We start from the raw sequence: 144,179 nt of genomic DNA on the forward strand, positions 1-144,179 counted from the left end.
TTTTAATTTAATTGAACTTAGATTTATATTTGTTAATTGTTAATTTGTGTGGTTCATTTTATAAATTTTCTTTTCATTTTTTTCCTTTGTTTTATATATAAGTACATATGCATGTTAGTTTTGTTGTTTAATAAATAATTGTTTTGAAACATTGACATTGAGGTTTCGATTTACCTTTATTTCATTTGAAAGTTTGGGTTAATACAATTGGCACTCAATCTGAAATTCTAAACAAATAGTTTTTTTGGTAAAACAAAAAAGAAAAATTAAATTCTTTAAGTTTTTATTTCATTTCTTTTGCTAATATTAACATTAAATTTATAAATATTTTATTTGGCTGCCTTAGAATTCATCAGTTTTTTATTTGTTGTTTGTTATCCCTTCAAATGAAACTATCTCCATTAGAATATTCCCGAATTGTTGCTCTGGTTCTGCTCTTTGGTAGAGTGTGTTGTAGATTTGTTGGTTGATTGGTTGCTCGATGTGACTTTGTGGCTGAAACCACATTTCAAAGGAAATTTAGGCTGGAAAATAAAACAAAAAAAGTTCGGGGGAATTTCCTTTGAAATGTTCTTCAACCAGTCAAAAGAAGTCTAGTTGTTGGTTGACGGTGATGTTTAACGGCGTCCCAGACCAAAACCATAGGGCTTTGAGTACATTTGACCACCATCAGTAGAACGTTTACCCAAACCAAAACTGTAGGGGCGATTGCGTTTGTTATCTGCACAAGAAACGAAACAAAGTTAAATGAAATTCTTCTTTAAAAATGTTCCCTGGCCATAAGTACATACCATTCATTGTTCCGAATCCTGCCAACATACCTCTGGCTGCCAATAGATTGGCATTTTCTGCCATTTGTTCATAATCATCATAATCGAAACGTTTGCCCAAACCAACGGAATAAGGACGTGCCCTCTTGCCCAGGCCAAAGTTGTAGACCGGCAAACGTTTGATTCCATTACCGCCATTTGTATAGGTGTATGCACGTCTGCCCAGACCAAAGGCATAACGTTCTACTCTCTTGTCCAAATTGTCCTTAGCCACATCGGTATCGGCACTATTGGCATCCACATTTGTGTTGAACAAAGAATTGACACTGTCTGGTGCGGGTGCTCCATTATCGCCACTATCGTCGTTGTAGTTGTGTTCACTGTAGGCCACACTCAGGCAACAGGCCAATATCAAAAGACTTACGAAGCACTTGTTCATTGTGTGTATTTTTGGGGGGAGACTGACTCTGCTGACTAATTTGTTAAGGTGTGGAAGCTGAAAGTAAACAAAACATATTGAAAATGTTTAGATTTGTTCGATTTGGGGGGTTGGTTGAATGTACATATGTGTGTTTAATGATGCATGACGATCACTTAAAAGTCAATTACTATGTGACAATGTATTTGTCAATATCTTATATTAAAGATATTCTTAGTAGATAACATAGGAACATGTGTATGTATTTGTACATTGTGCATGTGTGTATACCCAAAAGGAAAATGGCAAAGAACTTGAAATAAAAGTAATTTGTTTAGAATTATATTTGATTAATTTAAACACATCAGAAAGTGAATATTCGGTTGTGATATACTTAGTATGTATTTATAAACGAACAATAACAATGTACAAACATAGATTTCGGTAACATAAGTAAGAACGAATCAATCGGCTTTGCTGGCAGCTAAATACTCTCAGCCCAATTAGGGTGAAAGAACAACAAAAACACGAATGGAGATTGTACTATGAGCAGATCCCCAAAGTAAATAGCATATTCGTCGGTAACCATCATATACTGACCGCCACTCCGACTTCGAATTCAACCGCAAGAGTAAAACAAACACAACCGGTTTGGATATCCAAAAAAGAGGAAGTTCACAAGATGATGGATGAAGTGAGCGAGGGCATCCCACAGCTTACTACAGTGAGATGATCTCTCACTGGCCAGTCAGACAAAAATTAAGAGCATTGTGTATCACATCTCAGATGCCCTCCATTTCAAATTTTCCAGGGCAAGAATTGACCAGGACGAGGATGCCAAACATAACAGAATGTTAAACCCCCAAACAAGAGGTATCTGAAACCATCAGCAACTCACAAGAAGTCAGTTTACAGGAGGAGCTATGATTAAGGTCATCCAAATAGGCCTCCATCGGAGTGAAGCGCAACCTTACATCCCCGAAGGGACACTGGATACTTCTCTTATATCAATGAGTGCACGCCTGTGCATATTAGCTTATTGATATGGGACCTATATTTTATCGCCGATTCCGAACGGCGTGTCTTACGACACTATTTATAGATAAGTTTTACATGGCTGGAATGCTAAGGAAATGGCACCTTTCAAAGGTATAATGTGTTTGCCCGGCCTGGGAATCGAACGGCAGACTTTCTGAGTACAAGGCGGACGTGCACCATGCTGGCACCCCAAGGTCTATGGACTAAACCGTACTCAATATCGACTTTTTTAATTGTTTCTCTTTCGAGTCGAGCTATTATGACCCTATAGATAAATTGAAAAATTGAAAAAAATGAAATTAGTCTATCGAAGTCTCCCACATCAACCATTATGCTACGCGTTTCACGGGTGGTTAAGTCCGATCATCAGTCATATTATAGGTTATTTTATAGTGGGTAGAACGAAGGCCACACTTGGTGACTTTCATTTATACGTAAACCATTCGAAATTTACATAACACAATTTTATGATAGTTTTTTTGGTATCCAATTGTTTCCTTTGGTCCGAATTGGTAGCCTTATTTTTCACTGTTCAACAAATACTGTGGTAAATTTCTTGCCATCTTTTATCAGAAGATTGATTCATCTATTTTTTATTTGTAATCTTTAATTTTTTGGAAGTTTGTTGACAAGTAATGGTGGCTTAGAACGCTAAGACGTCGGCATCATTGTCGTTGGTTGTCGGTTCGAATCCAAGCCTGCCTGACTTTTATGCTAGTAGGGTGACTCAACCATACTGGACTAATAAGTCTATTCCAACATTGTATGATTTTTAGAGGTTTTGGGTCATTATATCTTTCCAATGACAATAACGTGGACTATCTTCCATGAAAATAGCAGAAAACTCTTCTAAGAAGGCATTACGTTTCGAATTTATATGAACGAGGTAAGATGTTGTGGGATATAAACCTCCTAGAAAACTCAATTCGCAAGTTATCATGCTCATCAGTCATTTTAGTTGTTGCCGGCAATTTTTTTTACAGCTTTTGGGGCATTACTTCAGGAAGTATTAAATTGCCTCCAAGAAAATAGTATCGTCGTAAAAGGGGCCGCGAGGACAATCCACGACAAAAATGTCAAAACGATCCGGGTGATGTCCTTATACAGAAATTTTTCGAAAAATTTGAAAATATATGTGGATCGTACCCGAAGAAGTGGACCAATACAGACCATAGTTGATCGATTTTGCAGCGGCAAAACATGGTAATGGACACCACGTTGAAACTCCCCGACATACAAAAGTCCACGTGTTAGATGCCCGATCGATTCGAGGAGCGAACATTGATTCTGACCATTTCCTTTTAGCAGCTATTGTACGCACTTGTCTTAATATTGTGGCAAAAGTGCGATCATCCACAGGTCGAAATCTCCATTTGGCGTAGGTCCAAACACAACAGATACCACAAACCCACTCCGCTCAACTAACCCACATGCGGGAAGACGGCATTCCCGTTCCAAATAATGTGGAAGCGCAATGGCAAAGAATATGCTACACTTTTCTTACTGAAACAAAATTTATACTTTAATTTTAATATCGCAAGTCTACTGAAGAGATGAACGCTGTATATATGACATCCATGCTGTCAGAAGCAACACGAAGCACAAAGAAAAAATCGAGAGCAGAGGAGAGCAAAAATGAATGGATCTTGTTTGTGGCAACAATAGAGACATACGTCTCCTACACATCGCATATAATGTGCTGTGGTCATGACAAAGATGACATCCACATCAAGATCGATCAAAACGAGTCGCAATAAATACCAGCATTTTGAAGGTGTACGCTTCAAGGGAAAGCCAAAACTCCGATGACAAGATCAAACTGATAATGATATCACAAAAATTGCATCCAATATTCGAGAAGTAAAGCAGAAGATTGCTTTGTTTGGAAATATATTCTTATAATCATTTTAAATTCACATTGACTGTTTGTTGAGATGTGCGTCATAAAGTAATTATACCCACAGCATTTATACTAACGAGGGTATAAACACTTTTATACGGGCAAATGGTGCATCATCGAAATAATGGTTTTTACACCACAAGTATGTTTGGACGTAATCCGTTTCAGACATTTGGAGTTGATTTAGCCATGTCTGTCCGTCTGTCTGCCTGTCAGTCTGGCTGGTGCGCACGATAACTCTCGAACGGATCACAATTTGTCTTTTGTAATATTTTGTCCAAACTTAGTTTAAGTTCGAAGATGGGTTAAATTGATCCACTCCTTCCGGTACCTCCCCCACAAATGGTCCAAAATGTTTGGAAAAAATTGTGCGCACGATAACTCTTGAAGGGAGTAACCGACTTGGTCCATACTTTGCACATCGTGAAATTTCTACCAGACTTAGATGAACTGCCAATATGGACTCAATCGGTGTACACCTTCGGGTGCCTCCCATACAAAATATTGGAAAAGTTCAGTATAGGATCTGCTCACGAATCGCTTTGATTTTTGTTGTAATAACTTGTATTCACTGGCCCCTATACGACGATAACACTCGAACGGGTCTGTCGATTCGGTCCAAGATTTGGCCACATCCTAATATATCTAACAGATATAGAATATTGACTCCATTTGTCCACTCCTTCGGGTACCACCCACACAAAATTTCGGATAAGTTCTCTTTAAGACCTGCTCTCGAATCACTTTGGTTTTTGTTGAAGCAACTTACATTCGTTGTCTCAATTACAACGGTTTATTTTCTTAGGTACAAGTCCATACTTCTTGAGAAAACAGGTGTAAAAACTCCTATGGCACCATATGTAGTGGATGGAGAGCACGATAACTCTCGAACTGATTTGGTCCAAATTTGGTCTTCGTCATACTTTGTCCAAACTTAGTTTCAGTTCGAAGATGGGCATTACCGGTCCACAACTTCTGGTACTTTCTCCTAATATTTAAACAAATTTCATTAAATTGGTATGCACGATATCTCTTGAACGAGGCAACCAATTTAGTCCAAACTTTGGATATCCTAATATTTTGCCCAAGTTTAGTGTAACTTCTAAAGTGACACTCTCCTTATTGTATCTCCCCCACAAAAGTTCAACATTTGTGTCTAAGTGCAGTTTAGGGTCTGTTCGAAGATCCTTTGGAAATGTATACCGATGCTGTTCATTGTAGTCCTGTTTACAGCAATATTAAGTTTTCCGTGGACAAGTCCTTGCTTCCTGGCATACTGCTGTAAAAGTTATACGATGGCTCACTAAAATTACGCGTGGGCGCAATATCTATCGAAAAGATATGACACCCAAAATAAGATCCACTTCCATAATGGACGATGTCGGTCCATTTTTTTAAGTACCTCCTCCGCAAAACTTTGAATTTTAGGATTAAATTTTGTCAAATGGCCCCATGTATGTTTGGACGAAATTAGCTTCAGACAATTTGGAATTGATTTAGCCATGTCCGCCCGTCTGTTTGACTGGCTTGTGCGCACAATAACTCTCGAACGGATCAACCGATTCGAACCAAATTTAGGGATACTATACCCTATCGTAATATTTTGTCCAAACATATAAGTTCGAAGATGGGCCATATCGGTTCAAAATTCAAAATTTTTCTGTAAAATGGTGTGAACGATATCTCTCGAAGGGAGCAATTGATTTGATCCAAGCTTGTTCACATCGCATTATTCCTTCCAAATATATATCGGTTTCGAATATGGACTATATCGGTCTACTCCTTTGGTTACCTCCCGCACAAAACTCGGATATTGTGAATGTTAAGAGCTCCACTCGGATCTCTATATCTCTCGAAGGGAGCAATTGATTTGATCCAAGCTTCTGCACATCGTATTATTCCTTCCAGATATATATCGGGTTCGAATATGGACTATATCGGTCTACTCCTTTGGGTACCTCCCGCACAAAACTCGGATATTGTGTATGTTAAGAGCTCCACTCGGATCGTTTAGACTTTTTTAGTGGGTTTTCCTTGCGGGAGGTTGTCCTTGCGTCGGTACAATTTTTTCTGGCGCAAGTCCATTCTTCCTGACTTATTAACCTAAAGCAAGGTCGCCCATCTGTATACTGCGGGCGCTCACTGAGTTGTTTTGCTTTTGCCATTCTCCCTCAATCACAGTGTACGTGAGCAAAATACGACTGATAAACATCATGTGGTTGTTGTTTTTTCACCTGTACATACCTGTACATAAACAATTGCTTCTGTTTTCTGTTATTCTGTTGGGCGACACTGACCTAAAGGCTCCATGAAACCCTGACGGCACCAACCAAAATGGGAAATCCGCCAGATGAATCTCTCAGGGAGTTTCTCAATGGTACATACTTAGCACATCGTATTATTTCATCCAGTCGTGTATCAGATTAGAATATTGATTATATCGGTCCACTCCTTTGGGTACCTCCCACACAAAATTCGGAAAATGTGAAGTTTAGGAGCTCCTCTCGCATCGTTTGATTCTTTTTTTTTCAGTAGTTTGTTCTAGTGATCTCATCTATAGCGGTACAATTTTTTCCGGAGTAAGTCAATACTTCCTGAGATAATGACCCAAAAGCTCCAAATCCCTGCCGGCACATACTAAAATGGCTATTGTGCAAGATAACTCTAAAGGTTTTTCAAAAATTTCTTCCAAACTTAGTTGAACGTAATTTAATATTTCGAGTCCTTTATGAAGAAGTTTGGGTACAGAGGGTATATCTCCGTCAGCACAGCTGACTGGTACATTTTTACTTATTTAAAGTGGGAGTTAGTAAACATTTATTTGCTTTTGGGAAAGGCAGAGACGGTGATCTTTATGCATAGATATGTATGTCCTCATCAGTACTTTAAATTTTTGGTATTGAAACAAATCTTCCCTAATTTTATATTCACTCGATCTCGAATTAAATATGATTGATTAATTCGTTAGAATGATTCTTCCCAAAATAAACATAAAAACCGTCAATGCAAAACAACAACTAATGTCCACTGTTAGCCTTCTCTGCATTACCATAACCATCAACATAACCATTTTGATGGTTTTTTATGAAATCAACATCCAATAGTCCACTGTGCAATGGGAACCGAAAACAAAACAATTGTAACTCCAACTTTGAATACTTCTTATTTTAAATTTAAAAGTGTCAAATGTGGCATCTGAATTTCGTTACAAATAATAAGTAATGATATCAGTAAAGCTATCCGCACAGCAACCCCAACTACTTGTAATCACAAGACCAAAGGATAGCATAGTGGGTGCAGAGGAGGTCGATTCCAATAAAAATAACTTCGTAATCTTGTTTGTTATTTCCTTTCGCTTATGGATTACATCTTCAGTATATTTTTAAGAATCTCTCTTCAGTTTGTTCTTGTTATTTTTCAAGTTAATTGACAATTTAAAACAAAACAAAAAAAAAACACAAATCCCTTTTTTGACAGCGACCAGACTCAAAAGAAGATGGATAATGATCTCATTGATGATTATAACAAACAAGTAAAGCTCTATTAAGGACAATTCCATGTGTTTCTCCATAGGATAACAGAACATAGCATAACTTACTGTTTTTTTGTTTAAAGCATTGTGACCCAGTTGTGTTTTAATATTCCTCAAATAATGTTTACAGGTCAGGAAAAAACAAAAATTGCTTTATTTAAACAAAAGTTGTTGAAGTAATTGCATTAGATTATTAATTTCCTCACTTATCTTGAAAACAGCTTCAACAACAAGACAATACAAGGCAGCTTTGTTTGTCAAACAAAATTCAACTACCCATATTATCATAACTTCTGGCCTTTGCAAGCTATGACAAAATAGCCATTCTCAAATGATTATCCTCTTTCTTGGTTTATTACCGGAAGGAAGTAATTTTCTTTATTTTTTACAAATCGCATTTTATTTTGTGGAGACCCCGCCATAATACACCGTGCGCTGGAAGCGGCCACAGCATTATTAGCCATTAAAGTATTTTGATCCACTTTCTTTAAGCTGTTCTGGTGTTTATGTTGTCACCACTTGTTATTGTTTTTATTATTGTTTAACAAATTCTATGGCTTGCTATGTGATAACCATTGTCGGATGGTTATATTAGTAAGCTCTTGTGCAAGGGAAAGATGTAGGGAAATAGCTGAAGAAAAATTAAATGAAAAAAAACATTTTGGATAGCTTGGTGAAGCAGTGACATATTTCAACGCCATGCCGAAGATACACCAGCGAAACAAAAATGTCACCATTAACAAATTTCTTGGAATGCTTGTCTCGCCTGTGTGTTTTTGCTGTCCCCCTCCCTCCATGAAAATGTTGTTGAGTTGCTGTTTGGTTACACTGTGCAACATTTTTGGGCCAATCGCGTGCAAACAACTTCTGTCCAGAATTTTATGAAAGTAGAGGACCAATAGGCAAAAACCATATTTGGGTTTTGTTTTCTTAGATCGGGTTCGGTTTTTATGGCCTCATCTAAACATGGTTAAATATCGAATTTTTAAAACAAATCGGGGCTGTATCTCTGAATCCAATACGAATCTTGTTTTGACATCTGCAGCAAACTTGTAGATAAGAACAAGAAGAAAATATTTGGAGAAATAGTGAACTCGAAATAGTGCATTTATTGCCTCAAATTTTATTATATATCTAAAAATTCTATAATTTGTTTATATTTCGCAGCGTATCTCCCAAAATGTTAAATTCTTCTTAATGTTACCTTTTGGGAAAATATTCTCTGGAATGTAATGCACAACTCTTCAGAACATTTTATTGTTGTAAAATGCCTCTATCGACTTGTTTATAGCAAATTTTTCAACAACAATTTGGTAAATATTTCAATAATTCATTGAAATTCCCAACATGAGAATAAAAGGCTTGTGTGAACATTGTTTGAAATAAGTTTTGTAAAAGGTATGTTATAAAATACCCCTTAAACAACGTGAAATAACCATTTTAGAGTTACAGAATGTTCTGAAGAATTGATGGTCACATTATTTGGACACTTTTTAGAATGGTTACTTGTTTCAACTCCCAACAGTTTAGTTGCTACTGACCAGAATTTCAGAAATTATGTAAACTTTTCTATATTTTAACGAGTTTGATGCGCTAGATGCAGCTTTTCCTAGTTCATCTGTTTGACACATAATTTCTACTACTTTAGGGCTACAATATTGCTGAAGACTGCAAAGCAAAATTCTTAGTAGTTTTGGAGATAAAGGTCCAATCACTGGAAAAAAGGCTTATTTTAGGTCGGTTTAGATGAGGCCATAAAATCTAAACCCGATCTAAGAACACAAAACCCAATTAAGGTTTTTGTAGTCTCAATATGTACTTTCAGAAAATGTCCATTAGAAGTTGTTTGCATTTCCAGTGTTGCACAGTGTTATCCACAGAATCCTGCATCTTTGTAATCCATCCCCAAGCATTGTCCCTATATCAGTATTGCAGCTTTAAACGAACCTTCCCTTGAAAATAGACTTTGTTTTTTTTTGTTTGAGCATATAATGCTCGCTAAACTGACATTCTGACAAGTTAAAGTATTTGTAAGCACTTTGGAATTTGTATTATTTCCACCGCATATATTAAAAAAGAGAAAAGAAAAAAAAAACATTTAGATTGTTGCTTTCCACAAAACTACGTATTTATATCCCCTTCTTTTAAATATTCCCTTCTGTAGGAGGAGGGGGTGAAGGGGGTTACTTTTGTCTTGTCTAATTTACGTGCCACCAGTTGAAACATGAAGGAATTGCACACATTTCTTTTGTCATTTCGGTTTTATTGCATATATCCCTCAGCCACTTGACACAGCGTTGACACTGCAGCAGCGGCATGTAATGTAATAACTTTAAAATATTCAAGGAAATTGACAGTAATAAATTCAGTTATCTTTGGTATTTTGAACTTTCAATAACATTATCCCATCAATGGATATTTGTTTTTAAACGGGGGTATTTAAATTCATTGTATTGAGTGTTGGATTAACAACGATTGACAGCAGTTTAAAAATTTTATGGGATTTTGACATTATTTGTTGAACATGCCTCAGATTCTTAGCTGGGAGATTTTTGTAATGACATACAATCTAGGGACAATTTAAAGTTCATAATTGAGGATAGCATCTCTACTTACTGAATGCCGCTTATTAGAACAATGAACAATTACTTATATGTATATACATATGTATGTAAAGATGGAAGATCGAAAATATATTTTAAGACAGACAACATAATTTATTATATTTGTTCTTTGCACCATTACACTGAAAAATTATATATAATTGGGACTATAAGACCTACAAACGTTACAAACTTCCGAATATTCCAAAACTATTGCTCAACTGTATTTAAGGGCAAGTTTTTATTGGAGCTATCAGAAAAAGTATACCAAATTATTTTAATGATAAATTACAAAAATACAAGTTGAGTTGCTTTTCAGGAGAAGAATGGGCGTCCGATTAATACTCTTAACCTAGCCGTATAAAGCATTATATTATGAAAAAAGAAGTAGTATTGGCATTAAGTTCCACCACGAACTGTATTGTAGTTAATACGAACAATTAGTGCCTTTCGTTTATGAACGTATGTACTAAACTCTTCCTCCTATTCCTTGCTGGAGCAGAGCTTTAAAAGAGCTCATATGGGGCATCAACGTTGTTTTTTCCAAAACATGGACCAGTAATTATAATTTTTCGAATTTAGCTTTTGTATCCTTTTGCAACACAAAATATTAAATTACCGCAATCCCTGAGGAAATTTCTGGAGGAACGTTTTGTAACTCCAACGAAGACTAAATACTAAATGTCAGTCATTTCGGTTGAACAATGCGGCTAATATGTGGGGGTAACGTTCTTTGTGAATTATGCACATGAAGACGTGGGCCTATGCCGACAAATTTCAGGTGAAAAGTTGTATACCCCCAATTAAAAACTAAATACCAAATTTCAGTTATTTTGGTGGGATATTGTGGCCACAACCTTCTAAATAACGGAAATCCAGAGGAACCGTTCATTGTAGAGTTGGGTAATGTAGTTCCTAGTTACTTGTACTAGTTCCAAAACGTATGAGTAACATCATCAAATATAACGTGTGATAGTAAGTATACGCAGTTTGTTCAAAGAAAAAATGTGGGCCATTGGAACTGCGAAGTGAACGAGATAGTTCCATGGCACAACTCTAGTTCTTTGGTGGCTATACAAAGGCGTGGATCTATACCGCAAAAGTTTTATACCCATAACGACGACAAAACCAAAACAAAATTTCGGCCATTTCGGTGGAATATTGAGGCCGCAACCTTTAAAATACCCAACGAAGACTAAATATCAAATTTCAGTCATTTGGATGGGATATTGAGGCCACAACCTTCAAAATACTGACAATCGGGAGGTAGTGTTCTATGAAGGCTATATGAAGGCTTTTACATATACCGACAAATTACAGTCATTTTTGGGATATTGAGGCCACAACCTTTAAAATACCGAAAATATGGAGGTACCGTTATATCTGGGCTATATTAAGGCGTGGACCTATACAGACTAATTTCAGGTGAAAAGTTTTATTCCCACAACGTAGACTAAATATCATAGTGAGCCATTTCGGTGGGATATTGAGGCAACAAACTTCAAAATGCCGAAAATCGTTCAAAATACCAGCAAACTCCAGGTGGAAAGTTGTTTACCCCCGACGAAGACTATATACCATATTTCAGTCATTTCGAAGGTGTAGACCTAAAGCGAAAAATTTCAAATGTTAAGTTGTATACACCCAACGAGGACTAAATACCAAAATTCAACCATTAGGCAAAAACCTTCCAAGTAGCGAGACTCGGGAGGTACCGTTCTATGAGAGCTATATGAAAACGTGGACCTATACCAACAAATTTCGGGTAGAAAGTTTTGTACCCCCAACGTAGACTAAATATCAAAGTGAGCCATTTCGGTGAGATATTAAGGTCACAAACTTCAAAATACCGAAAATCGGGAGGTACCGTTCTATGGGGATTATATGAAGGCGAATGCCTTTTAGCCGCTGGGAACATAAAATACCAAATGGCAACCAATTCGGTGGTCAAATGGAATTAATACCTACAAAATTCCCTAAAATGACGTGTACTTTATACGGGTCGCTATATGGGAGTTATACCAAAACGTGGACCTATATAGTCAATTTGCGATACCAAAAATTCTAAGGAACTACAATAGATTTTACCAAAATTGTATGCATCTACTTCAATCCGTTCGGACGGTAGAGTGATTTCGACAGACGTGCAGACGGATATGGCTATATCGATGTAGAAAAGCACGTTGTTTCAGAATATATCGCTCATTTACTCAAAGAGTGACACATTTCAAAAAATCCAGTTTCGAGAAAAACGCGTTTTAAGTTGGCGATCGAAATTTGACTTCCCAACTTGAAATGATTGTTGCACAAAAACCAAAATAAGTACTTGGACCATATTTTGTAAACATATAGCCTGATATCAGTGTTAAATTTATGTGGAAGGTCAAGCATGATTTGAAGTGTTTTAGTCCTTCATAAACACAAAACACTTTTTTGTTGAATTATGCCAAACTCGTAGTAAATGACCTGTAACTCGTTGAGTTTTAGAGATATCGACATGAAAATTTGACACAAGATAATGTAAAAGTCGCAGAAAAAATAGAAAATGCTAACTCAGAAAACGCATTTTTTGAGTTATGCCACTCTTTGAGTAAATGAGCGATATGTGTATACTTTGTGGGTTCTAAAATGAATACTTTGAGGTGTTACAAACGAAATGACAAACTTAATATATTGTATGAACTTTAGTGACGGAGGTACCCCAGGGAGTTGACCGATATGGCCCATCTTCGAACTTGATTTAAGGACAAAATATTACGAAGGCCAGATTAGAGAATTTGAATTTGAGATTTGAGAATCCGTTCTAAAGTTATCGTGCACTCAAGCGAGCTAGTAAGAGAGACGGACGGACATCATGCATAATTGGGGTCTAAAACCATGATTTCGCTGAGGTAAATTTTGGTCGTACGAAATTATATGAGGGCATAAAAAAAGATTTGTTATAATCTAATCTGCGCTCACACAATGACCCAAGAGAAAGATGATCGAACCAAGTATACATTCTTCGAACAACAACAGAGGGAGAGATATGTTCAGGAGCTTGAATGAAGTTCGAAGTCAGCCTGAACCAACTTTAACTGGAAGGTGCTTACACCTGGGAAGTTTTTGCGGACTCTGAAACTACAATGTTCATAGATGATAACAAAATCAAAAAAAACAAAACATCGCCTGAGAACATTTTAAATAAATCAAGATCAAAGTTCACATTTCTAGGGTATTTTTAGGTTTTCACGATTTTGCTTGGAAATGGCAAGTCCTATCGTAATTAGATTAGAGAAAATATTGTAGCTGTGAAAATTCTCTACAAGATTGAACCGTATGATATTTTCGTTGGTTTTGCCATTTTTGACATATAGAAGTTCAAATTGGTACAATGCAATGACTGTATTGCCTCATTATAAAGCAATGTCATGCACGGTGCGCTTTAAGGGGTTATGGCCACATGCAAATTTTACAAATTCGAAAAATTTTTATTGCCTCATTTTAAAGTGCAGGTAGAATAGAATATGGTGCAAAAATTTCACTGGAAACATTTTAAACGCGGTTTTCTCGAAATGGTATTTTTGAAAGCGATGACCACTGCAGCTCGAAACGGATGATCCGATCTTCATATGTTTTTGTGGGATTATTATACACATAAAAAGCGAAAGACTTAAAATAAATTTGATTGATTTATGGCGAAAAAACTTTCCATTTTGTTAGTTACAATCGATATTTTGACTTTGATAGATTACCATTTTTTAATGGATATTTTTGAATTTGCATTTTCTCTGAAGGACAAGAATAATATCGCTTTCGAGCCACAGTGGGCACCGCAAACTGATTTAGTAAAAACAGTGTTTCGTAGGATGACATTTCTCACTACACTGTGCAATATTTTTCAACAACAAAAATTCGGAAAGTAGTTCAAGGAGAGAAGTCTCCCTTGTCCCTTATGTGATGTTTGTGGAACAATTATTATTATTATTGTAGTTCAAAGAGTTAGCTTTTAGATAAAAACAAAATTTTCTAAAAAAGTTTGGTAGATTTAAAATCATGAAAAATGCCTTCTTAGGTGCTCAATAAATGGCCATAAACGCTTAACTATATTTAAATGAAAACCGCTTATACCTAAAAAATTTTTGCGGATTCTGAAAGAGCATGAGAAAAATCCAAAAACAAGAAAAAAATCTCGAAAGGGATTTCTAAAGAAATCGCGGATAGTATATTGAGGGTCTAGAAGAAGCATTTTATCAAGCTATTGATATGAATGTCTGTATGAGTACCCAGGACCAATGCCAAACGACAGCAAAGAGTGCTTACCCCTTCCAGAAATTAATCAGCTGAAGAACAATTAAGTAGCTTGCCGAACTGTTCAAACCGGTGGCGACATACTGATAAACAGTATCCAATAACACCATTTATAATAAACAACATCAGCTTTAAGATGAAGATAAATATAGATCCGAAGTATGGGTATTTGAGACAAAACCGAGTTTGTTCGAAAGAATTTTTTTTTTTTTTTTTTTTGAAAAATGTATGGACCAATTTGAGTTGACGTTCAGCCACTAGTTTTACTAGCTATGTCGAGCTATAACGCCTCAAGGGAAGGCCAATACTGAAGATGATATCACAAAACATGGCTTCCACAATTGGAGAAGTGAAGTAAACGATCGACGTATGAAACAAAACGGTATGTTAAGAATGTAAGAATATCTAAGAAAGTAAGACGACGGATTAAAAAAAAAGAATATAAGAATATCTAAGTAAGACAACGGATTAAAAAAATACATACTGAGGAAGAAATATGTCTGGAACTCACCGAAACTTGACGACTTACAAACATATTATCCGTCTTTCAGGTATAAAAATGGAACGGTAGAGGCATCATAAGAGTACCTATAGCTAACATACTGCATAGAAGGTGCTTTAGAACAAGACAATCGCGTTGCTGTGGGTTTGTGGTTAACCGGTGGTTAAAACTTCTTGTCTCCAGATTCAAAAGAAACAAATTAAAGGCGTATTCTATGAGAGTCTCGAAAGAATATACGAACGCTGTTCTGATAATTACTTACTACTTGGCGAACAATGCGAAAATTTCCCCACTAATAAATAAGAGTTGGTTTGATAACATACAAATCCTGAATGTTATGAAAAAATAGAGTTCTTCACCCCAAATGCAAAATTAATATAAATGGTTCGGGTGGTTGGAAAACTATTTTTCTTTCGGCTTAAGGGACATACTTTTGGGATTATCCATTAATTTGTCCTCTTGTGTTTGAGAGTTCAAGATTCTTCAGCCCCCTTTTTGTACGTGATTCATTCACTATAAACACATTTTTCATTGCATTCCATACACCGACAAATCTCTATTATGTGCCTTCATAAATAATGTCCTCATAAAATATAGTTTTCACCCCTAGTCATAGCCTAACTATCCAGCTGCTTAACTTCCACTAACGGCTTCATAAACACCAATTAGTCCTCGTTTATTGCTTAATTGAAATATAAGACACTAAAATGTGGAACAAGGATCTCACTGTTGTTACAATGTGCCACCTTAATGTTTATTAGTTGCTTTGTCTTTTGTTTTCTTTGTTCCCTTTCCTCTCGGACTGGACTGGGCTGAAGGTCAATGATATTTAAATCAGTTCCTGACAATGAACAAAACATCGATATATCCTTGGACAAAACGCTATGTAAATAAACCATGAAGTCTGGCGCAACGGAGGAAGTGGGTCCTTATTCAATTAATTAGCAAAGAAATTTATCCCTACATCGCAGGGAATAGCCTTTTGCGATTAAAACAATGTCACGTTCAAATCAATGTTGATTGTTATTGGAAGACAACGACGAAGAGGAAGCAATAAATTTATAATGTTACCCTCAATCGGTTTGTGAAGGATGTTCGAAAATGAACTTATAATGAGAACAATTTTATGTGTATTAATGGTTAATTATTAAATTGTTTAAATGCTGTAATTTAGTTAACATCCATTTGGGGAATAAGTTGCGAATGCGTAATGTGGGGGTATTTTCTTATTACTCATACGTTAATGCCACGTAACGTGTTATGTTTGATATGCGTGGAATTTTGGTTTAGGAGGCAACATTTTTAATAACGCACAGGTAACTAGCTTATAATACTTAAAATATCATCAGTGAATTTTCATTAAAACACAACCCACAGAAGTTTTAAGAAAATGTTTTTGTACAACAGCTGCCAAAAATGTCTTCTTACCTGATGAAATGCATTGCAACTTCCCAAAATGGAAAAAAATGCACACAACACCAACTTGAAATCTAGGATGTTGGTATATTAAAATGAAGAAAGAAGAAGAGGTACTATTATTTAAAAACTAATCTGTGGACAGGCACAGATTTCTCTTCAACGTTTGTCATAACAACGAAATTAGTTTCCACGGTGACACAGACTGCGGCGGATACAGTGCCGTTGACATTAAAGACTTGCTGATTTAGTTGGAAAAATTTTATGTTCATTTCGACTCATTAAGTTTACGATGTTGTGGGTTAAGAAAAACTGTTTATATCAGCATTTCTATAAAAGGGGAATTCTTGGTTAACATTTTCAGATGTTTGCTAGAGTTAAAAGTTTCAGTATAAATAGGATATAGATGTTATACCTTGCACGGATGTTAGAGGTTGCCATACAATGAGGATTTGTTTACAATTTCAAATGTTTAATTCAAAACGAAGAGAATTAAAACATATAAAGCGTGGAACAGTAAGAAAGTTAGGAACTGTTCGGAAAACACATAGAAGCCCAATTCAAAGCCATTTGTTTGTTAATTTAAATTCGCAAAGGTTGGACCGTAAGTAATCTAACCCTTTCATAAAATTTATTGTAGTCCGATTCAGTTTGTCTACACTTGAAATTGTTTACAGCACCTGACTACTGATAACGTCCACATTAAAGTGAATTGATGCTGTCAATGTTGCCAATACATTCGAGTAGCACGTTGCATTTTTTCGCATATTGTATCTTTGATTGTAAAATGTTTTCCTATTCGACTTTCTCATTATTATTGAAAACCAAAAGCTACATCGATCATGTTGTGATTGGCGGAAAACACTGTTTCAGTGTAGTTGATGTCCGACTGATTCGAGGAGCAGCAAAGGTACGCACTCGTCTTAATGTCGCGGCAGAAGTGTGATGTAAGACAGGTCAGAAGTTAGAGGTGCAGAAGCTAACGGATATCGTAAGCGTTGTCGTAAGGCTGCCGAAGAGAAGAACGCGGAATACGGGGTAAACCTACAGTCACGAACAACAAGAAACCCCATAAAAATATCGGAGAAGAGTAGAGAGAGAGACAAAGAGGAGAGAAGCACATTTTCAAAAGAAAGAAGAAAGAACAGAAGATCCTGAGCGTGAGAAACTCGAGATGTTCAGGAATCAGAATGAAGTCTGAAAATTTAACCTGAATTCAAAACACCAGACGGAAGAGTGTGGTGCGGCCACATACTCCCGTAATCATGATGTAAGGAATCTGGTATCTGAAGTAGATTACATACTGAGGATCTGAAAGTGGCAGCTTTCGGTATCAAACTTGGGCTGCGATGAAGTTACCACAGAACCAATCCCAAACGAAAAAATTGAGTGTTTACAACGATCCGGTCCTAAATTTGGCATTTGCAATAATTCGTCCAAACATAGTTTAAGTTCGAAGATGGGCTATATCGGTCCACTCCTTCCGGTACCTCCCCCACAAAAGTTTGAAAATGTTCGGAACATTTGTGCGCCCGATTACTCTTGAAGGGAGTAACCGATTTGGTCCATACTTTGCACATCGTGAAATTTCTACTAGACTTAGATGAGATTCCAATATGGACTCAATCGGTACACTCCTTCGGGTACCTCCCACACAAAATTTCGGAGAAGTTTAGTTTAGGACCTGATTTTAAATCGCTTCGTTTTTTGTTGTAGCATCTTGTATTCACTTCCCCCCATACGACGGTACAAGTTTCATCATGGGGCAGGTCCATACTTCCTAAGAAAATAGCCTTAAAGGTACAAAAAACCCCTGTGACGCCGTGTGTAGTTGTTGAAGCTCAATATAACTCTCGAAAGAATCTGCCTATTCGGTCCGTAATTTGGCCTTCGTAATATTTTGTGAAAATATAGTTTAAGTTCAAAGATAAGCCATTTCGGTCCACTCCTTTAGGTACCTCCACCACAAAAGTTCAAAAATGTTCGGAAAAATTGTGCGCACTATAACTCTTGAAGGGAGTGACCGATTTGGTCCATACTTTACACATCGTAATATATTTACCAGATATAGATCATGTCTGAATATGAACTGTATTTGTTCACTCCTTCGGGTACCTCCCACACAAAATTTCGGATAAATTCGGATAAATTACGGCAACCGCCTTAAACACAACAAACGACATCAGTTGTGAAATAAAAAGAAGATTTGTACTCGCCAACAGATGCTACTTTGGCTTAAGTAAGCACTTTAAAAACAAAGCCACAACTCGTCAAACAAAAATAACGCTTTACAAAACACTGATACTACACGTGCTGATGTATGGTTCCGAAGCCTGTGTACTTGCGCAAGCAGATAAGGCAGAGCTTGGCGTGTTTGAGAGAAAAATTCTTCGAAAGATCTACGGACAGATCTGCGTTGACGGTGAATATCGACATCGTATGAACCACGAGCTGTATCTGTTATACAACGACATCAATATAGTTAAACGCTAGGCCATATAATAAGAATGAACGATGATGAACCTGCTAAAAAGGCGTATAAATTCGAGCCACATGCCGGTGCACGCAGAATTGGCAGACCAAAGAATAGATGGCGCAAACAAGTGGATGAAGAGATGACAAGCCGCGGTATTCCAAAAAGCGAAGCACGAAACAGAGAGAATTGGAGATCTTTTCTTAGTTCGGTCTATGGAACAAATGTTCTCTAATGGGCCAGCTAAGTAAGTAAGTACCTGCTCTCGAATCACTTTGATTTTTGTTGAACCAACTTGCATTCGCTGTCTCCATTACGGCGGTAAAATCTTTATCAGGGGCAAGTCCATACTTATTGAGAAAAAAATCCCTATGACACCATATGTAGTGGCTGGAGCGCATGGCAACTCTCGAAGCTTTGAGATTTTATCCTAGTCCATATTTTAGTCAGGAAGTTCATACGCCCAAAATTTTGAACCCCCCTAAAAACATAAGTTTTTTCGAGAAAAAAAAAGTATTTTAATTCACACAGGCTGAGGGTATACTCTCTCGGCAAAGCCGGCTAATACTTTTTTACTTGTTATCTTCTAAATTCAAAGGTTCCAAAGACATTTTGTGAATTATCGCAGAACAGGTACTTTAGACAAAAATGCAGCTAAAACCTACAAAATACTGCGTTCCACCTTAATTTTTGCGGACGCTAGTGTAATTCCAAAAGAGGGACATGAGTAGATCGACTCAGATTTTTACCAGGAGAAGAATTCGATGAGTTAAAAAGCAACAAACCTATTATGCATATCTTCCATACTATAGTGAATGTCAGTAAAAAATGCAATTATGGCTATCAACGACAAAAATTTCGAAAGGATCCTCGAACAAACCGTGAATTTCACATAATAGAAATTTTTTGAACTTTTGTTGGGGAGGTACCATAAAACGTGGACTGATGTAGCCGGTAATCTAACTTGATCTTAGTCTGAGGGAATATTGCGATGTGAAAGTTTGGACAAAATAGGTTACTCACTTAAGGGGTTATCTTGCGCACCAGCCAGATAGACAGCAGAACAAATATTGAATCTCAACATATATTTGAAATATTGAATAGTTGAAATATTTATGCGTTAAAATATTCAAAAATTTTAAGAATAATTTTAGCTATTTATGGTAACATGTGGCGCCTTCGCCGCGTTTTTGTTCAAAATGTTCTCACATCGACACCGTTAAAGTTTTTTCAACTATTATTTTTGGTAAAAATAGTAGCACATCTTCACTATAAGTTTTGATATATATTTGTAGATAAGGGCAGGAATAACATATTTGGAGAAATAAACTACTTTTATTGCCTCAAATTTCAAAATATATGCAAAAATGCCACAATTTTTATACATTTCGCACCGTATCTCCAAAACCGTTAATGTTTTCTGAATATTTTCTTTTGGAAAAATATTCCCTCGAATGTAATACACAACTCTTCAGAACATGTCATTGTTGTAAAATGCCTCTATCCCGTAGTTTTCAGTACATTTTCAACGACGATTTAATAAAAATGTCAATAATGTAGTGAAATACGAAATGCGAGAATAAACTATTGGTGTGAACTGTGTTTGAAATACGTGTTGTAAAAGATATGATGCAAAATACCGCTGAAACAAGATGAAGTAAGTATTTTAGAGTTTCAGAATGTTCTAAAGAATTGTTGAGAACTTTTTTTTGGAAAATTTTTGCAAAAGTTTACTTGGTTCAACTCCCAATACCTTACCCGATATTGACCAGAATTCCAGCAATTATGTAAAATTTCCTATATTTTATAGATTTTTATGCCTTAGAAGGAGTTTTTCTTGTGTGGTTTTTTCTAAAGAGAATGTCTACTAGTTTAGGGCTACAATATTACCAAAGACAGCAAGGCCAAATTCCTATTCGTTTCTGAGATAAAGGCCTTATAAATGCAAACAAGTGTAGATTTAGCCCGGTTTAGATGAGGCCATAAAATCCGAACTGGATCTGACAGGACAAAACCCTACTAGGGTTTTTGTAGAAAAAGAAACATGTTTTCTATTGAATAATCAAAAATAATTCTAAAATTCACAAAAAGAACCAGATTCTAGTACTTAATTGAACTAGGTACCTTGAATTTAGGTACAAAAATCATAATATTATTAAAACAAGGTACCCATAGGATAATACTTGCTTTCAACTTCTGCTATATCTTTCAAGTCTGCTATATCTATGGCATACAGAATTTAAGTTAAAGATGTCAAATTTTTAACATTAACCCACCATACCTCCATCATGGCGTGGGCGCCCCACCCTTTACATATTTCATAATATTAATATATTGACATTTGTAAATGCTTTTTTTATTCGAATTATTGGGATTTATAGTCTTCAGTAGTTGTCTTCTAACGGTATAAAATATGTGTTTTGATATCACAAAAGGTAAATAAGATATCACAAAAAATACCTACCATTATTATTTTTCCAAATACCCTGAAAACACAAAACCTCGTGCATACGCTATCATATATATGGCACTACTTTTGGGAGACGATAGATCTTCATTAAACTCAAATTTTTGTCTTTAACGGATTTTTTCTAGAGCTTGAAGTCTGCGAGAAAATCGGCGCTGACGTAGCCGCCCCAGAGGCGAAGGAGCCCCATGTTATCATATATCCTATTGTGGGTAAGGATTTAAAAATATTTTATAATATTTATATTATGCGCATAGTAATTCTATATTCGCCTACGTCCAGCCAATTTAACATTTACATTTTTCACACTTTTACCATTTGTAAATTGTAATACAAATTCTTCCCAATTTATTTCTCTCGCTTCTTTAAAATACAAACTCAACTGACAGTTTAGCTACAGCAAAACACATAATACCCTTGAGACAAATTTCTGACATCCACCATAATCTCATTTTTACTGGCCTTGCATATTTAAGTATATAATGACAAGGTGTTGGCAGGGCACCGCCCACCTAAATCCACAACAAATTAAAAATGAATGTTTAAATCCGCATGCAATTCAGACTCAATTATGTCACGTGTAACAGGTGGCACACCATACCTCACTTACAAATTGCTACACATTGTGTACATACCGACATACAGATTTACAATGCGAGTCTGGACAAACATGTCATATAAAAAATAATAATAAATTTTCGATGTATACAATATTTTTATTTTATCAGCAATTGACAAAATGATTTTCCGCATATTATTGATGACAATTAAAGTTGGGGGAAAACCGCGTGAACTATAACACCTGATTTCAACATTTGAATGAGACCATCACTAACATCTGTATGTGAATATGTGGAAGAGTGTGTGTGTGTGTGTCAGCCAGTGTATTTCAATCTAATGTTTACAAGTCATAAACTTCAGTTCAGGGCATAAACTGTCGCCGACAATAAATTTTATAATGTCAAGTGGGTGCACAAGAACAGACACCAGCTAACACATGGCTCATCCGAGAGTACACATGAGAACCTCTGTATTTTCGCTTTTAATACTTGTTACCGGTACGTTTTGTTTGGTTATTTGTGTTGTTTCCCGCTAGGGCTCTGGGAATGCTGTATGCTTGAAAAGTTTTCATTGAGTTTTTGTGCCTTTGTTGCACATTGAGGCAGAACCAACTCTGATGGGATTTTGTTTAATATTATGTTTTGTTGGAGCATTAATATGTGGAGGGAAGGTTTCATTTACACGAAACTAGGTCAAAAGTATTCATGTGATTCAACAAGATCCTAAAGGTTTTTGGGCAGTGGTATTTCCCACTACGAAATATTCTTCGTGGAGCTTGTCATTTTCCAAAAATGTTCATTAAAAAAAGATAATTGCTCCGTGAGGATTGTTTAAAATAGACAATGATCTTACATATTATTGTTCGATCATTGGGACAGGCGCTTTCGTTGAAGAAAAAAATAAAACGAATCTCCCCACGGGCATGGCGTTCACATTCAGACCAGAATTTAGCCGGAGATACTGGCTGCGGAATTCCATGGTTCATTTAAGCCGTACGTGGAAGCCATTGTTTTTTTTGTACAAATTCAGAAACAGGAACATTATAATAACAACCACTTTTAAATATTTATACCAACAACCAACCAAATTCTATCATTTAACTTTCTCACATATCTTTTACTAAACACCACCCCACAGTGCATTGTCAATTTTCCCATAGTTCCAAGCGGTTTTCCCTCAACCACCTGCTTTGATGATGGTTATGATGATAGCACTCACTAACTGAACAACACTCAAACAAACTAGCAGCTACCATGACAAGTCATACGTATGAAAAAACCATTATCTTTGGGGTTGTATGATTTGTGACCTGTTGCATGACTGGATTTTATAACTCTTTTGCCATGAGCTGCTAGCGAACAAAAGAAGAGGACGCAGACAACGTTGATTTCTAGTCAGGGAGAATGGTGGTGAAAAGTGTTAACATACCAGCCGATTTCAATGCATGTCTTAAGGTTAAAGTTTCATTTAAATGAAGGATTTTTTCGTTTGTGTTGTGGAAACTAAAAGAAACAGGTCAAATTGAGCGCAGAGACTCTGCTGTGAATATCACATTTGAATGGAGTCTGGAGATAATGTCTAATCTTCAAATGGATACAAAGTGTTTAGATATACATATGAGGAAGCAAAGAGAAATAAAAAATGTGGCGTTTTTGATTATTTAAAATTTGCAATCAATGTTTGAGGTCACACACAGAAGTTTGAGATGAATTTTACAAATGAAAAGTTATCATGAAAGACAAAACTGAATATCCATTCAATTAACTTACAATAAGTTTAGACGTTTTTCTACCGTTTACAAATGCAATTGAAAACAATTTGTAGCAGACGCAACTATTTAACTATTCTAAAGAAAAAAATATTAATTGAACCAGATATGACAAGAAATTCATCTACACTTTGATTGGGCCTATGAAAAAAGTCTCATGTCTCTATTTTACTTCAAATCCTGAACTTTAAATATCAAAATAAGGTGATTATTTGTAACTTCTACCATGGCATATAATACCACAAAGTAGATTTAACTTTGATGTTCATATATGCCTCATATACTCTAAAGGCCTCGGTACATAAGTCATTTCCGATTAAAGGATAAAGAACGACGGTTCCAAATTCCAACTTCTTAGCCTTTTGCGCTTTAGTCTCTTACCAAAACTGACTTAAGTAACAATGCCAAGCTGCTTATGCCCTGATGCCTTAAAGGCCTGGGTACATCAGCGGCTGGGATTCTTGCTCCGCTTCATTTATGATAAAATGAATAAAACAGACACGTCACATGGTTACAACATAGGGTGGATTTAATATGAACTATATTTTAATTTCTCGGGGGGAGGCTGTAATCCCTAGAGAACGCGTCGCAGGTGGCGGATAGCGAATGTTTCCCAGATATGGGTGGTAGGAGGGAAATGAAATACCTCCCGCGGACCAAACAGCCCGGAGAGTTTACTTCGTAAAAAAACAACACTAAGCTGCTTTTGCCTTATATTAAGCGGCAGCAAAGAAGCATCTGTACTCCAGAGGAGCGGCTTTTAAAAATAGAAGGAAAACTTTAAACCCTTCAGAAGGCAACGGAAAACCACTGAAGTATATTTCCTTGAAAACCAAACAATTTATGGATTTAAGAAATAACACATGGCCCTCAATCTCCGGTAATACCCGGAGGTAAAACAAATCAAAGCCTAAACATTGGCACATGGAATGCACGGAGTCTCTACGAGTCTGGTAAACTCGCGAATAATATATCTGAAATGGAAAGGTTAAATATTGATATCCTCGGAATAAGTGAGACATGGTGGCCCAATAACGGAGAATTTTCTTCTAGAAACATGAAAATCTATCACTCAGGTAATAGTAATCAATATCATAGGAATGGAATGGGAATAATCGTAAAGAATACAGTGGCGCAATGTATAACAGGTTTCATCCCGAAATCTGACCGATCTTTGCTTATAAAACTAAAATACAAGCCTATTAATATAAATATTATTCAAATATATGCACCCACTGCTGATAAAAGCAATGACGAAATTGAATTTTTCTACGAAGAAGTAGAGGATCTTTTAAAAATGACAAAGCCACACGAAGTAACTATAATTCAAGGCGATTTTACTGCTAAAGTAGGGAGGGAAAGAGTTCCTGGAATTACAGGTTTATACGGACTAGGTGAAAGGAACGAAAGAGGCGATAGGCTAGTACAGTTCTGTCAAGAACACAAAATGAACATAGCTAATACAATGTTCTGTCTCCCCCAAGAAGGCTGTACACTTGGAAATCTCCCCAAGATAGAAGAGATCACATTGTACGTAATCAAATAGATTTTATTTTAATCAACTCGAGGTATGGGTCATCTGTTTTAAAAATCGCAACCTATCCGGGATCAGACGTTCCATCAGACCACAATCTTCTGATGATGAAGTTGCGAACAAAGATTGCTGTAACAAGAAAAAGAAAAGAAAATCTCGACGAAAGCTCGACGTGGAAAAACTTAACGATATATCTCTGAAAACAAGCCTAAAATACCGGATAAACCAGGAATTAAACGCAATCAATAGCGAAACCGTTGAAGACATATGAACGATGTTAAAAATAAACTCAAGCTCATAGCAGAAGACGCTCTAGGATATTATAAACGATCCAAAAACAAGGAATGGATGACACAAGATATATTTAATTTGATGGATCAGAGACGAAAATATAAAAATAATAATTATGAAGTATATTGGGAGCTGAATAGAGAGATTCAAACATCTATACGCGTTGCAAAAAATGAATATTTAAAAAGCCAATGTCTGGAGATTGAAAGATTACAAAAAATTCACGACGTTTTCAACCTCCATCGAAAATTAAAAGAAACTGCCGGAGCATACCGAAAAACGCCAGCGAATGTAATATAATAAAAACAATAATCCCGTATTCGATATCAATGAAAGGAAAATTCTATGGCGAGACTACATAAAAGATGTTTTTACCGACGACAACAGATCAATCTTTGAACAGCACAACCACTAACAGGAACAGCAATAAATAGAAGAGAGGTGGAATCAGCAATAAAGTCGCTAAAAGATAAGAAAGCGTGTGGTCCAGATGATATTCCCTCTGAAATCTTGAAATTGATTAATAATGACAATATAGATCTCTTAACAGAATTATTTAACAAGATATATGATACAGGTCAATATCCACAGGAATGGCTAAAATCAACTTTTATTACCATCCCCAAAAAATCTCACGCCAAATATTGCCATGAATTCAGACTAATTAGTCTTATGAGCCACGCATTAAAAATATTCCTTAGAATTATTCATTCAAGAATATATCCAAATTGCAAATATGTAATGGGAACGTCCCAGTTCGGCTTCGAAGAAGGTATGGGAACCAGCGAGGCTCTGTTCTCCATACAAACTTTGATACAGAAATGTAGAAACGTCCAAAAGGATGTATTTCTATGTTTCATAGATTATGAAAAGGCCTTCGACAATGTCCGAAACGATAAACTGATAGATATTCTGAAAACTTTAAACATACAGCAGAAAGAAATTCAATGTATATAGAGCCTTTACTGGCATCAGATTGCTCAAATCGAGGTGAACGGAGAAATGACAGAATGTGTACCTATATCCAAAGGAGTCAGACAGGGATGTATACTGTCTCATTTGCTTTTCAATATTTACTCCGAACAAATATTTCAGGAATCGGTCAACAGACTTCCATATGGTATAAATATAAGCGGTTCGATTTTAAACAACATCTAATGCTGATGACACAACCTTAATGGCACATAGCATATCTCAACTTCAGAAACTTGTGGCTACCCTCGCAACTTGTAGTGAAAAGTATGGCCTAAATATTATTATCCAGAAAACCAAGTTTATGGTTATAAGCAAAAAGCAAGGACATAATAACTCAGTATTAAAAATTCATAATTTAAACGTAGAGAGAGTTAAGAGTTTTAAATATCTCGGAGCCACAATTACCGAGCAATGGGACTCGTCGAAGGAAATAAGATGCCGAATAGAATTGGCGAGGGATGCATTTTTGAAGTACAAGAGAGTTTTTACAAGCCATGACGTTAATCTTGACACGAAAACTCGTTTTATTAAAGCATATGTCTAGTCAGTCCTACTGTACGCAATGGAAGTATGGACCGTAAAATCTACTGACATTAAAAAGTTAGAAGCTTTTGAAATATGGATATATAGGCGGATACTTAAAATTCCTTGGACTGCCCATGTTTCAAATGTTGAAGTACTGAGGAAAATGCATTGCGAAAGAGAGCTAATATCAAACATAAAAAGGAGAAAAACTGCGTATTTGGGACATATCATGAGGAACAAAAAATATAAATTATTCAAAACATAACCCGCATAAAAATTGAAGGAAACCCGATTAGAGGAAGGAAGGAATTAACATGGCTTGATAACATCAAAGAATGGACTGGTATTCGAGATGAGACAAACTTATTCAGCATGGTGAGACACAGAGAAGGATTGTCGGATTTAATAAATAATTTATGAACATGTACAATTTTGAAATGTAACTAAATTGTATTGGTCGCTAATATTCGGAAAACGAATTTGCAAATAAAGAAGAAGATATTTTAATTTCATCCCTTATTTTTTCCACTATTTTAACGCAGCATACTTATTATACCCCCAGCATTTATGCTAACGAGGGTATATACACTTTCATACGGGCAAAATGTGCCTCATCGAAATAATGGTTTTAGACCCTAAGTATATTTGGACGAAATGTGTTTCAGACAATTTGGAGTTGATTTAGCCATGTCCGTCCGACTGTCTGTCTGTCCGTCTGTCTGGCTGGTGCGCACGATAACTCTCGAACGGATGAACCGATCCGTTGGCTTTCATAATATTTTGTCCAAACTTAGTTTAAGTTCAAAGGTAAGCCATATCGATCCACACCTTCAAGTACCTCCACCACAAAAGTTCAAAAATATTCGGAAAAATTGTTCGCACGACAACTCTTGAAGGGAAGGACCGATTTGGTCAATATATCTACCAGATATAGATCAGGTTGGAATATGGACTATTTTCGTCCATTCCTTCGGGTACCTCCCACACAAAATAAGTTCAGTTTAAAACCTGCTCTTGACTAACTTTTATTTCTGTTGAAGCAACTTGCAATCGCTGTCTCAATTACGACGGCAAAAGTTTTTCCATACTTCTTTGGAGAACAGCCCCAAAGTTGAAAAAACCTCTATGGCACCACATGTAGTAGCAGGAGAGCACAATAACTCTCGAACTGATAAACCGATTTGGCCTTCGTCATATTTTGTCCAAACTTAGTTTAACTTCTAAAATGGTCCATATCGGTCCTCTCCTTAGGATACCTCCGCCACAAAAGTTCAACATTTGTGTCCAAGTCAGACCTGTGCACGGCCATCCACTGGTGGTTTCTGTAAAATACTCTTAATTTAATTAATTCAACAAAACTTTGGCGTTTAAGTATTTTTTGTAATAATTCTTTAAAAATTCATTTGTAGCACGATTTTAAGTAACATTAGTGCTTAAAAATGTCTAAATATGTAATGAAACAACAAGAAAAATTAAATAATAATTCTCCCTTAAATTTTCTCTTTTTCTATTTTGCTCACCATTGGTCCAAGTGCAGTTTAGGGTCCGTTCGGATATCCATTGGAAATTTATACCGATGATGTTCTTTGTGGTCCTGTTTACAGCCATATTATGTTTTTCGTGGACAAGTCCATGCTTCATGGCATACTGGTCCAACAGACTGAAATGACTAGAGGGCGCGACATCTATCGAAAAGATATGACTCTCAAAATAAGATCCACTTACGTAATGCACTATGTCAGTCCATTCCCTCCTTCGCAAAAATTTTGAACTTTAATCCTAATCCACATTTTTGTCGTCAAGTTCAAATGCCACAAAATTCTGAAAAGACACTAAATACATTCGATCTGTCCGTAGATGAAAGTACCAATTCACATAGGCTGAGGGTATATCTCTGTCGGCAAAGCCGACTGATACCTTTTTTACTTGTTTTATCTAACTTAACTATAGGAAGAAAACACTCCTCAGAAATACTGATCAGAACATCAAAATTTCCGGCGGTGGCAAATCCTCTTAGTTGATTGTCGGCATACATTTCCTGAGTACTTCAGACATGAAACCCTTATCTACAAGTGGTGTGATAAGACACACCATTCGGACTCGGTGATGGAAAGTAGGTCCCACATCATTGAGTCAATGTGAATAGGCGTGTACTCATTGATATAACTTAGAGGTTTTAGACCAGTATGTCAGGCAGTATAGTATTGACTTGCCCACGAAAAACATAATATGTCTGTAAACAGCACCACAAGGAGTACCATCAGAATAACTTTCCAAAGGATCTTCGAAGAGATCATAACCTGTAAATAACGCACTTAGCGCCGAATTTTTTTTTGCGAGAAGACTTAAAAATTTTGGTAAAAATTATATTTTTGAGACTCTCTTTTTTTAAAAAATAACTTTTTTCCCTAAATCGAATAATTTTCCAGCAATTGAGACTTCTTTTAAAAGTGCCGAAAAAATTGAAGGGTAATATAGGTGTATTCTTACATGGCAATCCCCAAATTTTGCACAAAATATTACGAATATTACGAATATTACAACTACACACGGTGTCATAGGGGTTTTTTGCACATTTCAAGCTATTTTCTCAGGAAGTATGGACTTGCCCCTGATGAAAATTAAAAAAAAAATTTAAATATTTTTGCTTTTTACCATATTTATATTATACACTATTTAAATACTTCTTATTTCCTTCAAGGCGTAGGCAATACAAATCCTAACTAAATTCTTTGTTTATTTTCTTATACAGCAACACCAAGTGCTTAAAAATATTTATTTATGAGTCTGGCCTTTAAAGGACATTTACTCAGGCATAGCCAGCAAGCAACAACATTGCCAAGCCAACACAAAAACAGCAAATCACAGCAAATGAGAAAGTCATTGTTCCAGCGGATATGAGAAATCACTAACAAGAAATTAGCATTTTTGCACAGTTTCTAAAGTTGAGACTATTTACACGTTGTGTTAAGTGGGAGTTGGTTTAGCGGCTTTAATGGCCATGATGAGCATTTTTTTGCAAAAACCAGTTACAGCAGGAACTAAAGACTAACTAAATAACCTCATCATCGTCATCAATGGCCTTTCGGCCTTACTCATTGTCCTAGTATTCGTATTCGTGTGAAATTTCTTGGAAAGCATTGGTGTTTATTTCACGTTAAGGTATTTATGTTGCTGTCATTGTTGTGGCTAAGATGCTGCTAAAGCATTTTGCTTCTGTTTATTGTCGTTATGCTTCCTGTCTTTATGTGAGTGTGTTTGTGTATGTGTAGTAATTGTATTGAATTTCAAAACTTTCGTTTTAGCCGCCAATATATACATACATACATACATACGTTATTATGTTTATAAATTATTTTATGCTTAGGATTTATAAACACAACAAAAACAAAGGGAATTTATGTTCTACTTTGGGATAGTGTCAGGGGTTGACAAAGTTCATTGAAACAGAGTTCCTTTAACACGGAAATGAGATTTATGTTTCAGAATGTTGTGCTACATAAAGATATTAAACAAAAATATAATTAAAGAATTCGGCGTTTGCAAATAAAGATTTAAAACTCTAAATACATTCCACAAATTAACATTCTAAATTCCACAAATTAACTTTGAATCTTCAATATTTCTACAGTACACATAGGAATGAGAAAAGGAAATTAATAGAGAATGAAAAATATTTTTTGTTTGTTTTTTTCTTCGAATGTTTTTCGTATTTTTTTATAAATTCCAAAAATAAAATAAACTCAAGGATAAACACTCATTATTAAAAAAAAACATAATAAAATAAAACCAAAAATCTGATTGTTTTTTTTTAGCATCTTATATTTTAAGACCGATTGTAAACCTTGTCTATTTCAAACATTTTTTAATTTAAAAATCTTTTCAACTTGTCTTCCTAGGTAATTTCCACTACATCTTCATAATAGTTGCATGTAATCCAAGGAGATATGAAAAAACAACTTGAATATTATGAAGTGTAAACCCTCAATGGGCCCACAAACATTTTAAATGTGCTGCAAATAAAGTGCAGTGAAGAGAAAAAACGCCAAAAGAATGGAACAAAAACTCTAACTAAAAAGGAAACGCAAACTCACAAGGAACCAAAGTAAAGAAAAGAAAATTGTTTTCGCTGTCTCTCTAGTCAAGACTAAAAAAATTGTTTCATCATGTTAACGTGGCCAACTATTACAAGGAAGCGCGGCATTTCAGCCAATTAAAATGCAGGACCAGTTTAAAACTTAAACAAAAAATAAATTGAATATAAACTGTGATAAGTATTTTTTGCGTTGGTCACACTTAAATTTCCACTCGAAAAATAATGAAACACTTTTGAAGTCCAAGGTGAAGTGATAAGCAAATGAGAAATTAAAGGCAAAAATTTAAAAAAAAAGATTATTTAATCATTTCCGCCCAGTGATTGAGGAACTCCCCTTTAATGTGGGTGAGCCGGGGCTGGATACCTGTAAATTATTCCTTATCGCCTCTCGCCTTTAGCCCCACGAAAGAAGACTTGTAATGAAAGTAGGGCCATTTACCCAAACGTTGATACCATTGCAACTTTGCAAGCTACAGATGACGGTGAAGCGATGTATTACCGGGGTGCCACGCATGCAGACGACATAGGTAAATCCGTCGCTTGAGTTTGATTGTAGTCAACCGAATATGGAGTGTATGGGGATAGTGCCTAGTGTGTACCCAGCAAACCAATCGTACAGACATCGTAACGAAATCAAAACAAAATTCGGACGATACATCCCATATCTGATCTGAAATCGTAACGATATCTTAACGAAAGTTGTATGAAGTGGTTGACATAATTTCGGAACAAAATGTCGGAGCGATATCGGATCGATTTTGGTCCGATTTCGTAACGAAATCTGAAGAAAATCCTTGGGAAATTCGGAAAGGAAATTTCTTTCCGACATTCGTTCCGATTTCCTCTCCGAAAAATCGTTTAGAAATCGGAACGAAATCTGAACGTCTTTGCTTCCGAAATTGTTCAGACGTGTCGGACATCAGACATTTGGTTTGCTGGGTACATACCGCCGGCGAATATGTAGTTGTGCCCTGCATTATATGACTGATATTAGTTCGCTTTTAGAGAGCAATAAACGTATGGACCTAGGGGACTTCAATTCTCATTACACTGTGAACACAAATCTTGTGGCAGATGTAATTCCTTTTGGAGATGAAAGCCGCTGGTGAGTATGTTAAGAATCCCAAAGGACAGATCCGCCGTGAGTCGTACTTACCACGAAAACGCGACAAAATCGATCAGTTGTCAATGAGAGCCGTACCTAAAATTTTCTGAGCGACATTTTTGCAGAACATTTCGAAGCTGAAAAACGTCATCTTGTGGTACTTTAATAGCGGCTCTTAAAATAAAGGAGGAAAAGGACATTGAAGGAAGAGAGTTAGAAGGACAAAATGTTCTACGAAAAAGATCCTCATTAGATTTGACTGAAGACATTTCATCTCATAAATAAGCTAAAACAACAGTTAGCAAAGATATAACGCTAATTTTAGATATCTTACAGGGTCTCTAGCAAAAACTTCATCAAGCCATGACGCGGAAGTTCGACTCACGGCGGATCTGTCCTTCGGTGTCTTTCTTCCCCAAGAGAAATTTTCCGTGACCCAGACTTTCACCTCCATTGTGTTGCACAGTGTTATAAGCTAATTGATAGTTTCACAGTTTGCACGGTGAACGAAGATGTTCCTGTGAGGAAAAGAGGAAATTGCCCCGGCAGACATCACCACCGTCCTGATAAATGATGTGTCCTTTCAACCCGTAATTTCCCTTGGCTCAGACCAACTTCATATCATCGTCTCAGACCAACATTATATCACAGTCTGCATGGAAAAGTTGATTGGCAAGGGTTCAGAGAATTTACCAATCACTGTTTCAGATTCCCGTGTAGGTAAGAGCCCTCCCAACCGATGAGGTTTCATTACAATTTACGATGAGCGATGATGGCCAATGGTAATGATTAAGCAACTGATTGAACCCGGAGTTGAGTATTTGACAAGTGTCCTCAATTTATGGTTAGCCACTCATAGTACCAGAATCCTGGAAAATTGGACGGGTGTATTTCTCTCCTGTCAGCAGCAGTGAAGATTCTCGAGACACTACTCCTTTCCATCATGAGCAAATGTTTCCTAGTCGGCCGACAACAGCACGAATTCGGGAAAATGCATTGCACCAGAACAGCATTACACCCCATATCCACGCACATCATTTGAGGATTGAAGATGAATAGACCGTGTGACTGAACAAAAATGGTTGCTCTTGACTTCTTCTCGGCACCTATCGTCGATGATATAGGTTGACTGTCTACATAGCTGACTTAGTGCAGTTCTACCGCCCCCTACCCATTGCCACATTGCTCGCCACATGGACGGCTGAAATGAGGTTCTTCCTGAACTTATTGGTCGATGGTTTCCTGATTCCGACCACAAACTACCTGAAATATTGGGTGTATATTTCGATATGATGTTCAAGTCACAGCGATTTGTGACAAGATCTGAAGTAGGAGCAAGGTCCTCAAATAGCTGGCCTACAGCCCTTAAGGTGCTTACAAAGAAAATTGTAGACCCCAATAGGCCGGTCTGTGGAAAGCTATGTGGCGCCAGTGTGGTATGCAAATGATAGCGCTACGCAGTGGAGGGAAATTCAGTCTACATAGTAAAACATCAGACAATGGAATGAGGCTGATAGACTTCGCAGCGGCAAAAAACATGGTAGTTAGCAGTACCAGATTTAAGCATCTCGATATTCATAAGGGCACTTGGCTGTCTCCAGACCAAAGAACAATAAATCAAATTGATCACGTTGTGATAGATGGAAGACATTCATCGAGCGTGTTGGATGTACGATCGTTCCGAGGAGCAAACATAGATTCGGACCATTACCTCGTAGCAGCAAAGGTGCGTACCCATCTAAACGTCGCAAATAAAGCACGGACAGACACAACACGAAAGTTGGACATCGCTAAGCTGCAAACACAACAGATAGCCACAGCATTTTCCACTCAACTGACCCAATTGCTTAATGAAAGCGCTTCTCGTCCCGATAACATATCAGCACAATGGCAAAATATTGCCCACTCCATGCAAATAGCCGCAAAATCAGTACTTGGATACCAGAGACCTCCAACAAAGAATCCACGGTATGACCAGGAGTGCCGTGCTGCTACCGAAGAAAAAATTGCGGCATATAGGGCTACTTTACAATCAGTAGCAACGCGTAGCGCTCGAGAGAGGTATCGGGAGAAAAGGAGAGAGGAGAAACGTCTTTTCCGCAGGAAAAAGAGAGAGATGGAAAAGAGGGAGTGTGAACAAATAGACATGTACAGGAGACAGAACGAAGTCCGAAAATTCTACCAAAGAGTGAAGCATCAAACTGATAGCTTTGGTACAGGCATATCCTCCTGTAGAGACCAACAAGGTGATTTGGTAACTGATACAGATATTGTGCTCAGGATATGGAAAGAACATTTTTCCAAACTGTTGGTATCCGATAGCAGTGAAGACGGCGAAGATACCACAGATCCAATCCCAGAAGATGGTATTGAATGTTTACCGCCCAGCCAAGATGAGGTAAGGACAGCAATAAACCGGCTGAAGAATAATAAGGCGGCAGGAGCAGATGGCCTACCAGCCGAGCTGTTCAAAACCGGAGGCGACACACTGATAAGATGTATGCACAATCTGGCAGGAAGAACGCGTACCCGACGATTGGAACGTGAGCATCCTTTGTCCCGTCCACAAGAAGGGTGATAAGACTGTGTGCTCCAATTACAGGGGCATAAGTCTGCTCCCTATTGCATATAACATAGTATCTGGAATATTGTGTGAGAGACTAAAGCCTATGGACAATGAAATTATTGGACCCTATCAGTGCGGCTTTAGACCTGGCAAATCCACCATTGACCAGATATTTACCTTGAGACAAATCCTGGAAAAGACCCAATAAATGCAGATCGACACCTTCCATCTTTTCGTCGATTATAAAGCAGCATTCGACAGCACTATACGTTCAAAGGTGTTCCAAGCCATGTCTGATTTTGGTATTCCTGCAAAGCTCATTCGGCTTTGTAGAATTACATTAACTGAGACGAGATCCTCAGTTAAAATAGGAAAGAACCTCTCCGAAGAGTTTATTACCAAAAGAGGTTTCAGACAAGGAGACGGCCTGTCGTTTGATCTATTCAACATCCTGCTGGAAAAGGTCATACGAGACGCGAAGGTCAAAAGAAATGGAACGATATACACGAACGAACACGAACATATGGCTATATGTTACTGGCTTATGCCGACGACATTGACATCATGGATCGATCGGTAAAGGAAGTAACTGACACCTTTTGCAAAAGTCGAAAGGGAATCTGCTAAAGTTGGTCTGGCAGTAGACGGCGAAAAAACCAAGTTGATGGTATCGACGCGTAATATGTCCACAAACCCCGCACCACCTGTGAATGTTGGTACCTACAATTTTGAGGTAGTAAAGGACTTCGTCTACCTCGGCACCGCCATAAACACAGCAAATAACATCAGCTGTGAAATACGAAGAAGAATGGTGTTGGCTAACAGATGCTACTTTGGGCTGAGTAAGCAGTTTAGGAATAAAGCCACCTCTCGTCAAACAAAAGTAACACTTTACAAAACACTGATACTACCCGTGCTAATGTATGGTTCCGAAGCATGGGTACTTGCTCAAGCAGATAAGGCAGTGCTTGGTGTGTTCGAGAGAAAAATTCTTCGAAAGATCTACGGGTCAATCTGTGTTGACGGCGAATATCGGCGTCGTATGAACAACGAGCTGTATCAGCTATACAATGACATCAATGTAGTTGAACGAATAGAGATACAACGATTGCGATGACTGGGCCATGTTATAAGAATGAGTGATGATGAAGCCGCTAAAAATGCGTATAAATACGGGCCGCATGGAGGTTCTCGCAGATCTGGAAGGCCAAAGCTTCGTTGGACCGAACAAGTGAAACGAGATATCAGAAAGCTACATATCCCAGATTGGGAAAATAGAGCAGCTTATGGAACAAATGTTCTGTGAAAGGCCAGCTAAGTAAGTAAGTTTTTTTCAGGTAGGTCTATTCTTCTTGACGAAATGGCGGAAAAGCTCTAAAAAATTATACGGTGACCAATCAAAATGGCTGGTGGGCACAACTACTAGTGAAAAGAATGACTAAGTAGTGGTTCCATTATACACATCTCGCACCAATGTTTTGCTAGTAGACTTAGCTATTTTGGGTTAATTCTGTTTAGACTAGGCAGATTGGGTCTCTCAGTGGAATGATTAAGCCCACGCTAACAATTTAGCTGGCAAAACATCTTTTGTCAACTACGACAATGCTATTTGCTTTCTTAAATTTCGGAATATACAATAGCAAATTTATGCTTAGCGCTCCTATTCTTTTGATGTTTTGTACAGGCACAGGTTGAGATATACCCTCTCTGTCGGCAAAACTGACCGATACTGTTTTACTTGTTTCATAAACTCTTCGAGGTAAGCACAGTGATTGATAATCATTTCATTTGGTTCAATATATGTAGACGCTGCATCCCTTAGAATTGCTATATTTTTCAAAAATTATTAATAAATATTTGTTGATAATACTCAAATCTCAGTAAAACTTCAATAATATTTCTATTGCTCGATTATGATTTTTATCTTCACAGCCTGTGGGCGATTTTGGATATTCAAAGAGCTGACATGCAATTTGCTATTATTAAAGATGTCATAGGTTTTTGTTTCGTTTGCCTATAACACACATACATATGCACGAAGTGTTGTGGTGGTATTGGTGTTTTTATTACATTTGGCCATTGTTGGATGGTCATTTCCCTATTACCACTTCTGCACAACTCACGTACTTTGACACAGTGTGTGTGTGGGAGTGTGTGGTGTTTGTTATTGTTCTATTTTGTTTATAACTTGAGGGCATTTTCATATGTTGCGCGTTTTCGCATATTTTCTCATTTTCATAATGATTTTTTTTTCTTGGCTCTATTCATTTGCCTGCGTTTTTTTTCTGTTTCGTTTGCTTCTTAAGCTTCTGTCCCTTTGGCTTTGTGTCGACCTTAAAGTTTTATGCTGGGACATTATCTTGTGATATTATGACGTTTTCTTGTTCGTTTTTTTTCTGTGTATGTCTGGGAGTCGAAACAAATTGCTTGCCATTGCTTAAGGACACTTGAAATCAATTATTGTCAAGGAATTCTATTAAAATCCTTTATGTGTGACAGTGAATTGTTTTGGGGTCATTGGGAGGATGTTGTTATTTTTTAATTTTTTTCCATATTAATGTCTTGTTTATTATTTTCTTTGGAAAATGACAAGCAGAGTTTTGATTGTCTGCTTCTGTGTTGGTGGTGGTTGGTGGTAGTGATCTTCTCGTTTAGTTTCTTTGAAAATGAGAGTAGGAAAAACGTTTAAATTACTTTGTTATTAAATGTATCAGTATTCTATCAGAAAAATGACTGCAAGGCGTATGCCAATTGAATCGAAACCTTTTCAATTGATATTTATTTGCTAAAATATTTGAAAGGGTTTGATTTACCCTTTTTCAGGAAAAATTGAGGCAATGAAAAAATAACAACACAGTTGTAATAGAATATTGTAATAGAATATTGCAACATAAAATGCCTTAATATAATGTGCATTCTTTCTGTATTGGAAGATTCCTTTCCACCACCATTAGTAAAATTTTTACTTTTATTTAACAAAAAAAACACAAATGTATAAGCAAATTTGTACTTTGAAAATCTAGTAGTTTTCCGAAATCTTCCCGAGGTATATCTTCATGCCATTGACAACTATTTTGTAGAAAATAGAAAATGAAAATTAAAAATACTTTCGAAAAAATTTTCCTTGCAAAAAATTCATTTTGACATTAATTTAAACTTCACCTAAAATGGGAAAAGAAAATTCAAACTATTTTCCAAGAAAGTTTTCTTGGGTCTGTAGTATTTTAAGACAAAACCTAAATTATTGCGTGTTGTGTAGGCGTTTTGTTTTTTGTTTTGAATAACGCAGACGCAATAATTTAGGGCTTGTCTTTAAAGTAACTTTTGAAGCATTTTTATACTCTCAGCATTTATGCTAACGAGGGTATATACACTTTCATACGGACAAAATGTGCCTCATCGAAATAATGGATTTGGGCGAAATCCGTTTCACACAATTTTGAGTCCATTTAGCAATGTACCAATGTCTGTCTGGCTGGAACGCACGATAACTCTAGAACGGTTTAACCGATTTGGTTCATAATTTGATTTCCTAATATTTTGCCTATGATTAGTATAAGATGGGGCATATCGGTCCATTCCCTCGGGTATCTCCCACACAAAAATTATTTTTTTTCGCAAAAATTATGCGTACAATAACTCTCGAATGGACTAACCGATTTTGTCCATACTTTGCTCATCATAATATTTCTACCAGGCATAGATGAAGTTCGAATGTGCACTATATCGGTCCACTCCTTCGGATACCTCTCACACAAAATTTCGGAAAAGTGCAGTTTAAGACCATCTCTCGAATTGTTTTGATTTTTGTTGTAAAAACTGTCCCATTAAGACGCTACAAGTATTTTCTGGGGCAAGTTCATACATACTGAGTTAATGGCCCGAAAGCTCTAAAAATCCGCTATGGCACCATGAGTGTTGGATGGAACAAATTCGTTCCAAAATGTGACAGTGATAATATTTTGCTCAAACTTAAATCAAGTTCTAAAATGGGCCACCGTGGTGCAAGGTATGCACACCCGCCCAGGCTAGGCAACATAAAATTTTCAACAGTGCACAATGGTCCCAAATCCAAATTTTCTGGCCAAAACTATTTCAACGTCCATTTTGTATTGAAATGAATTATTATTTATAATAAATGTGTACAAACAGCAATTCTTACTTTTTATAGACCAAAATGACCAAAAACAGCCAAAATTTGTTGAACAGGGTGGTTCCGTTGTGTGGGGTCTAAACCAAAACATTGACCTATGTTAATAATTTTTGGTAAGAAGGATTCACATCTTCCAAGAGGTCAAAATACCAAATTTCTGCCGAATCGGTCATAAAGTGTCGCTAAAATCCACAAAATATCTAAAATCGGACGGAACTTTTATGTGGGGGCCATGACAAAAAATGGACCTATTTTCAAAAAAAATTATACATACTAGTTTTCTACACTCTGAAATCCTTAAATATGAATTTTAAGGAAAATCGGTTGATAGATGTGGGTATTACCGTTCTATTTCAATTGGATACTACGTACAGTCAAAACAGGTATTTACGAAAAAATCTCGCATCTTAAAATAGAAAAATACACTTTATTTTAACTGTGGCAAATTTGAGCAAGATTTGACTTCTGAATTTATTAGTACAGACCCCCTGCTAGCTTCCAAATTCGATTTGGAGGTGGACAAATTTGGACATTTTTTTAAAAGTTTAAATATATTTAAAAAATATTTGTAAAAAATAATTTTCAATATATATAAAAACATTGCTTTTATTACGCTAAGTTTACAAATTTCTTCGTTCTTTTTGTAAATATTATGAAAGTACTCACTAACAGCTTCCCGATTCATAATAACTTTGGTCTCACTTCTGTACATTTATGCAGCGACGCAATACAACACAAATTGTATATTTTGCAGCACAAAGTCTGTTTTATTTTTACATAAAAAAGTATCAACTTTGGTACTGCGCCAATCAACGGAAACTAACGGTATTTACAAAAACTAATTATTTTCGGTTGACTTGATGTGTTTTTTATTATTCTGCGCAAAAACAAATTAAAATTTTGCAACTTCAAAAATAGGGTTTTGGCCAAAAATTTCCTGATTGAAACCTATGTGCAGTGACAAACTACCTCTCAGTAAAGTTGGCGACATTTCCTGAGTATTTAAGCCATGAAAAACTTCTCTACAAGTGGTGTCTTAAGACACGCCGTTCGGACTCGGCAATAAAAAGTAGGTCCCATATCATTGAGCCAATATGGATTGGGGTGCACCCATTGATATGAGAAAAGTCTCCCTCGTCCCTTCAGGGATCTTTGTGGTACAATTATTTTATTATATATAAAATGGGCCATATGGATCCACTCCTTTTGGTACCTCCCCCACAAAAGTTCTTAACTTTTCGCTATAACGGTGCTCACGATAACTTTCGAAGGCAGTGACCGATTTGGCACATCCCAATATTTAAATGAGACAAAGATCAAATTGGATTATGGACTGTACATGTCAACTCCTTGGGGTACCTACCACACAAAATTTCGGAAAAGTGCTGTTTAGGATCTCCTCTTTTGATTGTTCCTACAAAGGTTGCACTTAAGGGCCCTATAACGATATTTACTTACTTAGCGGGCCCATTACAGAACATTTGTTCCATAGGTCGAACTAAGAGAAGATCTCCATTCCTCTTTATTTGTTGCTTCGCATTCTGGAATACCGCGCCTTTTCATCTTATCATCCACTTGTTTGCGCGATATATTCCTTGGCCTGCCAATTCTGCGTGCACCGCCAAGCGGTCCATATTTATACGCCTTTCTAGAGTTTAACTATATTGATGTCGTTGTATAGCAGATGCAGCTCGTGGTTCATGCGACGTCGATATTCACCGTCAACGCAAATTGGTCCGTAGATCTTTCGAAGAATTTTTCTCTCAAACACACCAAGCACTGCCATGTCTGCTTGCGCAAGTACCCAGGCTTCGGAGCCATACATCAGCACGGGTAGTATCAGTGTTTTGTAGAGCGTTATTTTTGTTTGACGAGATGTGGCTTTGTGTTTAAACTGTTTACTTAAACCAAAGTAGCATCTGTTGGCCAATACAATTCTTCTTTTTATTTCACAACTTATGTCGTTTGTTGTGTTTACGGAGGTGCCGAGATAGACGAAGTATTTTACTATCTCAATATTATAGGAACCAACTTCCACAGTCGGTCCGAGCTCAATGGACGCATTGCGCGTCGACACCATCAACTTGGTCTTCTCACCGTTTACCGCCAGACCCACTTTAGCAGATTCTTCTTCGACCTTTATAAAGGTATCAGTTACTTCTTTTACTGATCGGCCCATGATGTCTATATCATCAGCATAAGCAAGTAACATGTGACTATTGGTGTCGATTGTGCCACTTCTTTTGACGTTTGCCTCTCGTATAACCTTTTCCAGCAGGATGTTGAAGAGATCACACGAAAGGCTGTCTCCATGTTTGAAACCTCTTTTGGTAACAAACTCTTCGGAGAGGTTCTTTCCTATTTTAACTGTGGACCTCGTGTCAGTTAAAGTCATTTTACAAAGCCTGATGAGCTTTGCGGGGATACCATATTCAGACATGGCTTGGAATACCTTTGAACGCAGCGGGCTGTGGAAGGCTGCATTATAATCGACAAAAAGGTGGTAGGTGTCGATCTGCAACTCTTGGGTCTTCTCCAGGATTTGCCGCAGGGTAAATATTTGGTCAATGGTGGACTTGCCAGGCCTAAAGCCGCATTGGTATGGTCCAATTATCTTGTTGACCATAGGCTTTAGTCGTTCGCACAATATCCCTGACACGATCATGTAGGCAATAGGGAGTAGACTTATGCCCCTATAGTTAGAGCATACAGTCTTATCTCCCTTCTTGTGGACGGGACCCAGGATAATCAGGTTCCTATAACGATGGTACAAGTTTTTTGAGTGACAAGTCCATACTTCATGAGAAAATGACTCGAAAACTGTAACAAACTCCTACGGCCAGCATGTGTAGTGGCTGGTGTGCACGACAACTCTTGAACCGAATATTGCGTTGGTCCACACTTTGCATATCATAATATTTCCTTGAATATTAGATGAAATTCCAAGGTGGTGCTTATAGGACCACACCTTCCGATACCTCCCACACAAAAGTTCGAAAATATTCGGTAAAATGGTGCGAGCGATATCTATAAACGGAGCAACCGATTTGGTCCAAATTTTTGATAGCGAAATATTTTGTCCAAACTTAGTTTATGTTCAAAATGTTCAACATTTTTGTTTAAGTGCGTTTAAGATTCTGTCCTGTTTACAGCGTTATTATATTTTTCGTAGAAAAATCCAGGTTTATTGATATAATGGTCCAAAAGCTCTAAACTATATGGTGACCAACTGAAATGTCAGGTGGGCACAATATCTACCGAAAGGAATGACTCCCGAAATATAAAAACCACTTCCAAAAGAACTATGTCGGTATGGACTAGATCGGTCCATTCCATATTTTTATCAGCAAGTTTATGCGCCCAAAATTCTGAATAGCCCCTAAATACATACATACGTCTTTTTGGAAAAAAGTGTTTCAATTGAAAGTATCAGGCGACTGATACTTTTTTATTTGTTTTCGGGAGCAAGTATTATTTGCTCTGTTCCAGAACCTGCAAGAGTCTACTATTTAAAAAATCTAAATTTTCTCATTTATAAATTTGACAGAAATATTGAACAATGTTGATTCTTGTAGGTTCAGAGCAATTGTTATTGTGGTAGTGTGTAATTATATTCGTCCCTTAATTACTTAAATTGTGTGAGTGGAAAAAATAACGTTCATTGGGTCTGATTAAAATGGTGCGTATGATTCATTACATGTATTTTAACACTCATACGCCACTTGTTTTATTTTTATGTTTTCGAAAAACAAAATGTTTTATTTGCAGCGAAAAAACTTACGAAAAACCATTTTAATTAAATTAAAATTTCTTATATTACATTTCATGCTAAACTAGTGACGCACATCTTTTTCGAATAGTACCAAAAAAACACGAACTTCTTAAAGCAATAAAATGCTGAGATTTCAAGAGAAAAGTCTTTCAAACCATATGTTCTTGTTGCTGTTGTTCGGGGTTGCTTTTTCAATTGGGCAATTTCTTTCCGGTGTAAAAGCAATCAAAGGCAAAACCAAAAAAAAAAAAACGCAAACATAAAAACAATATAAAAACAACAAATAGATATTTGAATGTACGTATGCATTCAACTATACATACACTACATACACATATACTAAAGATACGGATATGTGTATTCCCTCTTTTACAAATGTGATGTGAATCTTAAGCGTGTCCATATTGCTTTTACCTTTAAATAATCAACACTCAGTGAATCTCTGCGGATACTAAGAATTTTAATAGTATATACGAAATATGCAAAAATTTCCTTAAATGTTATGAATTGCATTACGCATTTAGGAATGGGGTATTAATTATTTACACATGATGATTTTGTTTTGGTTATTTGCCCTAATCGTGTGGTGGTTAGTCCAAGTATTGCATACAGAAAGTGTCTAAGCATTCAGCCTATGAAATGAATTGTTTTTGCTCAGAACTCGAAAACAAATGTTAATAAAAGTGGTATCTATAAATCCGTTTATAAAGTAGTGTAAACATATTTTGAATTTTTTTGGTTCGATGGCATTGAGTTAATGTAGAAATGTTTCCAAAATGAAAAAAAAAACTAGATAAAACTGAATTGCTGATAAGGAGTTTGTTTATATCCTTTCGATCTTCTTCGTTAACAAATAATAGCAAAAGAACAGATTCTTTATAAAACAATAATATAAGAAATGAATAATTATATTCTACGAATATATCAACATAGCGAAAACTCGTTTTTATGTCGATTCGGTAAAAAAAAGAATTCCTGACGGAATGTGGTTTCTAAATGCATTTTGTTATTTTTCTTTATAAACAATGTGTAACACATATGTACATTATGGATTACGAAGAATTGTTAAATATTGAATATTATATTCAATTCCAGTAAAAAAGATTACATAAGAACAATTTTCTGTAGTAATGAAAGAACACAAAAAAACTTGTTTACTTCAACACATTTTTCCCATTTTTTTATATTACCACCAACGCAGCTTCCACGAAAATTATTTGTTATGGCCCATATTATGAGATCTTGGCCAAAATACTTCAATTAATATAAATGTATCCATATTTTATAAAATATATTAACAGTTCGCGACTTATTAAATGGTGAACCTCAACTTCAACGATTGTAAAACTTTTTTGAATATTACCATATACCCTCAGCCAATGTGAAGTGAAACTTTCACCTACGGACAGATCGAATGTATTTAAGGTCTCTTCAGAATTTTTTGGCCCTTTTTGGGCATTTGAACTTGCCGACAAAAATTTGGATTAGGAATTATCTGCTCTAAGACACAAATGTTGAACTTTTGTGGGGGAGGTACCCTTAGGGAGCACCGATATGGGCCATTTTAAAAGTTAAACTAAATTTTGACAATATATAAGGAGATCCAAAGTTTGGACCAATTTGGTTGCTCCATCAAGTGATATCATCTTAGCATTTTAGTGACATTTTTTAAATATTGGGGAGAAGTACCGGATATGGATATAATATGACGAAGACCAAATGTTGGACCAAATCGGTTGAACAGTTCGAGAGTTATCGTGCTCTCCGACCGCCACATATGGTGACATAGGGTTTTTTTTACACCTTTCGGGCTGTTTTCCCAAGAAATATGTACTTGCCCCTGAAAAAACTTTTACCATTGTAATAGAGGTAGCGAAAGCAAATCGCATCAACAAAAATCAAAGTTTTTCGAGAGCAGGTCTTAAAGTGAACTTCTCCGAAATTTTGTGTGAGTGGTGCCAGTAGGAGTAGACAAATATAGTCCATATTCGAACATGATCTAGATCTGGTAAATATATTAGTATGTGTTAAGTATGGATTACATCGGTCACTCCCTTCAAGAGTTATCGTGGGCACAAATTTTCCGAACATTTTTCAAGTTTTGTGGGGGAGGTACCTGAAGGAGTGGACCGATATGGCTTATCTTCGAATTTAAAGTATGCTTGGACAATATATTACGAAGGCCAAATTTTGGACCGAATCGGCAAATGCTTTCGAGAGTTATCTCGAGCTCCAACTACTACACACGATGTCATAGGGGCTTTTTGCTCTTTCAGGCTGTTTTCTCAGGAAGAATGGACTTGCCCCAGATAAAGCTTGTACCGTCGTATGGAGGGGCGGTGAATACAATATGTTACTACAAAAACCGAAGCGATTCGAGAGCTGGTCCTAAACTGAATTTTTCCGAAATTTTGTGTGGGAGGTACCCGAAGGAGTGGACCGATTGAGTTCATATTGGAACCTCATCTAAGTCTGGTAAAAATTTCACGATATGCAAAATTTGGACCAAATCGGTTACTTTTTTTAAGAGTTATCGTGCGCACAAATTTTCCGAACATTTCCGAACTTTTGTGGGGGAGGTACCGGAAGGAGTGGACCGATATAGCCCATCTTCAAACTTAAAGTAAGTTTGGACAAAATATTACGAAAGCCAAATATTGGACCGAATCGGTTGATCCGTTCGAGAGTTATCGTGCGCTCCAGCCAGACAGACGGACGGACATGGCTAAATCAACTCCAAATTGTCTGAAACACATTTCGTCCAAACATACTTGGGGTCTAAAACCGTTATTTCGATGAGGCACATTTTGCCCGTATGAAAGTGTATTCATATACATAAATGCTGAGGGTATAAAAAATTGGCTAGTACTTTCGCTGTTTTTGGAACATGGGTTAAGATCTTTTCTCGTTAACAAAACTGAATGTTGCCGTATTTAAAATTTGTAATAAGTTTTATACACCCTCATTTCTATTTTCCGCCATAGTATGGAAGGTACTATATTAAGTTACATTTTCTCTTTGTAACTCATCAAAATAATCATTTACGGCCCCATAAAATATTTATATTCTTGATTAGGTTAAAATTCTGAGTCGATCTAGCCTTATCCGTTTGTCAGTCTGTTGTATTTACTCTAGCGCCCGCAATAATTGAGGTAGAACGCTCAACGTTTTATTCATATGCGAATATCTCCGCTTCTAGTAGGCGTATTCCAAAAGGAAATCCCGTCAATGGAAGAAGATAAGATGTCCTTTAAATTGTTGCAAAATAGGTTGGCGTAGGTCAAACAACGAACATATCACAAAAATCGGTAATTCATCCCATTTTTCCATTTTTTGTAATCACGCAACAAGTCGCAATTTTGGAAGGATCGTCACGAAATTTTGGTGGTTAAGAATAGAAGCATATTGAGTTTGGTGATAGTCGGATAATATCCAAGAGTCGGAATGGGCAAAAAACTTATATGGACAAAAATTTAAAGTTTTATTCTTATGCGAATTTCTCCGCTTTTAGTAGTCCTATTCCAAAAGGAAAGCCCGTCAATGGATGAGGAAATTTTCACCTTTATTATGATGCAAAATAGGTTACCGCACATCCCACTTTCCAGTTCTTTTGTTTGAATTGTACTGAGGAGTATCTCAGGTTTGGTTGGATGCGTTTCAACAATATAGATACTAAAATTTACTAAAATTGGCGAAATGCTTGTGATGTTGTAAGAGTTCATTTGGTATAAAATCCAGATAGGTGAAAAGTTTAGTATCTCCCTAAAAAATGTTTATGCACAGGGGTAGTGTTTGGCACCGTCCCAACTATAGCCTTTTCTCACTTGTTTCATTTGAAATTCGAATTATTCCATTTGAAATTCGAAACAAAAAATTTAAAAAAGTTTTTGTTGCATTGATGTTATATACATATAAAATATTTCGAATTACAAATAAAATGTTTCGAATATCAAAATATTGTAAATCAAATAATTAGAATTTCAATTGGAATTCTGAAATTACAAATAAAATAATTCGAAATTCAATTGGAATTCTCAAATTACAAATGAAGTATTTCCAATTTCATATGAAATAATCCAACTAAAACTGAAATTCTTCGTATTACATGTGAAAATGGAGTAGGTTTGTTTTATTTATTTATAATTTTTATATGTGAAAATGTGTCTAATCCACAAACCATAATGTCGTTGTTATTCTCGTCTAGAAGCTTTGTGTGAACGATACTTTCGAGAGGAACTGGATTTATTTTCTTAGTTAATACTCCCTTCACGCAATTTGAAACGATCCTAGCCTCTGACAAACACAGGTTTACCTTATCTTCCCTACTAAAAATGTGTTTCTTGAAAGAAGATGTAAAGTGTTGTATTAATCTACAGTTTGAAAATAATTCTAATTGTGGTCGAATTATTTTCAAACTGTAGATTAATACAACACTTTACATCTTCTTTCAAGAAACACATTTTTAGTAGGGAGCTCCTCAAATTTATAACTGTAAATTCCTCAAATCTGCACTGTACCTATTATTATTTCGCACAAAAAATAAGACTTTTTTATTTTGTATCAAACCCAAAAATATTATATATTGAGATCATGGGGAGTGCCCAACTCCATAACATAAAATTATAAATTTCAATAATAGTCATCTGATTTATGAAAATATTAGAAATTTACATGTGAACCTATCTCTATTTCGGGCACTAGGGAAGCCAAAAAGTTAGTTCAAAATATTTGAACTTGTGGGCGTGACGTGCTACTAAAGAGGAATATTTCCCCCCAATTTTGGAAAATACGTAATTTTTGCAAATTTCTGGAGAAATAAATTATTATTTCTTGGAAGCTATAACAGATATTGTGTTCATTATTTTTTGTTAGGAAGGTATGATTGTTGCCTTTAAGAACCTTGTTAATTTACCTTAGCGTTTACACAAAGTGAGCTATATTTTAGTGAAATTCCAATTTTAATCGACAAAAAATGTTAGAGAACAGCGCGGAAAAAAGTTTGATGTTCGCATAATTATGCTTGAGAGTATCCCCTTTCAGCCATAATATGCTTTTGTGCCTGTCCCATTCCGTCCGTTTAATACTTTTTTTAAATATATTTAAATTACATGGTTAAAAATATGTGTTTTTTTCATACCGACTACCCTATTAACCCACTTAGCGCCGAGAAATTTTTTGGCGAGAAAACTTAAAATTCTGTATGAAAATTATATTATTGGGACTTTCTAAGCATTTCTTAATACATAACTTTTTTTCTCTAAAACGAATAGTTTTCCTGCAATCGGGCCTTCTTTTAAAAGTACCGAAAACTTTGAAGGGTAATATAAGTGTATCCTTACATGACAATCCCTTGGTTTTTGATTCAGAAAATACTTTTACAACATCCCTTACAAATCCCAGAAGTTATATGAATGTAACATTATTGATTAAATTTTTATCACATATTTAAAATTTTCATCAAAAGTCGAAAATAACAAAAAAGTCGATTTTTTGAGATGCTTGCGCTTTAGTTCGATTGCGTGGAAATGCATAGAGCAAATGGAACCTTTTAAGCATGGAATGACAGATAACGGACAATACTATAACCAAATGCAAAAATCCCACTAAAATATGCGAAAATACCCGAGTTTTACGTCAATTTTTGCAACCATTTTTGGTGACGTTTAAACGGCCAGTGGCGTTAAGTGGGTTAATTATAGCTTTTTACACAAACTGAAATTTTTAATAAGTTAATAAGTTTTATGAAAACCCAAGTAGTTTTTTTAATGTTTTTAACAAATGTTTAATTTTTTGAAAAGATTTATTATAAAAATATGTCTACCCATTCAAAATTTACAGAGTTTTGACCAGGAAAAACGATTTTGAACCACTGCACTCAATATTTTTTAATGAATGTAGTACTACTCTGTAGCTAATTAACAAATATTGTCGGTACTGTAGCGACGAAATAAAGTATTGGTAATACCAAAAATCCATAACGATAGTCTAACAAATTAATATTTAAATTTTGAATCCGCTATTTAGAATCTTAATTTCTAACGATTTTTGTCCAGCATACAAATGAGTTACAACATTTCACTAACGGTAACAGTTTGTTGTTAATTAACTAAGTCGTACTAAATTAAACATGTATATAAAATTCACTAACAAAGCTACAATTGGCAAATCTTATTTTGGACAATATTTGGTAACTATTGAAGTTTGAATTCAAATTCTTTCGAATTACTGCCAAACTCCTACACGGTGTGCCTTAACCAAATTTAAATGGAAGGTGCTTACACCTGGGAAGTTTTTGCAGATTCTGAAACTACAATGCTTTAATGATTTAAGTTCACATTTTTAGGGGTTCTTTAGGTTTTCACGATTTTGCTTGGAAACCGCGAGTTCTATGTAAATCGGCCTAAAGAAAATGTTGTAGCTGTGAAATTTCGCCACAAGATTGACCTTTATGATGTTTTCGTAGGTTTTACCGTTTTTAAGATATAGAAGTTCAAATTGAGACAATGCAGTGACTTTATCGCCTCCTTATAAAACAATATTATGCTCAGTGCGCCTTAACTAACTTTTGATGAAAACCGCTTACACCTGGGAAGTTTTTGCAGATTCTGAAACTACAATGCTCATAGATGAGAAATATCAAGAAACAAAAAAAATCGGCAGAGGGATTTTCAAATAAATCGCGATTTAAGTTCACATTTTTAGGGGTTCTGTAGGTTTTCACAATTTTGCAAGGAAACCGCAAGTCGCATCGAAATGAGTCTAAAGAAAATGTTGTAGCTGTGAAAATTCTCTACAAGACTGACCCTTATGTTTTTTCGTAGGTTTTACCATTTTTGAGATATAGAGGTTCAGTTCAAATTTTTAGGTTTTTATCTAAAGTCTTCAAGATTTTGCTTGGAAACCGCAAGTCATATCAAAATGGGACTAAAGAAAATGTTGAAGCTGTGAAAATTCTCTACAAGACTGGATGATTTATTTTTTCCTAGGTTGTACCATTTTCAAGGTATAAAAGTTTTATTTGGGAAATTGCAGTAATGACATTGTTTTATAAGGAGGCGATACAGTCACAGTTCACAGCTACAACATTTTCTTTAGGCCCATTTACATAGGGCTCGCGGTTTCCAAGCAAAATCGTGAAAACCTAAAGAACCCCTAAAAATGTGAACTTAAATCGCGATTTATTTGAAAATCCCTCCGCCGATTTTTTTTTTTTTGTTTCTTGATATTTCTCATCTATGAGCATTGTAGTTTCAGAATCTGCAAAAACTTCCCAGGTGTAAGCACCTTCCATTTAAAATTAGTTAAGGCGCACCGTGCCTATTATTACAGAAAATGTTTGTTTAATTGAAAACAAAAATAAATCAAATATTTTTCAAAAAATAAAGGTTTGGTAGTGCTTCGAATAAATTTGAATTCGAAACGTCTTAATGAAACGGACCATTAAAATATTTTCATTTATCGATAATTGTCTTTTGTTATTTACACATATAGTGACACTTCATATTATTTTTTCAAATTTGTGTGCACCATATTTAATATTCTTTTCTATTTTTCTAAATATAACATACACTTTTTTCTATTGAAAATGTTCTTATTTTCATTTTATAAAATAACAAGAAAACGTTTTGTTCCACTTACTTTTCAAATTTAGTTGAAAACAGATAAGAAAAAACTTTATTTCACCAATAAAACTCAGAATTTATTTGGCAGATTATTATTGTTGTCCTCCAAATATTAACTATAAAGTTTCCTTTTTTATTTCACAAAAAAAAAACGTCACAACAAATCAATGCGATTTGTAAAAACACTTTTTTCCTTTGAATTCCAACAAATTGGCAATTGCAACAGTTTCTATTCACTTTTAGTTATTTTTGCTAATTTTACCGCTGGCCAAGGAAAATGTTTCACTTCTTGGTAAGTAGAGGATTTTTGTTTTGTTACGTTGTGCACAGGTCAAATGTCGGTTAACTTTTGCAGAATATTTGCTGACATCCATGGCTCTTATATGTGGACGATGCCATGCGATGCTATGCCGTTAAGTTTGGTGTGGTTCTAAACGTACAGTGGCTACACTAACTTTGTCTAATGGTAAAGTATGAAAGTAAGCGTGTTTGTGTGTGTGTGTGTGCGCGAGTGTCATTTGCTTGTAACACTGTTGCTTTTCTACGCTAACTAAACAACAACAAAAAGGAAAACCTAGCACCCTCATTTACAACAACAACATTGTTGGTAATAGCATTCACCACACACCAACACATCATAGATATCATTACGCATAGCAGTTTATCTAGCTTTTCACAATGCTCCTTCGTCATCATCAACTTTATCACCACCACCACTACTGCTATCAACGTAATTATCTTTTATGCCATCGTCATCAGCTTCCTTAAGCAACAAGTAGTGGTGGGAACAGTATTTAGACAACATGTTGTTTGTTGTATTGAATTTCAACAAACCACAGCCGTTGCTAGCAATGCCACCCACACACAGTTTCCCACCACATTTGGCAAGTTGTTGATGAAGTGTGTGTGTGTGCGCGCTTTGTTTACTTACACGACATGTACACGAATGTCGTTGTATTTCTTTTCTCAAATAGATAACAGGTGGGAACACTTTACCAATACATCGGAATTTACAATACCAAAAGGTGAATTTTTAGTTGGAAGTTGGTATTAGTGACATGGCGCGCATTTAAAGTATGTTTTGCAAGCAGATGCTTACAAACGGGCAAACCTAAACTTTTGTTGATATCTAGGGGTGAAAGTTCTAAGTAAAATATTTCTAAATCTTCTATGTCAAGGCCTCTTCGCAAGCTGTTTCTAGATCTACCTTTGTCTTTTGGATTCCACTAAGTAATACTCAATAACTGATTTTAGCATCGGGAAATTCAAATGTTAAAATTCTATAAGGTTTATTCGGTTTTTTTTTCGACTGAAATATCAGAATATAAAACAGTCACTGAATTTTTGTAACTTTCGGGAAGGATGGACTTCCTCAATAATATATAAAGCCACTGGATATAATGCTCAACGGCAATGACATCCATATCAAATAATTTTGGATGTTATGACGACGTAGGGCAATGCAAAGTACGTTACCTCAATGAACTTCTTACTTACTTACCTACTCACTTACTTAGCTGGCCCATTACAGAACATTTGTTCCATAGGCCGAACTAAGAAAAGATCTCCATTTCTCTCTATTTGTTGCTTCGCACTCTGGAATACCGTGCCTTTTCATCTCATCATCAACTTGTTTGCGCCATCGTTTCCTTGGCCTGCCAATTTGCGTGCGCCGCCAAGCGGTCCGTATTTATACGCCTTTTTAGCGGGTTCATCTTCGCTCATTCGTATGATATGGCCTAGCCAACGCAATCGCTGCATCTCGATACGTTTAACTATATTGATGTCGTTGTATAGCAGATACAGCTCGTGGTTCACGCGACGTCGATATTCACCGTCAACGCAGATTGGTCCGTAGATCTTTCGAAGAAATTTTCTCCCAAACACACCAAGCACTGCCGTGTCTGCTTGCGCAAGTACCCAGGCTTCGGAGCCATACATCAGCACGGGTAGTATCAGTGTTTTGTAGAGAGTTATTTTTGTTTGACGAGATGCTTACTTAAACCAAGCATTGGTATCGTCCAATTATCTCGTTGACCATAGGCATTAGTCGTTCGCACAATATCCCTGACACGATCTTGTGGGAGTAGATTTATGCCCCTATAGTTAGAGCATACAGTCTTACCTCCCTTCTTGTGGACGGGGCACAGGATACTCAGGATCCAATCGTCGGGTACTCGTTCTTCCTGCCAGATGGTGCTAACTAGCTGGTAAATACACCTTATCAGCGTGTCGCCTCCGGTTTTGAACAGCTCGGCTGGTAAGCCATCGGCTCCTGCTGCCGATTTATTGCTGTCTTTACCTCATCTTGGCTGGGCGGTATGCATTTAATTCCATCTTCTGGGATTGGGTCTGTGGTAACTACGTCGTCTTCGTTGCTATTGGATACCAACAGTTTTGAAAAATGTTCTTTCCATATCCTGAATACACTATCTGTATAAGTTACCAGATTACCTTACTGGTCTCTACAGGAGGATGTGCCAGTTCCAAAGCCATCAGTTTGATGTTTCACTCTTTGGTAGAATTTTGGGACTTCATTCTGTCTTCTGTACATCTCGATTTGTTCACACTACCGCTTTTCCATCTCTCTCTTTTTCCGGCGGAAAAGACGTTTCTCCTCTCTCCTTTTCTCCCGATACCTCTCTCGTGCGCTACGCGTTGCTACTGATTGTAAAGTAGCCATATATGCCGCATTTTTCTCTTCAGTAGCAGGAGACACTCCTGGTTATACCATGGATTCCTTGGTGGAGGTCTCTGGTATCCAAGTACTGATTTTGCGGATGTTTGCATGGAGTGAACAATGTTTTACCATTGTCCTGATATGTTATCGGGACAGGGAGTGCATTGATTAAGCAGTTGGGCCAGTTGAGTAGAATATGTTGTGATTGCAGCTTACCGATGTCCAACTTCCGCGTTGTGTCTGTTTGCACATTGTTTGCTACGTTTAGTCTGGTACGTGCCTTTGCTGCAACAAGGTAGGGGCCCGAGTCTATGTTTGCACCTCGGAACGATCGGACATCCTACACGCTTGATACATGTCTTCCATCTATCACAACGTGATCAATTTGATTTCTTGTTCTTTGATCTGGCGACAGCCAGGTGCCCTTATGAATATCGAGATGCTTAAATCTGGTACTGCTAACTACCATGTTTCTTGCAGCTGCAAAGCCTATCAGCCTCATACGATTGTCAGATGTTTCACTGTGGAGACTGAATTTCCCGATTGTTGGGCCAAAGATATTCTCTATTCCAATTTTGGCATTAAAATCGCCTAGTATAATTTTAATGTCATGGACAGGGCAACGGTCATACGTTTCTTCTAAGAGCTCGTAAAATATATCTTTGGTCTGTTCGTCCTTGTCTTCAGTGGGAGCATGAGCGCAAAAAAAGTTGATGTTGAAGAATTTTGCTTTTAATCGAATTGCAGCGAGTCTTTCATTCACTAGGGTGAAGCTGGAGACCAGATGTTTTAACCTCCGACCAACTACAAATCCGCAAGCAAACTCATGCTTTGTGTCATGGCAGCTATAATACAGTGCGTCACCTTTAGGTGTTGTTGTGACGCCTTCCCCGTTACATCGTATTCCCTGTATGGTAGTAATGTCGGCCTTATACTTTTCAAGTACATGTGCCAATGCGTAAAGTGCACCTTCCCTATAAAGAGTGCGAACATTCCAGGTGCACATTCGCAGATCATGGTCCTTAAAACGTTTGCGGGTTTCGTCAGCTTTAGAGGGGTTTGTTTTTCTTTTCTTTCGTTTTTTTTCATATTAGGCTGGTTTTTCTAGGGGAGGGTAACTAACCCAACGCTCAAACCCAAAATTTTAACGTTGTTATGGGTGATCGCGCGGCACATGTTAGCTTACTATCTTTAACGGGTGTTAAAGGCAGCTCCCCAGGTGACACTACGGGGAGGTCAGTGTCCACTTGAGATGAAAGAGGGACCAAGATAAATCCTGGGCTTTGCCATGTTAAAGCCGGTCAGAACCGTTCCTTGGTATCTTCCATCCCCTACGTCAGTTGATCTGATCTTGGGAATCATTCCTTTCGATAGTTATCGCACTCACCAGCCATTTAAGTCACCGTAGGATTTTAGGCTTGAGGCATGGAATTGCCCACGAAAAACATAATATCGCTGTAGGGGAACATGCGGTAAACATTTCCAAAGGATTTTCAAAAAGCAATAAAACTGCACTTAAGCCAAAATTTTGAACTTTTGTGAGAAAGGTACCCGAAGATGATGTCCGATATGCAGCTACTAGGGACTTGATGTACATTTTGAAGGGATTTTACGATGGCCAGAGTTTTGCCAAAATCGGATATTCAATACATCATTTGACATGCTCATCAGTTGTTGTTGTTGTAGCAACGCAAATATGTTCGTTCATATATATTTTCCATGTATTATACTCTGGTTGCTCTGTATCCAGAAAGAAACAAATAACTGTAATATAAAATTTTATGTATTGTATTTCTTAATACGAGGAGAACTACTGTTGACAGTTTTAAGCCTAACTCAGGACAGTTGTTGTGTTATTTACAGTGACAGAATTGTGACACCTCCAAAACTTGGTTTTTGATCTCTTCAACAGAATCTTCTGGCGACGAAAACCGTTGATCACGCATTTTTTCTTGATGTTCGGAAATAAAATGAAGTCCTTGGGTGCCAAGGCAGGGCTGTACGGTGGATGACCCATCATTTTGTCCGGTCGAAATGGCGCTGCTTTGAATGGATCTTTGAGAGTTGTCATTGTCATGGTTCACATTTATTCGTCTTCTCATTCGAATTTCCCCGGAGACTTCAGGCAATCTAACTGTAGTGAACCACTCAGAATTAACCTACGTGACTCAAGCAATATAGTCGGCACATTATCAGTTTTGCCGAAGAAACTTGCGACCATTTGCTTAAAAGTGGTTCTGCCATCAACAACTTTCGCAGAATTTGGCTTGGCTTCGAAAAACCACACGGTCGATTGCTTTTTTGTTTCGGGCTCATACGCATAGATCCAAGATTCGTCGTTTGTGACGATCTTATAAACGTCGTTTGAAGCACCGCGATCGTATTTGTTCATTTTTTTAAAGAAACCAGTAAAAAGTATCAGTCGGCTTTACCGGCCTACGTGAATTTAAACCTTCCTTCTACGGACATATCGGATGTATTTAGGGTCATTTCAGAATTTGTTGTCTCTTTTTAGAAATTTGAACTTGCCGACAAAAATGTGGATTTGGATTAAAGTTTCATTCAAATGTGTTGGGGAGTAGGTACATGAAGGAATGGACCCACATAGTCCATTATGGCAGTGGATCTTAACTTGGTGGTCATATATTTTCGATAGATGTCGCGCCCACTAGTCATTTCAGTGGATCATCGTATAACTTTTGGACCAGTATGCTAGAGGGCATGGACTAGTTCACGAAAAACATAACATCGCTGTAAACAGGACCACAACAAACAGCATCTGTATATATTTCCAAAGGATCTTCGAACAGACACTAAACTACATCTAGACACAAATGTTGAACTTTTGTGGGAGAGGTACCCTAAGGAGAGGACTGATATGGCCCGTTTTCGAATATGGACAAAATATTAGGAGATCCAAAGTTTAGACCAAATCGGTTGCTTCCTTCATCAGATATGGCGTGTATCATTTAAATAACATTTTTTTAATTTTTGGGGGAGTTTCCTAAGTTGTGAACCGGTTTTGCGCACCTTCGAACTGAAACTAAGTTTGGACAAAATATGACGAAGGCCAAATGGGTTGATCATATCGAAAGTTATCGTGCTCTCCAGCCCCTACATATGGTGCCAAGGTGTTTTTTACAACTTTCGAGCTGTTTTCTCAAGAAGTATGGACTTGAACCTGAAAAACCTTTTACTTTCGTGATTGAGGCAGCGAATGCAAGTTGCTTCAACAAAAATCAAAGTTCGAGAGCAGGTCTTAAAGTGGACTTATCCGAAATTTTGTAACCAAAGGAGTGGAGAAATATATTTCATATTTGAACCTGATCTATATCTGGTATACATATATATTAGGATATATATTAGAATTGGCAGATCCGTTTAAGAGTTATCTTGCTCTCCTACCACTACACACGGTGTCATAGGGTTTTTTTTGCAGTTTTCAGGCAGTTTTCTTCTCAGGAAGTATGGACGTACCCCTAATGAAACTTGTACCGTCGTATAGGGGACAGTAAATACAAGTTGTTGCAACAAAAATTAAAACGATTCGAGAGCAGGGCCTAAACTGAACTTTTCCGAAATTTTGTGTGGGATACGTTTAGACTAAAAACTGTCAAACTTTGCAGAAAAATGTCAAATGGCGTCTGACAACACTACGTGTTGCTTAGCCCGCAACATTTTTAGTTCCCCTCGTATTTTCCAATGCTCTACACGGCTATGTGGTGGTATTTTTTATATTCGCTAAAAATGCTGCAATGTTATAACACTACTGCAGACGTCACAGATTTTTTCTATTAATTTTAATGAAAAATATTTATTCATAAATATAAAATATTTAACTGTTTTCCTTGCTAACACATGCATATATACATATATATTTAAATGTTTTGTAGTTTGTGTTGTGTACGATTATTCATGTTATATTTTTTCAATAACGGTTAGTTAGTTTACGCCCTACACTCTGTACTTATTGGAAAATGTTTCAAAATACACCCACAATTCTAAATACAAATGCACATTCTTCTATGCCATTATTAACCAGAGAAATGTCAAGCAAAGAGGACAAATTCATATTTGTTTGGGTGAGAGAAGCAAAGATAAGTTTGTTGCAGTTGTGGTCTATTGCGTATTCTAAGCGGTTTTGTAGGAAAAGTCGTAGAACCACAAAATACATAATAACTACAAAAATCATTAACATTTTCTATTTAACTAAAGGAAGTTAATATGCATACATGACATATGTTTAACAATATTCTCAAAAGTTAATAATTCTGCAGAAATCGATAGACAAGATGCAAGTACATAACGTCGGTGTCATGCTTAAGTGTTCCATACGCCATCTGCCTGATTCGAGAAAAACTCAAGTTAATGTTTAAGGCCATACAGAATAAAAACGGTGCAATAATCCAATACTTTAAGAGCTCAGTTCTACTTAACCCTTTCGGCCCCGCTCCAGAACCGAATGTCTAAAAATTATGTTTTTGTGATAGCAAAGCTTGTTAGCTCCAAATTAAGGATTTTTGAAGATTTGAAACTTCGGGAGTTATTGGGGAACCAGATATTGGAAGTTGCTTATAAGCATAGATGAACACCACACTTTGACACAGGTGTTCCTTTCCTGTCTTGCTAAAACTACGTCGACCTTTTTCTCCCATACCACCCAATGACGAATTTGGCAGGTCGTAAGTAACTTTACGGCGCTTGGAACTGGAACAGAACGCTCGACTCTCTCTGGATACTTTACAACACGTAGTTCAATGGTGCTATCTTCTAGCAGATTGATCTCTATTTCTTCATCTCTCTCCAAAATTTCGTTCAAACCATTCTACATAAACTCTTCTTCTTCATCTTCGCACTCTTCATCAGAAGACTTGTTTCAGTCGAACTCCAGAATGGCTTGTATATTTGTTTCCAAAGCCGTTTAGGTGGTTTGTTCATATTTTCGATTTCAATGGTTTTCACTATCACCGTGGACCAAAGTTGCTTATAAGCAACTTCAAAAAAGAAAAAAATATTGTAAAGGAACAATGCCACATTTTTTTGAAAATGTTATTTTTGTTTTATAACTATACCTGTTAGTAATAACAATGCGTATTTGTATTTTTAAAATTATTATTTAAAAATATTTTTTTAAACTTTACTTTATGCACTATTTTTTTAGAGCGCGCGATTTGCTAGACTTCATAGTGAATAATGCATAATAAATAGGTCGATCTTCACATAACTGATAGTTTTGCTGTTGTTTTTTATTCTCAGAACTTCAATTAACCAAACCAATGCGAGTTTTGTTGAGAAAATCCCATCAGTTTCAAATTAAACCATGCTAAAAATCGAAGTTGCTTATAAGCAACGTTGGGGTCGAAAGGGTTAACTGAAATCATAGAATATATCAGTAGTTTATTTTAGTCAGATATCTGTGATAGTCTAGAAGTTATGGCAAATTTTTATAATTGCAAAAAGTTGCCGAATTGTTCCATGGAATCTTTTTTCCATGTTTTTGGCAGATTGTGTCACATGGAACACGTTTTGTCACATTTCAACCAAAACACTTTTTATCAATCGTGTTCCACCTCCCTTATATGAGGTGCTACTGTGAAGTTTAAAAATCAGGACTTTAAATGAAACATTTATTTTTCTCATATAAATACAATAAGGACCATTATTATAGGTTTCCTTTACATTTATTTAAGGGATTTCCTCCACTTATCACTATTTTGTATACCCTCCACCATAGGATGGGGGTATATTAAGTTTGTCACTACGTTTGCAACTACTCGAAATAATAATTGTAGACCCCCAAACTATATATATTCTTGATCAGCGTGCAATTCTACATCGATATAGCCATGTCCGTCCGTCTGTCTGTCTGTCCGTCTGTCCGTCTGTGGAAATCACTCTAGCGTCCGAACGGATTGACGTAGGTTGATGAAATTTTGGGAAAATATGTTATATTTACGTAGGACTTTTGGTATTGAAAGCGGGCTATGTAGGTCCACGCTTTCGTATAGCCCCCATACAAAATGGCGCGTGACGCGTCGTCGTTTTAAGGAATTTCTAAGATATTTGGCCCATTTTACCACAGAATTGGTTGTAATTTGGTATTTTGTGTCTTCAGAGGCCAGAAAACATTCTTACTAAAGTTGGGTTATACAGGTCCACGTTTTGGTATAGCCCCCACATAAGGCCCCTTATAAAGTACGCGTCATTTTAATATATTTTGAATGTATAAGACCCATTTGACCAAAGAATCGGTTGTAACTTTGTATTTTGTGTTTCCAGAGGCTAAGAAACATTTCTACCATAAAATGTTTATATAGGTCCACGTTTTGATATAGCCCCTATAAGACGATATCTCCCGATTTTCGGTATTTTGTAGGTTTTGGCCTCATTATCACACCGAGATGGCTGAAATTTGGTATTTAGTCTTCGTTGGGGGTATAAAACTTTCCCCCAGAAATTTGTAGGTATAGGTCCACGCCATCATATAGCCCCCATAGAACGGTACCTTCCGAATTTCGGTATTTTGAAGGTTGTGGCCTCAATATTTCACCGAAATGGCTGAAATTTGGTGGTTAGACTTCATTTGGGGTATAAAATATTCCATATGAAATTTTTCGGTATAGGTCTACGCCTTCATATAGCCCCCATAGAACGAATTCGGAAAATTATAAATATTGGTCCATGTTTTGGAAAGAACAAAAATGTCGCCCCATATTAACTGTTTTGAAGGGAGTATTATCAGTTGAGATATATGTATTACTCCTGCAATAAAAGGTAGAGTTTAGTACTTTCATAAACGAAATAAAACTAATTGTTCCTATTCACTTCAATACACTTCGTGGTGGAGGGTATAAAAAGTTCGGCCCGGCCGAACTTAACGCTTTTCTTACTTGTTTGTGGTAAAATCGGACAGAACGTATTGATATTTTGCATATCTAAGGTAACATAAAATATTTAACTCGTTTTTCTTATAATACCATTTTTTTAATCGGTGTCCACACTAGCTTCAAGTCGAATGAACGTTTTTGCGTATACTTTTGTGGACTTACATCAACATTTTGTCTTTAAACAAGGGATTTTTTGTTTAAACGATTGATAAATTTTCGTTTTCATATAACAGTACATATTCAAAAATATTTGAATTTAGAAACTATTATTCTTCAGTTTTTAAACCAAGTCCTTTATAAAAAATTGTTCCATACGCCACACTTTTCCGTAACTTGGCAAAATAGGGCGGTGCTGTTATATGTATTTATATTATATTTGTTAAAAGTGTTAGAAAAGTTATAACCCTAATGTACATAAGTATGAATATTTAATTATTAGAAATCTAACATATTGCTACTAACTTTAAACCTTATGTTTTTTTTCTTTTGCCGCAAAACAAATAATCGATATCCCTGGTGTTACGGGATTGTGATCCTTCTACACCCACTATTTTCATAAAACATTTACACATTTAAATATCCTTTCTTAAATATATTGATGCAAATTTTCCAAGTTCTATTGCAAAAATTTTAACACGCAGCATTTAATGGAATTTTCTATTCCAGTCACACAATTTATTTTCGTGACAATCGTTTTCTTAGCTCTACTCTAATTTGCATGTAATGTGTCACTCGTGTGGTTCCAACATTCCTAACACTTTCAACAGGGGTCACTATTCGTGCGTAAAAGTGCATAGAGTTCAAATTAAAAATGAAAAACAGCTAATGATTGTTAGCAAGGGTTGGTTGTTTGTTTGGATTCCTTGCACTGTAGGAAATTTTAAAATAATTTCGTGTTATTTTGGATAAACAAAAACTATATCACACGTTCCATCCGGGAACAAAAGGAGAGACTCACAGAAAAGACCAGTGGTCGATTTTATACTTAGGTTTGTGTTCCCTGCCCACCTTTCAGTTTTGCCTGTTTTCGCAATCGGGTTACCCTGAACAAATCATTTGAATGTGACATTAAATTGCAACAAAATATTCATAAGAATTTCTCAAAGTCAAATGTTTTCTCGTTAAGTTCCACCTACAAGACAAGATGTTTTCTTTAATATTTACGTTTGTGGTCACAGTGTCCTGCCTTAACTATTTTTGTGTGCTTAATTTCTTAAATAAGGAATTCAAATTTTCAAATTAGGAAGTGACAAACAAATATTTCCTGTGCACATAGAAAGCTTATGCGCTGGCTACAGCTCTGTGCTGCTGCGATGATAGTTTTAAGAAATCCTGAGCGCAGTCTTCTCCACTATGGAGGGGGTATACGGTATGAATTGTTTTATGCTGTTATAACAAAATTTTATGAACTAAAGTATCTATTATCTTATTATGCAAAAATAGGCATGGGTAAAGTTTTCGAATACTCGCTCGAATTCCACTCGCGAGTGGAGGGGAACAACTTGCCCCCACCCCACCACAAAACAAAAACTAACCGCACCCTCTAATAAACTTGCCCCCTACCCTCAAAAAAATGCCCTAAAATTTACCAGCTCCCCCCAATTTTCACTCGCGAGTAAATCGGAGCCCTGCACATCGGTAGAAATCACTGAAGTTGCAAATGAATTGAGATATGTTTCTGAAATTTTGGACAAACTCAGCCTGTGTCTATGGGTAATTATGGGCTGAATATGAACAATATCGGCCAATGATTTGGTATATCTCCCGAATGTTTTGGTATATCCCCCATTAAGCCACATTATTGCAGCAAATTAGCTGTTATTTGGTACTTCAGGCTTCTAGTGGTCACAAAACATTTCCACAAAAAATTGTGGACGTAGGTCCAGGTTTTGATATAGCCCCCTTGTAACCGTACCACCGATTTAAGTTATTTTGAATATAATGACCACATTTTCCAACGCAATTGGCTCTAATTTTGCGTGCCGTTTCCCAGTGTGTGTAAAATCGTCTTCCAAAAAATGTCCAATATGGATTTAGGTTTCGATGTAGCCCTCTCTAATGTTACCCCCGGGTTCGTTGAATTTTTACTTGTTATCCCATATTTATAAAAATATTTAGCTATAATGTGGTATTTTAGTGTATCCGGGGATAGAACTCCTCCTTGTCAAGATTGGTCCATATTTTGTACAGCTAAATTTGTTCCAAATGTACAGCTAAATTTGTTCCAAATTTAAGCTAAATCGCATGTTTTAAAGTTGCAGTTATCAAAAGATTTGCAAATATTTGCAGACATAATGTGGTTATTTTGAATCCGAAGACTCTAATTTAATTTACTACAAAATAATCGAACGCAAGTTCGGGCAAGTTTACAAGATGCACTCGATGGGACAAGCGCGTATAACCCATTAAAACACTATAAAAATTGTATTTTTGACGATTTATTGCTACATAACTATGTACCTCAGGCCCCAAAATATTTTTTATAATTTAAGTCACATCCTCCGCTATAAATTAAAAATAAATGTTTTTTATATTAATTTTCTCGTTTAGAGTTAAGCTTGATGATCGGAAATTATTTGCTAATGAAAAAGGAAAGCCAAGGAGTCGAACCCACATAGTCACCAAATTACGTTACCTGGTTTCATTGGTGGTAAAGCAAATCTTCGGACGTATCGAGTATGTAATGGCTTCTCTGTCCTAGAACTTATCGTTTTTCAAATGCAAATGTGTTTTGTACATTTACGCGGATACTTGGCCACAGAAATGTTTTTTCTTCACGACAAACGCTTTTTTGGCGCTGCCTTTGAAGTTATGAGTTTTGGCTTTGAACGCTAACACGCCGTGACAACATTTTTTGATATGTTTTCAAGGACGCGGGTTCAAATCCTAGCTGGGAGCAACATTTTTTGTAATTGTCGTTTAATTTTTTTAATTTTGCGCCGTTAGATCAGTGGTTTCGACCAGTGTGCCCTGGGGGAAACAAAACAATCTCCAAAACAACGTAAAAACGAAAAATTTTGGTAAAGTTTTTAAAATATATCTTATACCCTAGACAGACGGCAGCGTTAATTTGCATTAACTGCCTTAATTCAAATTAATTCGTGCATTATCCACATTCTTAATGCACAAAATCAAAGGAAATTTAAACTGAATTTAGGTATTTCAATATGGCAATGCTGTAAAAGAGAGCCCATATTCATGTAGGAGAGAGAGCATATTCATGCTCTGAGACACAATTTGCATTGCAAACAACAACAAAACAGTTGTTTACCAGCAAACAGCTGTTTCGTAAATGCAGAAACTGTCGTCTGTCAGGGTAAAATTACATACAGTTCTTAATGCAAATTAACGCTGTCGTATGTCTAGGGTATTATAGCGTTTTTCCTGGAAGACACGTACCGCCGTGTGCAATGCACATACCATTATACCTTGTGCTAGGAGGCTTGAATGCTTTAGAATTCTGTACTAAGTAATGACCAGAGGGATACAGCACTGGCCGATCAAATTGCTCGGTGAATGAAGACGCTCCTACGAGGGTTAGAGGAGATTGCCACAGCTCGCCAGATATCGCCATTGTGACACCGGGGCCCTATTCCACGAAACAACTTATCAACATTTCATTTTGCACTTAGCAATATTTTTGACAATTCGCAAATTTTTCCGTTCCCTAGAACCCTTATTTTTAATGAGTGATAAGTTGCTAAAGATAAGTTGAGTTTGCTAAGTTTTCAAAAAAAAAAAAAAATTTGCGGGGTAAACGTTCTCTTTGCCAATGTACATTGTTAAAATAAGTAAAGTTTTTAAAACGTTACGAATGGAGATTTTGTTCGGAAATATTGAAAACACGCTAATGACAAGGAATTCCCTCTCCCAACTTCCACCCTCAGAACCATCGCCCTCAGAACTTCCACCTTGCGAAGCACACCCTTCTGAACTTCCACCCTGCGAACAACCCCATTCCGAGCTTCCGACCGAACAACCCCCTCCGAACCACCCCACAAATCATTTAGACTAAACTCTAATACAGAGTTTTTTATGTTATGTTATTTTGTTTTATTTTATTTTATGTTATTTTGTTTTATTTTATTTTATTTTATTTTATTTTATTTCATTTCATTTCATTTCATTTCATTTCATTTCATTTCATTTTATTTTATTTTATTTTATTTTATTTTATTTTATTTTATTTTATTTTATTTTATTTTATTTTATTTTATTTTATTTTATTTTATTTTATTTTATTTTATTTTATTTTATTTTATTTTATTTTATTTTATTTTATTTTATTTTATTTTATTTTATTTTATTTTATTTTATTTTATTTTATTTTATTTTATTTTATTTTATTTTATTTTATTTTATTTTATTTTATTTTATTTTATTTTATTTTATTTTATTTTATTTTATTTTATTTTATTTTATTTTATTTTATTTTATTTTATTTTATTTTATTTTATTTTATTTTATTTTATTTTATTTTATTTTATTTTATTTTATTTTATTTTATTTTATTTTATTTTATTTTATTTTATTTTATTTTATTTTATTTTATTTTATTTTATTTTATTTTATTTTATTTTATTTTATTTTATTTTATTTTATTTTATTTTATTTTATTTTATTTTATTTTATTTTATTTTATTTTATTTTATTTTATTTTATTTTATTTTATTTTATTTTATTTTATTTTATTTTATTTTATTTTATTTTATTTTATTTTATTTTATTTTATTTTATTTTATTTTATTTTATTTTATTTTATTTTATTTTATTTTATTTTATTTTATTTTATTTTATTTTATTTTATTTTATTTTATTTTATTTTATTTTATTTTATTTTATTTTATTTTATTTTATTTTATTTTATTTTATTTTATTTTATTTTATTTTATTTTATTTTATTTTATTTTATTTTATTTTATTTTATTTTATTTTATTTTATTTTATTTTATTTTATTTTATTTTATTTTATTTTATTTTATTTTATTTTATTTTATTTTATTTTATTTTATTTTATTTTATTTTATTTTATTTTATTTTATTTTATTTTATTTTATTTTATTTTATTTTATTTTATTTTATTTTATTTTATTTTATTTTATTTTATTTTATTTTATTTTATTTTATTTTATTTTATTTTATTTTATTTTATTTTATTTTATTTTATTTTATTTTATTTTATTTTATTTTATTTTATTTTATTTTATTTTATTTTATTTTATTTTATTTTATTTTATTTTATTTTATTTTATTTTATTTTATTTTATTTTATTTTATTTTATTTTATTTTATTTTATTTTATTTTATTTTATTTTATTTTATTTTATTTTATTTTATTTTATTTTATTTTATTTTATTTTATTTTATTTTATTTTATTTTATTTTATTTTATTTTATTTTATTTTATTTTATTTTATTTTATTTTATTTTATTTTATTTTATTTTATTTTATTTTATTTTATTTTATTTTATTTTATTTTATTTTATTTTATTTTATTTTATTTTATTTTATTTTATTTTATTTTATTTTATTTTATTTTATTTTATTTTATTTTATTTTATTTTATTTTATTTTATTTTATTTTATTTTATTTTATTTTATTTTATTTTATTTTATTTTATTTTATTTTATTTTATTTTATTTTATTTTATTTTATTTTATTTTATTTTATTTTATTTTATTTTATTTTATTATACCCTACACCACTATGTGGGGAGGGTATTATAAGTTGGTTTTGGCCAAAAAGTTTGTAACGCATCGAAATAATGGTCGTAGACCCACTTATATATACCAAAATGAATGTCTCGACGAGCAGAGTCGATCTGGCTATGTGTGTCCGTCCGTCCGTCCGTCTGTCCGTCTGTCCATCTAAACCTTGTAATCACGCTACAGGTCGCAATTTTGATCGGATCGTCACGAAATTTTGGATGTTCCCAGCAAACACAATGTCGGACGTCCGACGCGTCTGCTCAAAGTCGGAAGTTTTTTCCGAGGCGTCTGACCGACTTCGGTCCGAACTCTGTCCGACTAGTCTGACGAACTTTTTCCTGTCCGCTCTCTCCCTCTCTGAAGGAAATTTTTCTATTTTCTCTTGTGCTGCTTTGGCAAAATTAAGTGTAAATAAGCAGAGAGAAAAGAATTGTACATGTTTCGCTCGCACATTGTAAATGTGTAATTGTTGATGTGCCGACATTGATGCAGTACGAAGAAAAATTGAGTGCTCGGGTTTTAATTTCTGTATCGGAGAACAAATTTGGTTTATTTTTGTTATGCGTGTAGATGCATGATAGTGTTTAAATGTTATTCATAGTGATCGGTTGCATACATATTTCTTTATTTTTGTGAAGTTAATGAAAGTAAAGATTTTCTTCGTCAAACTTCAACACTATTGGTCTGTTCCAGAACTGCAAGAATCTACTAATTTTTAATATTTTTTCCGATAACATAAAGGAAAAAATGTTATCGTAGTAAAAAATAGTAGCTTCTTGCAGGTTCTGGAACAGAGCATATGTTTTATATTTGTATATGGCCAAAGTTAAGTTTCTTAACACTTTTATGTGTATGAACATTTTTTGCATGTGAAGACATGTATTTCCACAGATCGTGTTGACGAATTTGTTGTTTTCCACAGTTTGTTTTCCGCATTTAACACAGCATAAGATGATATTAAAACCTTTAATATGTTTATAGTAGATAAACTTTTATAGGATTTGGATACTTTTTAACTAAAACACTTTCGAATTTCATAAGATTTTACTTCCGAATTCGGACCGATAGCTGTCCGAAAGTCGGTAAATAAATCAGAAATTTATACGATAGTTTATCAGAGTTCGGACCGAATTCGGTCCGAAAGTCGGCTAAAACATCCGATTTTCATCCGAATTTCGGTCAGAGAACACGTCAACCACGCCATATGACTTTCGGTCAGAGTTCGGACCGAATTCGGATCCGAACTCGGACGTTTCATCCGACTTTCGGACCGAATTCGGTCCGAACTCTGATGTTTTTTCCGATTTTGGTTTGCTGGGTTGATGGGGGTCCCGGAGGGGAAGAAGCTGGGTAGACCACCTAGAGCAATGCAAATTGTGGACAACGGTAAAATCACTCCCAAATCCGGAAAAAAAAACTTTGACAGAGCGGCTGTGACTCGGTTATTTTAACCGGCACTTCATAGAGCACCCCGAGGGTGCTAGGGCGAATAGGAGTGTGCTAAGCCATAGAAACATAGCTCTCCCAGCCGAGTAGGTACCACCACAATTGACGATGCCAGATGTCATCCGAAACCCGAAATCATCTAAAGCGTTGGGTCCACACTGAATGTCGATGTCAATGCTTAAGCAATTATGTTGAGTATTAAACAAGTGTCCTCAACCTATCATTAGGCACCCATATTAAACCAGAAACCTGGAAAGTTGGCAAGGTGGTCCAGCTACTGAAGCCTGGGATGGAGGCCAGCAGAGGTGAGTCGTACAGACCGATTTCACTCCTGTCACCAGCAGCAAAGATCCTAGAGGCACTACTCCTCCCCAAGATGAGAAGCTTTTTTCAGTTGCCCAACATCAACATGGCAGAACAGGTCGTGCGACCGGACAGTCATATTGGCTCTTGACCTATCGAAGGCCTTCGATACCGTCAACTATTATGAATATTGGGTATGTGCGCAAATTGCGATGTACCATCTTCAAGTTGGTACACCCCCTGAAAGATTTCATTAGCTCTTAACTACATTTTTTCATATCCACTTTATCCCATATAAGAATTTAATCTGCACACTGTTCAATATTGCAATTTCTTTTGCTAAGGTTTGAAAAGATATTCCTTATAATTTGTCACAAACGTCACCCAAAGGATGTGTTCAACACATTCCAGACACAAAGAAATGTTCAAAGAGCACATCGACGACAGTTTTTCTACGAATCAAATGCTAAATGTGAATGGTATTTTTTTATGCGAAGATGCGTTTCAAGCTGAACTTAGCATAACCATGAGAGTATGCAAAGGGTGTTGAAACTTATTTTATTTGTGGTGCTTTTTCCTTTCATACTTTTTTCTTTATTGATATTTTTCAACCTTAGGTGAGTTGTTGTTTGTTTCTTTGTCCCACAGTTACACTTCCGGTTTGAATTTGCATGCTCATTGCCTTATTGTCTTACATGAGAGCAAGGAGCAAACGAAGTACGTAACATTCTCCCCTTTGCAGCTTTTGTCAACAAGACAAAAAAATAATTGTAACAATGGACAAGGACGATGAAATCATTATGAAGGACATATGACTAACGATATTTACAAATAAATGTTTAGCCATTTATTATGGAAAAAAGGGGAACAAATAATAGGTAATGGAATGTAAAATTTGAAACTGGAGCTCTTATAATGATTATTCCCATATACATATATATTGATAGTATTTGTTCATTTGCACTACCATTGCAATATACAGAGGTACCCTTACTTTTATTGCAATTTATTTATTTTACAACATTTTTGCTTTAATAAACTTCTTATTAGTGGAACATTGATTTATTAGAACCTTACATCCTAGGGGATACGTTTAGAACTTTATTTATAACCTCAAAGTAATAAATAACAAATTTGCAAAGAATTTGTCATAAACCAATATTAGGCTGTAACGTAAAATATGCTTAGTAAATGCCCGACACTAGTCTAAAATTCTTACGAAAACTTTTCCTGCGTTTCATACCATGGTAACACCGATGACCACAAGTAAGTCGTCATTAAATGTTTTTATGGACACATCGTTAGCAGCACTAAGTGATGATTATGAGGCAATTATTGCAATTAAATGGAAATTAATAAAAATAAACGTCTGCAACATTTTCGTATGGGGACACACAATCACAAACAGGGGGAGGTAAAATTGCTACAATCTGCTATACATCTCAACATGTGGTTGTGTAATGTAATTTTGCATTCCAATAACGGTACACACATCCAACGAAAATAAAGTAAATAAATTGTCTTTAACATCCGTTACATGTGAGCGCGTCCACCCGTAATAACAATAAAAACTTGAAGTCGACGTCACGTTACAAACCCACTTAAATATATATAAACAAGTAAAAAAGTGTCAGTCGGCTTTGTCGACAGATATATACCCTCAGCCAATGTGAAGCGAAACTTGTCCGATCGAATGTATTTAAGGCCTCTTCAGAATTTTGTGGCCCTTTTTGGACATTTGAACTTGCCGACAAAAATGTGGATTAGGAATTAACTGCACTAAGACACAAATGTTGAACTTTTGTAGGGCAGGTACCCTATAGGGAGGACCGATATGGACCATTTTAAAAGCTAAACTAAATTTTGTAAAATATTCCAAATATCCAAAGTTTGGACCAAATTAGTGAAATTTTTTAAATATTGGGGAGAAGTACCGAAATTTGTGGACCGGTATGGCCCATGAAACTAACTGGATATAATATGACGAACACCAAATATTGGACCAAATCGGTTGAACAGTTCGACCGTCACATATGGTGACATAGGGGTTTTTAACACCTTTCGGGCTGTTTTCCCAAGAAATATGGACTTGCCCCTGAAAAAACTGTTACCGTCGTAATGGAGGCATCGAATGCACATCGCTTCAACAAAAATCAAAGTGATTCGAGAGCAGGTCTTAAAGTGAACTTATTCGAAACTTTGTGTGAGAGGTACCAGAAGGAGAAGACAAATATAGTACATATTCGAACCTGATCTATATCTGGTAGATATATTAGGATGTGCAAAGTATAGATTACATCGGTCACTCCCTTCAAGAGTTACGAGTATCGTGCGCAAAATTTTTCAGAACATTTTTGAAGTTTTGTGGGGGAGGTACCTGAAGGAGTGGACCGATATAGCCCATCTTCGAATTTAAACTATATTTTGATAAAATATTACGAAGGGCAAATTTTGGACCGAATCGACAGATCCGTTTGAGAGTTATCTTGCGCTCCAACCACTACACAAGGTGTCATATACCCTAGACAGACGGCAGCGTTAATTTGCATTAACTGCCTTAATTCAAATTAATTCGTGCATTATCCACATTCTTAATGCCCAAAATCAAAGGAAATTTAAACTGAATTTAGCAATTTCAATATGGCAATGCTGTTGAAAATCAATTGTCAAATTTCCATGTTTTAGAAAATAAAAAGGGAAAGCAAATCAGCAATTTTCGCGTTTCTTCAAAATAAGTAGTGGTCTTTCGCGAGTAGAATATCAGCTAATCTTTTTCAAATATTTATTTTCACAAAAAAATGTATTACCCACCATACCAATTCTATCGAAAATTATAACTTCTTCAAATGTTTTTTAAAGTTTTGCAATATTTTTATAACATTAAAAAGACTCAAAAATATCGCGAATAAATTAAATTTATTTTTGCTTCATCGTGGTGAAAATGTCAAAGGTAGAAAGTGTATTTGTTTCGCATATTTTGGCGAACTTTTGTAAAGCTTTATGAAGTGGTCTGCTGGGTACAAACAAACAACACAAACAGCTGTTTCATAAATGCAGAAACTATCGTCTGTCAGGGCGAAAAATTAATTCAAATTAGGACATTTTTAATGCAAATTAACTCTGCCGTCTGTCTAGGGTAATAGGGGCTTTTTGCAACTTTCCGGCCATTTCCTCAGGAAGTATGGACTTGCCCCTGCTGAAACTTGTCCAAAACCGAAACCGGTTAACCGGTTAACCGGTTTTGAGTTACAAAACCGAAACCGGTTTTCGCCAAAAACGTCATTTTCGGTTAACCGAAAAAACCGGTTATTTGTGTCGGTTAACCGGTTTTAAAAAAGTAGTAATATTTTTAAAATTTCATTACAATTGTATTCTTGAAAGTAAACTAAACATAACTAACAAAAGGTACGGCTAAATTTTAAATGTCAGATACCTTTAAACTTGAAAATATTTAGTGTAAAATGGCACAACTCCAATATAGTTCAATTGAACGATCAATGAAAAAACTGCGTATACGTAATATCACACGGTTGTTTGAATGACGTTATTCATACGTTTTTGAATTATTACAGTAAACTAAGAACTTGTCGAATTTAAGGTTGTAAAGGGTAACGATAACAAAGTACATTTTGATTCCGGCACGATAATTTGAGGGTCTCAATGCAAGAAGGAGAATCCAGACTTAATAAAATGTAAATTTAATTCCTTTGGTACACAATCGTATATTTGTAAGGGCTTTTACTATTCTTAGAGCACAATTTCTGACTTATGTTTGCTGTCTCCACTTTAAGGTTGAATGTTAAATAACAAGGATATTATCAGATAATTATATAATAAAGAATTAGCTATACTTAATTTACCCCTTGCCGCACATTTTTAATCAAATATTTATCAATTATGAGCAATTTTGTACCTATTTTACAAAACAGGTTTAAACCGGTTAACCGGTTTTGAAAATTTTTGAAAACCGAAAACCGGTTTTTGAAAAAACTGAAAATTTCGGTTAACCGAAAACCGTCGGGTGGGGGGAAGAGAATACAAGTTGTTGCAACAAAAATCGAAGCGATTCGAGAGCAGGTCCTAAACTGAGTCCATATTGGAACCTCATCTAAGTCTGGTAGAAGTTTTACGATGTGCAACGCATGGACCAAATCGGTTACTCCCTTCAAGAGTTCTCATGCCCACAAATTTTCCGAACATTTTGGAACTTTTGTGGGGAAGGTACCGGAAGGAGTGGACCGATATAGCTCATCTTCGAACTTAAACTAAGTTTGGACAAATTTTTACGAAAGCCAAAATTTGAACCGAATCGGTTCATCCGTTCGAGAATTATCGAACCAGCCAGATATACAGGACAGACATACAGACAGTCGGACGGACATTGCTTAATCAACTCCAAATTGTCTGAAACACATTTGGTCCAAACATACTTCGGGTCTAAAACCATTATTTCGATGAGGCACAGTTTGCCCGTATGAAAGTGTATATACCCTTTCTAGCCTAAAGGCTGAGGGTATAAAAATTAACTGAGAAGAAATAAAGAAACACAAACCGTCCTCAAGTTGATGACCTCCGTAAACGTTTTAAGGACCACGATCTGTAAATCTGTGCCTGGCGTCCGGACTCTTTACATAACAGTACAATTTGCGCACTGGCGAATGTACTTGGGAAATACAAAACTGATATTGTCACTTTACAGGAAATGTGATAAATTGGGGTGACGTTAGGATGAAAAGTGTTGACACACTGCATTATAGCTGTCATGAAATGAAACTTGAGCTTGGTGTTGGATTTGTGGTAAATCGGAGACTCAAAAACCTGATCTCACGATTTTCTCCAGTGGATGAGAGAATTGCCCCAAAATCCAAGTCCTTTAACATCAATATCACCTGCATCCACACACCGCTTGAAGAGAAAGATGAACAGACCAAGCACCAGGAGAGAGGAAAGATTGGAGGAATATATATTTTTCCGCGGTCGACAGTAAAGTCTTCATGATTTAACATCCACAATGTACCATGTGACATATCGCAAGCCTACCCCGCAGCCTGCTGTAACCGCCATTCCTTGACCCAATAATGTAAAGCACAGAATAGCCAGCCCTCTCTTTTCAAACAGCTGCAAAATCTATGTTTGGGTACCAAAAACCACCACCTAAAAATACGTGGTACGATCGGGAGTGTCGTAGCAACAAAAAGCGCCAAGGAAAAATATCGGGGATATATAAGGCAAGAGAAGTGTATTTTCAGTAGAATAAAATAAAGAACAGGAAAAACACGAGCGCGAGAAACTGGCGATGTTCAGGAGCCTGAATGAATTCCAAAAATGTTATGGTGCAGGCACATTCTACCGCAAAAAACGACGAACGAGGATATTGAATGAGAACTTGGTATCAAACATGGGTTGCGATTAAGATACCCCAAAACAAATCCCAAACCATGGCATCGAACGTTTAGCACCTAGACAAGTGTCAGATCATAACAGCAAGTAATCGGCTGAAGAACAGTAAGGTAGCATGATCTAATGAACCTCCTGCCGAACTGTTCAATATCGCTAGAGCGATAAGGAGTATATGTAGATCTGTTGAATTGGCTGGTGAAATGTCCTGTGTATAAGAAAGGAGATAAAACGGTATGGACCAACTTCAGAGGCTTAAGCCCATCCCATATAAAGCGCCGTCGAGATTATTTTGTGAACTGGAAAAACCTATTGTCAATTGAATACTCGGGTCATACCAATGCAATTTAAGACCTGGGAAATTTACAGCATATTAAATCCTCACTCTACGCCAAATTTTAGAAAAGGCTCATGAAAAACATATCGTCTTAAACTACCTATTCGTCGACTATAAAGCCGACTTCGACGGCCCAATAAGGTCAAAGTAGACTCGGATCAACTGTATATATATATATGTTCTTTATTTACATCAGTATATCTTACATAAAAAAATTGCATTAATTACATAAAAAACAGATGTAAAAAGTTCAGGTAGAACATAGGGCATAGGATCAACTGTGGATGGTGAAAATTACAAATTTGAAGTAGTTAATGACTTTATTTATCTCGGCACCGCCAGAAATAAAACAAACAACATCGGTTTCGAAATAAAAAGAATAATAATATTGGCCAACAAATGTCATATCAAAGAGTGCACCCCGATTCGTATTAGCTCAATGATATACGACCTACTGTTTATCCCCGATTCCGAAAGGCGTGTCTTAAGACACCACTTGTAGAGAAGTTTTACATGGCTGAAATACTCAGGAAATGTCGCCAATATTACTGAGGGGCCAACAAATGTTACCTGGGCCTAAGCAAACCGTTTAAAAGCCAAACCACCTCTCGTCAATTAAAATCCTATTCTACCAGTGTAAAAAAAGTGAAAGTGATGCCAAGTGTGTTCTTGAAGTTTTTATGTGGTTGCTCTAACGCGGCACTCAACGGACGGTATGTGTCGAGACCTTAAGTTTTGCACACAAACTCTAGTGCGTTAGCGCAAGCAATAACAATGCCTAGATTTGCATTTTATTTGCTGGTCATCAATTATCTATATTGATTACACAATAAATTCGGTATAATTTAACGGATCGATTGTGTTGGGGGAAATTATAAACAAACGTATCTGGACTGAATTATTTATTTTAGATTTTAGAGCAAATCCTCGAACATTGGACCGTTAAAATCGACGAAAAAATCGACGAACTGTTAACAATAACTTAAGTTATTCTCCAACGACATAATAAACACAATAAAATGTAATATATTTGGTATGACTCTATGTAAATGACAATTCAATATTTTTGTACGCCATAAAAATTTCAAAGAAATCACAGTTCTGATATATTCACAGTTACATAGATGTCTTTACAATTTTCCATACCGGTGACGACAAAAAATTCTCAGAACCAATTCAAACATATGTTATTAACAGTTACCTATTTCGCAGTCAAGTTATTTTATTGTTTGTTGTTGTTTGTTTTGTACTATAGAAATATAGCCCAAACATATTAATTAATTATTATAACCGACCATTGAAAGGACAAAAGTACATTTGAATATTTTGTAAATTACCTAACAAATATGAACTTACCAGTATTTTAATCCAAAATTTGACGGAATTAGTTTACCAATTATTCTAAAACTATTACATATACTTTAAAGTGAACGTTATGAATATCGCCTACTAACTGAATATCTTTAAAAAAAATATATACAATTGTGATATGCACTTTAAATATTGTTTAATTCTATTCTTTTGTTATGTTAAACAATAAGAAAATCCCTCAATAACATGTAAAAACGTTTCCGAATTATTACCTAATGAATACGAGTACGAATACTATGAAGAAGGCCATGAATATTGTAAAAAACCATTAATGTGCCTCTCACAGGGTTCCAAAATGAATGCATTATTTTTATATGGGTTATTGATTGAGACAAATACAGTCGAACTTCTCTATAACGAATCACAACGAATTTATTTTGCATTTGTCCGGATTATTGAGGTACGAAAACTGTCCGGATTACAGAGTCTACAGTGTAAATATTTTAAGTTTACGGATTACCGCTTTGTTCGTATTAACGAGTGTCCGCATTATCGAGACTATATTGCATATATTCTTGATGAGTGTACAATTCTACATCGATATAGTCAGGTCCGTCCGTCTGCAGAAATCACTCTACCATCCAAACAGATTGAAGTACGTGGATAAAATGTTGGTGACTTTTGGTATTGCAATCGGTCCACATTTTAAGGAATTTTGATGTATTAGTCCCATTTGGCCACCAAATTCATTGTAATTCAGTATTTTGTGCTTCCAGAGGCTAAAAATCATTTCTGGCAAAAATTGTTTATATAGGTACCACTGAATGGTACCTCCGAATTTTCGGCATTTTGAAGGTTTTAACTACATAATCCTAATAATGACGCAAATCTGGTATTTATTTGTCTTTGGGGCTAAAAAACTTTCCCCCAGAAGTTTGTTAATATAGGTCCACGTATTAACATAGCCTCCATAAAATGCCGCCCGGTATTTTCGGTATTTTCACGGTTTTAGCCACATTATCTGACCGAAATGGCTAAAATTGTGGTATAAAATACTTTTGCATGGAATTAATTTTACCAACTTCTGTAGGATAATGTCAATAATATACATTATCCTACAGAAGTTGGTAAAATTCGATATATAGCCCTAGTTGGGGATATACAAAATTCGTGCAGAAAACATGTATGTTACTTTTTCCTCCGTTTCTCCGTAGAAAACAACCTAAGTATAAATGTGTCATTTGCAAAGATACATTTGTTTAAAAAAAATTAATAAAAATACATTTAAAAAATAGAGTAATTTTTATTTATAACAATTATTTTTGGCATCCTCTATGAAAATGTAAGAAAAAACTAAAGAAAAAAATAGGTTAGACGTGATACTGTCTGAAATCTCTTTTGGCATTGAAAGGTTCGGAGAGGTTCTTTCCTATTTAAATGCGGGTCTTGTATCCATAAACCTTATCCTGATTATGGCATCAATCTTCCACAACACAGTTGTGAACTTATAGGGCTGTTGAAGTCGCCGCACCGTACAGCACTTTGTATACAACTGCTAGGAGCTAAGCTTCAGTAATTGGTTCTAGAATATCAACGTCGCCGCCAGTATTTAAACTGGAACCTGTTCATAGTACATTTTGGTTACTGATTGAAAAATCTTAAAAGTAAATAGCGTTTTCGCAGGTAATGACAGAAGTTTCCAGCACAATTTGTAAGCGTTTGCGGGATTGGTATGATAGGCAGTGGACCTAATTATTCCACTATAAGACCCAATCAACGCAGTTCACACCACAAAAATCCTTTTTTAATATTGAACGAAATATTATGAAATGTGTAGGTTATTTTATTATACCCTACACCACTATGTGGGGAGGGTATTATAAGTTGGTTTTGGCCAAAAAGTTTGTAACGTATAATGGTCGTATACCAAAATGAATGTCTCGACGAACCGAGTCGATCTGGCTTTTAGTGTCCGCCCGTCCGTCTGTCCATCTAAACCTTGTAATGACGCTACAGGTCGCAATTTTGATCTGTTCCTCGCCAAATTTTGGGTGTCGAAGAAAAAAGAAGCCTATTGATTTTAGGGGTCGAAATGGGCGAAAAAACTTATACTTATATATTTGGAGGAAAAGCCAAAGCGAATATCTCCGCTTCTATAATGGGTATACCAAAAGCAAAACCTGGCAATGAAAATAGGAAATATCACCTTTACAAATATGTAAAGTAGGTATAACGAGGGTTTTTGTCTAAGGCTGAGGTGAGTTCAGTCGCAGCCAGGGTCAACTCAAGGACCCACGATACCTTAAGTGAAAACACGAGTGATGACAATTCAATTCTTTATTATCACCTCTTGGTGCATAATTTATGATTAACATGTGGATGTTTATGTGATATATGCAATTATATATGTATGTTGGTTATTCGTCTCAGCTAGGTGGAACCTTACTGTGGGCTCGCAGCCAATCGTCTTCGACACAAGAAAGAGTGATGTTGGTAACGTTGTGGTAGTTGGCTCGGCGGTGCGCTGGTGGCAGGTGTCGGCCCGATCGTACACAGTGGTAATGGTTTTGTGTTGATGCTCGGCTGTAGTACTCGTACCAAACGACTCGGCTTGTTGTATTTTGTAGTCGTATTGAAGCGACTCGGGTTGATGATACTCGGGTTGGAGTAGGAGGAGGCTTAGTGTAGTCGTAACAAGTGTTATGAACTGATGGTATTTTATGAAGATGGCAGGGTATGTATTGACCAAAGGTAAATTCATAAATGATGTACATTAAGGTGGGGCATATATTGAGGTGGGTAAACCGCAAAGTAAAATAAAAAGTAATGTAATGGCCATGTTACATAGGTTGTCATAGGTGGTCAAACAACGGACGTATCCCAATAATCGCTAATTCAATCCAACTTTTCAGTTTTGCGATTTTAACTGTAATGACGAATAACACAGCTGAGATTGAGGACCTTGAAAATAGACCATCTGAGCTTTATATTTATACAAAATATGCACTGATGTAAAATATCAGAGTTATTGCAGAAGGTTCTAAGCTATCCCAATTTTAATATTTTGAAGTTATAATTTCAATGACAACTATCTGATTCTATTCGGTGTATTTAAAGCATATAAAATGCTAATCAAGAAGACCAGCAAAGTTTTCAATCAGTACCAAGGAGATTGTCGACAGTAGTCAAATATAAAATTTATTATTAATTATTTTGGTTCAGCTAGCCCGAAGGCGGTGGGTGATATCTTTAGTATCTCCCTAAAAGAAATGTTTACTAGTTAAAATATTATGCCCAGGGGTAGTGGTGTAGTCCTTCGGGGAATCTGTAATCCGTATTGTAACTCAAATACGTCTCGTGGACCAACAGGTAGCTGCATCTGTCTTTAAGTAAGCGGCAGCAAACAGCGTCTGAAACTAAACCCTTCAGAAGGTCCGGGAAACCACTGGGGTAACTCTCCCCTGAAAATCATTAAATAATGAACACATTTATAAATTATTGTGTGATCGCTTATATCCGGATAACGGATTTGCAATTAAAGAAGAAGTAATGGTGTAGGGTATCCCATAGTCGGCCCCATCCCGACTATTGTCATTGCTCAATTGTTTTTAGGAGAGGATATTTTCTGTTTGGCCCATAATGTTAAGAAGCATGGATTTCTCACGAAATACAAAACCACAATTTAAAAATGATCCTCGAACAGCTTTTAAACTGAACATAAGCTAAATTTTGAACTTTTTGATGAATGTAAGTGTTGTCCGATACAGACCTTCTTGGTACTCGACGTACGTTTGCATGAAATATGATTATGGGCAAGGAGAAGTGCCTTCTGTAGGAATCGATGTTCCTTTCCGCATGTATCGGAGGTCTAATCTAGTCCAGGCGACAACCAAGAAGCATTTGCTGTCTTGTGGTATTTTCATTTCCCCGTATTTTTTTTTCCTTTTTTTGGAAGGGGTAGATCGATGTCTACTTTTGTGGATAAACGAGAAACCGAGATAAGTCCTGGATTATGCATGTTAATACTTATCGGGCCGTTGCATGGTATCTTCACCCACAATCAGTATTTTTTCCCGTCGCCAAATATGTCATGTATAAAAATAAAACTTGTTCTAAAAATACAATAACTTAACATTGTATTAATAATTCATGTTTGATGGACTAAAAATATTCTCATTGATTACCGTTTTATTGGCTGATTTACAAATGGCACTTATCCCACGAACATTTATATCACCAACAACTAATGACAATTGTTTTTAGACATCGATAGCGGTATTTGAAAATGACGTCAAATCATGAATTTCATTTCGCACTAATAAAGTATTATGACCTTTTTGTTGTATATGCAGATTGTGAGTCGATGTGCCATAAAATATATTTCATGTCATAAAAACGCAACAGGTTGCCTCGACTGTACAAATTAATGACGATGACTTTTTTTCTTATTTCAAATATAGGAACTTCACTTCCTGTCACAACCCCCAAACTAAGTTATTATTTCACAGAATCATATCAAATAGATAAAATTAGATATACGACGAGACAAGACAAATGTACTAACATGCATACATACGTACACATGTCAACTAATACAATGCCATCTGTCTACTCGTTTTCATTCATCCTGATCACCTTGAAGTGGCAAATGAAAATATGCATGTGGTTACTCTATGTCGCATTTCCACATAATCGATCATAAATCTCATCAACTCCGACACATTTATGATGGTAATAACATGCTAGTGGGTGGAGTTGTAAGCTCCGGATATCTGGATAACAAGTTCCTTGTCATTTTGCATTTATAATTCCCAATAAAGTGAAATGATATCAAATGTACAAATGTGGTGTCGTTGTAATGTAGATACAAATGTATGTAGTGTTATAATATGCCAGTTATTCTTCCATACCCTTATTAAATTTTGTTATGCGAGTAGTTGGAATAATTTTAGGGAAAAAAAGAAACTTTGAATTGCAAAGCCAGCATCGGGACACTAAAGATCACTAAGTTATAATAATATTTTACCAATACTAAGTTTTCTTTCTTCAAACTTTGCGATGACTTTGCAAGACAACTCAAAATTTAATCTTCGCCTAAAATTAGGCTACAGAAAAGTTCAGAAAACATACCTTTGGTTTCATATTATGGTGTGTTTAAATAATAGCTCCGTTCAAGTATTTTTTCTTAACAAAACAAGAAAAAACTCAAAATAAATGTTAAAAAATACGGGAACAGAAAAATGGTAGAAACTCCTAAAGAAATGTTAAACTCATTGTATCAGTTAATCAGAAGACAACGAACAGACAATATGAACAATGAACCTCACACTGTTTGTTAGTTTTTAAAACACAGAAACGCTTCTCTAGTAAAAATTGCAAAAATAGGACTATCGTCCAGCTTTTGGAACACAAATAATATTTATCTTCTTAAACATTTTACTGAGCAAATTATTATTATGAATAAAACAACAACAATAATATAAATTAATTCATAAAACTAAGTTTTTGGACCACTATCTGCGAAACTAGGGTTACGTAGGGGATGGAAGATACCAAAGAACGGTCCTGACCGGCTTTAACATGGCAAAGCCCAGGATTTATCTTGGTCCCTCTTCCATCTCAAGTGGACATTGACCTCCCCGTGGTGTCACCTGGGGAACTGCCTTTAACACCCGTTAAAGGTAGTGAGCTAACATGTGCCGTGAAATAAATCACAAATCCAAAAATATCAAAACATAATAAATTTAAAATTTTCTCTGCTTGTTCAAAATCAATATTATTTTATGCGGCACAAATCTGGGGGTTTCAGCGCTACTGAGAAATTGTTACGCTTTTTTATTAAAAAAATTTTATTCCTGCCAAACAATACCCCCAACTAATTGCTTTACTTAGAAACTAGCCTAACCAAATTGTATGGGTCTACTTTAAAGATGCATTTCTGTTATATTAACAGGGTGCTAAGACTTAGTCCCAAGACCTACAGAAGGTCGTCCATTCAGAGTACTGTTAACAACATTTGACAACAAACATAATAGATTGTTCATTATTGTGATTTGATTTCCTTTGTATTTTATGTCACAATAATGTATTTGACTGCAAACTAAATAGTCAGGGCTAACTAGTTTGGCTGAGTGTCCGACTGTATAGACTGTGCTTAGTCCCAATAGATTACCACGGATACTTGCCGAAAAGGTCATGGAATTGAACATCTACTGGGCGAAAGAATGGTCCGACCTATGTGAAAGTGTTGAATATACTCCTCCCAATAACACCGTACCAATAAGTATGTATTGGAAAGAGATAATTAATGTATTGAACACTAGAGAACGTGAAGTCTTATCAAATACTGCAAGAAACTCGCAATTCCATGATCTATATTCGAGTTTACATTATAATCAGATTCCAGATTTAACAAAAGATCTCTCCGCACATACTACAGGCTGGATTATAAAAGTCAGAGGTGCTTTGCTGGATCTGGGCTCTAAACATTTTACTTCTAAAACTAATTCAAATATACTTTGTACAATTTGCAATATGAATGAAATCGAAAACACATCCCATTTTATTAGCGTATGCCCCATTTATTCGGAATATAGAAATATGTACTTTGGAAAGAATAGGCTTCAAGACAATGAAATAATCGATATATAAACTGGCACGAATTTCCTCTCTTTATATAAATATGTTCTTGCATGTTTTAAATACAGGCAACTAATTATAAATGAATACGATCTGTAAAATAAAATAACAAAAAACTTTAAAAACTTTATTATATATGATTATGTAAATATAACTAATAATATAAAATATGGCTAACAGCAATATCGCTACGCCGACTTTACTATAACTAAAATACATTTACAACTAATATATTAACTGTGAAATTTTAATCTATTAATAAAATAATAAATAATAAAAATAATACAGGAAATACGATGGAACGGAAAAGGCGTCACAACAACACCAAAAGGTGACGCACTGTATTATTGCTGCCATGACACAAAGCATGAGTTTGGTTGCGGATTTGCAGTTGGTCGGAGGTTAAAACATCTGGTCTCCAGCTTCACCCCACTGAATGAAAGACTCGCTACAATTCGATTAAAAGCAAACTTCTTCAACATCAGCTTTATTTGCGCTCATGCTCCCACTGAAGACAAGGACGCACAGACCAAAGATATATTTTACGAGCGCTTAGAAGAAACTTATGACCATTGCCCTGTCCATGATATTAAAATCATTCTAGGCGATTTTAATGCGAAAATTGGAAAGGAGAATATCTTTGGCCCAACAGTTGGGAAATTCAGTCTCCACAGTGAAACATCTGACAATGGTATGAGGCTGATAGACTTTGCAGCTGCAAGAAACATGGTAGTTAGCAGTACCAGATTTAAGCATCTCGATATTCATAAGGGCACCTGGCTGTCGCCAGATCAAAGAACAAGAAATCAAATTGAACACGTTGTGATAGATGGAAGACATGCATCAAGCGTGTTGGATGTACGATCGTTCCGAGGTGCAAACATAGACTCGGACCACTACCTTGTTGCAGCAATGGTACGTACCAGATTAAACGTAGCAAACAAAGTGCGAACAGACACAACACTGAAGTTGGGCATGGGTAAGCTGCAATCACAACAGATAGTCACAGCATATTCCACTCAACTGACCTCAACTGCTTAATCAAAGCACTCCTCGTCCCGATAACATATCAGAACAATGGCAAAACATTGCCCACTCCATGCAAACAGCCGCAAAATCAGTACTTGGATACCAGAGACCTCCACCAAGGAATCCACGGTATGACCAGGAGTGTCGTGCTGCTACCGAAAAGAAAAAATGCGGCATATAGGTCTACTTTACAATCAGGTATCGGGAGAAAAGGAGAGAGGAGAAACGTCTTCTCCGCCGGGAGTGTCAACAAATCGAGATGTACAGGAGAGACCAGCAAGGTAATCTGGTAACTGATACAGATAGTGTACTAAGGATATGGAAAGAGCATTTTTCCAAACTGTTGGTATCCAATAGTAGCGTAGTCGACGAAGATACCACAGATCCAATCCCAGAAGATGGTATTGAATGTATACCACCCGGCCACGATGAGGTAAAGACAGCAATAAACCGGCTAAAGAATAATAAGGCAGCAGGAGCTGATGGCCTACCAGCCGAGCTGTTTAAAACCGGAGGCGACACGATGATAAGGTGTATGCATCAGCTAATTAGCTCCATCTGGCAGGAAGAACTCGTACCCGACGATTGGAACCTGTGTCCCGTCCATAAGAAAGGAGATAAGACTTTATGCTCCAACTATAGGGGCATAAGTCTTCTTCCTATCGCCTACCAGATAGTGTCAGGGATATTGTGCGAACGACTAAAGCCCATGGTCAACGAAATAATTGGACCATACCAATGCGGTTTTAAACCTGGCAAGTCCACTATTGACAAGATATTTACACTGCGGCAAATCCTGGAGAAGACCCAAGAGATGCAGATCGACACCTACCACCTTTTTGTCGATTATAAAGCAGCCTTCGACAGCCCGCTACGTTCAAAGGTATTCAAAGCAATGTCTGAATTTGGTATCCCCGCAAAGCTCATTCGGATTTGTAAAATGACTCTAACTGACACAAGATCTTCAGTTCAAATAGGAAAGAACCTCTCCGAAGAGTTTTGTACCAAAAGAGGTTTCAGACAAGGAGACAGCCTTTCGTTTGATCTTTTCAACATCCCGCTAGAAAAGGTTATAGGAAAGACAATCGTCAAAAGAAGTGGTACAATCTACACCAATAGCCACATGTTTCTCGCTTATGCTGATGATATAGACATCATGGGACGATCAGTAAAAGAAGTAACCGATACCTTTATTAAGGTCGAAGGAGAATCTGCTAAAGTGGATCTGGCGGTAAACGGCAAGAAGACCAAGCTGATAGTGTCGACGCGCAATGCGTCGATTGAGATCGGACCAACTGTTGAAGTTGGTTCCTATTATTTTGAGGGAGTAAAAGACTTCGTATACCTCTGCACCGCCGTAAACACAACAAACAACATCAGTTGTAAAATAAAAAGAAGAATTGTATTGGCCATTCCAAAAAGCGAAGCACGAAACATAGAGAATTGGAGATCTTATCTTAGTTCGGTCTATGGAACAAATGTTCTCTAATGGGCCAGCGAAGTAAGTAAGTAAGTAATCTGCGAAACTGCACCCGAAATGACTCATATCTTTCCAGAGAAATAACAGTTTCGCAGTAACGGATATTCTTTAAAATTGCAAAGCATATTAGTCACAAACTAGGCTTTGATGTCAATTCTAAATAATAAAAGCTTGCTTCTATATTCATTCCGGTAAATAAAAAGTAGCTATAATTACGATAAAATCCAAGGTGAACAAGTACCCTCCACCACATTTTACATTGAAGCAAAATTAACATTTTATTTTCCTTTAGTTTATGGAACTACGAAGCTCCTCCGCCATTGTGTCCCTACCAAAACATTGCCCTGTACTAACATTCGGGCGGTACCGTAACATGGGGAGCATATTACATCGTGGATCTATACCGACAGTTTTCTGTAGGAATTTTTGTATACCCCTTCTTCTTCTTATTTCCCGCTTAACTCCTTGAGGAGCATAGGGCCTTTACAAACATACTCCCGGATGATCTGTCATTTGCTATTGCTTTTATTTCGCTCCATGATGTTCCGGTGAATTCTAACTCCTTCAAAAGACTTGTTTTCCAGGAGTTTTTAGGCCTTCCTTTTTTCTGCTACCTTGGGGATTCCAATCTAGGGCATCGCGGTATAGTTCTTCGCAATTTTTCCTCAACGTGTGCCCTATCCGCTTCCATTTTCAACTTTTTATGATGGTTGTTATTGGATCGGTTTTGCACCTTTGGAATTACTTACATTTGACCACCATATACTCAAAATGTGGCGGAAGCAACGATTCGTAAATGACTGTAGTTTTTAATTTAAGGTTGTAGTTGTTAACCAGGTTTCGCTCCCGTAAAGTAATACGGATAAAACGTTCGATTTGAATATATTTATTTTTTGTATTCGTCGATATTATTGAGGAGTTCCAGATGGCTCGTAGTTCATTGAAAGCTCCGTTAGCTTTACGAATACTATTTGCGATGTCGGCTTCCTCTCCGCCTTCGATTGCAATTATATTTCCGAGATAACATCATTTCTTCACGAATTCTATCGGTCCGTCTCCAATAAAAAAAGAAGTTTGAGTTTGTGGATTTTGTGTTTATTGCTTTTGTTTTACTTGTATTAATCTTAAGTCCTGCACTAGCTGACTCTGCTACTAAGTCATTAATTTTTGACTGCATATCACAGTGTTTTGTGGACAAAAGACATATATCATGCATAATCCAGGTCCTCTAGATTCTCCGTTAACGTCCATTGAGTTCCTCTATTTTTCTCATCGATTATATCGATGACCAGCAGTAATTCGGAGTGTATTAATGTGATCAACGCATGATTTATTTTCCCGGAATCCTGCCTGCTTCTTACGAAGTTTAGATTCAATGGTTGCATTTACCCTATTTCCAATAAGTTTCTTTGAAAATCCCAATTTACATTAGGCAAGTTTACTTGCAGCAAGTCCCTGTTTGTAGGAGAGACACGTAAGGGGAATGGAAATGGAAAAAAATAGCTCGTACATTTTTAGGCAATTCCTTTTATATTTTTCGCATTTGACATTATTTTCATTGTTTTGTAAACAAAACTTGTCGGAACAGAATTGTCTTTTATAAACGCAAGATGCAAGTTTAAAAAGGAACGAGAAAAATTGCCGCAAGTAAACTCGCCTAATGTAAAGGGACTAAGTTCCAAGTTCTTTGTTCTTCAGTTGGTATTGTCTCTCCAGTTTTACACGCCGAGTAGGGCATGGTTCATTATTTTTAGTTTTGGGTATTGACCTAGTTTATCTTCACACATGCACGGAATATTCTCCTTTATCAGTTTCTAGATATCTTCGATTCCATTTCGATTCTTTAAAAAGTGCTTGGGAGAAATTGAGAGAGGAGAAATATATCTACATAAGTAATATATGTCTCCTCTCTCATTTTCTCCCAAGCACTTCTTTTTTAAATGTACGACCTGTGACGACATTTTTGGTCATACTACCATTGAGCCAGAAAAAAACTTATATACGTAGGGTTTTTGCTGACGCAAAATATACCAGCCTAAGAATAGATTTTCACCTTTCCCGATCTCTTGCAATATCTTCGCGTTTTGGGAGGAGCCACGCTCTACGAAGTCACCTTTCACCTGTTCTTTCCATCGAATTCTTGTCCTATCAGCTTTTCATTTACCACTTTGTGGCTCAGGTTCATATGCCCTATTATCTTAGGCATGGTCCATTCTTATCGCATGACCAAACAAACGCAATCATTGAAGCTCAATAATTTTAACTATGTCGATGTCAGTACATATCTGGTGTGACTCTTTGTTAGATTTCCACCTTTCACGATCCTTTGCAATATCTTTCCATTTGGGGGTCTACGGGCTTCAATGTCACCTTTCACATGTCCTTTTTGCCTACCATGCACATGCACGTACGCCCTTTTATCGGAGGCATCATCGTTCATTCATATCGCATGACCAAAGCACTAAATAAATTGAACTATGTCCATTTCAGTGAATATTGGGTGCGGCTCTTGGTTTTTTATACACCGATATTCACCGCCAACGGATATTGGTCCGTAGACCTTTCGAAGAACTGTTCTCTTAAACACACCAAGTACTGCCTTATCTGCCTGCTCAAGTACCCAAGTTCGTAGCAATATATTAGCGCGTATCAGTGATTGGAAGAATGTGAATTTTGTTTCTCGAAAGGTGGCTCGGTGGATTGTTGGCTAGGAGAGGTTATTTGCTGTTTCAACTGATGATCGCGTATCAGTTTAAGTCATCTTACATTGTCTTTTGAACTTTGCGGGGGAATCAGACATGGCTTGAAACATCTCTGAACGTAGTCGAAAAGAAGATTCTCCAGAATTTGCCGTAAGGTTAAGATCTGATTAATGACGGATCTGTCTAAAGTGGCAATGATATGGGCATATCTCATAGACCCCGCCCCTGCTCGATAGTGCTATAGGTTGCTACTGCTTGTGCTCCTTCGTATCCAATCATTTACGACTGTTTCCATGGAATGAACAATCGCTGCCATTGAGCTGTCGGGACGAGGAGTGTTTTTATTTATTTATTGCAGCCTTCCGATGTCTAGTTTCTCGCTGTACTGAGGTGTATTTTATTGTTGTTGTTGCAACAGTGTTTATTATTGTATGTTTGTGTCTTCGTTCTTTTGTCCAATCTGGGTCTACCTCCAGTTCCAGCAAAGTGGCTGTTTCCACTGGAGTTATATGAGTAAGTTTGGCAGGGCAGTTGAATAGGTGCAGTTTGTCGTGCGAGCCCATTCCGCAAGCTGGGCAGATGTTTTGCCTTATAAGAATTTAAATATCCCGAGCGTAGTTGAGCCAAAACTCCTCTGGTTTGTTGTCGTAGCTGACGTCCCTCAGCTGCGATAGATGGGGAGTGTATTCCGAGGACTTTATTTACACTATATTTGCTTATGGCCTTAGCAACTGCGTCCGTGTGAATGCTATTTAAACCTGATTGATTGGTAGCCTTCCTGATGTACCTGGGTGCGTCGGCGTTCACGTACGACTGGCGTTCACACACATAATTGATTATCCACCGTTTCAAACTTGACCGGAAGTCTACTCTGTCCGATGTTCTCAAACAGTGTGGAGTGCTTGACAGCATCAAAGCCTTTTGAGAAGTCATGCACCACATGACTTGCTATGGTTGAGTCCTCGACTAATATATGTGGAGATGGCTTGAAGAGCTGTTGTTGTGCTGTGCTGCTTACGGAGAACTGGATAGCTATTTCAAACACTGGGGAGGACTAAAGCCTCATAGGGTGTTTGGTACGGGCGACAAAAGTGAAATCGGTCTGTACAATTCCCCTGCCCATTTTCCAGACTTCGGGAACGATGTGGGTAGCTAGCGATAGGTTGAAAACTTTTGTGAGATACTCGACTCCCGGCACATCCAGCTGTATCAACAATACCATGGAGATTCCATCAAGGCCCAACGCAATGGATGATTTAGCGTACTTGATGACATACCCAGCAAAATTTGACGGAAGGGGTTCTTTGCGATGACGTGATTTCATGTCATCTTTTGCATTGGTTCAAAGGAAGTTGTGAAAGATCCGATCTTTTCATTAGGATTTGAACCAATGCCAAGGAAGTCGTGAAAGATCCGATCTTTTCATCAGCATTTGTACCCATTCCATCGATCCAATAGAGATGATGTTTGTGTTTTTATTTACACACCTGTTTATTTTCATTTTGGTATGTTCCAGTACTGCAAAAATCTACTAATTTTTACTATTTTTTCCGATAACATAAAGGAAAAATTGTTATCGTAGTAAAAATAAGTAGATTCTTGCAGTTTCTGGAACAGACCAAAGTTGTTAGAACTGTCGTCGTGATGTTGTCTTACATTTCCTGCATATCAAACAACTAAAATTTCTAAACAATTGGTATTATATGAAGTCCCAATCATCGAGCTAAAAATAGAATCGGACTGCACACATTGCTATTTTAAAAGTTCCCTTGTCTTTTCTAAATCTGACATAGAATGAAATCAATCAAATCTCGCTTCTTGGAATTTGAAAAAAAGTCCGAAACGAAAAGGAACAAGAATCTGAAAATAAAGAAGAAACTAATTTTGGAAAGAAACAATTAAAAATAAATTAATTAAGCATAAATGGTATTTTCCTTAAAAAGTATCTCCTCCCCGTTCGTTACATTTTGTTCTTAGAGATCCCTAAAGCAAGCCGGGTTGTAGATCCCTACATATTTCCGTCACTAAACAAAAGAGTATAAATTACCAAAAAGTTGTTATAAAATAACAAAATTATAAAATAAAAGTAATTTACGAAATAAAAATACTTAAAGGAGTGCATTTGGAGTCCATGTTGAAATCTGAACTGGTGATGGGAAGATAATTGAAAAAACCTTTTGTAAGATGAAAGAATATCAGTTGCGGAGAACGGAGGAAGTAATCTCTTGCGTTGCAGCGGTGGTGATTACATTGCAATTTTGGATGTAAACTTTTGAAAAACTAAACTGATAAATTAATTGTAGCTATTTCATGAATTCGTTTGAATTAATAAAGAGTTTTGTTTTTCATGAAAACCATATTTCAATACAGCATTTCCATTTTCCAAACAAGACATGAAAATCTCATGCCAAGGGGTTGGTGAAAATGACATGCCAAAGCATTGGTTAAAATGACATGTCAAAGCATGGGTGAAAATGAAGTGTCAAAGCATTGGTGAAAATGACATGTCAAGTCATTGGTGGAAATGACATGCCAAAGCATTGGTGGAAATGACATGTCAACGCATTGGTTAAAATGACATGCTTAGGATCCAGAAAAGAACGTCATCTTTTGGGGTCCACGCTCATATAAAATTCATCGATGAAGATGCTAAAAAGATGACATGCTAGATCACTTGCACCCATGATTGAATGTCATCTTTGGCATCGAACATTTTGCTGGGATACGCAACATCATCCATTATAAATTGTGGTGGTTCATTATCGTCAAAAAGTATTCTTCTCTTCACCCTGTCACTCCCGGGGTGCTCGACAAATTATCGATTGAAATAACTTGTGCACGTCTATGGATAAGTCACGTTTGGCGACGTGACTGAGGTCCTATCTTCCGTTGCCCACAATTCACATATTCCGGCTCCAGTGTCAGCTTCCTGACATTGGGTTCACTAGAGTTGGAACGACGATATGCTAATCCAGTCGCCTCTGCTGGAAAGTTTGAACTCACTTCGCGTATTCGACCAGCAGGTATATGGCGAGCGGCTGCAGCAGTGATGGTGTCTCGTAACGTGCATTCAGCTACCAGAACATCAGAAGGGTTGAACAGATATCTGAAGCGCTGATTAGTGATTTTTCCGAAACTTGGTCAATAAGAACACAATTATGGGGACAATTATGCTGATGAAGATAATTATGAGGAGATATTCTGATACAAGAGAAACAAAGGGTTCCCATGTGACGACATTTATCAGACCAGGTGACACGATGGTTATGTGTGCATCTCCGCTAATTCTGGTAGGGGCGTCATCATTGACCGTACAACTTATCATGAACTTTAAAGTCCCCCAAGACCAGACGGTTATGAACTTCCTTGGCCTAATGTTGATTCTATAATCTGGAGTACAACTATTTATCGGCGGGATGTATACTAGGGTTATGACTTTTTAACATTTTTTTCTTTTATTATAAAAAAAAGATTCCGCACAAATCACTTTGAATAAAAACGTTTGAAAAAATTCTATGAAATGAAAAAACAAATCACAAAAAATGTTTTCCTGTTGCACGAATGAATGGCCTTTAATGACTTAAAAAAATTTATTCCATTTAAATTTTAAAAAAATCCCGCATAAATCGCTTTTAATTTTTTATGATATAAGAAATAAAGTTATATAATATTAAATAATATATATGTTAAAATACGACGATAAAATTAGTGGGAAACAAATGATTATGTCATTTTGGTTATGTCGTGTGCCCCCATTCTTTGTTTACAATGAAATATTTGATTATAGTGACTTTACCAAATTGTCAAAAATTCTGAAAAATAAAAACTTTAAAAGCTTTTTATCGAGCTTTTTTATCGAATTACTTTATAAGTAATATTTTATGCAGTCTTAGGTAAAAACTCATCAAAATATAATACAGGGATACGAGGTTGTAAAAAGATCATAACCCTAAGGTATACGTTCAGCAACTCTATCTCGACAGTTCCACAACTGACTGTGATTAGAGCCAGGCTCAAGTGAGATATGCCTGTATTGAACAGACTGGTGCAATACTTCCCTATTAAATACTGAGGGAGAATCGAGGTTCCCACCAGGGATGCCAACTGTTCCGAGGTAAAAATCGCTACAGCCACATACGCAGCGATGTCAACTGTAGCGATTTTTACCTTAAAACAGTTGACATTCCTGCTTAAACTGTAGTTTTTGTACGTCAAAAATCACCACAAGTAGCGGGAAAACCACCAACTTTGCACCCCTGGTTCCCACCCCCCGCTCTTTGTGCGATTCTTTCTTACTACGTTCCTACTCATGAAATCCACTGTTTCCTCAATCTTATCTCAGAGACCATTGTAATAAAATTGAAAAAAGGATGCATTTTCAGGGTTTGGAACAACAACGGCTGGTCTTAAGCGTTGCGTGTGCGGCTGCTGTAGGGGGACTACAGGGGAGTTGTTGTTGTTGTTGTAGCAGCTTCTACATGTACATGTAAATCTTTATTTTATTGATTCGGCTCTGCCTCCAGCTCCAAGCTCAGAAAGGACGCCACCTGAATTGGATTAGTCCAAAGAGAGAGAGAGGAGTTAAGTCAGTCAGGTTGGCTGGGCAGTTAAACAGGTGCTGCGTAGTATGCGGACCGGTGCCACATGCTGGGCAGATATTCCGCGTGCCATCAATCCTGGCCCAGTAAGAATTAAGGCGGCTGCACCAACCAGATCTAAGTTGCGCCAACACGACTCTCGTTTGTCTTGGCAGCTGCTGTTCTTCCGCTGCCACGGCTGGTGGATGATCTTCGAGGACTGTATTCACACTGTGGCCTGCCAGAGCCTCTGCAACCGCATCAGTATGAATGTCTCTTAAACCTGCCTGGTATGCACGTTGATCTAGAGGTTCTCTTTTATATCTTTGGACCTCTCTATCTAGATCTCTATAATCCTCCCTAACTCACCTGGGGGGTTCAGGCATATCCACCAGATGGTGATTTGGGTGGTCTTGCCTATAGCCTCCAAGCAAGTACTGCATCGTCAACATCCTCTTGTGACGACTCACAGGAAGGATCTTTGTCTCCTCATGTAAATGGTCCACTGCAGACATGAGGTGACACCCTGTAGCTGTTCTCAGGGCAGCATTCTGACAGATTTGTAGTTTATCCCATTGTGTATCACTTACGTTAGCAAACCACGCTGGCGCCGCATAGCTTACCACAGACCAGCCTATCGCGTTGTATGTGGTTAACAAGGTTTCTTTATCCGCACCCCAAGTGCTGCCGGCTAGGGACTTGAGGACCTTGTTCCTGTTTCTCAGCTTATCGCAGATAACTGTAGTATGCTGGGACGACTTATACATGCTATCGAATGTGACCCCTAGGACTTTGGGGTAGTTTTTGGTCGGAATAGTTGCACCGTCGACCTGCACATTCAGTGGGAGCTTCATTTGCGCCGTCCATGTGGTGAACAGTGTGGCTGTTGACTTAGTGGTGGATATTTTCATATTCCTCGCGTGGAAAAACTCTACGAGATCAATGAGATAGGCATTTAGCCTTTCACAAACGTTACCGATATCGGGACCTGACGCCATGAGTGTACAATCATCCGCGTACGTAATTAACTCAATGCCGTCGGGAAGGCGTGGAATTGCAGAGAGGTAGAGGTTAAACAGTTCCGGAGATATCAACCCTCCTTGGGGAACTCCCTGCTTCACTCTACGGGGTTTGGACTTCCTGTCTCTGAATTCCACGTATGACTGGCGACCACACAAATAGTTGATGACCCAGCGTTTCAGACAAGGCCGGAGGGTAGTATTCTCGATATCCTCGAACAGCCTAGCATGGCTGACAGTATCAAACGCTTTGGTCAGATCCAATGCTACCATCACTGTTCTGTGACATGGTTTGTCCTGGTTGAGCCCTCGTCCAATATATGTGGAAATGGCGTGCAGTGCTGTTGTGGTACTGTGCTGCTTCCGGAACCCGTGTTGATGATCTGCAACTGGATAACACGTTCTGATGCTGGGGAGGAGTAATGCCTCGAGCAACTACTACAGGCGAGTCACATATTCCGATGACGATGACTCACTGGCGCTGTGTTCACGCAGCATGCAGCAACTTTGTCCCTGTCGCTGTCCCTCGCAAGGACGAGTCCGGAACAACCCGTGGGATGCACCGACTCCCGACATCTATTGCATCTCACCGAAGTATGTGTGTGGTGGTATGTGTATTTTGTCTGTGATGAAGAAAAAATAATTTAAATTATATTTATCCATTATTGTTCCATTCACAACAACAATTGGTAATACACAACAAAAAAATCCAAGACAAAAAATAAAAACTAATAAAGAACAAAAACAATAAAATATAAAACTTCACACGATCGACCAAAGTTGAGCTATGATCGCAACAAGTGTTTTACGATGGCCCATGACTCCACAACATCGATCAAATGCTGTTGTCGGCAGCTAGAAGTAATAAACTAATGCCGCCGGTATGCACATATAAAAACTCATGAACACACACACTCACACATCTATTGAAAAATCTTCCAATTGTATAGACCAAGGTTTGGCCAAACTTTATTTAAGCCCAGAACTTGAACGACAAAAAGAATTAAACGGCATTTTTTGGGTTTTGAGAAGTCACGACAAAATCCCCTGACAATAACAACAAAAGCAGCAGCAACAACCGGTAAACAACAAAAAACAAGTTGTACATCAGCTGTGGCTGCAGTCAGTACAAGATCAAGTAAGAAGCGTCTGTAATGCACATAAAACACTCACACACACACGTACTCCGAGCAGTTGTTCTCTTCGTTGCAGACTTTTGGTTATGACCAGCCATGTGCTTGGTCGATGCCTCCAAGTGATTCTAAGTCATGTTGCTCGACTGACAGACATACTGACATACTTTTGGTAACAAGGCAGAGATCGGTGTATACTGTAATGCTAAAGTGTGTTTGTTTGTATATTTTTTATATGTTTGTAGGCATACTTGATTATGAAGTTATTTATTTTATTTATGTTTATAAATTATTTTGAACTGTGCTAGAAATTCGTTTAGGTGCATATTACACCAGAAAAAAGTTTACATCCAAAATTGCAGTTTAATCAGTAGTACAAGCACCGCCTGGTCTTATTTTATAAGATCTGTCGGCCGCAAGCCAGAGAAAAACGAGAAGGGGCGACGTTCGTGAAATCCTGAAGGCCAGGAGCTAGGAAGATGTCAGCACGAATTCCCCCTGAAACCTGATGTCCAAAACAAAAAGGTACCATCACCTATAGAAGCAGGTTTTCCTGAAGGCTAATAAGGAACGACCTTTGGCGCAAAAAAAAGGGGAAAATGATTTGTACATGTAACGTTACAACCCCCTCGAAACCATCCAGCCTAGAGCAAATACGCTGGTATATGAATAATTATAGCTTGGATATTCATGGTCTGATAAAAACTAGGAGCGCACCACTGTCCTCTATTCTGAAAATGTTGCAGCACGAATTCACGGAATATATCTAATCCTAAAACCGCTAGCTAGGAAGAGTATGATCGTCTACCGCGAAATTTCAGACCGTATAATCACAGCGAGATTCAACACACTAAATAAAATTCCATACGGATATATCAAAACTTTAAGAAGTGATTGATTTCAACGCAAATGTCGGGAATAACATCATCGACATTGAAACGGTTATGGGACCAAATGGCGTAGCAACACGAGAAACGAGAACAGTGACCGACTAATAGATTTTTGCTCACCACATAGCCTATACACTGGAGGCACCAGATTCATACATTACGTGGTAATTCCTGATGGCATTAATGGATTTAAAGGCATGGCGAGGGGCATGTAGGGGTAGTGGCTATTAACATAACTATGCCCCTATTAAAGACCAAAACGGGATTAAACACACCCCACCAACCAACCGACGGGACTAGCAAATGAGCGTGATAAGCTTCGTCGTACCAAACCAAGTGATCCCAGAGTCAAGATGCTGACACTGGAAGGTTGGACGGTGACCATAGGCGGAACAAGTTGTTTAATCATCTGAAGAGTTGCTACATTGGAGCCGGAATAAGTGAATTGTGCACAACGGTTAAGTCACTCTTAAACCATATAAAGAAGGAGGACAGAGCCTCAGTCACGTTTGGCGACGTTACGCTGACGGACCCGAAGAGGTGTGCAAGTTATTTCAGTCGACAGTTTGTCGAGCACCCCAGGAGTGACAGGGCGAAGAAAAGAGTACTACCTTGCATTAGATATCTTCCTGCCGAGGATGAACCACCGCAATTTAAAGTGAATGATATTGCGAATGTCATCAGGAATGCTAAGTCATGGGGCCTGATGGAATCTCCATGGTAATGCTGAAACAGCTGGATGTGCCGGGGGTCGAGTATCGTACTAATGTTATCAATCTGTCCATTTTACAGACTTCGGGAACGGGTGGCTAGCGTTCCTTAAGACTTTAGTCCTCTGCACACCATCTACACACATATTAGTCGAGGACTCAATCAGAGCAAGCCGTGTGATAGAACAGTGATGGTTATCCTTTGATGATGGACTTATCCTTTGATACTGTCAAGCACTCCACTCTGTTTGAGGACATTGAGCTGACAACCTTCCGGCCAAGTTTGAAATGTTGGATAATTAACTGTATGTGTGGACTACAGTCGTACGTGGAATTCAGGAACAAGAAATCCAAATCCTGTAGAGTGAAACAGGCAGTTCCCTTAGGTGGGGTGGTATCTCCGGAACTGTTTTACCTCTACCTCTCCTGTATTCCAATCCCTCCAGACGGCATTGAGATCGTAACGTATGCGGACGATTGTACGATCTTGGTGTCGGGTACCTTCCCTGTTGTCATTTTTGGACGGATGAACTCCTATTTGACTAATTTTACCACTTTTTTCTACGCGAGGAATATGCAAATACCCGCCACTAAATATACGGCCACTCTGTTCACTACATGGACGACACAGGTGAGAACGGAGTTAAATGTCATAGTCGATGGTAGCAGAATTCCCACCACAAACTACCCCAAAATTCTAGGGATCACATTCGACAGCATGTTCATGTCGTCCGCTCGTGCCACAGCTATCTGCAACAAGCCGAGATGTGGGAACAAGGTCCTCACGTCCTTAGGACTTGGGGTGCAGATATAGAAATCTCGTTCCCCACATATAACGTGATAGGTCGGTCTATTGTAAGCTATGCTGTGCCAGTTTGGTTCGCGAGTTTATGTAAAACGCAACGCAAAAATATTCAAACTTGTCAGAATACCGCCCTGAGAACAGCAACAGGGTGCCTCCTCAAGTCTTCAATGGACCATCTACATGAGGGGGCAAAGATTCTCCCAGTACGGAAGTACAATAAGATGCTTTCGTTGCAGTACTCACTCGGGTGTTACAATGAGAGCCATCCCAATCTCCATCTGGTGGGTAGACCCAACAACGCTCGTGCCACAGCTATCTGCAACAAACTGAAATGCAGTAGCAAGGTTTTCAAGTCCCTAGTCAAGAAACCTTCTTGACCACATATAACGCGATAGGTCGATCTGTGGTAAACTATGCGGCTCCAGTTTTGTCCATAAATGTATGTGCAACGAGATGGAAAGATATTCAAACTTGTCAGAATGCCGTCCTAAAAACAGCAACAGGGTGCCTCCTCATATCTGCAGTGGACCACCTACGAGGGAAACTAGAAAAGTTTCAACATTCCTCTTTCTCCTATCACCCGAAGACGATTGGCTGCGAGCCCACAATAAGATTTCACTCAGCTGAGACGAACAATCAACATATTTAAGTATATCACCGTATCACGTAAGTATCCACATCTTTCTCATACTTTAAGCACCAACAGTTGATAATAAAGAATTGAACTGCCATCACTCGTGTTTTCACTTAAGGTTTCGAGGGTCCTTGAGTTGACCCTGGCAGCGACTGAACTTACCTCAGCCTTAGACAAAACCCTCGTTATACCTGTAAAAACTTCCCAGGTGTAAGCGGTTTTGATTTAAAGTTAGTTAAGGTGCACCCTTCATGACCGTGTTTTATAAGGAGGCGATACAGTCAGTGTATTGTCCCAATTTGATCTTCTATATATCCATTTCGATAGGTCTTGCGGTTTTCGAGCAACCTAAAAAAGACTTAAAAATGTGAACTTTGACCGAGATTTATTTGAAAATCCCTCCGCCGATTTTTTTGTTTTTTTTGATTTTTCTCATCTATGAGCATTGTAGTTTCCGCAAAAAACTTCCCAGGTGTAAGTACCTTTCATTTAAAGTTATTTAAGGTGCAGCATATTCATTCATTTAAATACAAATTAACCTTTACGTCAGGGACGCGCTTCTTTGCAAAGACAGTATAGTGAGTGAATGAAAACAAAAAATAAACATCATGTGGTTGTTGTTTTCTTCATTCGTACATACACACATACTAAAATATTGATGGAAATTCTTGGGCGACTCTGCTTTACCTATACAAATTAACCGCAGTGTTTCTCTTCTAAACAAAAGTTTATTCATTTCTTCTTTTTGATATGTAAATTGAACTTCATGCTGTGGTGGCAAAGGCTTTGCTTTTTTATTGCTCTCAGTGCTAACAGAAGTTCTTGAAATGTGGGCACCATTTGTTGTTGTTGTTGTTATTGGATTCGTGGACAAAGAACAACCCAGACAGAAAGTGAAGAACATTATGAGCAAACAGCAAGAGCACAACAAACGCCATAAAAGCTGTAAAATGTAAACAGTGTCTGAAAACGTCAATTAATTGAGTGGCTTTTAATGATCGCACATGGAAAATACGCTAAACAAACAAGCGTGTTGCATTGGAACACTGTGATCACCACAGCCGAACAATTCACATGTCCATCGTTGTAGACATCGTAAAAGACCAAGAAGAATAAGAATCAGAACGGCTTTTCATTTTCAAAATAAATAATAACAATAAACTTGAACACTTAAGACAAGATAGCAGCGGAGCTTTGGACGATCACAGCTCTGCTAACGGTTAAACTTGTTTCAGAATTAGCCACACTCACACAGACTGATGGCTATAATACGCGTATGTGTAGAGTTGTGTGAGTGTATGTATGGCTGTGAGTGTTTGGGTAATCATGGGATTTCGCTTTCTTTTTGAAAATGAAAACATAAAACACATCCACACAATCTTACAACAGAACAAAGTGTTATAAAACGTTCACGTTTGAATTTCTTTAGAATGACAAAAAGAACAGAAAGGTCTACGTCACTTCTGAGGTCATTTTATAGAAACTGTGACCTAATTTTGTTAAATAGAGTTCAAGTTTTTGTGAAAACACACACACACACACAAGCTTACTTGGTTGTTTAATATTTTTACTTTTGTTCTATTATTTGACATTTTGGGTTTTCAGCAGCATATTTTTCCCGATTTTTAAAATTTGTTGCTCTATATTTGAGTGAAATTTTCCCATTATTAATTAAATTGTAGTTTCGGGTTCGGAGTGTATAGAAACCCCGCATGAATGAAATTGTCAACATATGGTGGACTCTGCTGTCATTAAAAATCCACAAATCAGACACGTGTATACGTTGAGTTTTCTTTACATGTTTTCATAAATCGGACACAAATTTTATATTTTCCCGAAACGGAACCTTCTTCCAACTAATGCAAAACACATCTACATTCTTTAACTCGAGAGTGAGCATATACATATTTATAATTTTTACAACGAAATTTTCTACCAAGTTGCCGGCTTTAACAGGGCAAACGCCAGGACATATCTTGATTCATCTTTCATATCACGTGGACATTGACCTATCCGTGGAGTCGCCGCTGGCTAACTGTCTTAAAAGCCTTTGAAGATAGTGAGCTAAAACGTGCTGCGCATTCAACCTTAAAAACAATAAAATCTTGGTTTGGTTGTCGGGTTGGTAACGCACTTCTATAAAAAGGATGTTTACTACGAAAACAAAAAAACATTTTAAGGACCATGAACTGCGAATCCGCAACATGACTATTTATAGAGAAGTGCAGTTTATGCATTGGTAGATGTACTTGCAAACCACTTCCCACCTTGCGATCCAAAGATATATTTTACGAGTACTTACCTATATACTAACTTACTTAGTTGGCCCTATACAGAGAATTTGTTCTATAATCCGAACTAAGAAAATATTTCCATTCCACTCTATCTATTAGTTGATTTGTTTCCCAAATTTGGAATACCGCGCTTGTCGATATGGTCTTCCACATGTTTACTTAATAGAATCCTTAGCTGTTCAATTCTGTGGGGTACATGCGTATTTATACGTATTTATACGCATTTTAACGAGTTCATCATCGCTCATTTATATGGCATGGCCTAGCCATCGCAGTCGCTGTATGTCGATACGTTTAACTATGCTGATATCGTTACATAGCTGATACAGCTCGTGGTGTATACGAAATCGATATTCACGGTCAACGAAGATTGGCACGTAGATATTTCGAACAAGTTTTCTCTCAACCACAACCTCATCCTTTTTATACCCTCAGCATTTATGCTAACGAGGGTATATACCCTTTTATACGGGTAAAATGTGCCTGATCGAAATAATGCTTTTAGACCCCAAGTATGTTTGGACGAAATGTGTTTCAAACAATTTGGAGTTGATTTAGCCATGTCCGCCAGTTTAGGACCTGCTCTCGAAGTTTAGGACCTGCTCTCGAATCGCTTTGATTTTTGTTGTAGCAACTTGTATTCACTGACAAGATAACTCTCGAACGGATCTGCCGGTCCAAAATGAGACCTTCGTAATATTTTGTGAAAATTTAGTTTATGTTCGAAGAGAAGCCATATCGGTCTACTCGTTCAGGTACCTCCCCCCACAAAAGTTCGAAAATGTTCGGAAATTTGGTCCATACTTTACACATCCCAATATATCTACCGCCGTGGTGCAATGGTATGCACACCCGCCTTGCACACAGAAGGTCGTGGGTTCGATTCCCCGGCCAGGCAACATAAATTTTCAACGGTGGCAAAATACCCCTCAGTACTGTTGGCGACATTTCCTGAGTATTTCAGCCATGTAAAACTTCTCTACAAGGGCATGCCGTTCGGATTCGGCGATAAACTGTAGTTCCCATATCATTGAGCTAATATGAATCGGGGTGCACTCATTGATATGAGATAAGTCTCCCTTGTCCCGGCTGGGATGTTTGTGGAACAATTATTATTATTATAATATATCTACCAGATATAGATCAGGTTCGAATATGGACTATATTTGTCCCCTCTTTTGGGTACATCCCACACAAAATTTTGGATAAATTCACTTTAAGGTCTGCTCTCGAATCACTCTGAATTTTGTTGAAGCAAGTTGCATATGCTGCCTCAATTTCGACAGTAAAAGTTTTTTAAGGGGATTTTTTGAAAATCCCCCTAAATACATACTTTTTTTGGAAAACTGTATTTCAATCCACACAGGCTGAAGGTACATCTTTGTCAAAGCCGATTGATACTTTTTTACTTGTTAAAGGTATCATTTGCTTTTTTACTGATCTGCACATGATATCAATATCGTCAGCATAACCAAGTTACACTTGGCTATTGCTGGATATTGTGCCATTTCATTTTTCCTTTGGATCTCGTATAACTTTTTCCAGCAGGATGTTGTGAAAAAATCCGACATCGATTATTTCCCTTTGAATTAAAACCAGCCTAGTATGCAATATGTATCCAAGCTCTACCATCCATAACACGGTGTCGGGGATTATATCCGGTTCGGCGGATTATATTACAATGCAGAAAACAATATGTTAAAAATAGGTTTGGATCCAAACAAATATATATTTGGACTGGTCGCAAACAAATATATATTCGGATCCAAACATATTGTGATGGGTCATGCGCCGTACAGCATTTACTGGGGATCGATTGACTTCATTTGATTGCAGCACATCAAGAAAAAAGGCGTGGTCAACGATTTTCGTCGCCAGAAGATGCTGTAAAAGCGTTCAAAAACCATGTTTTAGAGGTGTCTCAATCAAGCCACTGAATAAAACCCAACACATGGTCACATGTCAAACTGCGCTGAGTACGCTTAGGCTAAAAACGGTAAAACTTTCCAAAAAAAAATGTCAAAGCCTGGTGACGCTGCATGTTGCCTAGGCCAGAAGGTTTTTTAGTGTCCCTTGTAATAGCTGTGTGTATGGTGCAATAGAAGACGAAGAAGCTACGACGGGAGGGTGAAAAAACTTATTTTTGCTTTGTTGGTGTGTATGCGTTGTTGCTGCGATTTATTCATCACAAGCAGTCATTTTTTTCTGTAACAATTAATAAACCTAGTAAGTGAAGAGAAAAAGAAAAAAATGGTATAAGTTATTTTTGTTATTTTTGCTAGAAAGACATTTCTTCTTCAGTTTCCCCAAGGCAGTCGTTGAATAAGGACGGTAAAATGAGTAAATAAATCAGTGTTTTCTTAAAGAAATGGTGCTTTTTAGTAAATTAAATGTCCAATATATTTTATAATTGATTCAGAAACGTGAATGGACTTTTTTTATTGAGCATGGAAGAAATCGGTAATAACCTTAATACGTTTTTCATATACATGCATATATTTGAATTATGGATGGATGTATGGATGTAATCATTTGATTTCAAATGCCGATTTCCCGTTGATTTCCCGATTTGAGGAGAATGTGTTTTATTTTACAACTAACGAAAGCGTTCAACGATGTTTCTATACTTTATAATTTATAGTTTTCATTTGTTTTTCTTTCTAAAAGTGTGACACTATTTCTTGTATTTGGAATTTTGTATGTATCTACGCGTCTGTTGTTGCTTTTGTGTTTGGTATTTCTTCTTTCCAATAAAAAAATCCATCACCATTTATAAATGTGTGTATGTCAGCGTAAGGCAATATGTCTCCCGTGAGCTTATATAGTTACTATCGGTCACCACCAGTTAGAGTATACACAGGTTGTGAGCGAGAGTAAATTTACGCTCACGGGAGACATATTACCATAGACTAATGAAAACATAGACGAAAGAATACTCAATTTTGCGCCGTCAAGCTACTCAAACACGAAAACTCAAAAAAGTTCGAAGACGATTTTTGCGGAAAATGGCAATATTTTTATGGATATTTTTGTCTGAGGATATTGTTCCCATAAAAAACTAACCCCAAGTTGCCTTTTGCCAGAACAAAATATTTATTAACTTGTATTTTTTGGCATTTTATTTTGCGTTGCTTTTTCGGCACACTCAATTCGAACATACTCGGTGAGAGCATTCCGTCGTTTATCTTTTCATTAGTCTATGCTATTACCTTAATCTGGTGTATGGGTATGTTTTTGAGTTTGTATTTATATTTCATTTAAACAAATATTTCCTTGCAACCAAACAAATATTTGTTTTCACCCAAACATATATTTGTTTGCACTCAAACATATATTTGTTTGCAGGACCCAAACATATGTTATTGAACTGTTGCAAACATATATATGTTTGCTGCAAAATATGTTAGGGACAAATAATGTCTAGAGAAGCTGAATCGATTTTGCCATCCATCTAAACTTTTGTGGTGATGGTCCCAGATAGGCTTATTTCTGTCTTATCTGCTTATGTAGACGGACGGTCGATCACACATGACTCAATTATACTGAGCTCCTTTGTAATAATGCAATCTCAACCTCAACATTTTGAGGAATTATTTCACAATTTCATTTTTGTTTAATTGTCTATCCTCTGGTCAATTAATGTGAAAAACATATTTAAAGATTAACAGAGAAGTTATGTTTCTTTGGCGTATTTCACTCCATGGGGAAATCCCAAATTTCCCGTTAACCATTATCGTTGCTTTAAAATACACCACCTATAGACATTTCCATGGAAAAACTAAAATAACTGGCAACTGTTGGCCACGTTACATTTATAAGCCATTTCGACAAGTGCTTTCAGTTGAGCTTTTCAATATTTTTACTAAACAAAAATTAAATTTTCTTATTTGAAGACGAAATTAAGATGAACAGCCGGTCCGCAGTCCACAATAAATAGGCGGACAGACAAACGGCATACAATGTCTACGTTGAACACAAACCAAAACAAACATTTTTTTATAGTTTATATTTTAGAAAAACAAGTTGATACACGGATGGACAGACAGACAGATATGCATGCAGCCGGAGACTGAAAGGAAAACAAATATGAATTTTCATTTTCATAGACAAAAATTCAAATAATAATCATCGTCATTATCATGATGATGATCATCATGCAAACATATGTATGTACGTGAATACATACAACTACCACCAACTGAGTTACTACTTAGTTAAAAGATTACCCTCTCGGCACCCCATCTAAGTATCTTTGGAATAATAACTGCAGAAATATGCGGTTTGTTTTTGTTGGCTGACTTCTGCAGCAGCAGCAGCAACAACATTAGAAATTATAAACAAAAAATAACGCTTGATATGTTTTTAATGAATCTACAGTTAGAAGAGAGAATTCAATCCGTGGAGCTGTTATCTGATGACGCCAACGTTTACACCATTACATTTACAAAAAATTTTGGTGATATAAAACCAAGAGAATGAGAAATGCAAATAATATTTTTGTAATGAAATTTAATAAAAAAGCTTTTAAACAAAGTGCTTCATAAAAATATGTGCTCTCTCTCCAATGAACAATATTGCCAGATGTAGAAACGGCAATAGCGGTCATGATACGCTATACCACCACGATATGAATATAATTTGGGGAAATTTTTTTTCTAGACAAAATTGCGTCACGTCCAAATTTAATCAAAGTGTATGTCCAATATACATATATGGGAACTAACTAACTTACTTAGCTGGCCCATTACAGAACATTTGTTCCATAGACCGAACTAAGAAAAGATCTGCAATTCTCTATGTTTCGTGCTTCGCTTTTTGGAATGCTTCATCCACTTGTTTGGGCCATCTATTCTTTGGCCTGCCAATTCTGCGTGTACTGCCATGTTGCTCGAATTTATACGCCTTTTTAACGTATAATCATCGCTCATTCTTATGATATGGCCTAGCCAACGCAATCGCTGCATCTCGATACGTTTAACAATATTGATGTCGTTGTATAGCAGATACAGCTCGTGGTTCATACGACGTCGATATTCACCGTCAACGCAGATCGGTCCGTAGATCTTTCGAAGAATTTTTCTCTCGAACACGCCAAGCACTGCCTTGTCTGCTTGCGCAAGTACCCAGGTTTCGGAACCATACATCAGCACGGGTAGTATCAGTGTTTTGTAAAGCGTTATTTTAGTTTGACGAGTTGTTGCTTTGTTTTTAAAGTGCTTAATTAAGCCAAAGTAGCACCTGTTGGCCAATACAATTCTTTTTATTTCACAACTGATGTCGTTTGTTGTGTTTACAGAGGTGCCGAGGTAGACTACCTCAATATTATAGGAATCAACTTCAACAGTTGGTCCGATCTCAATGGACGCATTGCGCGTCGACACCATCAGTTGGTCTTCACGCCGTTTACCGCCAGACCCACTTTAGCAGATTCTCCTTCGACCTTCATAAAGGTATCGGTTACTTATTTTACTGATCGTCCCATGATGTCCATATCATCAGCATAAGCAATTAACATGTGGCTATTGGTGTAGATTATGCCACTTCTTTTGACTTTTGCCTCTCGTATAACCTTTTCTAGCAGGATTTTGAAAAGATCACACGAAAGGCTGTCTCCTTGCCTAAAACCTCTTTTGGTACAAAACTCTTCGGAGAGGTTCTTTCCTATTTTAGCTGAAGCTCTTGTGTCAGCTAGAGTCATTTTACAAAAATGAGATTTGCGGGGATACCAAATTCAGACATTGCTTTGAATACTCTTGAACGTAGCGGGCTGTCGAAGGCTGCTTTATAATCGACAAAAAGGTGGTAGGTGTCGATCTGCATCTCTTCGGTCTTCTCCAGGATTTGCCGCAGGGTAAATATCTGGTCAATTGTGGACTTGCCAAGTCTAAAGCCGCATTGGTATGGTCCAATTATTTCGTTGACCATGGGCTTTAGTCGTTCGCACAATATCCCTGACACTATCTTGTAGGCAATAGGGAGAAGACTTATGCCCCTATAGTTGGAGCATAAAGTCTTATCTCCTTCCTTATGGACGGGACACAGGATGCTCAGGTTCCAATCGTCCGGTACGCGTTCTTCCTGCCAGATGATCCCGCTGCAGTTCCAAAGCCATCAGTTTGATGTTTCACTCTTTGGTAGAATTTTCAGACTTCATTCTGTCTCCTGTACATCTCGATTTGTTCACACTCCCGATTTTCTATCTCTCTCTTTTTCCTGCGGAAAAGACGTTTCTCCTCTCTCCTTTTCTCCCGGTACCTCTCTCGTGCGCTACGCGTTGCTACGGATTGTAAAGTAGCCCTTTATGCCGCATTTTTCTCTTCGGTAGCAGCACGACACTCCTGGCCATACCAAGGATTCCTTGGTGGAGGTCTCTGGTATCCAAGTACTGATTTTGCGCCTGTTTGCATGGAGTGGGCAATTTTTTGCCATTGTCCTGATATGTTATCGGGACGAGGAGTGCTTTGATTAAGCAGTTGGGCTAGTTGAGTGGAATATGCTGTGGCTATCTGTTGTGATTGCAGCATACCGATGTCCAACTTCCGTGTTGTGTCTGTTCGCACTTTGTTTGCTACGTTTAATCTGGTACGTACCTTTGCTGCAACAAGGTAGTGGTCCGAGTTTATGGTTGCACCTCGGAACGATCGTACATCCAACACGCTTGATGCATGTCTTCCATCTATCACAACGTTATCGATTTGATTTCTTGTTCTTTGATCTGGCGACAGCCTGGCGCCCTTATGAATATCGAGATGCTTAAATCTGGTACTGTTAACTACCATGTTTCTTGCAGCTGCAAAGTCTATCAGCCTCATATCATTGTCAGATGTTTCACTGTGGAGACTGAATTACCCGACTGTTGGGCCAAAGATATTCTCCTTTCCAATTTTGGCATTAAAATCGCCTAGTATAATTTTGAGTATAATTTAGAGCATGAGCGCAAATAAAGCTGATGTTGAAGAATTTCGCTTTTAATCGAATTGCATCGAGTCTTTCATTCACTGGTATAAAGCTGGAGACCAGATGTTTTAACCTCCGACCAACTACAAATCCGCAACCAAACTCAATTTCAATATAATTCTGTTAACTTTTTCCAAATTTTATAGAAAACGGACTGATATAGCATGTTTGATTTCAATATAATTAGGCAGATTTATTTCCAGACCAAATTATATCACACATTTCAAATGTCATCGGCCGAAAATATTTATGAGAGCTATATCTAACCAATAACTCGTGGTTAGTCTACGGTTCTGCTGTAGACGATTCCTCGAATATTATGTTTGCTTCAGCGGCTCGAGAATTTGATGACGGGTTGTAAGTGGATTATTGGCAGTTTGCCCATAATCAAGAAACGTGATGAATTGCTGAAGATCGTGAGATCGAGGTTGGAGTGTAGATGATCGGGGGAACGATGTATTTACACGATGTGTGATGTACGTATGTATATGCTCGGAAACGTTATGTATTCGCTTTACGAGCGCTTAGAAGAAACATCTGACAATTGTTCTGGCCATGACATTATAAATATTCTAGGCAATTCTAATGCCAAAATTGGAAAGGAGAATACCTTACCCAACAGATGGGTAATTCAGTCTCCACAGTGAGACATCTGATAATGGAATGAGGCTGATAGTCCCAAGGGTACCTGGCTGTCTCCAGATCAAAGAACAAGAAATCAAATTGATCGATGTACGACCGTTCCAAGGAGCAAATTTAAAACTCGGACAACCGCTTTGTTACAGCAAAAGTACGTGCCCGATTGAACGTAGCCAATAAAAAATGAACAGATACAAAAACGGAAGTTGGACATCGGTATGCCGAAATCACAACAGCATATGCCAGTCAACTGGCGTGAATGCTTAATCAAAGCAATCCTCTTTCCGATGACTGCCCTCGTCTATCACAATTTTACAACTGAAAAACATCATCGTGACCACTGCAAAAATATCTATGTTAAAGGTACACAGAAAAAAATCCGGCGATAAAAAAATTTTCATATTGACGAAATTCGATAAAATTATTTGATCACAAAGTAAAAACACAACTGATAAAATATTTCACATATTGACTAAAATATTTATCGATTTTTTATATTGAACTGATAAAATATTTCACATATTGAGAAAAATATGTATCAAAATATTCCAAATTTTGTATCAGCATTCAGTGGTTGTTAGAATAGCAACCAATAAACATTAGGGTTATAACTTTTTTGCAATTTTTGCAAATATCAAAAATACCACCGCAATTTTTTTCATCAAGAAAATATTTTGTTTTATCAAGCACATTGTGGAATATTTTGATAAATATTTTTGTAAATATGTGAAATATTTTATCAGTTGTATTTTTACTTTGTGATCAAATAATTTAATCGAATTTTGTCAATATGACAATTTTTTTATCGCCGGAAAATCGCTAAATTTTTGATTGAATCTTTGATTTTTTTTTATCAAATGGCTAAAATTTTTTTCTGTGTACCGTTATTCCGTTCTGACTAATTAATTCCAATTGTTATATATGCCGATATGTACTGTTTTATGTCTTCTTTTTTGATTTTCTGCAAGCTAGATCGGTATATTTTCACACTGTGCGGAGGCGACACGCTGATAAGTTGTATGCATCAGCTAGTTAGCACCATCTGACAGGAAGAACGAGCAACATGTGTCCCGTCCACACTAACTGCAGGGGAATAAGTCTTCTCCCTATTGCCCTGCCTACAATATAGTGTCAAAGATATTGTGCGAACGACTAAAGCATATGGTGAACGAAATAATTGGGACATACCAAAGCGGGTTTAGACCTGGCAAGTCCACCATTATCCAGGTATTTACACTGCGGCAAATCCTGGAGAAGACCCAAGAGATGCAGATCGACCCCTACCACTTTTTTTCGATTATAAAGCAGCCTTAGGAAGGCTAAGGGTATTCAAAGCCATGTCTGCATTTGGTTGTTGTTGTTGTAACAGTGTTTTATTATTATGATTGTATGTTCGTTCTCCTGTTCAATCTGACTCTGGGTCTGCATTTGGTATCCCTGCAAAGCTCATTCGTCTTTGTAAAGTGACTTTAACTGATACCCGTTCTCTGTTAAAATAGGAAAGAACCTCTCCGAAGAGTTTAGTACCACCAAAAGAGGTTTCAGACAAGGAGACAGCTATTCGTGTAACTTATTCAACATAGTGCTGGAAAAGTTTATACGAGATGCAATGTTTAAAAAATTGTGAAATTTACAGTAATAGTCACACGATACTTGCTTATACTGGAAATAATGGGACGATCAGTAAGGGAAGTAACATATACCTTTAGGAAAGTTGAAGGAGAATCTGCTAAAGTGGATCTGGCGGTAAACGGCGACAAGACCAAGTTGACGTGCAATGCGTCCAAAGAACTCGGACCACCTGTGGAATTTTGTTCCTATAATTTTGAGATAGTTAAAGACTTCGTCTACCTCGACACCGCCATAAACACAACAAACAATATCAGTTGTAAAATAATAAGAAGAAATGTATTGGCCAACATATGCTACTCTGGCTTAAGGGGTTACCCCTAGTTGTGCAGACCAAAAAAAAAAAAAACATTTTCATGATTGTTTTTTCAAAGAAACTACAAATATTTTAGGTAGATGTCTTTTCCTCCTGAAGGAACACATCTTAAACTACTCCTGGAATTTTTGTTGTTGAAAAATTTTGCATGGTTTTGTGGTAAATGGCTACCTGCCAAACCCTTTTTTGTAAAAGCGTGCCAAAGATAGCTCGAAAACGGATGGACCGATCTTCGTATATTTTTGTGGGCATTTTAAGAACCTAATAATCTTGTCTTTAAGCGAAACAGAATTTTAAAAATGTATTAATTATAAGCTGTCAAAGTCAAGATTTAGATTTTAGCGAAAAAATTGACCGTTTTATTGTACAAAAATCGGGCACAAAAATTTAAAAAAAAATTTTTCTCGCTTAAAGACAAGCTTTTTATGTATATAATAAGCTCACCAAACCATATGAAGATCGGTCAATTCGTTTTCGAGCTATCGTTGGCACCGCAAAACGCTTTTACAAAAAAGGGTTTCGAGAAAAACGCATTTTAAGTTGAGCCTCTACACACAAAACTCAACGGATTCTTCAATTTGAACGGTCATACTGGCTCCGATGTACTTCATATTTTTTGTGGTATAATCTATAATACCTATACTTCAAAATAAGCTAATAAAAATGTTTCCCATTTTTTGAAAGTGACAAGTAGGGGTAACCCCTTAAGTAAGCAGTTTAAAAACAAAGCCACATTTCGTCAAACAAAAGTAACGCTTTACAAAACGCTGATACTAGGCCATGAGAATGAGTGATGCTGAACCCGATAAAAATGCGAATTAATACGGGCCTGGTGGCGACACACGCAGAATTTGAAAACCAAGGCTTCGATGGAGCGAACAAGAAAAATCTATTTCACAGATTGGGAAAATAAAGCAACAAACAGGGAGGAATGGAGATTTTCTTTGTTCGGCTTATTGAACAAATGTTCTGTAAATGACCAGCTAAGTAAGTAGGTAAGCACTTCTGCTATCGGTAGAACTTACAGACTACTTTTTACTTTAATTTTTCGGAAAACTCAAAAAATGGGTTAGAAAATCCTACTGAAGCATGAAGTACATGAGAATTATTTGTCGTAAAGACTGTTGTAAAACTACGCTGGAATAAAATTCTCTCCTGTATTGTGTGTTGTTGTATGTACGTGATCATATAACCACGGTACAGCAAGCGTTGTAACTACATACATTTAACTATGCTGATGTCGGTATATCGACACCTCCAAATAATAGTATGCTAAGTCTAAAAAGTGAGTTTTGCAGGAGAAGCTCTCAAAGAGTGGAAATTATTTTGAACTTCAGTACTATGCTAAGTCAATATTTGTTTATAACTTCTGTTCGGCTTGACCGATCATTACCAAAATTAGACAGAATGTAAGTTAAAGGACGTTCGACACCTCCAAAAAATAGTTTGCTAATTCAGAAAAGCGAGCTTTGCAGGACAAGCTCTAAAAGTTTGGAAATTTCTTTGACCTTCAGTACTATGCTAAGTAAATATTTGTTTATAACTTCTGTTCGGATTGTCCGATCGTTACCAAAATTTGACAGAATTTAAGTTAAAGGACGTTAAATATAAAAATGTAAAGAACTTGAAAACATGCTAAGTCGACTTAGCATACTATTATTTGGAGGCGTCGATATAGTCGGTAAAGTACGTCTATATTCGCCGTCAAAGCAGATTGGCCCGCAGATTTTTCGAAGAATTTTTCTCTCAAACACACTGGCTTATCTGCTTTCGCAAGTTCCTTGTTTTGTAAATTGTTATTTTTGTTTGCTAAGATGTGGCTTTGTTTTAAAACTGCTGACTTAATCCATATTAGCATCTGTTGGCCAATATTATTTCCGAGGTAGGTACCAAATTCCACATTTGGTCCGAATTCTGTAATCTGTGTTATTTTGTAAGGTTTTTTTTTCGATTTTAAACATTTACTACGGCATTTCGACATTTCCACTTTTCCCCCGAATGGCAACATTCTAACCGCAAGGTTCATCAAAAAGTACACAGTTATTAGAACTTTTTCAAGTTTTCCAAGTTTTCTCCAGACACGATCATTTCAGCGTGAGCGGTAAATATGTGAAAGTTTTTCCAACCAAACAAGTGCTTATTTTCAATATAATTGTAAACAAATAAAAGCTCTGGCAAGAGTATCTGTGAGAGTGTGAAATGCTCTTTGGATATAAGTGTATGTGTGTGTGTGCGAGAGGAACAATGTTTTGGTTGGCGATCATTTCAATTCGTCATACATACACACATAGCGCAGCGTTGAATGAATGCAAAGGGGGTTTGTTGTGGGCAAACGCCACACACCAGCCACCAGATAGCTGCTGCTATTTGTATGTATGTATGCTCTGAGTGCTTGTAAGTCTGTATCTTTGGTTCGGTTTGTTGTTCATTTGGTTGGCGATGGTTTGACGATCAGTTTTACGTAAAAATTTCACTGAAACGGTTTGCTTTCGTTAAGACAACGGATAGACAACAAATACTTGAAAGTAACAAAAATAAAAACGACAGTTCATGTGTTCTCTGCTTCTTTTGCTGTTCGTACATATATTTTGTTTAAGAAACGAATCTCTAATAAAAATTTAATTGCTGTGGAATTTTTGTGTTAGTTTGGTGTTATTTTGTTGGCAGAAGAAAAAATTAAACTACCAACACATACATACAACGAAATTAAAATAAACTATAAACGAAAAATTAAAAAACAAAAACAATTAATTAATGCACAATAAAAAACGTTTTGAAAAATAAGATAAAAAAGTATTTATTGCAAAAAAACATTAAAACAAAACCTATACGGAAATTGTCATAGATTTTATAAACCATCACTCACAAACGTCATCAAACAGCAGCAACATTATGTCCCATCAATGCAGTTGCGGTCGCGATCTTAACAACAACTATGTGGGCTATACCAGTGCCTATGCCAACGCCAACACTGGCCTGGATCGGGATGCAAATTCCACCACAAAATCATCGGCCGGAGCACAAACCCAGTTCACTGCCAAATTGATTGTGGGCACAGTGGGTGCCATCAAGGAACTGCGGGAAAAAGAGAAATCACGTCATTCCATGGCACGTGCCACCGATCGTCGAAATTAAAAACCAACATCCACAAACGGTTTAATTCAATTTTTATTCACATTTCAAAACTAATTGTAACGAGATATAGAAATGGTTAAACACCAGTGACGGATGGATGAATGAATTGTATGTAGGCGGCGTATGTAGAGCTTAGAAATGTTTCTTGGGTGGGTTTTTTTATTATTTTTCTAGCAGAAGAGAGTGTGATTATTTTTTTAGAGAAAATCTAGACAAAAAAGCAGCAACTTAAACTGCCTAAGATGTGAAATTATTTCTTTTGTAATATTTTAATTTTAGTAATATAGAGATAAAGAAAAACAATATTAATATTTTATTAAAGCTAAGTCGAATTAACAAAAACAAACAAAAGAACGAGAGTCTATTTAGTACCGTTTTATAACATTTTTCAATTATTACAACGTGGAACTTTTTGTAAAAAAGTTTAGTTGGAATTTGGAAAATGTTTTATTTTATTAATTTTTCTTATACATATTTCTTATAAGTTTCAATTTCCTTCTATATTAAGTTATTTGTAATTTATTTGTTGTGTATATTTTTTATGTTTATTATTATTTTTATTATGCCTTTGTTGCTTTTATTAAGAAAGTCTTTAATTCTAATTTTATTCTAACTTTCTTTTTTTGAAATTTCCTTTAATATCTATTTTTGGGCTTACAAGAATTTTTGGCTTCCGTTTCCTCTTGTAAACGTTGAAGAAGCTATTAATCAAAATTGGTAATGGGTTCTTTTTAAGAAGTTTAGTGATAAAAAAATAATGTAAAGTTAAATAATTTAAGTAGGTGAGGTTTGTTTCTGGTCATAACGTAGCGTAATGAAAACAGTTAAATACAGTAGACAATGGTTATCAGATTTCACATTTTTTGATACAAAACACCACGTTCATTTACAGAAATTATATGTACATATTCCTGAGTGTATTTATATGTCCCAAAAACTAGTCTCAAACCAAGAGATAAACTAAGACCGTAGGTCCAAAAAATAATGTTCTGGAAATTTGTAGAAACAACAGAAATAATTGAATTGGTATTTACGAGTGATTTTGTTATAATGTTGTAAAAAATATTATTTTATTAACATGTACTCGGCAAGTGGTACATATAAAAATAAAGAGTCGAGAAACACGCGTTTTGAAATTTGGCGATTGAAATTTGATTAAAAAGATTACTACACAAAAAATAAAATAACCACTTGGACCATCTTCTGTAAAGAGCTAACCAGATATCAGAGCTAAATTTCTGTGCACGATGATGTATGATTAGGTTTGTTTTAGTGCTTCATAACTCAATAAATTTTTTGTTGATTAATGCCAAACTCCTGGAAAGCTTTTAGAGAAATCAACATGAAAATTTTACACAAAATAAAGTAGAAGTCGCAGAAAAAATAGAAATTGCTAACTACAAAAACGCATTTTGAGCTATACCACTCTTTGAGTAAATGGACGATATATATGTACATATGCATCACCGACGTAGAAAGACGTGGGCCAGTGTTTAGGACTAGTTCTGACTATTTTGATGATACTTATTTGTATATTCTTTACATAATTTCTTTCGTCCGATGTATAAAGAAATAGATACCTGTATATAATGCAAATAATAATTAATTTGTAGAGTCTGGGAATATAAATAGTTCTTACCTACAGTTTGGGAATTCTCGATTTTTTTTTATTTCCGAGAAATCAGGAATACAACATTCTCATTTCCAGGAAACCGGAATTCCCGGGACTATGAGAAAGCGAGTTCGTGGGGCACAGACGTGGCAGAGAGCAAACAAAAAGTAAATATCTCTTTGGAAAAATATTAAGGGTAAACAGGGACGTACGCAGGATTTCATTATGAAATTAAAAAATGTTTTATAGCGTTACATAAAGCTATTTTAAAGGGTTTTTAGTTGATTTTATATGAAATATTGACACAAAGTATATAATTTCAATAGAGAGAGTTTACAATATTTTAGATATAACTTTGAAATTTGGAACAGAGTATAATAAATTAGTCTTTGGATGTTAAGAATTGAAATGAACAATATCAGAACACGTTCAGTATAGTCTCCATACAAAAATTCCGCCTGGTATTTTGAAGTTTTTAACCAAATTCTCCAACAGAATTGACGCAATAACTAAAAAATCTTTCAAATGAATATTGCCCATGTAGATTTACGTTTAAATGTATCCCAGAATTTTTAACCACAGTAGCTCTTATTAGGCATTTTCGATTCTATTTCAAAGATTTTCAGTATATCTTCTTCCTTAAAGTACATATCGATATATCACACATTAACTTCAGTCCCATTAAAAAAAGTTGTGTCTTATTTTTGTCTTATTAAGTTATCAATTGAACACATTTTAACCGCGAGGACTGATTCTGATAAGAAGATCTATCTAAAAACCCTATTAATGTTATTTATATACCAATAATTAATTGAAATAAATGACTCAACAAAAATAATAACTCGAATCCGCGAGTGCAGATTGTCATAAAAACATCAAAACTTTACTATTTTACCAGAAGTGATGGAGTCCATGGAAGACAACTAAAAAATTCAGAAAATTACATTTATGGTCTGTTCCAGTACTAGAAGAATCTACACATTTTTAGTAGTAAAAATGTGTAGATTCTTGCAGGTTATGGAACAGGTATTTAGAAAAAAACAGAAAACATTTTTATCAGGAGTCGGGCGATACCAACTACTACTCATAGACTCCGAATTCTACTCGCAGTACTGTTTGAGACTACGAAATCCATATTAGGTCTCGGCAAAATTTTAGCTAAGTTCTGACAAAATAGGTTAAGTCGAAAAACTCCATCAACTGATATCCCAATGGTTGTTGTTCCGCCTTATTTCAGTCTTAATTGTACTATTAGATGTTTATGAACTCGATGACATTTAAAACTTTCCAAGGACCAAATCAGCCCAGTGAAACCCACTTTTAGTTAATAAACTATGACTTCTGTCGGCACAGCGGAGGTAAACTTATGAAAATTCATATCTTTTGTTTTCCCGAAAACAAGTTAAAAAGTATCAGTCGGGTTTGCCGACATATATATACCCTCAGCCAGTGTGAGTTGAGACTTTAATCTATAAACAGCCCTTAGATTGTACCTATGTTGAAATTTTGTTAGGGAGGTATCCGAAGATGTTGTCGCATATAGACCTTCTTGGTACTTGATATACATATGTATGTCCGGAAGTAATTTTAGGATGTTCAAAGTTTCGGTGAAATTGGATATTGACATTTTGAGTGGGAGGTACCTGAAGAAGTGAACCGATATAATCCATATCCGAACCTAATCTATGTCTCAAAGAAATCGATTTGTTTCTTCGAGAGTTATTGCGCGCACCATTTAAGCGAAACATTTTGTAATCTTGTCGGAAAAAAGGAGTGGACCGATATGACTTAAAGTTCAGTTGATCCGTTTGAGAGTTCTTATGCGCTCGAGCCAGGCAGACGAACGAACTGGGCTAAATCGACGAAAAATTATTTGAAGCGGCTTTTGTCGAAACATATGAAAAGTCAAAGGCCATTATTTCGATGAGGTAAATTTTTATCGTTAGCCTAAAGGCCGAAATTACCGCAGATTTTAATACCATTTAACCAATGTTTGAGCATTAATTGCGTTTCAGCTACAACTTTGTTAATGATAGGAAAAATATGCTGGTGGATATGCTACTTGTAGCAGATATTAGCACTTTATGACGCACATCCATACATTTTTCTCCATTAAATAAATAATAAAAAAATTAAGGTAGTAAAACAATTTTTTAATTTGTTTTAGAGATATACTCCACGGAAAACACTTGATATTTCTTACATTTTGTCCAGTAAATAGTCATTTCATGCACTTCCAATCCGCACAATACTAAGCTCGCCATTCTTAGAATACAGAATGAGTTTAAAGCCTCAAGACCTTTATATTCATTACAAAATTCTTCGAGCCTCTATTATTTGATTATGAAATTACATGAGATATAGAAGTAATTCAGATTTTACTGGAAGTTTTTCTCAAATTTAGTACATAACCTTCAGAACAATCTAAGTTTTCTTTTCAAAATTCCAAAAAAGAAAATTATTTTAGAGAAAAAACGTATTAATTTGTTAAAGTAGCTCAAAAAATTGTAGTCGACCAAACCATTTGGGGGGCCGGGCCCCCAGTCAATAGAGTCAAATAGCAATAGCAAATATCTTAAACGACGATGCGCCAAAATCTGCTGATCCACCTTAGAATATTGTTATTCGACTTTTTTAAAGGTATCAGTTACGTTTATTACTGATCGAAGTATTATGCCGATGTCGTTGGAAAGGCAAGAGAAGTTTGGTTATTTATGTTTAGTTTGTCATTTCTTCTAACATTTTCCAGCATGATGTGGAAGAGGTCACTCGAAAGGCTGTATCCTTGTTTGAAAATCATTTTTTTTAAATGCAATATGGAGCAGACTTATGACCCTATATTTTGAGCAAGGGGCATAGGATTCTCACTATCAAGTCATCGCATACGCGCTTCTTTTTCCAGATAGTGCTAACTAGCGTATACCAGCGTGTCGCCTCAAGTCTTGAACAGATTGGCTGACAAACTATCTGCTCCTGCGGCCTTATTATTCTTTAATCGGTTTACTAGACTACCTTACCAAAATCCATCAGTATGATGTATAACTCTTTGGTAGAAATTTCCGACTTCATTTTGGCTCCGGTACATCTCCATTTTTTACACTCCTGATTTTCCATTTATGTATTTTTTCCTCCCTCCTTTCCCCCCAACACTTCTCTCGTGCGCTACCCGTTCCAACTGATTGTAGAATAGCTCTATATACCACACTCATGGCTTCTTCATCAAGGAGAAGTATGGATTGGGCAATACTTTGCCACAAGGAGGACGAGGAGTGCTTTTGGGCAGTTGAGTGGAATATGGACGTTGTGTCTGTTCGAAGTTTATTTGCTACGTTTTATCGGTTATGTACCTTAGCTGCAACAAGGTGGTGTTCCGAGTCGATGTTTGCTACCCGATCAATCTCAACTTGGTCTAGTAAAAGCAATGATGGAATGTCGAGATTCTTAAATCAGGTACTAAATATCATGTTTTTGCAGCTTCATTCCATTTGTGAGAATTTTCACTGTGCGGACTGAATTTCGCGACTGATGAGCCAAAGATATTCTCATTTCCATTTTTGCCATTAAAAGTGCATGGAATAATTTTAATGTCATAAGCTCGTAAAATATAACTTTTGTCTGCTGGTTCTTGTTATCCGAATTATTTAGCACAGCACAGTGGTCAAAATCTGTGATTAGCAGCAATTTGGTATTTAGGGTTCCTAGTGGCCATTTATCAGTCAAATGTGGTTATTCAGAATCCAGGATGACCAATATATATTTGTAGTTACACTCGATTCAACAAAAGTTGAGTTTTTCATCTACAGCACAGTGGTCAAAATCCGTGATTAGCAGTAAATTAGTACTTAGGGTTCCTAGTGGCCACACAATTTTTCCACCAAAAATTGTTGACATAGATCCACGTTTGGATGTAGCCGCCTTCCGATTTTTAGTATTTTGAGGATTAAATCTAATCAGCCCCAAACAATTTTTTAATTAAATCGCACCCTCCCCTGTTGATTAAAAATAAATGTTGTTTAGTTTTATTATGAATTTATTTCAGATTTCAACAAATATGAAGGCAGTTGTTTAGCAAAAATTTTCTTAAAATCTTATCTACACCAACAAAAAAGTAAGGACAAAAATTTAGTCAGCAGAGCATCTCACAGTGGTCCCACTTGTATGGAAAAGAGTGCCAAAAATAGTTTTAATCGAGATACCGCCTCCAAATTTTAAACGTAGGTTTATAACAAGCCAAAAAGATAGAAAACCATTTTTAGTGGATGTAGGTCTGATATTTGGGTATAGCTCCCATAGAAAGGTACCTCCCTATTTTTATTTTGACGATTTTGGCCTAATTTACCAACCGATTTGTATGTTATTTTTTATTTTGAGTTCTGAGTGAATAAACTACCTCCTTGCAAAAAATATTCAATATAGGTCCAACTTTAGGTATAGCCCCCATATAAATGTACCCTCAGATTTTCGGTATTTTGACAATTTTAGCGACATTTTCCAACTGATTTGGCTGTAATTTGGCATTTTGAGTTCTGAGTGAACGAAATACCTCCATGCAAAAAATGGATAATATCGGTCTACGTTTAGGTATAGCCCCCATATAAAGTTTCATTTTGAAAATTGCACATTTACCTCTCCAATTTTTTATAATTGCCTTCGAAATTTCGAACAGTCAACTTTGCACATCTGTAAAGTCGCGCTTGCGCATGTAAATCAAGTTCTCTATATTTTGTGAAACGGCTACATATATTGGCAATAATTCCCCATGATTACTTTTTTAATTTAATTTTTTTATAATTTTTTAAAATTAATTTAAAAAGTAATCAAAAATATAGGTTTCAAAAATCTACCCTTAACATCGAGGGGGAGGGGGGGTTTTCAAGGGAACAATTTTTTTTATTTGCTGGCAGATTAGACTTTATACATATACCAAAACTTGTTTAATATTTAACCTTTTTCATCCATAAATATTTTTTTGAAAAGAAGTGATTTTACTGTTCGAAAAATCGAACACCAAGTACGTAATGGGTTAAGGCCTCACATACAAATCACACTTTCTTCGAGTTAACTTGGCGTATAACCGCTTTAAATTTACAAAAATAACTCTGGATGTTAAAAATTTGATATGTTTAGATAATATTTATTTCAATCGCAATAAAATTTGCCGCCATAAATTTTTCGATTTTTGTCCACGGAAAACATTTCCAAATTTTATAATTCGATTTTTTGACTTTCGACCAGATAAATCAAAAAACATGTTTTGGTGGGCAAAGCAATATTTGTTTCAAGATTACAATCAAAACGATAGACGGACTATCGATAGTTTGCTAGCTCTAGCTCAAACGCGATTACCAAATAGTGAGGAATAGAAAGCGCTAGTTCTATAAATTAAAAAATGCATATTACGAACGCAGTTCATAAATCGAAGTTTTTGTTATGCTATGTTTACATTAACGCTTATTATCTTAATTGATACTGAGGGCAAATATGAAGTATTGTCATTATGAAGAACAAAGTTGCCTGATTCTGTTGGTGACTTACAGCGAGTAATTAGAATAAAAAGGAAAGGGAAACTGAAAAGGTATATACAACTTAAATAGCATAACTAATAATTTCAGCAAAGGTGCGTTTACATAAATATTCTTTAAAAACATGTGCTCTACATAAAAAGTCATTGCCGATTTACCCAAAAAGTATCATAACATCAAAAACTGCGATAATTGAGTTAGCACTGTCTATTTTCTTTCTCCACACTTTTCTTTATATTGTGTCAAAATTTCATTGATTGCAATAGTTGCTGAAATCAAATAATACATATTTAGATTCAATGAATCAGAATTGATATCATCACCATGATGTGGAATAGAAAATTAGCGATGATATTTTCAGAATCCAAAGAATTATGCAGTTATCATAGTTCAGGATCTAAAATTTTTCTTGAAATATAAAAAACAAGTTTAAAAACCATTTTACCCACAATACATTTTTTGAGAAGTCTCCCTTGTCCCTAGATTTTTTGAGTAAGGATACCCTTCTGTTTCTCAAATTTAAGGAAGATAGAAGATAAGATGTGGCGTAAGTGGCATTTTATAAAACTACTGTTTTTATGTAATAATGCTGGAATACATTTGATATTTTTCTACTCGATGCTTAGTACGTCACAGGTTTTAAATCGAATTTTATTAAAGCTATCGACACAAAAACCCTAAATAAATAATAAGCATTTTAAAAGAAAAATATATGACTAGAATAAGGCAGAACGTTAGGACCAGAAACAAACATCACTTTTCAAAAAAATCCATTTTTTTGTTGGAGAGTTTCGAATCGAAAAAAATACAAATAAAATCTTATTTTAATTTTAAGCTAATAATAAACATTTCTTTAGTAAAGTGCAATATTATAGAAAACTAAAAATTCCAAAAAAAAAAATAAACGCTATAAAATGTTGTTATTGTAATAAAGACAACAATCTTAGAATTCTATGCCTTACAAAATCTATCGATCTATTTAGCTGTTAGTTTTGTGAAAATACGAAAAAAATTCTTCAATCAAAGATAATTCTAATCTGTTTCTTGCATTTTGAAACACACACACAAATTGCTTGCATTCTGTTATTATTATTATGAACAATGTCATTTGATACTACTGCAGTTGTTGTTATTGCATTTTAATAGTTTTTGTTTTCAAAGCTAACATACAAAAATTGAAACGAAGATTACATCATTTTGTTATCACAGAACAGAAGAAAGAAAGAATAATAACAATATTCTAACATTTGCCTATTAATAACTGTTCTGAAAAATACAACAACCACATGAAATAACAAAAACAACAAAAATATATTTATTTACATGTATATAAATTTTACAATGGCATTACAAAGAAATCCATTTATTATTGCTTTTTTATATTTACATTTTTAATTTAAAATGGACTGATGAAGCAAAATGCATACAAAAAAAACTTTCCACTCTCATCAATATTTTTCACTCAAATATGAAATAATGAATGCCAATATTGTTTTTATTTCATAATATAATGTAATGTATTTTTTTGTAATAACATTTAACAATACATCTTAAAATTAGTCTTTACAAAATACTCGGTAAATATTTCTGGAATTTTACTGTTTCTTTACATTTTATTCATATACCTACTTATGTATGTATGTATGTATTTTTTCCAATTCATTTAATCCATGCAATTTGTAGCTAAATTCGTAGTTTTTATTTTGTTTTCCTTGCTTTTTGCAACGCGCTACTGTTATGTAATTTCTTGTTGTCTATATTCTTTAATCGAATTCAATTGATTGAATTAAAGTTTCATTTTCATTGTTCTTTTTTTGTTTTTCTCCTTCCTCATTTTTTTCTTACAACCTGTGGCTTGTGTGTTAAACTGTTTTGTAACAAAATGAGCCAACAATATTAGACCAACTTTCCATGTTTTATGTGATTTTTTAGGTTTAGTAAATAAAATGTATAATTTTCCTTAATGTAATTTCCTAGTTTTAAGTCTCTTTATAAAAAAAAATAAATTGAAAAAAAAAACATAAAAATATAACGAAATATAAATTCAAAAGAAAATAAACTAATCAGTTGGAGTTTCATTTCTGAAAAGTAATACTAAGGAAAAGCAAGTCAACATTGTTGCCTTGTCAGGGGCTCGATGTAAACTCCACGGAGGCAGCCTGTGGTCCTAAATATGAAAGTTTTTCTTGAATAAGGCTCCAAAAATTTCAACCATCATCAAAGACAAAGACCCACAGATCTAATAAAAGTCAGATTTAAAAATTAAAAAAAAATTTCAGTCAGCTGTTGTGCAGACAGGCACCATTAGAAAAAAAATTGGGCAGTTTGACAGTTTTTAGCCTAAACATACTCAGGACAGTGTGTCATACGACCATGTGTTGTGTTGCTTACAGTGACTTGATACAACCTAAATGTCCCTCATCGAAATAACGGGCTTAGACACTATGTATGTTTGGACGAAATTCGTTTCAGACAATTTGGAGTCGAATTAGCCATGTCCGTCTCTGGCTGGCTGGTGCGCACGATAGCTCTCGAACGGATTAACCGATTCGATTATTATGGGCCATAGCGGTCCACTTCTTACGGTACCTCCCCCACAAATGTTCAAAATTTTCCTGTAAAATTATGTGACCGACAACTCTCGAAGAGAGCCATTGATTTGGTCCAAATCTTATTATTCCTTCCAGATATATATATAGGGCTCGAATATCGGAAAACTCCTTCGGGTACCTCCCACACAAAATTCGGATAAAGTGAATTTTAAGAGCTCCACTCGGATCGTTTTGAAATATTTTTAGTAGGTTGTCTTTGCGGCTCCCTCTACGACGGTACATTTTTTTCTTGCGCAAGTCCATACTTCCTAACTTATTAGCCCAATAGCTCCATGAAAACCTAACGGCACCAACCAAATGGCAAATCCGCTAGATAATTCTCGCAGGGAGTTTCTGATTGGTACAGACTTTCCACATGTCATTATATCATCCAGTTATGTATCAGGCGATAATATGGACTATATCGGAAAACTCCTTCGGGTACGACCCACACAAAATTCGGATAAAGTGAATTTAAGAGCTATCCTCGCATCGTTTTGATTCTTTTTTCAGTAGGTTGTCCTTGCGGCTCTATTTACGACGGTACATTTTTTTCTTGCGCAAGTCCATACTTCCTGAGATATAACCCTAAAAACTCCACGAAACCCTGACGGCACACGGTGGTCGAAAGCACTGATCTAGCGGCGCGAAATTAATAACTTGCCACAATTTCGTAGCAAATTAGCTGTAATTTGATACTTAGGGTTCCTAGTGGTCACAAAATATTTCCACCAAAAATTATGGACATAGGTGCACGTTTTGATATAGCCCCCATGTAACCGTACCTCCCAATTTAAGGTATTTTGAATATCATGACCACAATTTTTAACCAACTTGGCTGTAATTTTGCATTCCGCGTTCTCACTGCGTATAAAATCTTCTTAGAAAACATTTTCAATACGGATTTATTTTTTTTATGGTACCCCGATTCGTTGAATTGTTACTTGTTATCCCATATTTAATAACATATTTAGCTATAATATGGTATTATAGTGTATCCGGGGGTAGAACTTTGCTACAATTTTTTAAAATCTGATGCAACAAAAACTCTTGTATTTGATAGTGAATTACTGAGTGAATATTTACAACAACAAAAATGAAAAAAACAAAACCTTTGTCTGCAGAGTGTCTGTAATCGATACAATGGACAATATTTCGCAATTTTATAGTTCGATTTTTTGGTTTCGACCAGTGTGCGGCATATCGGTCCACTCCTTCGGGTACCTCCCACACAAAATTCGGAAAAAGTGAACTTTAAGAGCTATTCTCGCATTGTTTTGATTCTTTTTTCAGTAGGTTGTTCTAGCGGCCTAATTTACAACGGTACATTTTTTTCCGGAGTAACTCAATACTTCCTGAGATAATGGCCCAAAAGCTCCAAAACCCTGCTGGTACATACTAAAATGGCTATTGTGCAAGATAACTCTAAAACTTGATCCAAAATTTCTTCCAAACTTTATTTAACGTAATTTAATATTTCGAGTCCTTTATGAAGAAGTTTGCTTACTAAAAATGTTAGGTATATGTCGATCATTTGGTATAGCCCCACATAACGGTACCCACAGATTTTAAAGCAAACTCATGATACAAATTCAATATATTTTTATACGGCATATTTATTATGTTTGGTTTTGTTTTTTTTCAGTTGCTGAGGGAGGGTATATCTCCATCAGCACAGTTGGTTGATACTTTCTTACTTCGTTTTCACAACTTTCGACGTGGATAATCGCGGCAAGAGTGCATCTATCAAATTAAATATATGTATGCTGAAAAAGGGCCATCCTATAGCAATATGAAAAACTGGTTTAATAAATTCAATCGAAGTTCGTGAGGGCCGCCAAAAATCGGGCGTTGTGAAAAAAAAACAAAACGTAAACGGATAATGCAACATCGTCATGTTAAATACCGTGAGCTAGATGCATCCTTGGGTATTTCTTCCACCAACTAACATTTGATATTGCATGAAAAACTGGCCGCAAAAATGGATTTTTCTTGTTAGATCCAGGGAAATTGGACAAACGCTTAAAAATAGGCCCTTGTGGATTGGTGCAAAGAAATTGTAAACGAAAACAATCGTTGTGCTTCAAACCGACATATATAAGATCGTCACGGACGACGAATCTTGGGTATATGCTTAGGAGCCCGAAACAAAACAGGAATTGACCGTTTAGGTCTTCGACAAAACTGACCATGTATTGAATACACGGCTTCAGAAATGTAGGGCGGTTAGTTCTGAGTGCTACACTATAATTTGTTTGCCAGAAGTCTTCTGAGAAATTCGAAAAATGAACAAGAGAAGACGAACCATTCTGCATCGTGACAATGCGAGCTCTCACATATCGATTTAAACCAGCGCCTGTTTGGCCCGACAAAACGTGGCATTGAAGAGTCATCCGCAGTACATCCCAGACTGGGAATCCAGCGACTTTATTTGATTCCAGTACATCAAAAAAAAAACGCGTGATCAACGATTTTCGTACCCAGAAGATGTTGTAAAATCGTTTAAAAACCATGGTTTGGAGCTGTCTAAATCGGAGGAGAAGTCATGCTGGAGACTTCTTAAGAAAATAATAAAACTATTTTGGATGGTAAATATTCGCGTTCCCATTGTTAGGCCAGATAGTTCAGCCCTTGTATATACTCAGTCTCCGACCAAATTAATTATTTATGCCGTATATAAAATACGAGGAATCTGTAGGTACTATTATATGGGGCTATACCAAATCATGGACTAATTTACTTAGCTGGCCATCTACAGAACATTTGTTCACTAAGCAGTTCTAAGAAAATATGCCCATTCTTTTCTATTTGTTTCCACTTGCTTACGCCATCAATGCTTTGGCCTTCCAGTCATGCGACCCGGCGTATCAATAGGCCTTTTTAGTGGTTTCATCATCGCTCATTCTTAAGACCTGGTCTAGCCAACTTAGTCGTTGAATCTCGACAAGTTTAACTATACTGATGTCATTGTATATATTGGCCCGTAGATCTTTTGAAGAATATTTCTCTCAAACACATGTTTGAGAACCATACATTAGCACGGGCAGTATCAGCGTGTTGTAAAGTGTTTTTTTTTCTTTGACGCGATGTGGATTTATTACACTGTGCAAAAAAAAAATTCAACTTTTTCAAAATTATGGGAAAACCCGAGTAGATTATGAAAGTAGAGCTAACAATATGAGATACGTGTATCGGCGTTTTTAAAGTTTACATCGGAAAGTAACCAAAGTAGGCCGGTCAAGTGAAGATATCTTGGAATCCTTGTATTTTAAGTATATAGTGTCGTAGGGAACTTTACTGAGGTGGATGCGAGGAATATTTTTGTTAATCATCCTAACCCTCATGTGGTTCATCAAATGGGTCTTTTTGGTCCTTTTTCAAAAACTCCTTTAACATGTGATCATATCAAATTCAAATATTCTACAAATTTGTTCCCCATAAAATGTTACTATAGGTCACAGAAAACACCAAATCTGTAAATATTATCTAATTGCCAGGAATCTCTAAAAATGAAAAACACGTTTTACGGTTAAAGTCGGATTTCATCTGAGTTTATTCAAAACTGTCCTAAAAAACATAATGTTAAAGAGATGACATCAAAGAGAAAAATATTCTTCGTCTAATTTCACTATAGGTCACCAAAGAAATGAACTGTTTTTTACATTATATATCATGAAAATATCAGCATCAATTTTAATCAAAATATCATCAAAATATCTACAATTTTTTATGATTTTGTTTCCTTCTTTTTTCGAGTTGATACATGAAAGTAATTTGAAACTTGGTTCTAGGTGAAAAGTGTCAAAAGATGAAGAATTCTACACAAAATTTCATTAATTCCGTAAATGTCACCAAAGCATCAAGACAAATCGTGTGTGTGAGAGTCCAAATGACACATATATTTTCACTTAACCATAGCCGTAGACCTCTCACGTATTTTCAAATACAATATAAGCAGCCAATGGCTTATCCTAACTCGTTATTTAAGTTAAAAGTACTAAAAATACACAATTTTAAAAAGTCCGATCTGGGTTTTCTATATTTTTGAAATACATATACATATATTCACCACAAATATTTCAAAATATGTTTAAATGAAGCGCACAACATCTTCTGTATGAATTCATAACGAAAAACCATCAATAAGATATTTATAGTGTCCAATCACAGCGACTATCTGGATAAAAAATTGTAAAATATGGCCCTAAACCCTATGTCAAAGATTCTTTTATTCACAAATTTGTTTTGGAACATTTCTTCTTTTAACAATATCCCCAAAAAGCGAAGGATTTTGTTAGATTTTGATCTAGAATGGAATTATGTAAAATGAAGAGTCTAAAATTAAAACAAATAATTTTATCCAAAAATATAAAAATTTGTAATCTAATTCTCCTAGTGCAGAATTTTTCTTGTCATCTAGAACCAAGGTTCATATTACTTCTTGTATCAACTCGGAAAAAAAGGAACAAATTTTCATCATAAAATTTTTGAAATATTGATACTGCTATTTTCATGATATATATCGTAAACAGACATTTTATTTCTTTAGTGACCCATAATGAAATTTAACGAAAAATATTGTTTGTCTTTGATAGCATCTCACTAAAATTATGTTTTGTGGGATAGTTTTGAGTAAACTCAGATGAAGTCCGTCTTTAGCCATAGAAGGTGTTCTTTATTTTAGAGATTCCTGGCGATTAAATAAGAGTTACAGATTTGGTGTTTTCTGAGACCTATAGTGAAATTTTATGGGGAACAATTTTGTAGAATATTCGAATTTGATATGATCACGTTTTAAAGGAGTTTTTGGAAATTTTTCGAAAAAATAGACCAAAAACGCCTTTGATGAACCGCATGAGGGTTAAAATTGTTAACAAAAATATTTCACACATCCTCCTCAGTAAAGTTACCAACAACACTATGTCCTAAAATGCAAGGATTCCAAGATATCTTAACTCTAATATTTAAAAAAAATGAAATGGGTGGAACTTGCCCCGCCCACTTTAGTTACTTTCCAATGTAAACTTTGAAAACGCCAATATACGTGTCTCATATTTTCAGCTCTACTTTCATAATCTACTCAGTTTTCCTTGTGATTTTTTATTGTCGCACAGTGTTATTAAACTGCTTACTTATGCCAAAGTAGCATTCTACCTACATATTATAGGAACCGATTTGGTCCGAGTTCTATGGACGCTAGACTAGTTTTAACTCAAAGAGAAAAAAACAATGTCGGATATTTTTATGCGGCACCCCCCTAAAGTATTTAGTTTTGTTAGATTTTAAGATTGCCAGATTTTGAGCACAATCGAAATATGTTAACACATGACTCGAATTTTCCATAGCAATTTGTATGGGGCCAGAGGTGAATTACCCTCTGCTTGAATCCTTGCCAACATTTCATTTCTGGTTCAATATGGGTGGCTAACAATAGGTTAAGGACATCCGTGTTCATCCAGTTGCTTAGGCATTACCATTGATATTCAGTGTGGGCCAAACGCTTTGGACGATTTCACGTTTCGGATGAAGACTGCAACATCGCCACTCGTATAATGTGGTGTTACCTCCTATGCTTGGGCAACACTTCGGATATATCACTGTCACGCCGTTGAAAGTAACAGCCGTTCTATCATCACATTTTCCCGGATTCTAGCCACTTTTCCGCTTACGCTAGCCTACAATCCTCTTGACTTCAAGAGTAAGTTACCTATCTCTTGGGTCTTCAGGGTTCATACATATCCTCTAATAATAAATTTAGTATGCAGATGTGATGATATCCTAAGAAATTCTCTCATTTACCCGTGGATCTAAAATAATGGATAGCTCTGAAGCGGTGATTGGTAAATTATCTGAACCTTTGAAAATCAGTTTTTCCGTGGATGAAAAAAATGAGGCAGTAATAGGACAGAAAGTCGGGTGGTAGGTTAACGGAGACGATGAAAGGAAGGTGGATTGAGCCAATTGAAATTACGGGTTGCCATCCCAGTACACGTTATTTTTCAGACCGTCTGTCACAATGGTGTCTTTGTTCACTGTGCGAATGTGAAGCTATCAATTTGCTCAACAGAGCTAATCTCAGACCATTGGCAATGCTCATGATGGGCACTGAAGTCCCCTAGCACAATGTGTGGGTAAATAGAGCAAAGTTCAAGCGAGATAGGTATATTCTGGGCAGATCTGCAAGTTAGCTGGCTTTGCTGAGACCGATTGTCGAGACTCAAACGTGATGAAATAAGTTTAAAAGCCAAAATACGAGGACTGAACGATAACTATCTGGCCTAACAATGAAAACGCGAATATTTACCATCAAAAACGGTTTTATTGCTATCTTAAGTAGTCTCCAGCATGATTTATAAACTTTTTCGTGTGCTCAAACTTATTGGCGAAGCACTTTTTAAACACTCCGAATGAGACACCTCCAAAACATGGTTTTTGAATGCTTTTACAGCATCTTCAGGCAAAATCCCATTTTTCTTGATGGGCTGAAATCAAATGTAGTCATTGGATCCCCAGTCAAGGTTGTATGTCGAATGACCCATCAATTACACGTTTCATGAACAACTTTCGTTTGATTTGGCTCGCTTTCGAAGACCCAAACGGATGATTCCTGCTGTTGTTTAAGGCTCTTAAGCATAGATCCTAAATTCGTCGTCTATGACGATCTTATAAATGTCATTTGAAGCACTTTTTTTGAGCGATTGTCTAATTTTGCTGGATCTAATTTTTGCGGCCAGGTGCTTATGCAAAATCAAATGTTTGTTGGTGGAAGAAATGCCCAAGGATACCTCTATCTCACGGTATTTAACATGGCGATCTCGCATTATCCGTTCATGCATGGCATATTTTTTTCTGGCACAACGACCGATTTTGGGCGAGCCTCACAACCTTCGTTTTCTGGCGAGTGCCGACCACGGTTGAATTCATTAAACCAGTCTTTCATAGTCCTATAGGATGGTCCTTTAACGAAATACAAAGATTTAATTTGATCGATACACTCTCGCTCTGATTATCCACGTCGTAAGTTGTGAAAAATTCTTGGACGAAAATGTTCACAAGTAAATTCCATTTTTTGCAAAATGATTTTTTCAAGTCACTGTAAACAAGTCACTGTAAACAACACATAAAATAGTTGTACGACAAACAGTCCTGAGTAAGTCTAGGCTAAAAGCTGCCAAAATTTCCAAAAAAATTCATATGGCGCCTGGCAAAACCCGGTGTTGCCTAGACCAGATAGTTTGCGTGCAGCTCTCGAAGAGGCACGCCCGCCATGTTAAAGAAATAAAAAATTCTTAAGTTTAGCAAAAGTGTAAACTTTATTTTACCGCGTAACATTTTGGGTTATTTTGTTAAATCTTCAATCATTTCATTGTGAAACTTTTGAATGGTCTAAATGGTCTTGGGGATTTTAATTCACCCCTAAATACTTAAAAAAGTAGTATTTATATTTCACATGTATCATACCCTATGTCGGTGTAATAATGCAATTAAAAAATGCTCTGAGGTGTAAAGTTTATTTTGGCGCTCACTGTCGATATCTGGAAGAAAATTCTCCATTAATTATTGTAATTATTATAAATAATTTATTCAATCTCCCTTCTTTTATTTATTAATGGCGAAAATTTTACATTTTTAAGCCATTTTTATAAATGTCTGCTATGGAAGCACCCATACTCAATACAATACACTTCCGTATAAAACACTTACGCGTCGAAGAGAAATAAAACAACAACATCAAACAATTTAAGCAGCCAAACAAGCTACAAAGCTCCGGTGTGAAAGTTAAAAGAATCCAACAAGAAAAAAATTCCAAAACGAAAAAGAAAACAAAAAAAAAAACAACGACAACAACCACATAAAACCACAAAAACAAGAAGTCCACAAGAAAAACAACAACAGCGAGAAAAAATCAGAACGCTTTTGCTTTCACAATTTACAACAACAAGACAAATAACAACAGCAAAGCCAACCAACTCGAAACTTACCCACAAATCGCCCGAAGAGATGATTCAAGTCATGCAGAAGGCTTGGAAAAAACGAATAAAGAATCTGAAGTCCAAACGAAATTGTTAAGCAGACAGTGAGTGGTAGACAAAATCACGAAACATACAACGACAAATGTTGCGCTACGTACGAATGCTGATTATGTATCTGTGTGCGTTATGTTGGAGTTTGTACTCCAACCGGCTGCAGTCTGAAAAAACACAAAATTTAGAAAAACAAAAGCTAAAAAGAAAAGAATTTTTTACTAATCACAAAAACAACTTCAAGATGCTTTAGCTTTCAAAATGACACAAGAGAAACTGAAAACCCCAAAGAAGACGAGAAGAAGGTGTAACAGCAACAAAACGATGAGCAAAGCAGCGAAAATAAATAAAATTTAACCGGTTGTTGTTACGTTCTACAACACAAAACCAAAACCAAGTCCGCCACAACAAACAGAATACTGTCGAACAGTCGCTCACACACATGCACGCACATTGCCGCCTATAACATTGTTGCAAAGCTTAACAAAACATCTAACAGCCCCCGCGAGACCCAATGTGGTGACGATAATGACGACGGCGACGCTTACGTTGGGAGCTGGCAGCGAGTAACAGTGACCCAGTCTCTCGTTTCGTGTTTTGTTTTCTTCACCAGATGATCGATACAAATTGTCGGCAGGTCGATCAGTCGGTCGTTCATTCTTCGTTCTTTCATACGATCCCTTCTCCTCTTCGTTTATGCTTTCTTTGGCAATTATTGCGTTCTTTCAAATACGCCACAGCAACGATATACATAAATGCTTACATACAGACACACATTTGCGCTTACACGCATGTGTACATACATACATACACTTATTATTTAAAATTCTACAAGTTTACGAGAATCCCCCTGCTTGAATGACTTTTGATGGCCGCATGCTTCTTTTTGAAAAATCAAATAATGTATACGTCACAGATGGGCAGAAATTCTATTTGCGATGTGTGGGGATAATAGGTGTGAGTGCGTGAGAATGTGTGCATTCAAACAATGGGGATCATTAAGATCTGTTTGGCGTTAAGAATATCGATGCACCATGAGTCAAAACAGTTGTGTTTACAAAAATAGCATGACAATGTTGATATTGAAAGGTAAATAAAGATAAAGTAAGGCAACTATATTTTTGCCAACTCTATTCAATACTAGTTATTGATTTGTGTAATGATCGCAATGACTACCCGATAATAAAATTTCAATAGGAACTGAAATGTCGGCCGGACCGGACTTAAAAAACCATGAACATGAAGTTTTCCGAAATAAAATTGAAATAGGGGGTTACCGTTCGTTATATATGGGCTATATAGTAGAGTTGTGCCAAAGGAACTATTTGGAACTATCTAGTTTACTTCGCAGTTCCAATGGCCCACATTTTTTCTTTGAACAAACTGCGTATACTTACTGTCACACGTTATATTTCATGATGTTACTCATTCGGTTTGGAACTAGTACAAGGAACTAGGAAATAGATTACCCAACTCTACTATATAGGTTGAGAAATTGTCGAGTTTTTTGAACACTGGGAATACCAACTACCAATACATATATAGCCAATTTGGTCGCAATATGTATCTTAAAACTTCACAGTTCCTGATAAGAGGGCTCCATCAAATCTTGGGCATATGCCCACAATTTTTGGTGAAGTTGTTTTTAATCACTGTACTATAGGTAATTTGCCCAGTTTTTGAGGCAAAAAGTCGATTTTGCAACTTTTAATAATTATAATTTTTTAGTTGGCATTGAAAAAAGAACATGGCAAAATGTATTAATATGAATGATATTTTTCAAAATAGCGTCATTATCGCGGTTTAAATTGCAGTCAATGTGAGAATTTCGAAGAAGAAATAAAAAAATATATATTTAAAGGCATATTTCAATGTATTTAAAACCGCGGAAAAATAAACCAAATATAAATATATGTAAAATAGAATAGATTGGCAATTGCGAGAGGAATTTATTTAGTATATAACATAGCGTAAACATTTTGGGTAGCGACCAAAAAACACAAAAAATCAGAAATAAATATTTTATTTTTCTTAAACTCACTTCATATAGACTTATACTAAATTGGCCGTGTTTGGCCGTGATTTTGCCACCTAGAACACATTACTGAAAGTCTTCTGCATTGGTATTACTAGGTTTCAAAACCCGATTTTGCCCGTTTTTTGATATTTATGAGATTTTATTAGGTTACTTCTCAATAAAAAGTCTTAAAAATGTGGAAGTTTGGTTTGAGGAAATCTATATATATAAAAGAGCTTAGTGATGACTGAGTGAGTGAGTGAGTGACTGACTGACTGACTGGCATATCATCGCCCAGACGAAACCGCTGAAGCTAGGAAGCTGAAATTTTGACTGTGCGTTGCTGTTGGTGTGTAGGCGTGAGATAAGGCTGGGTTTTTGGAAATTCGACCTAGAAGGGTACGAAAAGTACTAAAAGGTACTAAATATGGTACCCTTTGTATTAGGCAAACGAGAAGAGCTAGAATTCTGAAATTTGGAATGAGGGTAACTGATGGAGAGTTAGAAAGATGTACCAAAGGGTTTTTGGAAATTCGACCTCTAAGTGTACGAAAATGTCTAAAAGTTACAAAATTTAGTACCAGTTGTATATTTTGAACGGATTTAGCTAGAAACTTTGAATTTGGTATGTAAATGAAGGTTGGGAAGTGGTGTTTATAAAAGGAAATGGTTTAGGAAATTCATACTCATGTGTACGAAAAGTACTAAATGGTACTAAATTTAGTACAATTTGGATTTGGGTGAAAGGATAGAGCTGGAAACCTGAAATTTGGAATTAAGATTACTGACGGAGTATAGGATTGAGATATGGGGGTAGTTTTGGAAATTCGTACTTATGTGTACGAAAAGTACTAAATGGTACTAAATTTAGTACAACTTGGATTTGGGTGAAAGGATAAAGTTCGAAACCTGAAATTTGGAATTAAGATTACTGTTAGAGTGTAGAATTGAGATAGGTTTGGAAATTCGTAAATTATGTGAACGAAAAGTACTAAATGGTACTATATTTAGTACAACTTGGATTTGGGTTAACGGAAATAGCTGGAAACCTGAAATTTGGAATTAAGATTACTGACGGAGTATAGGATTGAGATATTGGGGTAGTTTTGGAAATGCGAACTTATGTATACGAAAAGTACTAAATGGTACTAAATTTAGTACAACTTGGATTTGGGTGAACGGATAAAGTTCGACACCTGAAATTTGAAATAAAGATTACTGTTGGAGTGTAGAATTGAGATAGGTTTGGAAATTCGTAAATTATGTGAACGAAAAGTACTATATTTAGTACAACTTGGATTTGGGTTGTAAATGAAGGTTGGGAAGTGGTGTTTATAAAAGGAAGTAATATTAAATACTAAATACTAAATAATAAATGATAAATAATAAATAATAAATAATAAATAATAAATAATAAATAATAAATAATAAATAATAAATAATAAATAATAAATAATAAATAATAAATAATAAATAATAAATAATAAATAATAAATAATAAATAATAAATAATAAATAATAAATAATAAATAATAAATAATAAATAATAAATAATAAATAATAAATAATAAATAATAAATAATAAATAATAAATAATAAATAATAAATAATAAATAATAAATAATAAATAATAAATAATAAATAATAAATAATAAATAATAAATAATAAATAATAAATAATAAATAATAAATAATAAATAATAAATAATAAATAATAAATAATAAATAATAAATAATAAATAATAAATAATAAATAATAAATAATAAATAATAAATAATAAATAATAAATAATAAATAATAAATAATAAATAATAAATAATAAATAATAAATAATAAATAATAAATAATAAATAATAAATAATAAATAATAAATAATAAATAATAAATAATAAATAATAAATAATAAGTAATAAATAATAAATAATAAATAATAAATAATAAATAATAAATAATAAATAATAAATAATAAATAATAAATAATAAATAATAAATAATAAATAATAAATAATAAATAATAAATAATAAATAATAAATAATAAATAATAAATAATAAATAATAAATAATAAATAATAAATAATAAATAATAAATAATAAATAATAAATAATAAATAATAAATAATAAATAATAAATAATAAATAATAAATAATAAATAATAAATAATAAATAATAAATAATAAATAATAAATAATAAATAATAAATAATAAATAATAAATAATAAATAATAAATAATAAATAATAAATAATAAATAATAAATAATAAATAATAAATAATAAATAATAAATAATAAATAATAAATAATAAATAATAAATAATAAATAATAAATAATAAATAATAAATAATAAATAATAAATAATAAATAATAAATAATAAATAATAAATAATAAATAATAAATAATAAATAATAAATAATAAATAATAAATAATAAATAATAAATAATAAATAATAAATAATAAATAATAAATAATAAATAATAAATAATAAATAATAAATAATAAATAATAAATAATAAATAATAAATAATAAATAATAAATAATAAATAATAAATAATAAATAATAAATAATAAATAATAAATAATAAATAATAAATAATAAATAATAAATAATAAATAATAAATAATAAATAATAAATAATAAATAATAAATAATAAATAATAAATAATAAATAATAAATAATAAATAATAAATAATAAATAATAAATAATAAATAATAAATAATAAATAATAAATAATAAATAATAAATAATAAATAATAAATAATAAATAATAAATAATAAATAATAAATAATAAATAATAAATAATAAATAATAAGTAATAAATAATAAATAATAAATAATAAATAATAAATAATAAATAATAAATAATAAATAATAAATAATAAATAATAAATAATAAATAATAAATAATAAATAATAAATAATAAATAATAAATAATAAATAATAAATAATAAATAATAAATAATAAATAATAAATAATAAATAATAAATAATAAATAATAAATAATAAATAATAAATAATAAATAATAAATAATAAATAATAAATAATAAATAATAAATAATAAATAATAAATAATAAATAATAAATAATAAATAATAAATAATAAATAATAAATAATAAATAATAAATAATAAATAATAAATAATAAATAATAAATAATAAATAATAAATAATAAATAATAAATAATAAATAATAAATAATAAATAATAAATAATAAATAATAAATAATAAATAATAAATAATAAATAATAAATAATAAATAATAAATAATAAATAATAAATAATAAATAATAAATAATAAATAATAAATAATAAATAATAAATAATAAATAATAAATAATAAATAATAAATAATAAATAATAAATAATAAATAATAAATAATAAATAATAAATAATAAATAATAAATAATAAATAATAAATAATAAATAATAAATAATAAATAATAAATAATAAATAATAAATAATAAATAATAAATAATAAATAATAAATAATAAATAATAAATAATAAATAATAAATAATAAATAATAAATAATAAATAATAAATAATAAATAATAAATAATAAATAATAAATAATAAATAATAAATAATAAATAATAAATAATAAATAATAAATAATAAATAATAAATAATAAATAATAAATAATAAATAATAAATAATAAATAATAAATAATAAATAATAAATAATAAATAATAAATAATAAATAATAAATAATAAATAATAAATAATAAATAATAAATAATAAATAATAAATAATAAATAATAAATAATAAATAATAAATAATAAATAATAAATAATAAATAATAAATAATAAATAATAAATAATAAATAATAAATAATAAATAATAAATAATAAATAATAAATAATAAATAATAAATAATAAATAATAAATAATAAATAATAAATAATAAATAATAAATAATAAATAATAAATAATAAATAATAAATAATAAATAATAAATAATCTATATATATAAAAGAGTAGTGAGGTGAGTCCGTGCGGAGTTTTTTTTTTCATTTTTTTTCTCCCATCGGACGCCTCCCCAGGTGGTGGATAGGGGAACGCTCATCAGATATGACGGGTACCGCAGAAATAAAATATGCGGGGCGAACCAAAAGAAAAAAATGGAAAACGGCAGCGTCTGACCAAAGGATTGGCGGCAGCAAACAGCGTCTGAATTCCAGGAGGAGCGGCTGAATACAGAGACGGAAACTCTAAACCCTTCAGAAGGCCACGGCAAACCACTGAAGTACAATCCCTAGTAAATCATACAATTACAATGAATACAGAAAATAACATACGGCCCTCAGTCTCCGGCAATCAGAGGGTGCTAAGAATCCCCGGAGGTAAAACAAAAACAAAACTTAGGATAGGAACTTGGAATGTGAGAAGTCTTTATGAACTTGGAAAACTAGACAACACCATAAGCGAAATGGAAAGACTACAAATTGATATCCTGGGTATCAGTGAAACGTGGTGGACGGAGGATGCAGAATTTATTTCCCAGAACGTAAAAATTTATCATTCCGGAAACAGAGAGGGAATTCACAGAAAGGGCGTTGCTATTATAGTAAAAAGTCACATAGGGACCTGTGTCACTGGATACGTTCCAATTTCTGATAGGGCGATGATGATAAAAATATCTGCAAAACCAATAAACATGAATATAATACAAGTATATGCACCCACAAGCGATAGTGATAACGATGAATTGGAACAGTTTTATTGCGACGTTGAAAAGTTATTAAAGATGACAAAACCCCACGACATTACCATAATCCAGGGCGATTTTAATGCTAAAGTTGGGCAAGAAGTAACAAACGGAATCACAGGAAAATTTGGCTTAGGACAACGGAATGAAAGAGGAGAACGACTGATACAATTCTGTCAGGAACACAATTTTAAGGTTGCGAATACTATGTTTCGCCTCCATCCAAGACGACTTTACACCTGGAAATCGCCACAGGATAATAACAGAAACATTGTTAGAAACCAAATTGATTACATTTTAATAAATAAGCGATATTCCTCCTGCATAAATAAATGTTCTACGTACCCAGGAGCTGATGTACCCTCGGACCATAACCTTCTGCTGTGCAAATTACAGATAAAGCTAACTACCATCCGAAAGAAAAAACCAAAGAAAAGAGTTAACATTCAAAAATTAAACGATCCATCCACTAAACAAATCATGAAAAATCACCTTAATGTAGAACTGCACAATATTGATGGAGAAGACATCGAGAATTTATGGAATAATGTAAAAAACTCCATGAATACCATAACCAGCAATATCCTTGGAACCACAACATCTAAAAGAGAAGACACGTGGATGAAGGACGAAATACGCGCGCTTCGCATAGAAAGGAGCAAGCACAAAAATTCTAACTATGAAAGATATTGGGAAATAAATCAAGAAATAAAAATTGCAACTCGGGCCGCAAAAAATGCGCAACTCAATAAACAGTGCCAGGAAATTGAAAGACTCCAAATCCTACATGACGATTTCAATCTTCACAAAAAATTAAAAGAGGCATCTGGAATTTATTCAAAAAGATCATCTACATTTATTTTTGCTGAGAATAATACAGCCATATACGAAACTGCAGAAAAGAAAAAACACTGGGAAAACTATATTAGAAGTCTCTTTACCGACACTACAAGAACAGAAACTAATAACACAGATAGAGAAACCAATTTTAGAGGAAGACGCATTACCAAAAGTGAACTAGATATGGCCATAAATTCAATGAAAAACAATAAGGCTACCGGGCCGGATGAAGTCCCATCTGAATTATTTAAATTACTAGATGAAAGAAACACACAACTATTGTTGAAATTATACAACCAAATTTATGAAACAGGACAATACCCTCAAGATTGGCTGAAATCTACGTTTATAACGATTCCCAAGAAAAATAATGCGAAGACGTGCGGAGACTATAGATTAATAAGTCTTATGAGCCATGCTTTAAAAATATTCTTAAAGATAATACATAGGCGCATATACCCAATATGCGAATCACATATGGGAAAAACTCAATTTGGTTTCAGGGAAGGCATGGGTACTCGAGAGGCCCTACTTAGTTTGAATGTACTAATACAAAACTGCCGAGATGTGCAAAAGGATGTTTACATATGCTTTATCGACTACGAGAAGGCATTTGACACGGTCAACCATGACAAGTTGATGGAAATTTTGATATCAATTGGATTAGATGAAAGTGACCTTAAATGCATTAGAAACCTGTACTGGCAACAGAGAGCCAACATTCATATAGATGGTGAACTTACCAACGATGTTCCTATTTCAAAAGGCGTAAGACAGGGTTGTATACTATCCCCTCTTCTATTTAATGTATATTCCCAAAAAATTTTTGAGGAGTCAATATGTGGGAAAAATATCGGAATTAGAATAAATAATACATTCATAAACAATATACGTTATGCCGACGACACCACATTACTTGCAAGCAGCCTCGCAGGATTACAAAAGCTAGTAGATGCTCTAGAACATTCTAGTACGTCATATGCCTTAAAGATTAATATAATGAAGACGAAGTATATGATTATAAGTAGAAGAAATATCGAATCCAACATTCCCTTAAGCATTAATGGAACTCAAATAGAAAGAGTCTCCAAATTCAAATACCTCGGAGTGCAAATTAATGACCACTGGGACATATCAAAGGAAATAAAATGCCGAATTGAAATGGCAAGAAACTCTTTTTTTAAATATAGAAAAATACTAACGAGCCATGACATAACCATGGAAACTAAAAAACGATTTGTTAAATGCTACATTTGGTCCGTTTTATTATACTCGGCAGAAACATGGACTCTTAAAGCAGCAGACGAAAGAAGACTGCACTCGTTTGAGGTTTGGATATACCGACGGATCTTAAAGATATCCTGGACAGATCACATCTCAAATAATGAAGTACTGAGACGAATGAACACCGAAAGTCAAATGATCAGATTGATAAAAACGAGAAAAACTGCTTATTTGGGACACCTTATGAGAAATAGCAAATATAATCTCCTCCAAGCAATCATAAGAACCAAAATAGAAGGACGCCGACCAAGAGGGAGACGAGAAATAACATGGATCAAAAACATTCTGGAATGGACAGGACACCAAGATGAAATAAGCCTTTTAAGCGCCGCCAGAAACAGAGAACTAGCTATTATAGAATGAAATTTTTAATTTTATAACATATAACCAAATAACTCTGTAATAATTAACATTGTATGATCGCTAATATCCGAATACGGATTTGCAAATAAAGAAGAAGAAGAAGTGAGGTGAGTGACTGACTGACTGACTGATTCATCAACGCCCAGACGAAACGGCTGAAGCTAGAAACTTGAAATTTTGGGTGTAGGTTGCTGTTGGTGTGTAGGGGTGAGATAAGGCTGGGTTTTTGGAAATTCGACCTAGAAGTGTACGAAAAGTACTAAAAGGTACTAAATATGGTACCCTTGGTATTAGGCAAACGGGAAGAGCGAGAATTCTGAAATTTGGAATGAGGGTAACTGATGGAGAGTTAGAAAGATGTACCAAAGGGTTTTTGGAAATTCGAACTACAAGGGTACGAAAAGTACTAAATGGTACTAAATTTAGTACAATTTGGATTTGGGTGAACGGATAGAGCTGGAATACAAACATTTGCAATGAGGGTCACTGATGAAGAGTAACAATGAAAGGTTTTTGGAAGTTCGAACTATAAGGGTACGAAAAGTACTAAATGGTACTAAATTTAGTACAATTTTGATTTGGGTGAACAGATTGAGCTGGAATACAGACATTTGGAATGAGGGTCACTGATGAAGAGTAACAATGAAAGGTTTTTGTAAATTCGAACTATAGGGGTACGAAAAGTACTAAATGGTACTAAATTTAGTACAATTTGGATTTGGGTGAACGGATAGAGCTGGAATCGTGAAATTTGGAATGAGGATCACTGATGAAGAGTAAAAAAGAAAGGTTTTTGGAAATTCGAACTATAAGTTCATGAATAGTACTAAATTGTACTAAATTTAGTACAATTTGGATTTGGGTGAACGGATAGAGCTGGAATACAAACATTTGGAATGAAGGTCACTGATGAAGTATAACAATGATAGGTTTTTGGAAATTCGAACTATAAGGGTACGAAAAGTACTAAATGGTACTAAATTTAGTACAATTTTGATTTGGGTGAACAGATTGAGCTGGAATACAGACATTTGGAATGAGGGTCACTGATGGAGAGTAACAAAGAAAAGTTTTTAGAAATTCGAACTATAAGTACACGAAAAGTACTAAATGGTACTAAATTTAGTACAATTTGGATTTGGGTGAACGGATAGAGCTGGAATCGTGAAATTTGGAATGAGGATCACTGATGAAGAGTAAAAATGAAAGGTTTTTGGAATTCGAACTATAAGTGTACGAAAAGTAATAAATTGTACTAAATTTAGTACAATTTGGGTTTGGGTGAACGAATTGAGCTGGAATCCTGAAATTTGGAATTAAGGTCACTGATGGAGAGTAGAAAAGAAAGGTTTTTGGAAATTCGAACTATAAGTGCATGAATAGTACTAAATTGTACTAAATTTAGTACAATTTGGATTTGGGTGAACGGATAGAGCTGGAATACAAACATTTGGAACGAGGGTCACTGATGAAGAGTAACAATGAAAGGTTTTTGGAAGTTCGAACTATAAGGGTACGAAAAGTACTAAATGGTACTAAATTTAGTACAATTTTGATTTGGGTGAACAGATTGAGCTGGAATACAGACATTTGGAATGAGGGTCACTGATGAAGAGTAACAATGAAAGGTTTTTGTAAATTCGAACTATAGGGGTACGAAAAGTACTAAATGGTACTAAATTTAGTACAATTTGGATTTGGGTGAACGGATTGAGCTGGAATCCTGAAATTTGTAATGAGGGTCACTGATGGAGAGTAACAAAGAAAAGCTTTTAGAAATTCGAACTATAAGTGCACGAAAAGTACTAAATTGTGCTAAATTTAGTACAATTTGGATTTGGGTGAACGGATAGAGCCGGATTCCTGGAATTTGGAATGAGGATCACTGATGAAGAGTAAAAATTAAAGGTTTTTGGAATTCGAACTATAAGTGTACGAAAAGTAATAAATTGTACTAAATTTAGTACAATTTAAGTTTGGGTGAACGGATAGAGCTGGAATCCTGAAATTTGGAATTAAGGTTACTGATGGAGAGTAAAAAAGAAAGGTTTTGGAAATTCGAATTAAAAGTATACGAAAAGTACTTAATGGTACTAAATATAGTACAATTTGGATTTGGGTGAACGGATAGAGCTGGAATACAAACATTTGCAATGAGGGTCACTGATGAAGAGTAACAATGAAAGGTTTTTGGAAATTCGAACTATAAGGATACGAAAAGTACTAAAGGGTACATTTAATGCAATTTTGAATTGCGTGAACGGATTGAGCTGGAATCCTGAAATTTGAAATTAGGGTCACTGGTGGAGAGTAACAAGGAAAGGTTTTTGGAAATTCGAACTATACATAAGTGCACGAAAAGTTCTTAATGGTACTAAATTTAGTACAATTTGGATTTGGGTGAACGGATAGAGTTGGAATCCTGAAATTTGGAATGGGGGTCACTGATGAACAGTAAGAAAGATGTACCAAAGGTCGAAAAGTCCTGAATGGTAGTGAGCTTAGTATGATTTGGATTTGAAGAGCTGGAATCCTGAAATATGGAATTAAGATTACTGTTGGAATATAGAATTAAGATATAAACGTAGCTTTGGAAAATCGTACTAACGTGCACGAAGCAGTACTAAATGGTACAGAAATCGCTACAATTTCTATTTGCGTGAGTGTTGGAGTGTAGGATTGAGGTAGTTTTGGAAATTCGTACTTATTGAAAAGTGCTAAATGGAACTACATTGGCTATAAATTGGGTTTAGGTGAACGGATAGATATGAAAGTACATTTTGGAAAATCGTGTACGAAAAGTGCTAAATGGTACAAAATTTTGCACCTTTTGGTATTAAAATTCGTACTTATTTATACAAAAAGTACTAAATAGTACTATAATGGGTTTCAGGGGAACAGATAAAGCTGGAAAAGTGAATTGGGGTTTGAATATATGTTAGAAGGGTTAAAACCAGGAGACAAATCTGAAATTTGCAATATGATACGTAGTTTTGGAAATTCGAAATAAAAAATATGGTAGTTGTGTAGGGATGCGATACGGCAGATTTTTTTTTGTAAATTCTGGCTACAATCGAAAAAAATATTGGTAATAAAAATAGGTCTTAGTACAACAGAATCTCCAGCATTCACCATTCCCGTATTAAACATTGATTATATATTCTGTTCCCTTTCCGCATACGAAGTAGCGGGCATTTGCTAGTAAACAATAAATGTAAAAAATATTGTTGTTTACAATTTCATTGCAAGTAAAATTAGTAATGGCGACAAATTGTTCGGTATATCCGTGGTTTTCTATAAACAGTGAGGCAGTAATTAAGCTTTATTTTATCTCTCTATTACATATTAATCATTGATACGGTTTAAGGGAATACTAAACTCGTCTTTATTAACGTATATTCAAAAAATACACAAAACTGTAGTAACAATTCGTTGGAAAATCTACTCGAGGGGGCAAAATTTGTGTTACTTACTACCGTGATCGTTTTCATCAGTTTGTTGTGTATAAGAAAACTAATGAAAATGGCATTAGAAAAAATAGCTTTGTTCGTTATATACGTAGTTGCTTATAACCGTTGTTCCTTATATCCGAATTTATCTGTAAAAATCTTTGTTTTATCTCACTTTTACACATAAATAATTTAAAAAGTTAAAAAATCTTTTAATTCCGCTGTTATTAATTTTTGTCTCAAAAACAGGGCAAATTACCTATAGTGCACTGGGAACAATAAATACCAAATTAAAGCCATTAAAGGCCAAAAATGTACAAAAAAATATAAAAACTTCAAGATACCTGAAATCGGGTAGTACCGTTATATGAGAAATATACCCAATCGTGGACCATTTAGTAAAAAAGTATCAGTCGGCTTTGCCGACAGAGATATACCCTCAGCCTGTGTGGATTGAAATACTTTTTTCCCAACAAAAAAACCGGAAGGAGTGGACCTATAAGCACCACCTTCAAATTTCATCTAATATTCGAAGAAATATTACACTATCCAAAGTGTGGACGAACACAGTATTCGGTTCGAGCTCTCCAGCCACTACATATGGTGCCATAGGGGATTTTTAACAACTTTCGGGCTGTTTTCTCAAGAAGTATGGACTTGCTCCTGAAAAAAAACTTTTACTGCTGTAATTGAGCCAGCGAATGCAAGTTGCTTCAACAAAAATCAAAGTGATTCGAGAGCAGGTCTTAAAGTGAATTTATCCAAAATTGTGTGTGGGAGGTACCCGAAGGAGTGGACAAATATACAGTGGTGTGAAAAATAATAAGGACAGTGACATTCACAACTTTTGGTCGCTCCTAAAATGTGTAAAATGGAAGAATTTGCCATGGAAATTTGTTTTTGAAAATGTACATGTATTGCAATAAGAAATCCCGTTACGATTTTGGTTTCTTTCTGTTTAGTTTTTATACGAAACAAATTTTTTCGTAAAATTCCTGATTTCTGCTGTGAAAAATAATAAGGACAGTTTTTCGTTTTAGTAAAAATAAATTGATATTATTCTTTTGTGATTCTTTCCTGTAAGTAAAAGTTTAAAATGAATTTATTTCTATTTATTAAATGTTAAATCTACCGGTATTTTTAGTTTTTCTTTGCAAATATGGGTAAAAATATGCATTGTTATCACGCTACTCGAGAAATAATTAAATGTTTACATAAAGAAGGAAATTCATACAGAAAAATTACGGAAAAAGCTTAGAATCTTTAAAAACAATGGTGGAGGATGCCGCTAAGTGAACTTCAAAGATAAAAGTCGTAGTAGAAATCCAAAAATTGCACCTGTAATAATAAATGCGTTATTCGATGATTAAAAAAGATCCTTTTACCACATCTTTACAAATAAAAAACTACTTAAATATTAATTTTGATGCATCAACAACTCCTAAAACCCTCTGTGGTGGCCACATTAGAGCTCACAGTGTTAGAAAAGTATTATTTTAATCAACAATTTATACACTTCCTACGTAGTGGTGTAGGGCATAAAAATATTCAGCAAATAATACAGTTTGCTAGAAATCACATCGCTTGGTCTAAGAAAAATTGCATACCATTCTTTGGCCTGATGAAACCAAATATATTTGTTTGTTCCGATAGAGGAGTTTATCAGGGTTGAAGACCTAAAAATCAGTAATATAACCCAAAATATACTCTGAAGGCGGCAAAATATGGCTTAGGTAACAGAATGTTGTGGGGCTCATTTTCTTACTATGCTGTGGGGTCTCAATACAGTATTCAAAGTGTTTTTAAAATCACTAGATTACATTGAAATTTTGAAAAATATAATTATTCCGTATGCTGAAGGGGGTGTGCTTCTCAAATGAGTCTTCAGCAAGGTTAATGACCCAAAAATGACGGCAAAATGAAAAAACGTGTTCCTGGATAGGTAATTTAAGTTGTTAGAATGGCCCATACAATCCCTTGATTTGAACCCGATTGAAAAATGTTGTGGAATGAAGTTAAAAACTCAAGCAGGGGAAAGTGTCCATCAAATTATGACGACCATTGGCAACTTATACAGGTTGCGTAGGACGCGATACCAGTAGAGAAGTGCCAAAATTTGGTCGACTCGATGCCCAGACGATGCGCTTTCGTTTTAGAAAACAAAGGATCTTCTACAAAGTATTAATGACACTGAAACACTTTATCTACCATTATTTAGTAAAAACCTGCATTAATTTCTTTCAAGTTTGGTCCTTATTAAAGGATGTCATGAGTGTCCTTATTATTTTTCACACACCAAACTACGTCAATTCGCATAAAATATAAAATATAAAGAAAATATGGTTACAAGCAATCAAAATATTTGTATAATACTTTTCATAACATTTTAAGAAAACAATAAATTTTATAAACTAATGTAATTTTCACTTTTTTAGTCAGTTTTCAATGTAATCTTGGTTATGGATTGAAGTGTCCTTATTATTTTTCACACCACTGTAGTCCATATTCGAACCTAATCTATGTCTGGTAGATATATAAGGATGTGTAAAGTATGGACCGGGTGACGTAGGGGATGGAAGATACCAAGAAACGGTCCCTCTTTCATCTCAAGTGGACACTAACCTCCCCGTGGTGTCACCTGGGGAACTGCCTTTAACACCCGTTAATAGTAGTGAGCTAACATGTGCCGCGCGTTCACCCATAAGAACTTTAAAAAA

The 144,179-nt window shown here is 35.5% G+C and overlaps 2 protein-coding genes across 3 annotated transcripts; one reads left to right on the forward strand and one right to left on the reverse strand.

The window, feature by feature from the left end:
- Positions 1–266: 266 nt before the first annotated feature.
- AstA (allatostatin A) lies at positions 267–74,584 on the reverse strand. Of its 2 annotated transcripts, none has more exons than XM_073962678.1 (3): positions 74,494–74,584; positions 792–1,266; positions 267–721 (listed from the first exon to the last, which is right to left on the reverse strand). In XM_073962678.1, exons 2-3 carry the CDS (start codon positions 1,207–1,209, stop codon positions 618–620), a joined length of 522 nt encoding a protein of 173 aa, XP_073818779.1. In that variant the 5' UTR covers positions 1,210–1,266; positions 74,494–74,584; the 3' UTR covers positions 267–617. The 2 variants fall into 2 exon arrangements, with proteins under 2 accessions (XP_073818779.1, XP_073818780.1); XM_073962679.1 differs by lacking the exon at positions 74,494–74,584 and adding an exon at positions 50,394–50,820.
- Positions 74,585–110,330: 35,746 nt separating this feature from the next.
- Positions 110,331–120,233, forward strand: LOC141390110 (uncharacterized). The gene has a single exon (XM_073962680.1). The coding sequence runs from the start codon at positions 110,794–110,796 to the stop codon at positions 111,034–111,036; it is 243 nt and encodes an 80-aa protein (XP_073818781.1). The 5' UTR covers positions 110,331–110,793; the 3' UTR covers positions 111,037–120,233.
- The last annotated feature ends 23,946 nt before the right edge of the window (positions 120,234–144,179 follow it).

The sequence above is a fragment of the Musca autumnalis genome, unplaced genomic scaffold, assembly GCF_047663935.1.
Source record: "Musca autumnalis isolate F117 unplaced genomic scaffold, ASM4766393v1 scaffold_1, whole genome shotgun sequence".
NCBI lineage: Eukaryota > Metazoa > Arthropoda > Insecta > Diptera > Muscidae > Musca > Musca autumnalis.

Coding starts and splice junctions, on each gene's coding strand:
- LOC141390110 (XM_073962680.1), top strand. CDS start 110,794: ATGTCCCATCAATGCAGTTGCGGTCGCGATCTTAACAACAACTATGTG.
- AstA (XM_073962678.1), bottom strand. CDS start 1,209: ATGAACAAGTGCTTCGTAAGTCTTTTGATATTGGCCTGTTGCCTGAGT. Junction 722..791: donor AGGATTCGGAACAATGAATG/GTATGTACTTAT, acceptor TTTCTTGTGCAG/ATAACAAACGCAATCGCCCC.